This window comes from Lissotriton vulgaris, chromosome 3_1, assembly GCF_964263255.1.
Source record: "Lissotriton vulgaris chromosome 3_1, aLisVul1.2, whole genome shotgun sequence".
In the NCBI taxonomy this organism is placed as follows: Eukaryota; Metazoa; Chordata; class Amphibia; order Caudata; family Salamandridae; genus Lissotriton; species Lissotriton vulgaris.
Genome location: NC_141689.1, coordinates 284182443 through 284326621, shown reverse-complemented (window position 1 = coordinate 284326621; position 144179 = coordinate 284182443). Strand labels below are relative to the sequence as shown.

General features: G+C 43.2%; 1 protein-coding gene across 1 annotated transcript; it reads right to left on the bottom strand.

Moving 5' to 3' along the window:
- Positions 1 to 42345: 42345 nt before the first annotated feature.
- On the bottom strand, positions 42346 to 113301 carry ST8SIA3 (ST8 alpha-N-acetyl-neuraminide alpha-2,8-sialyltransferase 3). Its single transcript, XM_086960440.1, has 4 exons — positions 112807 to 113301; positions 110036 to 110155; positions 100045 to 100602; positions 42346 to 44825 (listed from the first exon to the last, which is right to left on the bottom strand). The coding sequence occupies exons 1-4, from the start codon at positions 112983 to 112985 to the stop codon at positions 44543 to 44545; spliced, it is 1140 nt and encodes a 379-aa protein (XP_086816566.1). The 5' UTR covers positions 112986 to 113301; the 3' UTR covers positions 42346 to 44542.
- Positions 113302 to 144179: the final 30878 nt, after the last annotated feature.

Here is a 144179-nt window from a genome sequence, read left to right as displayed (position 1 = left end):
AATGGCTGCAAACTGCCTCTGGGTTGGTGTGGTGTGCTATATCCTGCTTAGGGGTGGGACAGTGGGCATAGTGGGAGTAGTGGTACAGGCCTCCCTCCCCCAAACTGGCCTCCCAGGCAAGATGGCTACCTACCTGTTAGGTGAAGGTGAACAATGCAATGGTGTTTGGGTTGTGCAAGTAAGTACATAATACCAGTGTGTTGGTTAACATTTGTTTGTACTTACCAGCCTCCACTCCCCCAGATACTCCTGTGAGACTCTCTGGATGCAGTATGGAGAGCACCTTCTCCTCCCATGGTGTGAATGTTTTTGGTGGAATGGGAGGGCCACCGCAGTCCTGTCAGCCAGCTCCCTGTTCTTGCTTCTCCTCTCTTTGACAACCCTTTTGAGATCATGCCACCGCTTCTTGATTTCCTTCTTGGATTGCGGGGTGTTCCCTACTGCATTGACCCTTTGGACTATCCTTTGCCACATTTGTGTCACATTCCTTTTTGTTAGGCATGGGGAGATTAAGTGATTTGCCCGGAATCACAGGATGTTCAGCGTCATTGCCAAGACTCAAACCCAGTTCCCCAGATTCGAGGTCAACCACCCTAGCCGTTAGGCCAATTCCTCTCCCCTCTATCATTATATCATTTTACTAGTTGCAGTGAATTCATCATAGTAGCACAGAAATTCCTGGAGCTGCCAAGATTAGATTTTAGCAAAAAACACAGTTGATGGACAGAATGCAGAACAATGTCTTACATTCAACCCAGTACAAAGATCTGGGCCTAAATCCATCATTTTTTTGCACTCCACACCACCCTAGGTCAGACACAGGCTATATGCAAATCAGCCTTGACCCTGTGCCTCATGGGAACAGTCCAGCCCGAACTACCAAGCCATGTCTTTCCTAGACCGGAATCAAGCATCGAAGGACCGGTTTCTGGCAATCAGCCTTCTTCAGCCTGGATAGCTTGACTCCAGTGATGTGGAGAGCCTGGGACTCACGTCTGAGCATACCCAGCCCACTCGGGGTGACAATTGCAAAAACACAGTTGATGGACAGAATGCAGAACAATGTCTTACATTCAACCCAGTACAAAGATCAGGGCCTAAATCCATTGTTTTGTTGCACTCCACACCACCCTAGGTCAGACACTGGCTATATGCAAATCAGCCTTGACCCTGTGCCTCATGTGAACAGTCCAGCCCGAACTACCAAGCCATGTCTTTCCTAGACCGGAATCAAGCATCCAATGACCGGTTTCTGGCTATCAGCCTTCTTCAGCCTGGATAGCTTGACTCCAGTGATGTGGAGAGCCTGGGACTCACGTCTGAGCATACCCAGCCCACTCGGGGTGACAATTGCAAAAAACACAGTTGATGGACAGAATGCAGAACAATGTCTTACATTCAACCCAGTACAAAGATTCAGGCCTAATTCCATCGTTTTTTTGCACTCCACACCACCCTAGGCCAGACACTGGCTATATGCAAATCAGCCTTGACCCTGTGCCTCATGAATAAAATCCATATTCGGCTCCTTCAATTAGACAGTGTAGTACCACAACAGCATTCTCCAGCGCCAGTGAGCGGGGTTATAGTACACCAGGCAGCTGCCCCTAAAGCCGAGTCAAACTTAAGAGCTATACCAACCAATATCCGTTCACCCAACTACCGCTGCAAAGTGACTTTTTCATCCAAAATACAAGTCAGGGGGCCTTTTTGATAAAATAGATTGAGGGAGAATGTTATGTATGGTCAAAGAAATTCTTTTCTTACTTATATTGTATCATCGGATATTTATAAAGTCACTTTTAAATGCACCAACATCGGGTGGCGAAGAACCAACGTTGATTACCTGGGTATCAAACTCAATAGCCGAACAAGTGTGGGCTGAAAAGAAGGTGCTTGCAAGCTGGGGAACAGACATGTCATGGGAAAAAGAGGCGGCTTACCCTCGGTTTCTCGAGCCGGGAAGATTAGGGTTTAGTACCCAGGTAGATAGGGATAGAGTAGGTCAGGGCTCGCAGGGTGAGGGTAATAACCCACAAAATCTGAAAAAAATCTAACAATCTGGGGCGGCTTCAAGATTAAAAGGAGCAAGGAGCCAATCAATTGAATTGAGCGGTGCTGCTGCAGCTTTTCCGGAACGCATTAGCACTAATGCACGTCTAGTAAGCCAAACTTCAAAGCAAAACTCTGATTGGTTCTGGCTTCTGACTGAGCACCCTGCTTACTGGTGTACACAAAAAAATGTAGAAGTGACAGAACAAATGTTCACTCATTTGCCAAATACAGGATATCGCTGTGCTCTGTGCCTGGAATAGCGAGGGTCTATCCCGGAGGAAAGATGATAAGGATTTTCAATTCTTTATCAGAAGACTCCATATAGTGCTCCTGCAAGAAACATGGGCCCAAGAAGAAATAGATCTTACTTCATACATATGTTTTAGGAAACCAGCAATTGAATCAAAATTAATGGAGCATGCAGCAGGGGGTCTGACCCTGTATGTATTAGCAGACTTGAACATCAGACTAGAAGAAGTAAAAATTGAACATCCCAACGTACAGGCGGTAAGAGTGTGTGGCGACAACCCATTTAATGCAGCTCCCCAGCTGATCATAATCGCGTACACTGATAAATAAACAAGAAGAATCCTACTACCTGTGTGAAAAGGGAAAAGAGGGGGGAACACTCAGTGTTGTGTAAAATACCCCTCACACACCAACAGGCCCCTTGGTGTCATGCTTCATCATTGGGGTCTTCGCACCCCGCTAAGGGGATGCGGCACGCTTCGACCTGCGACTACGCGGGAGCGTTGACAAATCAGACTATGTGTGGTGTGTGTTGAGTGCAAGTGAAGGGGTTGGATGTGAGTGGGAGGTGTAGTGATAAGTTAAAAAGTACCTGGCTAGTGGGTGAAAAGAAAAAACTTTGTTCAGTACCCCTGGCTGGTGCTGTTAAAAAAAGTGCAAAAGAACGAGGTTTTCTGTCTTAATTAGGGACAGAACCTCTGGTGTGCGTCGACATGTTTCGGTACGGGTGTACCTTCTTCAGGACGGGGCACAACTCCCAACCCTACTCACGTTTTTCTAAGAAAAATGGGTTCTATTTTATTTAAAAAGTGATTACACTCATTAAAGACGGCTACAATGTGCCTACAGCGGTTCTCTGGTACATGTAATTACATGTCCTGAAAAAAGAAAAAACCATTAGGTTTGGTTACCATATAGGGTTGGCTCAGACAGGTGCAGTCACCTGGAGCCCCAAACAGTTCATTAAACCTGTAAAGGAAAAAAGACATACAAAACATATAACACACACAAACATGTAAGGTACACTAAGGGTTTTTGTTTTTTTGTTTTTTTGTGCTTGTTTTCAGACATACTTGTGGTCTTAGTTGACTACTGCCTCATGAGCAAATCCTGGACATCAAGGTAGGTAGGTGGATCCACAATCTATGAGGATAGAGGAGTGGATTCAGTGCTGTTGTATTTACTCACTTTTTAACTCCATCATGCACCTACAGAGGTCCGATTTTGTTTAGACAAATACTCACGAAATCCGCCTGTATTGGCCTCCTTCTACCACCCTGTGCTGCTCCGCCGTGAATGGAGTATGGATGAGCTAGGCGGTATATAAAGGCCTAGCTCATCCATACTCCATTCACGGCGGAGCAGCACAGGGTGGTAGAAGGAGGCCAATACAGGCGGATTTCGTGAGTATTTGTCTAAACAAAATCGGACCTCTGTAGGTGCATGATGGAGTTAAAAAGTGAGTAAATACAACAGCACTGAATCCACTCCTCTATCCTCATAGATTGTGGATCCACCTACCTACCTTGATGTCCAGGATTTGCTCATGAGGCAGTAGTCAACTAAGACCACAAGTATGTCTGAAAACAAGCACAAAAAAACAAAAAAACAAAAACCCTTAGTGTACCTTACATGTTTGTGTGTGTTATATGTTTTGTATGTCTTTTTTCCTTTACAGGTTTAATGAACTGTTTGGGGCTCCAGGTGACTGCACCTGTCTGAGCCAACGCTATATGGTAACCAAACCTAATGGTTTTTTCTTTTTTCAGGACATGTAATTACATGTACCAGAGAACCGCTGTAGGCACATTGTAGCCGTCTTTAATGAGTGTAATCACTTTTTAAATAAAATAGAACCCATTTTTCTTAGAAAAACGTGAGTAGGGTTGGGAGTTGTGCCCCGTCCTGAAGAAGGTACACCCGTACCGAAACATGTCGACGCACACCAGAGGTTCTGTCCCTAATTAAGACAGAAAACCTCGTTCTTTTGCACTTTTTTTAACAGCACCAGCCAGGGGTACTGAACAAAGTTTTTTCTTTTCACCCACTAGCCAGGTACTTTTTAACTTATCACTACACCTCCCACTCACATCCAACCCCTTCACTTGCACTCAACACACACCACACATAGTCTGATTTGTCAACGCTCCCGCGTAGTCGCAGGTCGAAGCGTGCCGCATCCCCTTAGCGGGGTGCGAAGACCCCAATGATGAAGCATGACACCAAGGGGCCTGTTGGTGTGTGAGGGGTATTTTACACAACACTGAGTGTTCCCCCCTCTTTTCCCTTTTCACACAGGTAGTAGGATTCTTCTTGTTTATTTATCAGTGCCCGTGGAGTAGGAATCCTACTTTATACTCTACCTCCCTTCTTTGTTAAGTATAACATAATCGCGTACACCCATCCTCTGCCAATGAAGAAAAAAGAAACAATCAAAATTATTTTAAACTTTATACCATCTCAACGTACATCTTACCCAGTTCCTCTAATCCTCTTGTCAGGAAATTTCAACATGAACTTACTACAAGTTATGCCTAGGGAAAAATAACGGAAATGAATGACCACATCTGGCAAATTCTCGCGTTTCAAGCTTTCAATGGACTTAAGTGGAAAGCAATTGGTGAGGCATCTGGAGCACTTGGGTCTATGAGTATTGAATGGTACTATGCCCCCGGACATACTAGCTCAGGCATCCCATCACTCGGCAAAGTCCCAGTCATTGATTGATTATTCTTTAGTATCCCTGCCTCTGCAAAATGTGGTCACCTTCTACGAGCTGGGCAATAGGTTGGAAAGTGACCACCAGCTGCAAATGATGAGTTTCAACTTAAAAAGCTCATTTAAAAAAATAAGGGCTCCAGTAATGGGCCACGCTATGCAGCCACGGCCCGTGGAGGGAGTTTCGGTGGGGCGGAGAGGAGGGGTGGGGGTGCTAAAAACCGGAGTATGGATAATTGAAGGTAAGTAAACAATTTAATTAATAAAACTGAATTTCGTAGCGCGACCTGCATCGCAAAATGTGATGCAGGGCGCACTACGAAATTAGTTTTATTAATTAAATTGTTTACTTACCTTCAATTATCCATACTCCGGTTTTTACCACTCCCCACTCTGCCCCTCCCCCACCCCACCTCTCCACCCCACCGAAACTCCCTCCGCGGGCAGTGGCTGACGCTATGATGTCCAAATATAAATAATTTCAGTGGACAGTAACTAGCATTTAGGAGGTCGAGCTTCAAGTGATAGCTATGGGAAAATCTATATGCCATAAACCAATTTCCCCTGGGACATTGGGATCAATTTTAAACTCTTTTAATAGAGGAACATGCCAGTCCCTAATCAGTTACATCAATTATACAACCTACTTTTATAAGTAAAAATCGACTCAATCTTATAACTACAAAAAAGAAGCTGAATCACACACCAAGGGTTTTAGGAAACAACCCGAACGCAAGAGACCAGAGCCAGATCTTACTAAAGCTAAGGGTGCTTTATAATACAGAGGTATGGCACCAAACAAAAACAGACTGGTACTGGTGTAAAATCCTACACGCTGCTAAATGACAAGACTGGAGAGAATTTGGGAATTTAGTTAATCATTTTACCAGCAGGAAATTCCAAGGCTTGGCATCAAATATCCCAGAAGAAATTTAGAGTAACTTTCTAGGAGCCATGTATGGGGGCATAGTGTCTACAACTGGATCCTTAAAATCTGTAACTAATAATATCACTGGAGAAGCACCACCCATGGCAATCGACCCCAGAATGGTTGAAAAAATCATCAGTAACACTCACATGGCTGGGGCTCCTGGTGCAAACGGCATTTCCCAAGCTCTTTACAAGCAGAAACCACAATATTGGGCGGAGAACTTGGCCAATTTATTCAATTACATTCTTTTCAGCCAAGTAATTACTGATGGCAGGATGGGATCAATATTGGCCCCTATTCACAAAGCAGACCAACTTGCAGATCCGGCCAATTATCGATTTATAGCCCTTATGGACTGCAAGGCCAAGTTTTTCGCCAGATGCCTGCTGGCCGAGTTTACAGATTAGGTTAAAGCTAAAAAACTGTTGCCTAGTAATCCGACCGGGTTTATCAAAGGCCTAGATGCATATATAAACACTCAGATGTTGGGCCTTATAATAGAACAAGCAAGGTGGCGCTCAATGAATTATCTGTGTTTTAATAATTTTTGTTCAGCTTTTGATATAGTGCAGAGAAACATTCTAAGGAGTACATTGTTAAGGTGGGGTATTTGATCTACCCTACTTAGATCAATCCAACTACTGTATACAGATAGATTGACTAGAGTTGAGTCAAGGCGCAACAATCTCTAAGAAAATTCCAACTATGAATGGCCTAAAACAAGGCTGCGTCTTGGCTACACTCTTGTTCAATTCAATTCAATTCAATCTTTATTTCGTTGCATTGCAACATAAAAGATAACAATAAAATACAATTCATTATAAAAAAAATACAACAATATAACATCCATTATAAGGGCACTCTTCTACATTTCATCAAATTTCAACATGTTAGCTAGTATTTCATTATAAAAGCACATGATTTATACTTCAGTTTGGCGCAGTATCAATAAATGTTTAAAATATTTTAAAAAGTATAGAAAAGTTAAAAAAACATTAAACATTAGTTTGAGTTACAACCCGGATTAATATACAATGCATTGGCTTGGTTCATGGTTCAGGGGAGTACAAGTACAACTTTCGTAGTTTAGAAGGAAAGAGATAGTTTCCTTCTGACAAAGTAAGTGGACAATAAAAATTTGCTAATACCGAACACAATTACTTGGCTGGTGTCCGTACTTAGGATTCTGCCAGCTTCCCTATGGGAAGTAGAGCCAATGTTGCGGCACAAGGGGACTATCCACTTTTTCCTGGCTTTATCATAGCTAGGGCAAAAAAACAATATGTGGAAAATGTCCTCCCTTTGGTTATTAGTGCACAGGGTACAGTGTTCTTTGTCAGTCTTCCCCCAACTTTTCTCAGTTACTTTTATTCTCAACGTTCCATACCTAAATTTTAGATATAGAGATTTTGCCAGTGGGGGTTGGATTTCGTCTAAAAATTGTTCGAATAGAGCCTCATTTTTTGCCATAAGAAATTTTTCAGTAAGGGGGCCATGGGTTCTTGAATACACAGATTCATGATTCACTAGTGACCAGAAGCTTAATTTGACGATTTTTTTGGAATTTAGGTTAAGACATTCAGGCTCGTTCCAGAAGTGTGATAATCCGAGCTTGGTAAGCCATCTTTTAACATGCTTAAACCAAAAGATCTTATTGTCTCTATCCAGCTCTAATACTTCCTTCATCCCATTTCTATAGTCAGACAGTTCCACAGTTGTCCATAATCTGACCCACATCAGCAATGGTCTCAGCACAGCGTGCTGATCTGTGTGTTTAATGTTAAGGTCTAGGAATAATGGTATCAGGGGAGTGTTGGTTGGAACTTTTAATAAACCCCTGACAAATTTATTTTCCAATACCTCAAAGGATTTTTTACATACTGGTCCCCAAATTTCTGCCCCATACAAGGAGGCAGACTGTACCTTATATCTAAAGAGCTCTATCGCTGGGGTAACTGCTTTATTCACACTTTTATTGTATCTCTGTGTTATGGGGAAGCAGTTTTGTTTGAACACCAATTTAGATTTTTCCAGTTGTGGACCCCATCCCATTACAGAGTCCATCAAGACCCCTAGATAGGTGAAGCTGTGCTCGTAATCTAATCTTTGCCCATTTAACATTAAGTTCTTTTTAAAAGTTTTATGCGGGTTCAGTGCCATATATTTTGTTTTTTTTATATTAATTTCTAGTCCTTTATTGATACAGTACTGTTGGAACCTGTCTAATAAGATCTGTAGTCCACGTGGCGTTTGCGATATTAGGATTGTATCATCCGCGAAAAGGAGGGACGCAACTCGTTCCCCTCCCAGTCGAGGAGAATCATTATCGCAGTTTTCCATGTAGGTTGCAATATCATTTACATAAAGGGAGAATAAAGTAGGGGCCAAAACACAGCCCTGTCGTACTCCCCTTTTTATCGGGATCGGGTCTGTGAGTTCTCCATTTGGGCCCCATCTAACCTTAGCGTAATTCTCCCGATGCAATCCTATTACAAGTTTTAAGAGGTCGCCTGGCAGCCCTTGCCTATTCAGGGTTTCCCAAAGTAGGTCTCGTGGAATAAGATCGAATGCTGCTCGCAGGTCGACAAAGGTCACATACAAGTGACCTTTGCGGATGATGACATACTTCCAATACAAGCAGCATAGCCTAAATACTTGATCAATAGTACTTGTTTTACTTCGGAATCCCGCCTGGTATTTAGATAAAATTGACTCCTCCTCTAACCATGAATTTATTCTATTTAGAATGTGCCTAGCATATATTTTTTGCGTAATATCTAAAAGACTGATGGGGCGGTAATTTGCTGGATCACCGCGATCCCCTTTTTTAAAAATAGTGATGATTTCTGCGCCATTCCAAGTATCCGGAATGCGCTCACTAGCCGCTACTATGTTAAATAAATGATTTAAATAGGGTGCCCAGATCTCGATATTATACAAATACAGGTCGCCGGGGATTCTATCAAGCCCTGGCGCCTTCCCTTTCTTAATTGAGGTGATTGCTGCCACTGTTTCTTTTAAGGTAAACACTACCTGGGGACTATTAGCTGATAGTATAAGCAGGGGTACATCATTAGTTACCTCGATCGAAGTTTTAGCTGCATACAGGGATGAAAAGTGCTTAACCCAAGTATCCTCATCTAAGTAGACCTCCCTGGAGCCTTTCTCTTGATTATTTTCCTTAGCTGCCAATTCCCAGAATTGCTTCTGGTCCTTGTTTCTCGCGGCTGTTAACATATTGAGCCACAACTCCTCATCCCATGAGGATTTGGCTCTTAATATTGCTTTGTTATAAGCCTTTCTTTTCTCTCTAACTATTAACGAACTTTCCCCTTTAACAGCGTTAATCAACGCAGTTTTGGCAAGACGGCATTCCTTGTTATACCAAGGTTTGCCTACAGATTTTGCATTAGTCCTACCTGCACCTCTTTTTGGTTTCTTAGTGAGGATTTCTAATAATTGGCTGAAAAGGGTTTTGTGTAAATCAACAAATTCTATAGGAGTGCAGCTATGGGGACAATATTGGTCCAGGGTATCTGCAAAGATGCAATAGATATTAGCTAGTAAATCCTCTTTTTCTAGGACAAAAGCCCATTTAACTGCCCTACGGTTATTGCTAAGAACAATGATATCAGCAATGGCTGTGGCTGCTGTACAATGGCTTCTCTCCATGTTGTCATGTTCACTAACCATGCTTAGGAGAAAACTCATCTCTAAGGGGTAGTGGTCACTTTCGTATCTTTCTTTGACCTTTAGGTCCACTGTAAAGGGCCAGAGGTTGAGGGAGACAATAACATAGTCTATTTTACTCCCATAGTCGCCTCTCTTGAATGTATGGGCTTTAGGGTTGTCTGAGGGCATACGGCCATTGCATGCTCTCAGACCATGTGAGGTCAGGAACCGTGTAATTTGTAGCGCCAATGCTGTACCGGCAACCGTACAATCCTCATTCAGGGCAGGTATTGCATTGGCGTTATCCTCCTCCTCAAACAATGTGGCTATCCCTGAGATTGGTTCAAAATTACAATTCAAGTCTCCACATAGAATAACCCCTGACTCTGATTTTAGTGAATCCATGAGCGACTCCAACTTCCCTATACACAAAGATTCCTTATGGGAAGGTTGGGGACTGTTGTAAACATTAAATAAATAGAATGCCCTATTATCCACTGTTGTTATTTCTAGACAAAGAATGTCTAAGGAGTCGGTGTTAATCATTTTGATAGCTAATTTGATGGAAACATTGACCCATACTAAGAGGCCTCCAGATGCACGACCTCTCAGGGAAGGGACAGCCTCTATTTGATAAGTTTTATAGCCAACCCTGTGTAGTTGTGCTGTAGCCCAAGTTTCCTGCAGCACACAGATGTCAAATGTATTTATGTAAGCATTCCAGTCGGGATCATTCAATTTTGCACGCACCCCCGCAGTGTTCCATGAAACTAGTGTAAATAGGGAGGATCCTTCATTCGTGTCATAGGGCACTACGGGTGCAGCTAGTATTTGGCTTCTAGTCGCTTCATCTGGACCCATAGCAACTGAGCATGTGTCCTCCTTAGAACTACTATCACCTTCTTTTCGGTGGTTAAGTCCCAGAGTGCATGACACATTTTCAATCCCCCCAGAGTCACTGTTTGTTTTACTCGGGACAAATGGTAGCAGGAATAGGTCCTCATTTATCCCAGAAGACGCCACAGGCGATGGAACAGTCAATCTATTTTCAGTTGTTTCTTTACAAACGACGGCAGTGTGTGAACCTGACTTCAAACAACTTAAACCATTTTTCTCAGTGCACTCCCATGTACATGAAACATTTGCAGTACCCCTATTGTCCTCCGTGCTCTTTAAACATCAATCACACTCTTCTAAGCTACCAAATGCCTCGAACCTAACTGTTAGTTCCAAGGGAGTAAATGGGATGAAATTAGACATATTGCCATTCCCTCTTAGGTTGTGGTTAGGTGGTACAGTGTTCCACCCGTGGATTAAAGGGGGTGGAACAGGATGATGTAAATACGCAGGGTTCCTAGCTACTTCCATATTTAAGGGTTGTGTATTAAAGGGAATGAAGCTAGTTACATGTTGGGGGGGGGAAGACAGTTGATCTGGGATAGAAGTAGGTCAATGGGCGTGGCACTATACAGTTGTTTTCGTTACCATAGGGCCAGTTCAAAATATATTGGACCGCCTTCTTATCCCTGAAATTTACAACTACAATGTCACCCCCTATATCCTTTGTTCTGCCACCCAGCCATGACAGACGACGCACATGAACTATTTCGCCATTTACATAGTTGGCTTTGGGTCTGTACAATGACAACCAGTGCATGATCTTATTCTTTAACTGAAAGTAACCTTCCCGCCTTCCACTTGTCAGCTCAGGAACCCCGGTAAGCACTACTACATATGGTAGTGCCTCCGGTGGGAGTTCTGTAGGTGGTAACCTTCCCTGACCCCCTCTTACATGACCAACCTCTTTCTCTTCAATTCTGGGCACACAGTTTGGGAGAATGGTTGGTTCCCTAGGTTGAATACTAACTAGGGTGTTCATCGAATTTGGTGTTATAGTGGATCTACTCTTGGTAGATTGAATTTGTTTTGGGTCAGTATTCTTGGATACTTTACTAACAGAATGGGCACCTGTTTTTGGGTGACTAGGGGCAGCTGCATTAGCCACTACTACGTTGCTATCAGTAGTAGAATTAGTAGTTTTGACAGCTGCTCGTTCAGCAGGGGTAGCGCACGTTGTGTGTGGAGCTTTTTGGGGCTGTATTACGTTCTGGGAGCTAGCTGGTCTTCCCAATTGGCCAAGAGCTACCAAGTCCAACTCAATCCTCCCCAACCTTGATTCCACTCCCTTTAATCTGTCAGATAAGGCCAACATATAGGTTCGTACAATCAATTCAATATTGTCCAATAGGTTCTTCGGGAAGATTGTCTGTGAACCTTCTTCCATTGGAGAGTGGGTGATGTCAGGCAGTGTGGTTGATGGGGAAGTAGGTACAATGGATGTTGACGGAGATGTGACAGTTACCGATGTTTGTTCATCAATAGGCTTTCCCATGGTCACGGTAGTAGTGAGACTGGACTTCTTACCAAAATCCGAAAAGCTAAACTTGGACTTACTTGTGTCCATTTTTGTCCGTCTCTTTTTAGAGGGTGGGGGCCCGTGTACCTTGTTCGCCAATGCCTTCTGGGGTTTCCCTCTTACTACCTTTCCCGGCCTAATTGTGGGTGAGATCAAAGTAGCCACGGGATTAGGTGTACTAGGTAGAGCTGAACCCTCATTTTGTGACTCAGCCAAAGATTGTGTTGGTGAGATGGAGGGTGCTAAACATTCTTTAAGCAATAGAGGCACACTAGCAGTTGGAGAAACATTATCAATAGGAATGATGTTTATGTCATTGTCCAAGGTGATAGAATAGATGGGCTCAGACAGTGTCCTATTTTTGATGCGTTCTATAGAGCGGCGCCTATCCGCCCGCTTCTCGGCAAGTGACAGTTCTTTAGTACCGTCAAGAGCAACCTTGGGGAAGTAATCATCCATAGTTCTGTTTAAAGTACTCCCAGGTGTCTCAGAGCCCGTAGTGGCAACAATAACAGCAGCGGTAGCCATCAAACAGTTTCGGGCTACTAATAGTTGTAAGAAGGAATGTACTTACACAGAACTTTGGCCAGGATCTCGGGCCCAGCCCAGCCTCCTCCGGCCTCTGAGGGCCACAGAGGGCCCGCCCTTGTCCCGGGCTTCTCCCGCGCGCGACTCGCGGTGCGAGAGGCGTTCCTCTCCCTTTACGCGCCTCCGGGCGCTCTGCTGTCGTCACTTTCGCGCCACAGCCGCCGGGGCACCTGGGGATTGAAGTCCCAGCCCTCGCGGCGACTGTGGTACTGGCGCTAGGCTGCAGGACCCACTGTTTTGGCTGCCGTTTCCCTCACGGCGTGGATACTGGCGCTGGGGTGCAGGACCCGACGTTACTCTCAGCCGTTCCCCTCACGGCAGGTAGGTTAAGGTTAGGCTCCCAGGGAGCGCTCGCCGCTCCTCTCCCTTTACGCGCCTCCGGGCGCTCTGCTGTCGTCACTTTCGCGCCACAGCCGCCGGGGCACCTGGGGATTGAAGTCCCAGCCCTCGCGGCGACTGTGGTACTGGCGCTAGGCTGCAGGACCCGCTGTTTTGGCTGCCGTTTCCCTCACGGCGTGGATACTGGCGCTGGGGTGCAGGACCCGACGTTACTCTCAGCCGTTCCCCTCACGGCAGGTAGGTTAAGGTTAGGCTCCCACTCTTGTTCAACTTATATCTTGCTGACATTACCCCTGGCCTAAACATAATCAACTCACATTCCACAATGGTGCCAGTTTTAACGTTTTCCATTTACTGTATGCCGATATTAATCTTTTACTTAGTCACACCCAGGTAGGGCTCCAGAGACCAATTAGCGAATGCGCCTAGTATGCTTCAATTCATGGGTTAAAAGTTAATTTAAGTAAGACTATGACCATGCTAGGGACTCAGTGTTAGACCCGGGATGCCTAGTTGGCTGAGGTAGGTACCTTAGGCCAAGTAGGGACCAGCGTTTGAACGTCCGGGAAAGTAAGGTCACCTTCTTAGATAGCCCAGCTCACCCCCTTGGTAGCTTGGCACGAGCAGCCAGGCTTATCTTCAAATCCAATGTGTAAAGTATTCGCAACCACACTCACAATAATCCAATGATGACACCACAAATAGACCCCACACAAGTTTTATAAAATGAGTATAAACTTTAAGTAAAAAGATATATGATAAGACCACTGTAGCGGGGAGAACTTGCCGACTAAAGGGGTGACCCCTGTTATGGACTGGTGGGTCAATGACATGACTGCCCCTCCCTCTTTTCCTTCACATCAGGATGAGTGGAGTTCGGACTCCCAGTCAATATGGAAAGAAAACATCGACGAAGACCAGGAGGGTTCCTTTAATTGGGCGTATGTCGAGGATGAAGATACGCCCCTGAGTGACGTTTACTCTGCAGGATTGGTCAAAATAGAGGAAGCAAGAAGACCGGAGTGTGACGACACCGGGAGAGCGCGTTTGGAGGAGAGTCGAGTTGCAGGAGAGTCGGGAGAAGAAGCGTGGTGGACAGAAGAGACGGGAGAAGAATTGCACCGAGAAGAGGAGTCGGGAGGAGGACGAGACAAGGTTAGACCGGAGGAGGTTCCAGAGCCAGGAGGCCACCGCCGCCGTGATTCGCCGAGCCACACTCACAGGGGAGTGTGGCTTAACCAGTTATGGCAGTGCGTAACAGGCTGGCTTGGGAGGAGGGGAGTCACCCCTCAGTAATAAAGAGAGCGCGTTGCACTGTACTGCCTGTACATCGAGGTTTGTATATAGTCTGTGTGCTCCCCTCCCTTACCTATCCCTAATCCCTGACACACCCTCTCCTCGCCGTACCCTCACCACGTGTAAATACCTGTAGAATACACGTTTCACGGTGCCCCAATCACACCTGGTTTACCCAGGGGAACGGCATAAGAAGGGCAATACCTAACTGGTCCTCCTTTCTTCCCACGCATGTCCCACAGTGGCGTAACAGTGGAGGAGTGGACAGGCGAGGACCCCAAGAGAGAGAACAGAAGGTCCCAAACGAGCACAGGAGGAGTCAACCCAGCGGTTTTGGCCAGAGAAAGACTCTCACAATGTAAAAAGAAGACTTTCATCAAAATAAAGCCCTACATACCAAGGTCTGGTCTTCTTGCCCTTACTTCACCCCCTACACCCACGCTACAACCACACAATATAAAACCAACATATGAGGTTGTGTAATATTTCTCCTGGCCGGTTGTTAGGCCAGCCATCCCTTGTAAGTTCTGGCGATGTTAATGAGCAATTCTAAACATTCTCCTGCACTCCTAATCAAATGTCATACAGTTCTTAATGCTAGAATCAGGTACTTTTGCAATGTAAAGATACTGTGATGCGTAACATAGCAATCAGACACTCTGTAATGAAAAGAATGCAATGCATAACGCAACAGTCACTTTGCAAGAGAAAACAATGCAATACGTAATCCAACCACCAGATATGTTGTTCTGCAATAATAAGGCAATGCGTATACACTAATCAGGTAATTCGTTATGCAGGAATAATACAATGCGCAATACGCTTATCAGGTAGTTCATTATACAGGAACAAGGCAATGCGTCATACGACAATCAAGTAGTTTGTTAAACAGAAATGTTGCAATGTGTAATACGTCAGTCAGGTACTCCGCTCTCAGAAATGGAATACTACGTAGTACACTCAGGCCCCGATCACCGGGCCTGTTAAAACCAGTTCTGGGTGCCTACCTGCCAGTGACACCTTTCTTCCTTTTATTAGTGGGGTCTGGATTCTCAATCGCTCAGCAGGAGATGAGCCAATTGTTTTATTGCAGCAACACAGGCCTCTTCACCTCTAAGGGATTCTCCTCCCTCTACATTCCAGATGCAGGTGAATCTATTGCTGTCTCACCTTCTCCCCTGGGTCAAGACATTCCCCATATCCTATCACTTTCAAATCCAATCCAGACAGTCAATCCACAGCCAGGCAGAGACACAGAAATGTTAGAGCACAAAACTAAGACACTTCTCAAAGAGTGGCTTCTGAGCACACAATGCAAAAACCACATTCATAAAAAGATGTGATTATTACTTTGTTAGTTCAGGCATACTAAACTTTACCTTTCCATCTTAAGCCCTTGGGAAGATAGGCTGAAAAACATATTACACACCTTCCCATTCTATCCTATGGCAAGATGGCCTTTCAACACTGAAAAACGAAAGTGGAGTTTATTTCACTGTCAGGACATGTCACACACCTTAGTACATGTCGTACCTTTCACATGCCCTGCACCCTGGCCTGACCTACCATAGGGGTGTCTGATGTACACAGAAAGGGAAAGGTAAGGTCTGGCAAGTGAATGCACTTGACAGACCAACATGGTAGTTTAACAAACTGCACGCAGGCCCTGCAATGGTGGGCCTGTGTTCCCTTTTAAAGGCTACTTGGGTGGGTGGCACAAATAGTGCTGCAGGCTCACTAGTAGCATTTGCATTACCAGCCCTGGCACACATAGTGCACTTTACTAGGCACTTCACTTAGTAAGGCAAACATACCAATCATGGACAACCAATTACCCTTACTTTATACAGGGAACACTTACACTTTGACACTGTTTAGCAGTGGCAAAGTGTCCAAAGCATCTAAGCCAGTCACAAATAGTGGAGGTAGAGGCAAAATGTCTGGGGTAATCACGCAAAGAAGTGCCAGGTCGAACGCTCAGGGTTTAGTAATATGACCAACATTTTATATAGAAGGCCTAAGGTTAGAGTCAGTACAAGAGTACACATATTTGGGGTTATTTTTGATGCAAGAGGCTCTTTCAAACCACACTGTGTGGCCATGCAAAGAAGGGATAATTCATTAACTGTAGGAGTTTGCCTCACTTCAGAACACCCTTAGAGGCCTGTCCCTTAAACCACTATTACAAATCATGGTAGTCAAATACGCCCCATCGCTGTCATATGGCGTGGGGACCCTGAGAGGGAAAGCCAACAAAATAATAGATAGGCTCACAGTAGGGACCTATTATCGCCTATTTAATCTCCCTTGACAGGCATCACCTGCACAATTTTGTTTAGAGTTTGGCCTTAAGAGACAAAATATAAACAGTCTAGGGGCATTTTTGAAATTCTATTATAAACTAAAAAAATATATTAACTCTACCCTGATGACCACCGTATGGAAGGCTATAAGTGACCGTAGAAATACGGTTGCCCAAGAATATTTTAATCTGGCTATGACTACTTTCTGTGCAGAACAATTATGGGTTTTATCCCTTTGACAAGGCGCATTTAGCAGAGTGATCAACGGGACCAGTAAAAAAGTGCCATCATTCATGGATAGGGAGGTCCTAGCGAAAAGATCACATGCTTGGATGGTAATTGCATCATATGGCCATCTAAAACCCCAGAACTATTCGGGTGTTTGAACGGTCTAAAGGTAAAGCTAAAGCTTATGAGTCTCCGGCTAGGTATTTTCCAGTTTCATAGCAACTTGCCCGTTTGGAAAAGGAGGGCAATTCAATGCCATGTCGCCTCTGTTATTCTTATAGAGAAGACTTTTCACATATAGGGGCCATATGTAGGTAATTTTTGTTTTGCGATTCTCAAATTGCGATTTTTCGAGAATCGCAATTAGAGAATCACAAAACGAAATGTAGGTAGGATTAGCACATTTTTTTGCGACTCCCAATTATTCCTTATTTGCGAATCGCAAATTGAGATTCTCTCAACTAGAGAATCGCAAATTGAGAATGTAATTTCAGGGTTGCAAGGGTGTCGATAGGACACCCTGTTGCACTCCTGAAATTAACATATGTGCACATGTGTCCTACATATACGTGCCCTAAGGGCATGTATGTGACCCACATGACACTTTGAAAAATGCCAAAAAGTGCATTTTTCAAAGAAATCGCAATTTACCACCAAACTGAAGTTGGTGGGATTTTAAGATTCCTTAAGCCACAATTCGCACAACATGGGTACTTCCTACATTGCATTTAAGGAATCACAATTTGCAATTCCTTAAATGCAATCGCAAAATAAGGAATCGCACATTTTGCGATTTCTTATTTTGCGTGTGGCTTTTTGTGTGCTACATAGCCCACTGCCCAAATTGCGATCGCAAACTCTGAAATTATGCGAATTTCAGATTTGCTATCGCAATAGGGCTACCTACATATGACCCATAGTTCGTATTTGTCCGGCCCTATCATGAGAACAGAGAAACGTGCTAAGAGAGGGTTTTAATGAATATGCCATTCGTACATGTCGTCAAGCAGTATTAGCCGGTTTGTTGGGAGATTTATCATTTACAGGTCCATTTGTACATTATTTAAAGTCAATCTTAAAATGTCTCCATTTTTCAAAATACAAAGATGCGCTCTTTCATCTTCAGCTTGTAGGAAGTTTAGATATATGTCTTAGTGTTTTTTTCATTTCTTGAAGGGGCAGCGATAAGTAGGAAATCAATGGAGGATGGACTCGGAAATATATCCATGGATTATACCGCCTGTTTGCTTAGTGAAGATGCATGTGATTGTTTTAGCAACGTCTTATATTGGCAATGTTATGGTTTTATAAAAAACCGAATAAAGGTGAATTGAATTTGAATGAAAAAATATATGGCATTGGATTCTACAACTGCTGCGTTCTGGCTTGCATTTCATATCTAAAACCTGCTGTAAGGGTTTTTGATCACAGTCATTTCTCTTCACCACTGTTGATTTCATCATTAGCTACCTGTTTCTGGGGCACTTGAAATTATGCACCAAAGGTATACTAAATTATGCAACAATGGTGATTAAATTATTTGGCATGAAAAGGCATATTATACTTCCTAATGTGGCACATTCTATGGCAGTAGTAATTCACTATTTTATCTTTTTAACACACATTGCAATCAGAAAAAGTGTAACCTCATTAGTATCAGTTCAACACCTGCAGGCAGTAATCAGCAACTGTCAAAAGCAGTCAACAGCAGTCTTTAACCAGTAACATCTTATAACCCTCGCAATCTGCAATATGCAAATATTAGCGCCGAGACGCCGTAAGGCATTTGTGCGCTTTAGAAATTTTAAAAATAAATAAATAAACATGTAAACACAGCAATCAGCGACTGAAAGGTGATTACGCATCCTTTCCAGAGGGTTAACCAATGCTCTGCGCCAAGGGTGGTGATTTCCAAATAGACGATTGACTTGAGCTGGGAACATCTTTTTGTTGACAGCTACAAATATTCAACATGTAGTTTTTATGTGGAATATGCCATAAATCCACAATTATGTGGAAAACAGAAATGCCAAGGCTGCACAATCTCCTAATTTAGTGACCTTGTGTACATGCTGCCACTTTGGTTTGGATTGCATTTTCCACTCATAAATTACAAATTAAATGTCCTGCAGCAGAGGCTGCTAGGAAAGTATAAATTCCAAATCACGTTATTCTTTAAAGCCAGGTTGTATCATTATTTCCTGCCACATACCTGTTATATCTGTCCACTCGGTACGTGTGCACAGTACCTGCACAAAGAATCTCTGCAATAGCAAATTGGAAATAAAAATGCATATCGGTTAAAAATCATGTCAGAGCACGTGTCTGAGCACTACCCAAATTTTTTTTTTCCTACAGCCTTTTATGTTTAAATAAATAGCATCAAGAAACAGTTTTCACTTAGTTATAGTGTTCATTTCCAACAAATGCGTTTATTTATTTTCTATGTTAAGCGCATTTTTGTTGATTTGTAACAGTTTTTAAAACGCACAAGAATGGATGTGTGTACTACTGCATAATGGATAAACTGGTTTGTTGCGACTCGCTTTCAAATCATTAGAATTCTTGTCAATGTATTTTCATAACATTCCTGGAAAATTGATGTCCATATTTATATCAATGTCATGATGTATTATTCATATAGTCAGTTCTGAATATGATGATTGGTCCTATATTGAAACAAACACTGGATAAGGATTCGAAGATCTGTCATTATGTCTGGACTGTTTTCCTAGTTGACATTTCTCAATGTATTGGTTTGTTGATCTCCAGAAGGAGGGCTTGTTTGCCCAAATGGATGGATGGTTGTACAAATGGATTTCTCCCCCTCTTGACATTTCTGACGACGTTTGCAATCAAGTCTATTTTGATTTTTCACCGGCAGTTGTAAAGGCGGAAGCCCCTGAAATGATTATGAGAGGCAAGTCTTGATTAAACCTCCTTGAACCCGAGAAACCTAATCAAAGATTCTGCGTGGCTACAAGTGGTTGTCGATTGCACTCGTATCACTGGTGATTGGCTGTCAGGAGGTATCATGTCATGTCGATACAGACCACCAGAGGGTTCACAGTGGCAGTGCACAGAGTACCTTTTGTTCCCCATCGTATTTCTTGATTTATTTTTATGAACAATGACAGTACAGTATGGGAGACAGTGTCATCCCATCAGTATATGTAACACCATCACATGGATCGTATATTTGTTACAATCATGCGCTGTGGGTAACCCAGTCATCTGTGTCCGATTGTCCCTGGAGTCAACTATAATGTATGGACAAATATATCCAATATTAACATTGAACCCATAATCCACTTATAGCAACACCACTGCTAGGTTGATATATATGCAGAGATGTTTAGTTTTCTTGTAGCACTTACCTATGCCTTAGGAAGAGGTGTGGTGCCGTGGCTAGGGCGACTGACTCCGGAAGCTGGGTATCACGGTTCGATCCGTGACACCGGTGGCAGATTAGTCCAGCACCATGTGACTCTGGGCAATAGCTTGCTTAATCTTCCTGACGTCCCACAGCGCCTAGAGACCCTAACGGGTGATTGTGCGCTTTACAAATGTGGATTATTATTATTATGCCCGACACACATCGTTCCATCCCTCCCATGAAGACCTTCCCCGTGAGCTCCGAGATGGTTCGTAATATCCCCTCCCAGAATTGTTTTACCATTGGCATGCCCACACCATGTGGATAAAATCAGCTTCTCCTAATAGGCAATGTGGCCACTATGTGGATGCTCCCTATGCATGCCAGTGTCATATATGTCTGATGTAGATAGTTGAATTGTGTGTGCCACAGTTTAGAGTTTGTGGAACTAAGTTTAACACTGCGTAGCCCCTATTACCCTTTGCCGAGTGGTATCACCCGACCTAGTCACTCCTCCCACTATTCTTTCAATGGGCACAATGGTGAGCCTGCCAGTTGTAACAGGCAATGCACCTAATTGTGCGCCTGGCGTTGCCATGTGTAAGGAGAGACTGGAGTGAGGGTGACGTATAGTAGATGTCTCTTACCCCAGCCTCCCTTTGGATGCTGTTATCTTGATCAGTGCGTTGTACACCAGGAACTGCCCAGGACCCAAACCATGTTCATCTTGAAGTACCTTACCCCTGTCTATGATTAGATCCTCCATTCCCATAGGTCTGCCTCATTCCAGTGGTGTATGTCATGCAGCGCTGTTAGTCTAGCTGATTCCGACAGGGACCAGAGAGGGAATTCCAGTGCATGTGCAAAGGAAGGCATTTTTTTGTGAGATATGTTGTCCAGCACCGTTTGGCTACTGTCATCAAGGAGTGGCATGTGCCCGCCCCATCCCTGTGTGTCATCAACCGCTGTATTAATGGATTGGTGTCCCAAATGTCATTGTACATCCAGTGATCCCCATCTCTTGGCATTGCTTTCCATCTCATTGGCCATTGGAGTTGTGCTGCAGCACAGTAAAGCTTGGAATTGGGAACTCCTCGACCCTCTTTGTCTGATGGAGAATATAGTGTTTGAAGTGCCACTCAGTGGTGGGCTCTCCTCAAATCAAGACCGTGAGTAACAATCAGGTTTCCTAAAACAATTTTTGTTCGGCATCGTTGGTAGTACCAAGAAAAAGTCCAGCAGTTCGGGTAGTAGTAGCATCTTGACTATTGCTGTACCCCCCAGTGGCGACAGCAGCAATGCTTTCCAGAATTGTAGGGATTGGCTTATGAAAGTTATCAGTTCACAAAGTATTGTGACATTGCTACTCTTGTTGTCCTGTAGACACTGGTATTGATATGGGGGACACAATCATACACAACCACTGTGCACATACAGACACAAGCACACACAGACACATTTGCATCCTCCTGTGTGCATGCACACATACAAACGCACAAACACTCTTGGTAAAAAACACACCCATATGCAGGTAAAACAGTGATGCTGTCTATTGGGATGGGTTACTTTGTGATAATTCTAAGAACCTTATGTAGATGAACTCTTATGTTTGATTTACAGGTTGTGGCTGTGCAACCTATCACTGATTCAATCACCATAAGATTTGGCATTTTCAGTACTTTTTTTGGGGGGGATTTTTTTTTATTAAGATATAGCATAGAGTTATTGTAACAGCATCACAATAAATTTCATGGGTCATTTAATACATTCCATTATCTTTGGTACAATGTAGATCACAGTCAGTAGAGGGTATTGGGTCAGGATCTTCCCATCGCCATATCTTCAGTGGGAGAAGTACATATTTCACCTCTAAAAACATTCCACCCCCCCATTTTTTGTCCCATTTCTTGGGGCATCTCCTTTGTTTATAAACTTCCTTCTCAGCAATCATGCATCTATCCATCTATGCAACCCATCCAATCGTTGACGGACTGATAGTGGATACCCATTGCAATGCTATAGCCTGCTTTACCAGCAAATAGCCCAATGCCACTCATTGCTGCTCGATTTCAGTTAGGTCTGTGGCTTCCAATATGTTAAGGATACCCAGTTAATGGGTAAACCTATTGAACAAGACAGTTGAATAGGTTTACCCAGCGTATCCAACATTTTCTTGGTTGCTCTGTCCCACAGGGGCCGTATTTGGGGACATTCCCACAGAACATGATAAAAAGTACCCTCCTGGCCACAGCTTCTGAGTCCCAGTGCATCTGTACGACGACCTATTTTGGCTAATAGTACTCCTGAGGTAGGACCTATGAAGTATTTTTAATTGTAGCAGGCGAAAGCGATGGTTTATTGCTATTTCCCTGGGGGACATTAATGCTGTCTGCCAATCTTTGTCGTCTAATATTCCCACATCCGTCTGCCAATGGCCTTGCAGCTTTTGGAAAGAGTCAGGGAGATTCTTGCAGAGTTTGCGGTAGGTACACAAGATGGCTTTTGTCGTAAGTGGTTAAGTGAGCAAACGGTCCTCTAGTGGGGAGGAGTCTGGCAAGAAGGAGAGGTCTGGAACCGGTGTGAGAAGTGCTTGTCGGATCTGTAGGTATCGGAAAAACCTCAACTTGCTTTATAGTCTATGGATGCTGCTTCAGTATAAAGGATGTGGCTAGGCTGTTTCAGAAATAGCAGAATGTGCTGTCGCATCGTGGATGGTGTGGGTTATTAGATCTTATACTTATTGCATTATGGTGTGAGGGTTTACTGAAATGAAATTAAGTGAGGCATTTATACAGCGCTGCATATACCGGAGGTGTCTAGGCAGTACCTTCAGATCGATGGGATTGTGTAGGGTTAACTAGGTCTCACCCTCTAAAAAGCCAAGGAGCAGATTTACAAGCCCCTAGCGCCTCTTTTGCGCCGCCTTTGCGTCACTTTTGTGACGCAGCGGCGGTGCAAAAGATGCGCCATGGTGCGGGGTATTAACAACGTGACGCATCTGGGAGATGCGTCACGTTGTAAAGCCCTGTGCCATAAGGAGGCGTTCCTGCGCAGTGGGGGGTGTTCCTGCGCAGAAACGCCTCCTAAAAGTGGCTGAGTGAAATCTACAAGACTTCACTCAGTCACTGTTAGGCCAATGCTGTGTCAAAACCCTGCTTCTGCTTGAAGCAGGCGTAAGGCTTGAGGCAGCATTGAAAGAATAGGCCCCCCCAGAGAATTGCTGGAGCTGCGTTGCGCTTGCAACGCAACTCCAGCAATGTGCTGATTTTACGGCACAGATGTGTGACGCATCCGTGCCGTTTTGGCCCCATGGTGCGTCGCATTGTAAATGCGGCGCATAATGGGTGGCGGAGCTGTGGCGCACAATTACTGGCGCATCCCTGCTAATTTGCAGGGATGCGCCAATAATTGTAAATCTGCCCCCAAGTCTTTAGAGCCTTTCTGAATTTTACCAGATTAGTTTCTTTTTTTTGTATTATTGGCAGGGAGTTCTAGAGTTGGGTCGTGGAATGGGTGAAACACCCGCCACACATTTGACTTTTTGCGACCTGGCAGTGACAAGGTTGCCACTATCCGCTGATCTGAGAGGTCTAGCAGGGGTGTATGGCTTTAGATATCGTGACATCTGCTCTGGCCCTAGTCCATGCAGGGATTTAAATGCTATGCATAAGGCTTTGGACTAGATAAGCCTAGCAAGTGACAGCCAGTGCAGTTGTCTCAGGGCCTTAGAGGCAGAAACAAATCTCATTAGCCCCAGAAGTACCCGAGCTGCTGCATTTTGTGCCATTTGGAGCTTTGCACTAGTGAACAGGGTGTTACAGTAGTCCAGCCCAGATGAAATGAGTGCAGTGACCACAGTATTTTTTTTCTTAAATCAGAAGGAATAAGAGCTAGTATTTTCCATAGAATTTTGAGAATGAAGAGGCAAGCAGAAGTGGTGTGTTGATATTTGAGCTTCAAATGAAAATGTGGCATCAAATAGTATGCCTAAGTTCTTTGCTTTATTTGTATGGGTTGGCAGAGGGCCAAGTTGAGAGGGCTACCAGGAGTCTGGCCAAAACCGAAGAGAAGTACATCGATTTTGAATAAGTTAAGTTTTAGACGTTTGTCTAACATCCAATTGCATTTACGACACATCTAGTCATGGAATCTGACTGCTGTTGAGTTTGATGAACTAATAACTGAGACAATTATCTGTGTGTCATATACGTAGGACACCAATACAAAGCCATAGCTTTTGATTAATTTGGCCGGAGGGGTGACAAACAAATTAAACAAAGTCGGGCTTAGGGTTGATCCCTGAGGTACGCTGCATCAAAGTGATAAGTAGGGGGAAACCTAGTCCTTCAAGGGCCATCACTTGGGAGCAATCTAATTGGAAAGAGTTCAACAGGGAGAGCGCTTTATCCTTTATCCCAAGTGAGTGAGGTTCCGTGATTCTGAACCTGTTCTATAAAGGTCGTCGTATCGTGACGATTTTGGTATCAGCGGACCGCAAATGACGAGTGCGGCATGTACGAGTGTTTTCGTCATGTTCGATTGATGGATTCACTGTGTGTTTAGGGATTTCGTTCCGAACCTTTGGGTTCCATTTTGTGTACGGCAGCCATTTTGTGGTTGCCCTCACATAGGCCGATGACTACGGCCGAGCGAGTCCTTGGGACACGTACACCTTTAGCTGACTTCTGTGTGACCTGAGTGAACTGACTCCATTGCCCGAAGCTAACCTTGTTGAGCCAGTTCCTTGTCCGACAGCTGGACAGATAGAGATCAAAGAGCAGGACATTGCTGAGTTTATGGTACACGCACACACCCTTCTATCTTGCTTCTCATCTGTTTCTGTTCCTTCTTCTATGGCCTATTTATGGTTTGGGTTGAGGTCCTTTTATTATTGGTTCGTCCGGCCTGTCCGAGCAAAAATGTTGGGTTTTCCCTTGTAATTGATGGTGGGCTGGACAACTGAAAAGTGGGCTTGTCGTTATGCGATACCTTTTGAAATGTCACTTTGTGATTGGATAGTTTGTAAGTAATTGATGCTAGTCAGGAATGTGATTTTTGGCATAAAAGACGATGTCTCGCAATACTAAAATTGTGCAGTCTCTAGCGAACCACCCGTGTCGTGCTTCGTAGACTTCTGTTCCTGGTTGCAACCAATAAATTTGAACTTTGACGTCCCCGAGAAGTGTCCCATCTCTGTATGCCAAGACAGGTGTAGTCGAAGACATCTGGCGTTTCCCCTGGTGCCGCTGGGTTCTAAAACCTGGTTCTTCATGAGGATAAAAGGTCAACCAGCAGTTCAAGCTTTACTGAGGGAAGATGTGATTACAAAGAGATTCTGAGTGGAATCCGCAAATAAACGGCCCATATCTCACTTTGAAGTATATTGATCTATTTCAAAAAGAGAACTCTGATGAATAAAAACATACACATTAAATATTGAAAGAGGAACAATATTCACTGTATTTGCCATGCAAAGAGGCGAACAGCCATCATTTATGTTTTTTTCTTGTAGTGGAAAAGCATTTCATGATTCCTCTTTGAATTGACCATAGCTATTATGAATTCATTCTTTTAATATGTACTGAACAACCTATATGTCTTGGTCATTGGATATGACTTACTTCTTTCAGTGTTACAGGGGTAAAATGCGTTTCCAACCTTATTGATAAGTGAATGGAACTGAGGAGAAGCAGCAAGAGAAGTAAGGAAGACAAAAGACAGCAGGGAATACTGTCCTGATGAATTATGTCACAAAATTGTTTATGCAAGAAACATGCAGACGAGGGCTAAATTTTATTATTCAGAGCAGCGAGGCACATTGCTATATTTGTAGCTAATTACTTTTGCTGTGATTTTGATGCTGTTTTCTTGCTCACTGAACCTCTCCTCTTGTGTGTGCTGACTCCTTAGTTCGCTTTCCGTTGTCACTTGAGCTCTTTTTACACACTAGCAAATATTGTCATAATAGGATAGAGCAGAAGATAGGAAGTGTCTGTGCCACCCGGAACAGTGTAATAAGTAGATATGGCCAATCAAAAAGCTGTAGGTTATCTATCATTAAAAAATAGATTATCTGTGAAATACGGGTACCTTAAAGAATATGTAGTGAGCAATGATCTAACAGTACTGCAGGATGAGAAGATGGTCAAGTCAAGTCAAGTCAAAGAATCTTATATAGCGCACATATCACCAAAAGGTCTCATGGCGCTTGTGGAGATTCAAAAAACAGAGTCAAGTATAGTTCCACTTAAAACAGCCATGTTTTTAATTCCTTGCGGAAACGCAGATTGTCTGAGATAGACGAAAGATGGAGCGGAAGCGTATTCCAGAGATGAGGGGCATAAGAGATGGTAAGAATACTGAACCGCTTTCCTTCCCTGGTAGTTGTGATTCCGATTTACTGGAGGCCTCTCTGGAGTCAGGATTGGAATGTTATGTCCCATGTGATGTAAATGGCAGCGAGCCTTTGAAATAGAAGTGATGGCGAATTGGGAACATCTTTTCTAGTTTTTGCAGTCGACATATATATATATATACATATATATATATATATATATATATCTGGTGTAACTGTTTTAGAGTAATGCTCTCGATGCAGCAGTATTTTGCATGTTGTATTTTTCTTTGCACAGACGCCAATCTGGCTATTCAATGTATTCCTTTATTCAATGTATTCATTTGAAGGTATTTCCTTCATTAATGTAGTCCTAAATAACAGACAAATTGCACTTTTACATTTTGGGTCATCGACTTCACCATGACCACTTTTATTTTAAGTTGATAGTTCGAGTTTTATTTGTACTTTTACTTTAATGTAAAACATGAACGGTTGTCAGTAATTTTTTTGGGTGAAGCAGAAACAAATTCTTTACCTGCAAAACTCTCCATTACATTTTTACGCAGCAGAAACAGAGTCTGAAATAGAATTACTGCGGATGTATGACGTTACAACGCATGCTTTTACCACGCATGCCTTTACAACGCGGTTTTTACATCGCAATCCATTACAACGCATAGCGCTTAGAGGTGCTGGATAGTGAAAAGTAAAATTTTCTATTCCAACTCCAGTCCCCGTGGACACTAGGGAAGGTGTTGGATAGAAAATTAAACTTATTCCCTATCCTAGAGCGCCCCCCTGTGCAATGCGTTGTAATGGTTTGCGTTGTAATGCCTGCGTTGTAATGGTAGTGCGTTGTAAAAGTTTCGTTGTAAAGGTTGTTCACCAATTACTGCACTATCTACTCGAGATAAGACCCCTATGCTGAATATATTCCACATTATATTCTGCTGTAGGAGGTTTTTGTAGTCCCTGTTAGCACTACCGTCTTCAATTTCTTGTTTCCACTGCAATAAAAGCTTCTATGCTGCCCTTAAGCAAGTGCCTCAAGGTCCCTGGGTAGGGTCATTTTCACTGTCACTACTAGACAGCTTTCTCTTTATGGCCCTGATACCAACTCCTCCTTCATTGTCCAATGCCTTGAAGTCATGCTTGGAGAGAATTTCTTTGAGTTTAACTGTACCTATTACCAACAGATCCAGTGAGTAGGTATGGGTGCGGCCTGTGCCCCGAGTGTGGAATGTTTATATATGGGACATTGTGAGGCCCATAAATATATATAGCAAGATTGCTCCTTTCTTTGAAAACGTCCCCCTCTGGATGCGATTTATCGACAACATCTTTTTCATCTGGCAGGATTCCCTGGATGAATTTGCGCAGTGGATTAACCTGGCCGACCCAAACCTTAAGTTCACTGTGCACTCCAGTAATATCAAGTTAGAATTTCTTGATGTCTGGATTGAGCATCAAGAATCTCACCTGCAGGTTTCGCTTTATACCAAACCCGTGGCAATAAACACCTTGCTACTATTCAGCAGTTCCCATCCCCACTGTCAAAAGGAGGGCATACCCTTCCGTCAATTTATCAGTCTCCGGAGAAATGGTACGAGTATGAGCAATTACCTTAAGCAGGCTGACATCTTGAAGGAAAAACTGATGAGAAGAGGGTATTTAGCAAGACTCATTACAGACTCCTTCAAAAGAGCGAAGTATTGCCACAGTGATGCCATGTTTAGATCCAAGAACATTGAACAGACAAAATGGTCTAGATGACCAAACACTCGAACCTCAATCATAAGGGGCGCCAGATTGTCAACTCGCTATGGCACCCCTCAACATTGAACGCCATGAACACTAATTACAGAGACCTTTGTTTGCATTCAGAAGGAATAAGAACCTCAGTAACCACTTGGTTAGAGCCAAGAATCCTGGACATAACATCTTCTGCCAAAAATCTATCACTGGCAGTGAGCCCATCAAAGTTACCCATCGGTGTGGCTCCTGCCAAGCCTGTCCGAATGCTATTGTCAGCGATAACATCCTAGTGAACAAGAGATTGATCTTTCTTTCTGAAATGACCAACTGTCGCTCATCGAATGTTACATACATCATCCGCTGTCCTTGTAACCTAGCTTATGTTTGGGAAACAGGGAGAGAATGTAGAAAGAGAATTGGGGAACGCAAATCTAATATCAGACAATTGAAACACACAGCCCCCCTGGTCAGCCACTAGACAGAGGCAGCCCATGTGGAGAGCGACCTCAGATGGTCCATTCTGGAAAAATTCTCACCTGAAGCTGGCAGAGACTTGTCCACATTACGCAGAAAGAGGGAAGTCTTTTGGATATTCACGTTGAACTCTAAAGAGAAAGGATTAACCAAAAATATGCCGTGTGAGAATGCCATTCTTTGACATTTTCTCCCTATCCTCGCCCCTCTGGGACTGAACCCTACTTATCTTGCCTTGTTGTGGGGAAAGGGACTGCAGAGTCTGCATGCCATTGGGCATGTATTTGTCTCCTCCAGTTGCCTTTATATATTTTAGATTAGGCCCAAATATAGATTCCTCTTTCTCTCTGTGTTTTGCTGTCCCTCTTTCTCCCACTGTGGACATTTAATACAAATTTCTTTTGGCATCATTCTGAATGCAGTGAATTCCATCCCCTGCCCAACACTATTAATTGTATACATCTTTTTGTTCTTTTTTCAGTGCCTATCATGTCTTGTCCTCTAATTTTGCCTACTTGGACCCAGGTCTAGTCATTTGGCCCCTGTTCATCATGGTGCCCATTGACACCCTTTCTCTTCCGCATTTTGGGTCCGTCCTTTTTCTATTTCAGTTACCTTTGGTGGGGAGGAGCCCATTTCCCGCATTTCGTACAGCCTCATTGCATCTATCTCCACTATTTAAACCAGCTGGTCGCTCCACGCTGTGCTCAGATGATCTCTTCTGTAGCCAGTGGGAAATCCTTTCCTGTCTTACCACTGGATGGGCGTGACTGCCTCATATGTATTGTTGTCTTTGGGTAAATCTGACCTCCGTAATCTGTTTGTATATAATCTATGTGCATGAGGCTTGTCCCATATTCTATATATGTTGGTAGATTTATGTTTGCCTTTTTAACCTGGGGTGGGCCAACAATGGTTGTATCCCCCTCGGGTTAATTTATGATCCCTTGATTTGTCTCATTTTAAACTTTGGGATTATCATATTTTAGAACATGGCCTCCTCCTTAAAAATTTCCTTTTTCTGTTAGTCCCCACTTATTTGCATTATCGATAGGACACTTTTAATGGCTCTTGTTTAATGCCATTAACTGCCCTCTTTAAGTATTGTTTTCGTTCAGTCTACTAACGGAGAGTCTGACTTTTTGGGACTCTTAGCACAGAATTTCACCCTTGTTTAGAACGCAGATGATTATATTCTTTTACTTATGTTATTCCATTTATTAACCTTTTCAGACGCCTTCCCTTATTGCTATAATCACTGCTCTCAAAAACTGAAGTGCTGTCCTGGCTCCTTGAGTATCCACACTTTTGAACCTTCTTTGGGGATATCCTTTCGTCTTATTCCAAGAGCCTTGGTTGTGTTTGAGGCCATTATCTCTGTGCTAATTTAGTTGTCCTCCATTCTATCCTGGGCAAGTCGGGGATTTTGTCCCCATCTCCATCTTTGACTGACAGGGAACCCAGTACCTTCGGTCTTGTGACTATTAGGGCAAATACATGTATCTCTGCTACGAGGTCTCCGCAAGGAACCCTTCTGTCCATTGTCCTTTGTTTTATGACCTCCTGTGTATTACTCAGTGACCATTACTACAGGTATTTTTCCTAATTTGATGTGCTTTTCTATCTTGATAGCCTTGGTATCTTCTTGGTAATATTTAGGTACTATGATCACTATACACCTGGGTCTCTTTGGGACTATGCTTTCGCATTTTGCACATATCTTTATCACATCGGGTTCTTTTGGTGAAATCTATATTTTTCTTATTTGGTGAGTTCTGGGGATCCTTACTTCTTGGCCTTTCACCAGTACTGACTAAACTGTATATATTCTTCATATCTCTTAGTGTGCACGCCTCCCGCTTTGTTAAGATATATTATTTTTGAGTTCTTGATATCCACTTATCTGTTTACCCAATGCTAGTCTTCCCTTGTACTATGTCCCTATTTTAGGGATTCCTAACACGCCCTGGCATCGTTTATTGTATGATTTTTTTGTATTTTATACAACTGTTGTTGTTTCTCTAGGCGTATCCTATCTTCTGTCTCACACACTATTTGTTCGCCCTGAAGAAGGTGTGGCCCACACCCGGGTCAGACACCGAAACGCGTGTTGGAGCTGGAGAGCCTTGTGTCTCCTATGTTTCCACCTGCCCTTGTGAGAAGAAACTGGATTATGAACTATATTAAAAACTGAGAAATTGACCACTTGATATTCATTGTTTATCTACTCTTTACATGTTGGTCTGTATATATTTTTTGTGATACAAAGATTGTTGTCCTTGTTTTAAAATGCATATTGCTATGTAATGAAATCTTGAGTATATGGGATGTATGAGTATGGCTGGGTTTGTGGTTGACTGTTTGATATGAGAGAGTGTGTGTGTTGTGACTATAGATGAGCCTAGATGTTTTTGATTTGCAATCCTCTTTGTTGAATTTTGTCCTGATCAATTTGATACCATGATATAAATAAATGAGATTTGTTGACTCATTTTCCGACATGAATTGGGGAAGATCTTTATGGATTGGGTATGTTCTAACATATCAGTGACTTTGAGCGCTTCATAAGTAATTTTCAAGCAGACTGGGTTTTTCTAACTGTACCCTGATTCATGTATGAAATTATTATATTCATCTTTTTTACAGAATGTATCCTTTCACAATGGAATCCGCAGATTGAAATTAAAGCTTCATCTAAACTCATAAATGGCAATGTAGGGAAAAATATAGATTTTTTTGAATCCGTGCTTTTAGAAAATGTACAATATTTTAATTTAATCCAAAGGAAGTGATTGAAATGCTTTCAGTTTAGGAATTACATGATTAAATGCAGTTGAAAGGAGGTGCAAGGAGAGAGCTCGGTTGTTGATGGCTGTGATTGAGGAGGGTGTGGTGGCTGGTAAAAATGCTAGTTGGCCTGAGACAGGGATGAAGTTGACTGCAAGAATCTATGGTTGTTTCATTGGGCTCCGCAGTATTGCTAACCCTATGGGGTGCTGCTACAGAAGCATCCTTCAGGAGTGTTTTACTTTGGCATTGTGTATCCATCACACACCCAAGGGAATGAATGGATGAGATGCCAGGCTTGATTGGTACAACTAGCATGCAATCTGCTTGCTACTTAGTGACAGCAATGTTCTAGCTTGGAACCTATGAGGTATTTTTCAATGTTTGGGTATAATACAGATTGGATTAGGCCAAGAACACTGTTACTGAGCATTAAAGTTGTAGGATACATTTGAAATTTGCTTCCCGTGCATATGTGTTGGTGCAAGCTACCTGTGAGGTTGCAGTGTCTTTGTACATGCCACTATTCCTTAACTCTCTTCTTATGATCAACTCTATCTTCTACCATCTTTCCACTCTGCTAGGACTAAGTGTGGTCTTGTTGAATCCTCAGTACATACTTTTCAGCAGCAACAGTTAACTAGCACAGAACTCCATATGCTGATTGTCCATTTCGTTAACTGTCTTTTGCCATTCAGAAATAACCTGCTGTAGGTGTTTATTTTCTGCCCGCACACGTTGCCTTTTCTGTGCACCACTTTTATCAGTGTTAGTATACTTCTGTCCCTCTGAACAAGTACTAGTCAAACAAGTACATAAATGACTTAATATTTTATTGAATTCCCCAACAAATCCCTCCTTCATCCTCCAAACCCATGCACTCTCTCCAAGTTTTGAACCACATCCATTGTACCATTCAGCTTTTCCGCCCAATTTGTCTACTCCTGACAACATCTTCCCATCCCTTGCTCCCACTGTCAGCCGCCTCTCATTTTCACTTCCTTCTCCTCTCGCAGATTGTCACCGTCCATTTATTTATTCCCTACACATTCTTGCCTGTTATGATCCACTCAGGCTCCTCTACCTCACTTTCAAAACATACTATGCTACCTCTTGGCTGTCCCCTATTACCATATCTTTGATTTGATTGAATTCTTCTTCCCTCTTCAAATTCACTCTGCTGCGCCTCTGTTTTTTCCATCATGCTTAGACATGTCTTCAATCATCATCTCTTAAACTCCGCCACAATCCTTCGCACCTTCTTTCCCTCAAATTACTGTGTCCTTCCCTGTTGATTCTTATTCTAAATACAGCATCAACTTCTACTCTTTCACCGGCGTATGCTCTGTCATTCCATCTTCCTCATCTGTGTCTTATTCTATAAATGGTTCTAGTCTCTCTCCTTGTTGTGTTTCATGCTCTATCACTGTGACCCGCTCTCCTGCAGTCATCAGTAACAGCTTCTCCAATGTCTTCACTCACAGTTCTTTTGCTCTGTTCTTCCCCACCTTCTCTTCCTTTACTCTCCTTTCTTCTTGCATCTTGTCCGTCTAAGAAGCTACACTACCGTCTTCATCACCCTATTCATTGAATAACATATCAATGTTCAATGTGTTCTTGCCCCTAGTGGACATTTGCCATGTGCTGTATTCCCTTTCTTTACTCCTTGCACGGTTGGACCCTAAATGCATTTTGCTATCATCACCCATCCTTTTAGTCATACTAACACTTTCTTGTCCTTCATTCGCAAAAGCTATTTCCACTCTTTTTATTTGCCTAGTTCCTTTTCCTGTGTTGAACAGTTCTTCCCTAACCTCTTATCTCTCCTGTTATACTATCATGGCCCTTTTGTCTTCGCTTAATTTACTTGACTTCCACACCTGTTGAAACTGTGCACTCCTTCAATCTTTTGCTATTCTCTGTTTTATACCACTTCTAGTGTAAAGTGCCCTGCTTTCCACTGTTTCTGAGATCTTGTCAGACTTGCTATGCTGAAATTCTCCCATCATGTGTTTCAGTGTTTGCACTTACTGCTGCGTGTACCTCTGCAGTCGCCTCCCTCTCGGGAGCCCTGCACTTCCCCATATTGGTGGGTGCCCACTCACCTTCTTCCTTATCTGCCTCTGCAACAGCATCTAAAATCTTCCTCTCTTTCATAATTTCAGCCATAGTTGGCCATGTTCTCCTTTTTATTTTCCTGTGCTGTCAAAACAAACAAGCATTTGCAATGCAATAGGTCTCACATTACTCAAAGTTTGAGCTATTGGCATTGCTAATAATTATGCTCAACCTTTCAGTAATGCGAGAGCTATTGCATTGCAAATCAATCGCACCACCTGTGCTTTAGAAATCTTGAGACAAAGCGCGGGTACAGTGATTGCTTGAAAAGTAAAGAAATAACAAAAAAAAGAGTTTCTATTTCTTTACTTTTGAAGCAATCACAGCACCCTCACTTTAACTTAAGATGTTTAAAGCTGAAGCACGGGTGCCGCCATTGCAAAAAAAGTGAACAAATAAAAATAAATGGTGGCCGCACGCTTTTTTCGATTTGTTTACTTTTGTTACAATCATGACAGCCGGCTTTAGCTTTAAACATCTTAAGCTAAAGTGCGGGTGCTGCAATTGCTTAAAAAGTAAGGAAATCGAAAAAAAGGTGCATTTTTAAAAATGTCTTTATTTTTGAAGCAAATGTGGCACCCGCGCATTAGTTTAAGATGTTTAAAGCTAAAGCAGGGCGTGCCGCCATTTTAAGAAAATTAAAGTAACCGAAAAAAGAGAATGCAGCTAAGTGGCAAGCTGCAAATAACAAAAGAAACGTTTGGCCATTATTGGGACTAGGGCATGCCGCGCTGGTTAAATCAAAGCTTTGGGGGAAGAGTGTATCCTGCCTGCAACAGCAGTTAGGAGAAAGGGATTTAACTAAATAGTACGCAAAGCTGTAATTAAAACGTCCCAAGTAACAACAAATGTAACAGGGAAGGTACACCAAGAGAAAATGTGGTACTAAGGAGGGGACTACTAAGTCTATTGACCAATGAAAAGCCAAAATTTACAGGACAGTGACAGGAGCCAATTAAAAAGGTGGGCGGACAGTGGGCAGACATTCATGCCCATATCCTGAATACAACATGTCTCGAAGAGACAGCGCAAGCGCTGCCTAGGCGAGACCTAAAAATGGGGATAATGTGGCACCAAGCAGTCCAATGTGGAAAGCATAGGGTATTTGACAAGTTGCGCTTACGCTCTTCAGATCAGCTGCACAGGCTCTAAAGCTTTTCTTTAACTCCTTAAAGCTTAATGAGCTCAGCTGCCTTCTTCGAAAGAATAAAATAATCTTTTAACAAAACTCAGTTTTTCTCAATGCACAAAGGTTCAAACTGCTCCCATTCTCATCCCCGGCCTCTTCTGTTGTTGTAGATGGACACCTTTTCCAGATACGACTCCTTCTTGCTCTTGTGCTCCAGCTTGTATCTTCTTCTCCAAAGCACCTAGACCCAGAGACGTTTGTCTCTTACCTCTTGAGTCTCGTAATGCAATTGTGTTGCTCTTCAGGGATCAAGATCTGAAGTTAAACAGGGTTCTGACTCATCGCCGGCAGCCTATTGAGATGAAATTCTACTGGAATGTCACAAAGTGTTTGCACTAACTCTTGCTATTTAAAACTAAAGCATTAAATGTGGCTACTATAAGCTAATCTATTAAAATGTTATAATAATACAAAAACTAGAGGACAAAAAAATTAAACCGATAGAAGAGAAACTGGGCCTGCTCCTAGATCTTAGTGTGGGATGTTGTGATTCAAAACTATTAATGTAGTGTTTAGATTTATAGGTGGAGGAATTGTAAATGTATCCCAAGTAGAGTGAATGGTGCTTCAATGACATAGACTGTAGTGAGGTTAAAAAAAAGGATATGGTTCTTTCATGTTTGTGATTGCTGAGATGTTTTCATGTTATGGTAGATGGTATTTGAAAAGATGAACTGGCTCTTACTAAATAAAAATCATAATTAAATGTTTCACTCTGGAAGCTCATAATTTAAGAATGCTGAATTGAAATGTTGTGGATATAGATTTTGGTGATTGTAAATGTAGAAACCTTTACAGTTATCAATTAAAAAAGTCTTTATTGTGATTAAGGTTATCTATTTCTACTTCAAAAATTATTATTATTGTCTATTATTCTGTTTAGATACATAGAAATGAGTTCCGATGATGTAACTTTGTCTTTAGGTTTAGTGTTATGTGCATGGTTGAGCAGTGTACGTGAGCCAAGGCACCTGTGTGTGTGCACTATCAAAGCATCATTTAATGTGTGCAGATCAGATGACTAAGCTAAGTGACAGAGCTACAGGTTTGGTACCTCTCTGAAATTTTGTTTATATTTATACTTATTTAGAGCTTGTGCACGTTTCATGGAACAAACTGCATTTAAAATACCACCTTGCTTCCCTTCAGCTTCAATGCAGCACATACACCCAAGAACCTGTGCAGAAGTTGAACATGAAAAGGGTTATCCAATTAAAGCTGTCTTTTTCACCACATCACACTTAGTACTCGGTGCAGTGTCTGTGAATATACATGGTAGGGTAACTCACACAGAATAACAAGCTGGGGTCACCCACATCTACTGCTACAGGTTAATATTCACAGTAAGAGGCTCCTCTATCCATTAATACTATGTATGCCACATTCATTGATTGGAAAATTCATAAGTTGTAAAAATGCAAAGCTCTCCGAAGCCTCACCTTGATTCTGGTGTATATGAGATATATGAGTGTATATGTGGTCAAAATACGTTTTGACTGCTGAAAGATGCCAATTCCATTCTTTCAATCACAACAATATGCTTCCGGTTAGACTTATGTAACTATGTCAGTAGAACACAACCCGAGGTTAACAACTTATTTTATTGGCAGTGAGCATTATTGTTACATGACATACAAATATGCCCCTTAGAACACTTTCTCATTGTTATTTTTATACAAAATAAAAATTGAGAATATCAACAATCTATGCACTGAACACATCCTGCAGTTTGTTGAAACAAAATGCAAAGAAACCAATATTACTTGTTACATACAATAACAAAAGATATCCCATACTTCAGATTTTTACCAATTTTCAGTGCACAATACAACATTTCATTTCAAACAATGCATTCAATAGTGTGGTTTGGCACATGAGTTAATGTTGCAGGCACAGGTACATTGAACAATAGCATTGCATGAGGATCTTAAATGGATCCTTTTATTTTGTTCACACATTAATGTTGAAGTGAGTATACAGGGCGAATTTACCCCAAACTAAAAAACACTCTTCATCAAAAGCCAAACTATTTACATGAAATTGTTTTAAATAATAAATTGCTCTTAATATTACAAGGACAAGTGCAATGGGATTTGTGCTGTCTTGAAACTGTGTTTTGTAGATGGGAACAAATATTGTTAAAATTGACCTGAGCCAGTGGTGGTGGGGATACAAATGTGTTTGTCAATTTTAAAGTTGTGTCTTATGGTTAAAGGTCGCTAACCTTTAGAATGCTTGTACTTTAACCCAACACCAATGTTTTGGAACAGAAGCACCAATTTACAATTCTGAATTCAATTTTGACCAAACCGAAGTTTTCAAGGAAATCTTACATTTCCACCAAGTAGTTTACTTCTGTATTTGTAGTAAATTTATGATTTTTTGAAAATGTCAAAAAAGTTTAGGAGTACTCCTAGGAACCTCACACATACAAGTATACCATACTGGTGTAATTCTAAGAAGGAGTATCCCGTTTGTAAGTATAAATTACTGCTTTGTTAATGGCAAACATAAATATACACAAGTAATTCATGACACATAAATCCATCTGAGGTGAAAATATGAGTTTGCTACTCGTGTCCAGTGTTTGGACCAGTAATAGTAAAATATTTGCTATGAAAAGTTCGTAGTTAATTGCAAAGCAAAATGAAAACACCAGAAAGGTAGGAGTGGAAATGTTGAAGTGCTGTTGTAAATAATGTGAGATGTTTACATTTATGGTCTATCACTTTTACATTTCAACAGTGCGTGAATTTTTTCACCAGCTGCAACACTCTGTCCACCTCTTAAGATATGTAGAATAATAGAGGCATGATAAAGGAGGATACAAAAAAATCCAAATGGAATTGTAATTTTCATAGATCTTTTTTAACTAATATTATAACCCATTCTAATTATAATGATTATGATTAAAAAACGTATTATGTAGGATTTTCCCAAAATACAGACATATTGGACTGGCATACTGGGGGAGTTATGTAAGATACTATGAGAAACTATCCCAGAGTACCTCAAGTATATCCTTTTAGGTATACCAACAGTGATTTGTGTCTACTAGCCAAGCTCCTTTTTAGAAATCTGCGCCTAATGGTGTCAAAAAGGGACGTGACCAAATTTCGTGGAGCTTCAGAGCAGCAAATTCTCTGGGAATTGAAAAAAGGGACGGAGCTCTCCATGTCAGCTAGAATGGTCACATACAAGGCCAGAGGATGCCCTAAGATGTTCCGAACATATAGGGACTCTGGATAAAATATTATGGTGTAGACTAATTTATGGTAGCAACCTGTGTACCACAACATGTTATTTGTGCACTGTACTCATGCAAACTCTGTACGATTGTATTTCCACTCCAATTAAGTTGTAGTTGTTGGTGCGTGGCTGAGCACCTGGTATTGTTTGACTAAAAATCTAATACAATATATATTTTTAAATAAAAATAAAACTATATTAGGTATGACTTTACAGCATTTTCTAGATGTAAAAACTTCTGATTTGATTTAAAAATACAATCTAAAGCGTTTTCCTCACTTTTTGCAGTTTTTGGATCCACAAAGATCTTTTTGTAGAACTGCACACATTTAAGCATATTTTAAAAAATAGTTTCGTTCTTGAGTTACTATAGTGACTTGTACATTTATTGAGAGCCAGCTGTTTGGTGCCTTATTCTCGTGTTTCCGCAATACCTTAATAAGTTTAACCAAAAGCTGTATTTTATCAACTTAAAGAAAATAACATGAAAAAATCAACACTCAATAAAAAGTTCTGCATAAAAACACTTAAAAAATAAGAACATCTTTCAATTATGCCATTTTCAATAATCTTACGTCTAGAAATGGAAAGGCATGCTGCAGTCCAAATAGGCTAGTAATACAGAATGTAACTTACTATGAACATAACATAACTCATCTGATCATTCCATAATATTTACCGCAGTAAAAAAGCTATTCTAGCTACTATGCCAAACATCTTCAGAGAATAGCATTAGATGGCCACAGTGGCTCGTGCAGCTCCTGTCAAGTAATGCCCGCTATGTCTTTTTTAATGAAATATGCACCAGTGAAATGTGCTTAGACACAGTGATATTTAATACGGCTGGTGAATATTATACAGTAATGTGACAACATTAATTTATGACGCAAACAACACTCAGTTAAAAATATCAATATTGTGAATTAATAAAATAGCAACAAAAACCAGGAACCTGAAAACACCTTTCCTCGTTGTATGTAACTGCATGGGACTGAAGAAAATAGTTTTCTCTTGTGTAACATTTATACTGTTGAAAAACAATAGAATACGTATTATTCTACACCTCGGCACTTATGTTGTGTATACTGGAAAAACAGCATGACTGGTCCTAAAATACTATTCCGATAAAACAACTGCTCAATCAATTTTAACATGTGTAACATTAAGCATGTTTTGTAGGAAAGGGTAGTGCTTCACGCCTAATGGGCCCACTATTCACAAATACATTCATCTGGCCAAGAAGAAAATAGGACTTATTTATACTAACATCACGCAAAGTTGCTGGCATTTGTGGTAAATACCTGTTATTAATGATCATCCCCAAATCTCAACCTCCACACATAAATCTACAAATACTCCATCCTTCTTCATGCTTCTGAAACATAACTAAATGACATTGAAATTGGGGAGAAAAGAAAAGACGTTTTAATCTTTGTCAAAAAGGTTCACCCTAGACATTACCTTCTTGAGCCTGACATCTCCACACTTCATAGAGGAAGTTGGGAGATGGACATCATCACCCAATGAGGAAGCTCCTGACATGATATACGTTGCTCCAATCACATTAAATCAGAAGGTGAGCCCTAATTGAACTAACTAAACAATGCAGGGATCTGAACAAATCATCATGAATCACTGGTTAAAACATGTAATGCGTACAAGCCAGAAACTATTGGGGCACATTCCTCAATGACCCGATGAAGGTGGTCTGTTGAATAATGAACAGTGAAACTGGACTGAATGAGGAATTACGGCCCGTGAAGCCCGCAGCCTCATTTAAGGATGGTACATTACCAGAAACATACAAGACAATCTCCACTAGGCCATTAGTGGATAAAATTAACTAAAAACGTTAATGCAAAAGAGAGGTAGAGGCTGAATTGATTAGTAAGTAGATTGACTTACTGTAAGAGGGCAATGGGCTGTCATTTGCCCTAGCCTTCCATTTTTTTTCTTCCCCACCGTATATTTGAAGTTACCTCACTTTAGTCAGCAGCCACTTGGTACGCCCAATTGTGTTTCATTGGTATGTAAATGGCATAATAGTGTAAATAACTAGGCAATGTGAATAAAGTGCAAGGGTGGCACAAAAATAAATTATCTATATAAATGTTCCATGCATTACAGTAAACCAAACTAAATCCAACTGAGCTTAGTGTAACCTACTAATGTCTTGGCAAGAATCAATACAAAGTAGAAAACAGATGCTGCTGGACAAATCAAATTGAAAGGAAGATCTAGGCCATGTCGCGACAAAATACTCATTTGTAATACACCATAAAAGCCCCATGATTCATAACTATCCGACAAACAAGACCTTTGCAAATAGACTCATATCAGTCATTTTCAAAAAACTATTTGCCATTTCATCAGTCATTTACAAAAAAACTATTTGCCATTTCCCTCTCCAAATCAAGGCACTGGGTCAATTCTACTACTATCTAATACAAAGGTGTCTTCTTAAATCAATCTTTACTAATCAGTAAAGTTCAAGAGTGGGTGAAAGAAGGAGAAAACGCTAACTTTTTCCTACCTTGAACTAGCTAGTCTGTTCCCAGTTTGGAAAGATGTCATGAAAGATGGCCCACAGAACATTTCAGTTTTTTAGTGCATTCTAGACATGTATGCATCAATTTTCAGCCTCAAATGAAATAGGATATGAAGTAGTTTGTGTTTCACATCCTGTCAGTAGGATATGAACATCATGGTCTCTATGTTATAAAGGTTGGGTGCTCACTGACAGGTCCCCAAGGCTTAACCAAGACAGATGTTCTTTTTTTTACAATTTAATTCAACAGAGTACAAGTGTGCCATTAACATGCATCTAAACCTCATGCCCTCCTCTCTCTAAGTCAGATATTCTCTATACCTCTCCCCTTCCTAAGTCAGATTTTGGGTCTAATCAAAGAGTCGGCAAATGATCCCCCAGACAGATCCAAAATGTTGCTCATAAATATTAATCGAAATTGTCGTAGACATCAACTGTATAGGAGTGTCAGCGAGTGCCCTAGTTTGAAAAAGTTATTTTAAGCTTTGCAGCTTAAAGAGCAAGTAAAATAGCTTTACTGTTTCCTGTAAATATGAAACAATGCAAACAGTTACACAGTGCACGAGTAGACCTTTTCAAAAATAGAAACCTAATTGATTATTTCTGTGCGTTACAGCTGTGGTACGTGCAATTTAGCTCAGCAATCATTTCATGATAAGGTCAGAATAATGTAGTTATCCAGTATATAAAACGTCATTTTGAAAACTACACTTATCTCATCACAAAATGTAAGTTTCTAGATTGTTTAGTAAATGACAGTCTTAACTATTAAAAATAGTGGCTTTCAATTGAGTTATTATCTACAAAGTTCATTGAGGAGGAATGTATAAAAACAAACTTCCTGTTAATTAAGATACATTTTTACATTGTGTTACTTTTTTTCTGCACAAAATTTAACAATTGGATTTTTTCCAAAAACTGACTTGACGACGCACCATACATTCCCATATATCAAAAACGTTACATGCATGTCTGCATGTCCATTCCGGTGTAGATACTTGGACTGTAAGCAGTACGTTTGAGCACATTCGCATTTTATGAAGATGCAGTGTGATGTATGCAGTTACACATGCAATGCAGCTATCTATTCGACCACTTTATCACTGTCATTGAATAACGTAAAGAGCATAAACATATTTATGTTGCCTGGCTAAAAATGCTAGTGGTCAAGTGCAACCTCTTCAGAGTCTTTACTCAGAGAAGGCATGTTTGATTTGTCCTCTTGAATGCCATTACTTGGAGCTTCATTTCAGAATTAATTTTGGCCTGAGTTCTTTGTGAGAAAAATATGAATAACTTGCTTTTCTGCATCATTGTATGAAGGGGTCCCACTCTCTAGGCCCTTGATAAGGTGATACTATTTTCCAATTTAATGCTGCTCAATTTACCAACCTCAGAACAATGGAAAGCTGAGTTGATCTTGCTGTAATTGGAACTTCAAGGGCATAACATCTGTCACGGTACCATGCTGCCAGCACTGGTTGCTCTAATTTCCAATTGACACTTGCCCCATAATGATACCAACTCCTTCATGCTAGTGACTAGGGATACTTCGAAAGTGAGTGGATTAGCAAGTGGTACAAAGCTGTATCACTATTTCCGTGTACAGCTTTTAACTATTTATACTACTTTTTAAATGACCAAGACATCTTGAAAAAGTAAACATCTGTTTGTATTGCATGGCTGCAGCATACAATACAATCACATACCTAATGTATGTTGTTTACAACTCTTTATTAGTTATCCACTAAATCACACATAGCCATGTTAACTTCCATAAATTGAACAGGAACACTCATGAAGACTAGGGGGCAGGTGAGGGAAAACTTGACTTGGCCCAGTGACAATGGAGCAGCTCACTGATACCTAGCCACACATCTGTGCTTCAAGAACTTACTTTTACGAGGTATGTTTCATGATTCCTTATGTGCAAAAAGAAGGAGTGATTCCCGAGGAAAGGCCAACTTGCCTTACTGAGTCCAGAATAAATAAGTTGATGGTGGAACGGAAACGGGACACTTGAAAGTATGAGTCAGCTAAATAAATTGGAGGATAGTGTATTTAATCACTTTGATATGTGATCATTAAATGTAGACTTTCTGAAGCTCCTTTGAGAAGGATTGTGCTTCAAATCAAGATGTATAATTTTTGTATATGTTTAAGTAACGCTTATGTATCCATCTTGGAATTTGTAAACAGCACGTCCACCCTACATCACCTTTGAGGTTCTGTAGCAGGGCAGATACGCAAACCAAAGACAGCAGGCATATATATTTTTTTTAATTCTGTATGCTAACTACCACTGTATCTAAAGGTTTAAGAAATTCTATCCAACTCAGAATGCATTTACCTAAGTTGAATACAATTTCCAGCTCTCAACTAATAAGCAGGATCAAGTAACAGTTAGTAACAGTCCGAGCTCCAACACAGTCCGAAACTAAGGACTCCTAACCCATAATCCTGACATAACTGAGATGGGATTACTCTGCTGGAAAGAGAAGTGAAAAGTTAAGAGAGGGTATTATGGGCTTTTTGCGTATGTCTTGGAAACAGATAACCACGGAATCCCTGGGATGTCCACAATAATGGAAAGCCATGATGTCAGCCTAACTAAGTAGAGGATTAATAATTTCCTAAATTTAATAGTTCATGCGCTTTCTTTGAAAAAAATGTGTAAAAAAAATGTTTTCATTTGTGCTGGTGCATGGTTAGATTTTGTTTGTATAAATCAACACAACTAGTATTAACATTCAACGTTGACTAGTATTAACATTCAATGTTGATTTGTTTTCCTGTGATAATTATGCAGTAGACTGCCATGAGACATTCTCAAGAATAGGAGTGGTTAGAAGAGAGCACAAACTCTCTACAGATACAAAAGGAGGGGGTATTAGAAGCCTAACAATGCAGCAACCCTTGCTCTCACAGTGACTGGTAAGAATATCTGCTTACTTTCCACATAACTAATAAAAGTGCTGATTGCCCGGAAATGTGTGCAAGAACTTGTCCCTCATTAAAAAGATGGCAAATATCAGGAGGAAGTTCTTTACCCTCACTCTCATCTTCTAAAGTACTTATAATGGATCCCAAATATAAACAAGCTCCTAACTTTCTATTTAACAATAATGAGGAAATTGACTTGGGGAAATTGATCAACAGAGGAGTGAGTCCACCATAAAGAATTAAAGCTTACAGGCTGACAGTGTTCTGAAACTTAATCTACAACATGATGCGTGTGTATAATGCCCAGTTATAGAATAAAACCTCATTAAAACAATATGTTTTTAAGATATGTACTATATATGTGCAAATAATGGATGTTTTACCATTTGCATTTTGGTGTGCTTGCATACATTGGCAGATGGACATGATTTGCATTCTAATACCACTAGCTAGAGAAAAGTGCACACTGACCTTAACTAATATTAGAATTAATAAATTAAGAGAAAAGTATTTAATGCACATCCGTGTAACTCAAGGACTGCAGGGCCTGAAGGTTTTACCGAAAAGAATTGTATCTTACTTCTTAATAAGTTGTGACTTACTCATGACTTGAATTTACAGAAGACAGACATGCGTACCTGCAGAGCAAAAGCTTTGTAAGTCAGGCCCTTAAAATCTATATCCTACAAGAACATATTTAAAACATATATTTAGCAGCAGGTTCATAAATTTAAATCTCCTATAAGAATTCCTATAAATATACTGGTAGTTGTCTCTTTACTGAGTATTTATGACAATTCTGTTGAACATATACACATTACAAAAAATGCCAATAATGTTGAAATAAGTGAGCGGGTCAAAAAAGGAATCTACACATTCTATATCATCGAATTGCGTTCTATTTTTACGTATGCTGAATTCAGCTTTGGGCACTTCAAACAATCATTTGGCACTTCAAATATTTTAAGTCCTTAGGCACAATGTGACAAAGTTAGCTTAGTAAGTCCTTCTCCGTGCATCTTATACAGCAGCTTAAACTCAGCTGGCAGCTGGTGGGATTCCTGCCACTTGGTAGTAAATTTTGTTCCTTTTTTGTCGTAGTAATGGTATGGGAGGTCTTTTCCTGTGTTGGGATCCCATCCAAATGGCCAGAATCCATACAAGTGGATCTCCTCGCAAATTGCAGATGCAAGAGTGTACATTAGAATGCCCGTGCTCAGTCGTTTCGGTGCCAGGTGCTTGTTTTTCCAATACCTGCAGAAAAAGAAGAATCATTGTTTCAATTAATTTGCAAATATGTATAATTAGGGGTCTAGAAAGAAGAATATTATGCCGAACTAGAGAAAGCGTCTTGTGGCTGTTCTCCACAGGCTTGTGCAGCAGCACAAGGTACACAATAAACATCAATTACTTACAGGTATGTGCCTCACGTGAACCAAGTTTGTAGTACGATTTCAGTAATGCATGTTGTATCTGGCACTCAGCATGACCAAAAGCCATGCCCAGTGGCTCTCTCTGGGATGATTGGCATATGGCCTGGTTGCAAGGCAAAGCCAAAGGTCATGCACTATGCCTAGAGTCTGCTGGATGGTAATGAAGCTCATGCCCTGCAGTCTCTGGAATCATGGGGACCTGATGCAGGTTAAGCACTGGTTATGGTCATTCAGAGTAAGCTCTGGAGTGATACTGGATAGGGTGCAGCTTGTGGTAGACTGCCACAACCCATTGGGCATATTATGACATAATGATTTAGGTGCCAGGATTTCGGAGTTCAGGTCATGGTCCAAGATCATCAACTGAACTCAGAACCTACTGTGCATAGTCAAAGAGCATGCTCAGTTGCTTCTCATGTCAGGAGAACTTGAAGCATGAATGGAACATCCCCTTTCAGCCTGTGAGATCAAGGTTCAGGGGTATTTGGCAGCAGGTGTGATTAAAGGTCACAGACACATTAATCCTTAAGAAATATTTTATGAATTCTGTCTCCATTTCCATTCCATTCCCTCCATCACGCGAAGCTAGTTCATGTAATCACTGCGGAGAAATGTGGCCATGTTCTGTGGAGGGACTCGCAATCAGGTTGGCAGTATTACCAATATCTCAATATGTCTTTCCTCCATCCATAATGCAACATTTTCAGCTCCCATATTTGCCCCTTGGCATGCGTATAGCCACTTCATTTGAATCCATGGTCTCTATCGTCCTGATTTTTGCTCTTCTTCTGCCCCCTCACACTCAGTGGCTCTGAATGTAGTAGGAATGCTTCACTTGAGGTTTGGACCAAGTTTGCCTTTCACCTATCTACACTGTGCCCCCTCTTGTTCCTCAACTATACAAAAAAACAGAGAATGTGTCTCGATCACAACTAATACTAAGGAACAGCTCTCCTACTCACTTTTTTCCCATCCACCAAGATTGGTGTTTGTCCTCAACCCACCATATTTAGAGTTGAATCCAGGTCCGGTGGGTGATTCTGCGGCGGTCTCACCGTGATGGGCTGCTAAGCTCATAGGACAGCCTAACATGCAGCCCGCAGCTGTGACAGCACCTGCAGTATGTTGCACATGCATACCACTCCGTGCAGAAATGGGGGTGCAATTGCAGGTGGGCACAACGTGTGCCCCACCACATGCAAACCCAGGCCCAGCTCAGGCATGGGTCCTATTAGGACCCCCTTAGTTGTCTCTCCACCACCCTTTTCTTGTCAGGCTCACTACCATGAAAATGGTGGTGAAAAGTCAACTCAGAATATGCTTGGCGGTGCCTGCAGTGGCACCGCCAGCAAATTCATGCTGGTTGCAAAGCGCGAAACAAGCAAGATTCCCGGCAGTCTCGTTGTGATCCAACCACCATGCTCTGAATACTGTGGGTGCAACCGCAGTGAGGCCATAGTCGGACGGCCAACATGAGGATGACAGTCCACTTGTAATTAGGCCCTAAGTCTTCAGTCCTATCCAACATAATTTTATCTCAGTGTATGGATTCAACCCCTTATGTCCTAATTCTGGCTAAATTCTGGTTAAATGCCTTTGTTTACAACCAGCCATGGCTGGTGCAGTTGAGGGTGGTGGGGCGGGTGGGGGATTGGCAAGGGATAGAAGGGGTGACGTCAACAGATGAAGACGAGGGAAAATAAAGTTAAAAAATAAATAAAAATAATTTACCTTGCGCTCGCTTCAACGAGTGCAAGGTAAGTGGTTTCTTATTTTTGTTTTATCTTCCCTCGTCATCTGTCGACTTTACCCTTCATCCCCTGCCCTGCCCCGTCCCAAAGCCCCACCACTCTTACTTGTACTGGATGCAGCTATTTATAACCACTGCGCATGACATAAGCCATATATGGTGATTCACAGAGAGTACCATGCTATTTATCCGCATTTTGATGGAACTGAAGTTATCCTGACCCTCAAAAGCCTTTGTCTCTTGCAATTCATGGCCCTTTTTCACACTTTACATCAGTAAGATAGTATATTACACTCTCTACAGCTGTAAATCCATATGGAAATATTAAAACATATCTAACTATGCATATTTTTCTTCTAGTAAAAAAATATATGTGTATGCCTATAATATACATATCGTACCCAGTGTCAGACATCACTGAGAAGTTATAGTTCGGATGATATGTCCATTGGAAAAGCATTTTTTGGCTTTCTAACAACTTTGGCACCATGGCACTGTTTGATGAACCTTCACAAAAAAAAAGGTAATCCACCTCAGCTCCTTCCTTGAAAGTTTTGTGGTGATCTGTCAGACAATCAAGTGGGGGCAAAGAAAAAGTGGGGTGCCAAAACACATTTTCTCAGGTAATTTTTCATAGGAATAGGAAAACTAGACATAACTACAGCCAAAACAGCTAAACAGAATTACACCAAATTTGGGAGAAAGCTTGGTCTTGGTCCAGAAAGTATGCTTTCGTGTAAATCAGTTCAGTAGTTTCTTAGAAATGAAGGTTCAACATGTATGCACCAAGGAGGACCCACAGATCCATCAAATCAAATGATAATATCTGATGAACTGCCACCACATCACCAAAGATGTGGCAGCTGCCGTTTTACTGTTAATTTATAAAATGTACATTTGAGTATGGTTAATGATGACTATTTCAAAAAGACAATGTGGCCCTAAATGAAGGGGACACATTTTTTGTTTTGTGCTGTTTCTGTTTTTTCATAACCCCACCCTTGTATATTGTACCTCAGCCACCTTTGTTTGATAATACACTGAATTTTGTGTATAGTTTGTGTTAAGATATGATCGCCATTATTGTCTTACGATTGTCTAATGTTTTTAATAATAATAAAAATTGTATTTACTTCAGTGAAATATTGTATATATGGGTATCCTGTGACCAAATAATATTGGGCTGTCTTTTCTTCTCTCTCTTCCCTTTTTTTCTTACATGTCTCCTCATTAAATTCATGACCCAAGGAGAGGTTGACATGTTTTCTAAAGCACACCAGTTGGAGCTGTATGCTCTTCAGTGGGAATGTGGAGTGCTCTTATGGTTGGTACTAGGTCTGTATTTAGTGACCTAAAGAGTGTTAAATAAGGCTAAAGGTTCATTGATGTTCAGAATAAAAAAATATATTTGAAATGTTTTGTCAGTAATTATTATTTAACACTGTTATGTATATTTATAATTCGTATTTGTAAAGCACGAACATATCACCCCTAAAGGATTCAGGGCACTGGAGGCCCTCGGGGAGATTAAGTGAGCTATTGCCGAGAGTCCCATGATGCTGAGCTGCTGCCGGCGATCGAACCGTAATCCCCGCACTCCAGAGTCAGCTGCTCCGGCCACTGTGCCACACCTCTTCCTCTATATTTATAAGGAATACTTTGGATGTTAGTTATTAGTAAATATTTGATAAAGCCAATTGGTCAGTTTTATATATGTTGATGAGATTCCCTCCTGATGAAGCCAATATACTTGCCTTTTATATTTCCATTTTCTGACCTCTGATCTATGTCTACCTCTGGTCTGATTTATTTCAAAATAATGACCACTTATATTGTTACTTTCTATTAAAAAAAACTAGCTAGTCACTGAATTAAGGTGGCATTATAGCTAGGTATGGTAATAATATATTACTTTATCTTCAAACAAATCTTTGAAATTCACTGATGAAACTAATGGTTATAGTCATGTTATAGTTAGGTGAGCATGTGGTAATGCAATGTCACCATCATAAAACATTGCATTTCTGCTTGCTGTGCATAACTCTCTTTCTGTTTCAGGCACAAGAGTCACAGGGGCCCATTAGGATGGCGGGCGGATTGCCTCCGCCAGGGCAGCGGTGGCCACCGCCACCCTGGTGGAGGCAATCCGCCCGCCATCCTTCCCTGCATTCCCCCCCGCCATATTACGATGGCGGAGGGGACCACAGCGGTCGGAAAGACCGCCCGCCTGTTTTCCGCCCCGGTCGCATAGCGGCCGGGGCAGAAAAGGGATAACATGGTGGCGGTGTCTATCAGACACCGCCAGCCATATTAGAATAGGCATTTCTCAATGCCTTTCCGTGGCGGCAATGCCGCCACGGAAAGGCATGCGGTGTTCACTCTGGGGGGCCCCTGTGGGCCCCCAGAGTGACGGGCAAAGGGGGGTGGCACACGGGGGGGTACCTGTGGTACCCCCCTGCATTTGCATAATCGCAGCGGCAGGCACCGCGCGGTGCCTGCCGCTTCGAGTATGCAAATGCGTGCATTTGTTTTTAACATTGTGGCGGGCGGTGCAGTGAGCACCGCCCACCACAATGTTACTTTGAGGAATCCTAATGCCAATGTCGGGACCCCCGCCCTTTAGGCGGGCGGTCCCGATCTCCGTTAGGGTGGCGGGCGGACTGTTTCCGCCCGCCATCCTAATGGACCCCACAGTGTTCTCACAAAAATCAATTCGCTTTCTGGGTTAAAGTCACGTTTGTTGCCATTTATTGATTGGCCAATGGTTCTCAGCACCTACACTGGATGCGAGGCATAGGAGGTGGATTCTCTTATTGTGATATCATGAAGGCCGCGATGATGGAAGAATCTGTCAGGAGACATTTTATATGTCATGAGTGATGTCATGAGTGATGTCACTGACCATGTCATGAGTGATGTAATATGTGAGAACATAAGCAGTGCATTGCATGGGCGTAAGTTATAGTTAACTCAGGTAACTATAACTGCTGAATTGCTATGGATTTGTACAAGTTTAATCTGAGCCTAACTATAACGTCCCTGTAACCTTTGTTTTTTGCAGTGAATTTCTAAGTTTTATGGTATTTCCTAACTATAACGTACCTGTGACCTTTGTTTTTTTAAGTGAATATATATATATATATATTTACATAGAAAAACAAAGGATAAAGTAATGTTATATTTAAGTGAAGTTGGAAGTGACAGCATTAATGTAAACAACACAGAAATTCACCAGTGATTGTTAGCAGAGCGAACTATAACTTGCGCCCTGCCATGCACTGCTTATGACCACATATATTACATCACTCATGACATGTTCTATGACATCATTTACAACCTCACTCATGACATCTCAAATTACACCACTAATAACATCACTGATGACCTCCCTTCCTTTTTAGCTGCCCCGGGGGCGAGGTTACTGGGGTCTTTAGAGGCCCCTGAGGTGGGCTTCCTGGGGCCTGTGAAGGCTCAGAGAGTGGGGCGGGTGGCCCCCCTCCCCTACTAAGCAAACTTCAGACTCAGGGTGAGCTCCCCAGGGCCTTTAATTGCTTGGGGAGAGGAGCTGTGCGGCCACCCCTCTACTTTTTTCATGATTTTGGTCCACCAAGACCTTGAATGGCTCATCGAAGGGGGAGCCGCGCTGCCCCTTCACCTTATTAAATACGGTCCCGAGAGTGTATTCCCCAAAGCTCATAATTAATAAATGCCGCCCAGGCCACAATATATTTCTGATCCCACAGGAATCCTGTGGGATCGTGTCAGTTTTGGGTGATTTATTTTTGGTTTTGGCCTAGGGGGTCCCTTTGTGTGTCCCTAATTGGGCCTATGGGGGATAAGGGTATCCCTACCCTGCCCCCTTCTATGTTTTTAATTTACAAGAGCAGGACAGGGGACTAAGGGCCCGATGTAGGTAAATCCCATTTACCGATTTAGAAATACCGAATCTTACCGATTCGGTATTTCAAAATCGGTAAATGGGATGTAGGTCCCAACATCTGGATTCGTTACCGAATCCTTAACAATTCTTTAATTACCGATTCGGTAAATACCGAATCGGTAATGCCCATTCATTCCTATGGGCTTTGAAGCCCATAGGAATGATTAGGCATTACCGATTCGGTATTTACCGAATCGGTAATTAAAGAATTCTCAAGGGTGCAGGGGGTGTCACTTTGACACCCTCTAGCACCCCCAAAACGGGCATGTGTGCAATGTGGCACACAGACATGCCCTAAGGGCACGTCTGTCTGTCACATGGCACATGTGTACATGCACAGATGTGCATGTACACAGGAATCGGTATTTTACCATGGATTTGTATTCCATGGTAAAATACCGATTCTGTAAGCCATGTGCCAAAGGTAAATTTTCTACCTACATTGCTTTTTCGGTAATTTTAACGAATCGGTAAATATTACCGAATTGGTAATTATTTTACCGGTTCGGTACATATTACCGAATCGGTAAATATACCGATTCGGTAATGATACCGATTCGGTAAATTTACCGAAAATGTGCCCCTACATCTCGGTAGCCCTTTACCGATCGGAAACGGCCGAAAATCGGTATTTTCGGCCGATTCGGATCGGTAAAGGGCTACCTACATCGGGCCCTAAGTCCTTGAGCCCTGTAAAAGTTGTTAGCAACATTTTTCGGATGTTGCTGGCAGCCAATCAGAGAGCTCGCTCATGTAGGAGTCAGACTCCCATGGCACCCAATTGGCCCAAGGGGAAAAAAGCTTCCCGAAAAGAACGCTCCATTTTTTTAAAGTCGCGATTCTGTGATAGTCGCTCAGGCCTCTAGTACATCCAATCATCAAAATATCTATATTTTTTAAGCTTAATTTCTCAAAAACTGCAGAACAGATTTACACCAAATCTCAAAAGGCACAATCTGTGTATCAGGATCTAGCTTGCTGCCAAGTTTGGTGCAAATCAGTTCAGTAGTTTTTGCTTTAGCCCTGTCTAAAGAGTTATATGGAAAATGCATACTTATTTTGTGTTTTGGGACAACCCCTTTTTTCCCACCCCTGCTTGATGGTTCACCACAAACTTTTCATGCACAAACTAGTCAAAAAGTAGCACCTGTTTAGAAAGTTTAATGGAGATTCGTAAAACAGGCCCAAAGTTATTAACAACACAAAAAACATTTTCCTGTGAAACAGCTGATAACAATCACTACTGAGTGATGACCGTGACTGGCCAATTTCAGAACAGCTGCCTCACGCACAAAGCCCTCCACACTGGAATACCAGACTATCTAGCCGCCAAACTTAAAAGGGCTGGGCAGACGAGAAACCTCAGAAGCTCGAACTCCCTCCTTCTCATCCCCTTGAGAACACGCAAACACAAAACAGCTACAAGATCATTTGCTGGAATAGCTCCCAAAATTTGGAACTCCATCCCTGCATACATCAGAACTATCCCTTCATTCACCAAATTAAAAAACCACCTTAAAACCCTCCTGCTGAACCGCGCCCTCCCGAATGGATAGCCATGCTCAACCCGCCTCAGGACTAACTGCGCACTTTATTAATGTCGCCTTCGGCCTACCTCAATTTCAAAATTCAACTTGACTACCTCAGGACTCTACCACTATCTCTAGGGGACTCAACAAGCTTAGACGGCTGAATTTCTTCGGTCCACCGAATTAGCACTCATGAAGGCTACATCTGGACTCTACCCTACCTTTAAAAACCTCAACTCTCTTTGGACTACCTAACTTCTTTGCTGAGGACTGTTCCAATGATGTTTGTATATCTTGAAACTATGTTGTAAAGCGCGCCATACCCATGGGTCTGGCCAGCGCTATATAAAACTCCCAAAATAAAAATAATTAAATATATATTTATTTATATTATATATATACTGCAACCTTGGGTCGGCTCCTCTTTCCTTGCCTTGAAGCGGAGCATGTGGAGTTTGAGGGTTCCTGGATTGGGTGCTTTGTATATATATATATATATATATATATTCACTGAAAAAACCATAGGATATAGGCCATATATAGTTAGGTATTAGCATTTACAAAACCTTATTTTACTCGCACAAAACCATTGAAATTCACATATATAGTTAGTTGCACTAACTATATATCGCGCACCCGCAATCCACAGCTGATGATGTCACATATTACATCATTCATGACATGGTCAGTGACATCACTGATGACATCACTGATGACAACTCAAATGACATCACTGACAACATCACTGATGACAAATAAAATGACATCACTGAAGACATCATCCAGTGACTGTATGTTTCTGTAAAGTTAAAATATGTCTTACATATTGAAGAATGAGTGGATGTATAAGTGTCTGGATGAAGGATTTAGTAGATGCATGACAGACTGTATGAGAGAGTGATTAAATGTGTCTCACTGAGTGCATGGGTTAGTGACTAAACTGTCTTAATTTGTGCATCATTATGTCTGTTGTTCTGTAAACTGCTGCATGTATTGATCAGTAGCTATATGAGTAACTATATGGGTTATTGATTGGTTGCCCAAGTATTTGTATGGGAGAGTGAGTGTGTGTGTGTGGGTGGCTGGGAGGTGTGTGACTCTGTGCATAGATGTGTGAACAGTTGATTCACTAAATGTATGGGTTCAAAACTGTATGTGGAAACAGCTGTATGGGTGGTTGACTGTGTGCATGAGTGTATTGGTGAGTGAATGGATATCTCAGTGCTATATGTCAAAGTAAGTACATATGTAAAACACAGTACATGTGAGAGTTGACATATATAAATTACTGTGTATAATAGCTAGTGAATGTGTGAGTGGCTGCATGGATCATTGAAAACTTGTATCAGTGATTGTATAAGAGAGTAAATATGTGTTAGAATAAGTTTCAATAAGTAAGGTGTGTATAACTGTATAGTTGAGGAAATGGAGGTGTGATTGATTCTTTGCATGACTGACTAGGTGTATGAGTAACTCTATGGATGAGTGACAATCTGTGAGTGTCTGTTTACACTGAGTGTATCTAAGGTTATGTTAGAGTCTGAACCGATTTATTGTATTATCACATGAATGACGTCATCAGTGATGTTGTCAGTGATGTCATTTGAGTTGTCATCAGTGATGTCATCAGTGATGTCACTGACCATGTCATGAATGATGTAATATGTGACATCATAAGCAGTGGATTGCGGGTGCGCGATATATAGTTAGTGCAACTAACTATATATGCGAATTTCAATGGTTTTGTGCGAGTAAAATAAGGTTTTGTAAATGCTAAACCCTAACTATATATGGTCTATAACCTATGGTTTTTTCAGTGAATTTTTATGGTTTTGTAAATGCTAATTCCTAACTATATATGGTCTATAACCTATGGTTTTTTCAGTGGATTTCAATGGTTTTTTAATAGTAAATATTATTGCGTTACAACATTCAAGACATCTACAGAAGAGATGGTGTGCACTTCCCCGATGAAGGGAATAGAATATTCGGCCTTTATTTAAAAGTGTGCATTGGAACATACTTGTAGGTACCTAAATTAGCGACAGAACCCAATAGCTCTTTTCGGAGCTACCCTACCTCTGATTATTCAAAATGTTTATCTTTTTCTTACTTTTTTTTTTTTCACCATAGTACGCTCCCTGGTTTGCTTACTGGTGCATGTATCAGCATCCTAATCCCCCCTCCGAAAACCTAGAGGGTCACAAAGTGTCTACCGTGCCCCCTTCTACCCATTCCGAACATTGTTTGTCCTCCATTTTGTGTCTCAATTCTACCAATACTCAAAATGGAGGACTCCCGTAACGCTGCCGGTTCGCGTACCGGGGAGCGCACCGGTAAGCGCTCGATAAAAAAAGGTGGGAAAGTAATTTACAGAAAAACCACTACAGACACTTTCATCAAATATAGAATAGCCCCTACTACATAGCAGTCCCTACCATTTCCCCAAATGTGATGGAATTCCATTGAGAAAATTATGCTGTAAGCCTGACTAAATATCCTGGGGTAAATTACCTAACCAAAACACTTATGAAGTGTTAGAATTGACAACCACTCAAAATGCTACTTTCAATATCTTCTATTATTTCATGACATTTGATTGGTTATGTACCTGAATATATATAAAGAAAGAGAGAGAAACACAGCCATTTTGACTACTACTTCTTGAAGTACATATCAAGTGAATTTCAACTGAGAACTTAAACTTCTATTTGAAAGGTAAGATGTTATTTTAAAAACTGAAGTATGTTCTGTACTTTAAGTTAATTAGGAAAACATTTTCTGATAGTTATATACTATCCGTCTGTAATACTTATAGAATAAGATAGACTTCTCTGTTTTATTTATGGATGGAGTTAGGCTTGTCTTGTATAATTAAGAATTTTTGATATTTCTACTTCCAGTCTGATACCATACACTGCCCAAAGAAAAAATCACTGTTTAAAAAACCAAACTACCTGTCTGTACTTAAAACCAACAGTGCCCTATCTGTACTGATATATTTTTTTAAAATTCATTTTACAGCACAAAAATGGAAGGAGATTAAAAAAATAACGTGGAAATTGTTGCAGAATGCAACCAAGATAGAGAAAATGAATCAGAATTCTTTGATGAATCAATGGACATAGAACTTCTGCAATGTGTTGAATCTGTGGATTTCTTAATTGAAAATTAGACAAAATCTGACCAAGAATTATTAGAAGTTCTTTTTAATTTTGAAAACAAATCAGAAAAATAAATTTATATATGATAATTCAAAAATTGTTTGAGACATTATTCATTTTTCTATGTATTTTTTAAACTAGTAGCAAATTGATTATAATGTAAAATTAGACTTTAAATATACTGTGCAACTTTAAGTTTGCTCATAGTTACTTCCTTTCTTCCACTATATCATCCCCAATGTGTATTTAACATCTCTTTATCATGTCCTGCCTCCATGGTGTTTCTGCTTTTCTGACAGACTACGCTATGAATTTCATATACCACATTAACTTCTGAAACAACCTGCAAGATATCTACAAAGGAAACAATGTATTTTTATTTTTAGACTCTGCATTTGTACCTACATGTTGGTACTTAAATAAAATAAATAAAAAAAAATAAAAAAAAGAACAATCAATAAACATACAATATTTGAACATTCTTTCATCCTATTTTCCCTATATTACGCTTCCCGGACCGCTTCCCGGTGCGCGTACCGAGCGCTCCCCCCGCAAAAAAAAAACGATATAAAAATTATTATTTTTTAACCCCGCGAGGCCCTTTTAAAGCCCCCACATCAAACCTAGGGGGTCAGGAAGGATGTACTCTGCCCCCTTATGCTCATTTCCCCCTTTGTTTTTGCCACATCTTGTGTCTCGATCCTACCGAGACACAAGATGGCGACCGCTCCGGACTGTTTCGAATGTTGACAGACACCGGAGAGCCAATCAGCTTCGCTTTGCGAAGTTCCGTTACGCGTCAGGTACGCGAACCGGAGCGCTAACCGGAGCGCTGTCACAGATATATCTGTTTTTTAAAACGTTAATTTCACAAAATCCACTGGAGCACATATATTGAGACATAGCAAAGGCACGTCAGGCAAACCATATCTACAATTATGCCAAGTTTCGTGTAAATCCATTCAGCCGTTCGAGCTAAAAGTGAGTCCAACCGCCCTATGGAAAACTCAATGTTAAAAACGCGTTTTGGGTCCCCCCTTTTTTCTCGGCCCCCCCTTGACGAAACCCACCCAAATTTTCAGGGGCTGCTCAGAAACAAAATGTGCCATTTTCCTGAAAATTTCAGCCACTTCCGTCTACAAATGCCAAAGTTATTCGACATAGAACTTTCAAAAATCCCATAGGAAAAAAATCCTAACTATATATACCTACTGGCGACCGCCGGTAGGTAATATATATATATATATATATATATATATATATATATATATATATATATATATATATATATATATATATATACATACATACATATATATATGGTAGTTTTTCTACTTGAGAGGTGAAATATATATATATATATCTCCTACTGGCGGTCGCCAGTAGGTATATATAGTTAGGACCTAGTTACCATAGGAAATTCCAAACATTCTATTGGGAATAACTTTGGCGCCGATTGAGGGATATGCCTGTAATTTTCCTTAAATGTGCCTTGCTGCGCTCCGCTCCTTCCCTGAAAGTTTCAGGGGGATTCGTCAAGCGGGGGCCGATTAAAAAGGGGGGTCCCAAAACGTGTTTTCCCCATGATAATTCCCATAGGGACATTCTGACAAGGCTTCAGCTCGAACGGCTGAACGGAATTATACCAGATTTGGCAAAATGGTCGGGACTGGTATGCAGCAGTGCCTTTTGTATGTTTGGTGTAAATCCCTACAGTAGTTCATGAGAAAATTTAATTTGAAATTTTTCAAATGGCATTTTCTATGGGACCTTTAGACACGGCTACAGCCCGAACGGCTGAACGGAATTACACCAAACTTGGCAAAATGGTAGGGACAGGTATGCAGTATTGTCTTTTCTATATTTGGTGAAAATCCCTCCAGTAGTTGTTGAGAAAATGAATTTGAGCAAATTATATATCTATATGCGCTCACCGTACACGCATAAGTGCGCGTACCCTTACGTGCGCGAGCGAGTTTCTGATTGGCTGGCAGTCGACTGTCAACATTCCAAACTGTCCAAACCAGGAAGTGTTGGCCACCATCTTGTTTTTCATGAGAACTGAGGCACAAGGGAGCCCAAAACAAGAGTGGAAAACACAAAAAGGGGGCAGGGTAGAGACCCCCCAACCCTCTAACCTTTCTCAGGGGGTCCCAAAAGGACCCCCAAGGGCAAAAACAAAAAAAACCAACAAAATAAATTGCGGGGTACGCGCACCGTACGCGTAGGGTACGCGTACCGTGCACTTACCCTGCAATTTAAAAAAAATACATTCTTTTTTTGCACTTGGTGGACTTTCTGGGACCCCCTGAGAAGGGCTAGGGGGTTAGGGGGTCTCAACCCTGCCCCCTTTTTGCATTTTCCACTCTTGTTTTGTGCTCTCTTGTGCCTCACTTCTCCTGAGAAACAAGATGGCGGCTCAGGTGGTCCCAGAAGGATAATAACATATATAAACATTATCCGCTAATAGAATTAGCATTTACAAAACCTTTGAAATTTATTGAAAAATAATATAGGTTTCACGCCTCATATAGTTAGGAATTAGCATTTTCAAAACTTGCAAATTCACTGAAAAAACCATAGGTTTCAAGCCTTATATAGTTAGGAATTAGCATTTAAAGAACCTTGCAAAATCTCCTAAAAAACCATAGGTTTCAGGACTTATATAGTTAGGAATTAGCATTTAAAAAACCTTGCAAATTCACTTAAAAAACCATAGGTTTCAGGCCTTATATAGTTAGGAATTAGCATTTAAAAAACCATTGAAATTGCTCCTATATAGTTAGTTGTACTAACTATATTTCGCGCACCTGCAATCCACTGCTGATGATGTCACATATTACATCATTTATGACATGGTCAGTGACATCACTGATGACATCTCAAATGACTTCACTGATGACATCTCATTTGACATCACTTATGACATCACTAATGACATCATCCAGTGACTGTGTATATCTGTAAAGTTTAAATAAGTTTTACAAATTGAAGAATGAGTGGATGTATAATTGTCTGGATGAAGGATTTAGTTGGTGCGTGACTGACTGTATGAGTGAGTGATTAAATGTGTAAATGTGTCTTACTAAATGCATGGGTTAGTGACTAAACTGTCTGAATGTGTGCATCAGTATGTCTGTTGTTGTGTAAGCCGCTGCATGTGTTGATCAGTAGCTATATGAGTGGCTATATGGGTTATTGATTGGTTGGCCAAGTATTTGAATGGGAGACTGAGTGTGTGGCTGGGAGGTGTGTGACTCTGTGCATAGATGTGTGAGCAGTTGGTTCACTAGGTGTATGAGTTCAAGAGTGCATGTGGAAACAGCTATATGGGCGGCTGACTGTGTGCATGGGTGTGTTGGTGAGTGAATGGATATCTCAGTGCTACATGTGCAAGTAAGTACATATGTAAAACACAGTGCATGTGAGAGTTGGCATATATAATTGACTATACATGAGAGCCAGTGAATGTGCGAGTGGCTATATGGATCATTGTGTATATAAGGCCTGAAACCTATGGATTTTTTAAGTGAATATATATATATATATATATATATATATATATATATATATATATATATATATATATATATATATATATATAGTCATGTGATCAAGGCCTTTTGGGGGGCAGAAACTCGTTATGGCAGCAGTGCAGGGTAGCAAATAAATGTATTTTACACCATAAAGTGGGTCCGGATCACTTTCCTGGAGGGAGCTGAGGTGGATTAACGTTGTTTGGGGGAAAGTTTCCTGAAGAGGCATTAAACTGCACCAAAGTTATTAGCAACCAAGAATGGCCTTTCCTACAGAAACACAGACAAAATTATAACTACCCTGTGGCGACTGCCACTGGAGGTATATATACATATATGTGGCATGTATAATTCACACCACACACCATAAACCCCCCTCCGGGCCCATCGCAAGGGGCCTTAGCACTCACATGTGTATACATAAATTGGCTTCCTTCCATTTGAATAAATTGTCTTCATCTTGTTTTTTTTTTTTAAATCAAGTAAACTAATGACTCTTGCTCACACATTCTTTTTTTTTCACTAATCACTGATTTTATTTTAAGGCAAGAATAAGATTTACAGACATCCATTAAAGCATTTAAACTGCACACAGGGAACACATGAATCTTAAGCTCCCAGATAATTATTGATAATAGCTGTGGATCTGAAAAGAAATGTTGTATCTGTCTTCAAATCACATAAAGGCATCATGAAGAGAGACATGGGAATAGTATCTGGATTATAGCAAATAATCTTTTTTTTTAATCAAATGTTGCATCATACTCTACTCCTGGCAAATTCAGGATTACATGGCTCTTTTATTAATTGGATGTAAAATAAACTGCTTAAGGTCCATAGTGGAGTTACCTGGATATCTTTTTTTTAACTGTAGGAATTCAGTCTGATTAGAAAATCTTGAATCCAAGTTTAAAATACTGGCCTAATTTGACTGCAGATATTTTCGGTTATGAGCCAAAAATCATAGCTATTTCTCCAGGTTCTGTGTGACAGGCCCTAGTGTACGCTTATTCTTACTTGATGTCCCTTAGAACTCCTCAGTGGAAAACACCCATTATTCACAACTATCTAGGTTAATTCTATAAACCATTGCATCAAACACATATGTTCCACTTAGTTCATACTGACGACCTGAGTCCTCTGGAAATTTCCATCCACAAACAGCTGGCAAAACATCGAAAAAGAGAATACATTTTCTAAAGCCCTGCATAGGCGGCTACAATTCAAATTTGCATGTAATTCCTTATTTTTCAGAGGAAAACTCAGAATATGAGGTTTGTTCTGCATTCGGTAAATAATGCACAGGAGCATGAGGTATTTACCACAAAATATTCTCATATAGTATACTTAGGGCCAGATGTAGGTAGCCCTTTACCGATCGGAATCGGCCGAAAATACAGATTTTCGGCCGTTTCCGATCGGTAAAGGGCTATGGAGATGTAGGGGCACATATTCGGTAATTTTACCGAATCGTTATTATTACCAAATCGGTAAATTTACCGATTCGGTAATATTTACTGATTCGGTAAAATTACCGAAAATGCAATGTGGGTAGCCAATTTTCCATTGGCACATGCCTTTCAGAATCGGTATTTTACCATGGAATACAAATCCATGGTAAAATACCGATTCCTGTGTACATGCACATCTGTGCATGTACACATGTGCCATGTGACAGACAGACGTGCCCTTAGGGCATGTCTGTGTGCCACATTGCACACATGCCCGTTTTGGGGGTGCTAGAGGGTGTCAAAGTGACAACCCCTGCACCCTTGACAAATTCGGTATTTACCGATTCGGTAAATACCGATTCAGTATTTGAATTGAATCCTATGGGCTTCAAGGCCCATAGGATTCAATAGCAAATACCGATTCGGTATTTACCGAATCGGTAAATATCGAATTTCAAGGTATCGGTAAAAAATCCAGATGTTGGTACCTACATCCCATTTACCGATTTTGAAATACAGAATCGGTAAAATTCGGTATTTCTAAATCGGTAAATGGGATTTACCTACATCTGGCCCTAGGTGTCTACGTTTCATTCATCTCAACTAGAGACAAATGAACATTTACTGAATATCTGCTCGATATCGGCGTTTGTTTTAAAAATCAAACTAAAAATGTGAGTGACAAATGTAACATGACGTAATGGAGCATGATGTAGAAGAGTAAGAAATTAAGTTTTTGTTTAAAATGTATTTGTGAGTCTCAAGACTCGAATGTACGTTTGGTACAAGAAACATACATTTGACTGAGTTCCTGACATACCTAAATTTACTTTTCAGAAGGTTTTGTAGTTCATAACTCTAAGTTTGTCAGTCCTATAGAGAGGTAATATCTTCATGTGAAGAATTATATGAGTCAGCGTGAGACTCTTAGCAGCATAGTTCCTATAGAATTAAGTTAAATTACAGAGAGACTACAGTAGAAATATGTTATTGGAAGTGAGACACCCCTCACTGTTAAACTAAGTGACCATAACCAAATCCCATTCCACTTTCATGTTACTACAGACTACCAACCTAAGGGCCCTCATGCCACCACACTGTACCCACATATTCACCCTCACACACAGTCACAGTCATACACACACGTCCTGGTTTATTTATTCATTCAATAGTTGCTTGTGTTATTGTGCAGCTAAGTTTCTAAGACACGTATAACTGAACGCTAATGTTCCAAAGATCAGAACATATTATAATGGCTTCTGTTGAGCCTACTGTGTGGAATATACAGGGGCATTTGGCAATACCATGTAGAATTGCCTCGTGGACATTTGTGTGCACCTATGAGCTGGTGTTGCCATAACAACATCTGTTATGGGAAGCTACATTTTCATAGAAAGACTTAAGTTGTAAATGTAGTGAAATGCACATAAATACCATCCTGTGCTTCAAACACACACACAAACACACACGTATCTATTCCCACACAATCACATACCAGATGAGTGACTCCCGTTTACAGAGACCCATTTCAAAAGAAAGTGACACCACCATATTTCTTAGCATGCATCTGCACATTAAGTGACATCACTGATTTCCCACTAAAACCATCTTAAAAAAAACAAATAAGGAAACCAAACAAGGGGACCTAATCGACCAGCATCAGTTCCCTTTGAAGTTGTATATTTTTTTGTTTGAATATGTCCTTGTGCTTGTTGGACTCTGTCTTTCGTTGATGTTTATTAGGGGGAGGGGGAGGGTTAACTCCGCTCCACCAGATGAGTTTGCAGAGTTTTTTTAACCCCGCTGGAAGTATGGGGCCTCATTTACGAAAAGTGACGCATCAGTGTGTGAAAACAGCGATGCGTCACTTTTCATTGCGCCCTCCCTGCGACACCAATGATGCGTCATATTTACATTATGACGCATCATTGCGCAAGGAGTTACAGATACGTCAGTATTTTTGACGTATCTGTAAGCGCAAAAGTGACGCATTGCTGGAGTGTGTCACAAAAGTGACGCAACTCCAGCAATGCGTCCTTTCACATGGGGCAAGCCCCATGTGAAAGGGCCTGCGTCAGTCTTACGCCTGCTGTGAGGCAGGCGCAAGATTTTGACGCAACCGCGTCCTAGAAGTGACGCAGTGAAATCTCATAGATTTCACTGCGTCACTTCTACGACCCTTTCTTGCGTCAATACGCCCCCCTTGCATACATTATACCTGGTGCAGGTATAATGTGGCGCAGGGGTTTACAAAGTGACGCATCTACCTAGATGCGTCACTTTGTAAATATGGCGCAACAAGGTGCATTTTTTACGCCACTGGTGCGTCACAAAAAGTGACGCACCGGCGGCGTAAAAGTGACGCAAGGGCTCATAAATGAGGCCCCTGGAGTTCAGCAATGGCGGAGTTTGCCCCAGCCGCTCACCCCTAGAATTTGGGCAACAAATCCCCTTTCATTTCAGCAGTGTTCCAGCACTCACTCCGTGAAAATGAAACTGCAACATGATTTCTGATTGCCTATCCACCTTCAGCACCAACCAGGAAGAGGCTGAACCATCGAGTTTGCAGAGAAGAGCTTAAATAGTCATAGTTCGCTCATTCCAAAAATTGGAATTGCATTATTTCCCAGAACAGTGCGCTGCCATTTGATCTACTTTTACTTCCAATCAGATCTTCATAAAATCACATTTGCAACAAGTAACTATTTCTCTGCAGGTGGACAATCATAATGCTGTATGACCCGTGGCTGTCAGTGGAAAACAGGAAAGGGGATTTGTAGAAAAAGATATAAGCAAAGCAAACGACTCAATTTGAGAGGGGGAGTTTTGAAGCCAGGCTGACCTCTTCAAACAACGGAAAAGGCCACCATACAGACACAAAATCTGCGGCTAAGATACAACAATACTGCAACAGTGCAAAAAACAGGATAATTTTAGTTCCAAATCAGGAGTAACCGTAGCATGTTCCGGGGCCTCTGAGCGAAGGTGGAGGTTTTAGGGAGGTTAAAGCTGCAGGTTTCCGGCCTACCATCAGAGTAGCCTGGCATCTGAAAGCCACTGCGCTCGGGTTTTTTCCTTAATTTTTTTGTTTGAATATTTGTTATTAGTTTTCAGCACTTATTTTCAGTACACAGTGATGCAATTAGCAAGAAATATCACATATAATCTCTAACACTTTACGAAGACAATCCAACATGACGATATTACACAATGGGATATTGAACATACATCACATCACTCTCGACCAAACGGATAATAGAAGGGGAAGGGAAAAAAAATAGAAGAAACAGAAGAGGGCAAAACCCTCCATATGTAGGAGCTCGTCAGATGAACAATATTCAACACGTTTCTATGCAACAATGAGCTTGTGATGTATGGAAGCAACATATGATGCAATACGGCTACGTGGTGGTCTCCAGGGTGGAAATGAAGCAAACAGCGATAGCATACATTGTGAGAAAAAGAAAAAGTAATAGAGGCTTTAAAGAGCGTGAGGTCGCATGTTGCTAATAGCAGTGCGATCTGAGGTTCAGGGATCAGATGTGAGGCGGCACGCTCTTGCAGTTGCGCGCCTTCCTCAGGACCCACCCAACAACTAGTATGAGGTGTACCATCCATTATAAGGTCGCAGCAGAGGTGCTGTGTGTTTGATGGTTATTGGCAACTAATACAATATTCATAACTTTTTAACAGTCGTGTCAAGTGGGAAACTCCCATGACACCAGAACTTAACCAACAAGGAAAAAAGTGAGATGGGATAAAATAAAGAGAAACACATCTCCAACACAAGGAGATAGGGGGGGTAGCCGAAAAAGAAACAAAATGCGGGGTAAAGGAGGAGATGAAGAGCCAATGGATTGAGAAGAGTGTCAATGTGTGTCTACGGGAGTAGGTCCCCGATTCCAGGACTAGAGGGTGCTGGGTGGCAGGGGTCCAGTGGGGTGCGGGTCCCTCTGAGGGGGGGGAAGAGTAACTCGGCAGTGACTAACAAGCACTAGGGTGTCTGTATCAAGAGGGGGGGTTCCAGATGGTCACTGCCTTACGATGTCGCAGAAGCACCTCACAGCGTAAGTTTAATTACGTAATTCACATGTCCAAGATAAGGGTGTATCGAAGGGGGCATGAAGCTCCCCAACCCACCCGTCTCCCAGGCCCGGCCCAATAAGGGGGATCTCTTAAGTGATTCCTTGAGCCAAACTCGCCTGCTGGAAGGATTTCAGGGTATCATCCCAGAGCTGCGCAATGGGGAACTTCCTCAGTCTCGCCGTCTCCTCCCTGTGCAGTGTGGCGCTTTCCGCTCTCACCCAATTTTCAAAAGAGGCGTACCAGTGCTTGGCATGTGGGGGTTCGCCGTTTTTCCAGCGCTTGGTGAGCAGTCGTTTGGCCGTGACGAGTCCTAGATCCCAGAACCTGGATGGTACCTTGTTGAGTTTAGTTCTCTTGCCCCGGGAGACAGGCCTCCCACGTGTGCGGTAGGTCTTCGCCAGCGCTCTGCTTCAGCAAGGTTGTCACCGTGTTCCAGTATGTCTGTATATTGGGACAGGCTCAGAGCATATGTAGGAGGTCTGCTCCAATTAAAGAGCATCTCTGACACGCAGTCGTGGTGATCGAGAAGTACTTATTGATCTTGTCTGGCGACAGGTATGCACGGTGCAATATGTAGGATTGTATAATTTTAAAACGGGAGTTACGTGGAATATTAACGGGGTTGGCCAGTACCACTGCCCATTCTTTATCCGTCCATGCCCTTCCCCTATCTGCCGTCCATGTGTCTCGCAACCGTTGGGTGGAGCATTGTGTCTGCATCAGGAGAGCCTGTGCTAGCCAATGGACCACGTGGGAGCCGTTACCCATGACATGTAGGTATTGTATAAAATGGTGCGTATGCAGCTCATAAGATATATCACCCCAGGTGCACGCAAGTGTGTGTGTAATGGATGCATGAAGGAGAAACTGCCCGGCTGGAAGGCCTGTGTCCCTGACTAAAGCCTCAAAGGGAAGCAGGGCGCTGTCAGCATACAAATTGCCCACCGTGTCCACTCTAGCCTGCACCCATGTCTCCAACACAGCCTCCGTCACCACCCCGGGCGTCGGGGCATAGGGTTTCACCGCTCGGGTGAGTCTCAAGCTACGTAGAAAACACCTGCGTGCCACCGCGAGGTGTAGTTGCGACGGGCAGGGAGCCCTGGTCAAGGGGTGAAACAACGTGTGGATCTGCGTATGGGTCCAAATAGTAGCGTCTGTGGCAGTGTCACATAAGTTCCTTCCGCTCAGCCATCCCGTCACCTATTGCAGCTGCGCCGCCAGATAATAAAGTTCCAGGTTGGGAACTGCGAGGCCTCCTGCATCTGTGGACGCGTAAAGCTTTGCCAACGCTACGCTGGGTCTCCCGGTGTTCCAGATAAGGTTCCGGAGCGAGGATTCCAGGCCCCGAAACACCCGGGTTGGAACATGCACTTGGAACATGCACTGGAATATTGGCATCATAATACAATAGCCTCAATAAAACTATAATCATCTTCGTCAGGGTTACACGACTGGGCACATTAAGAGGAAGAGTCTTCCAAAAAGTCATCATTGCTCGCAGTGAGGAAATAGCTCGCATTAGGTTTCCCTCCAATATGTCGGGCGGGGTTCTGTAAATGTGCACTCCGAGATACCGGAACGTGGTGGGGTACCAGGTAAGCCTCCCGTCATTGATGCGGATTTCGCACTCCTGCGCATCCGGGCTGAAGGAGTACACTCCAGATTTGGCCCAATTGACTTTGAGTCCCGACATAGCCTCAAAGATTCGAAAAGTGTCAGATAGGGACCTCGGTAGGCAAGTCAGGTCCTTGACGTACAGGAGCAGATCATCGGCATACAATGAGACCACATGTAAGCCATCCGCTAGCGGGATACCCCATTCCTCACCCTGCGTTCTCAATAGCGCTGAGAGAGGCTCCATGGCCAGTGAGAAAAGCAACGGGGACAGGAGGCAACCCTGCCTGGTTCCCCTCCTTACCTGGATGGTTTCTGATAGCAGCCTGCCAGTGCGTACTCGCACTGTAGGTTTCTGGTATAATAATCTGACCATATCAATATAATCGTCTCCAAGGTCGTATTTCTCCAACATTGCCCTGAGATAGGGCCACTCCAGAGAGTCAAAAGCCTTCTTGAGGTCCAGTACGAGGCACCCCGACCGAGGCCATTGTTGTGTGGCGTAATTTTGCACTCTGAACAGTCTGCGGATATTGTAGGAGGTGCTACGTGTGGGCACAAAACCATTTTGGTCGCGGTGCACGAGGGTTGGGACCAGGGGGACTAGACACTGGGCCAGAGTAGAGACAAGTATCCTGTAATCAGTAGGCATGGGCGGATTTTGCGGATTGGCAATCCACGAATTTGCGGATTTGCGAATTTGCGGATTGCGAAAATCCGCAAAATCCGCGAATCCTCGCGGATTTTTTTTTTTTTTATGTTCGCACGGGTTTCTGCAAGTTCGCGAGGGTTTTGTACAATTTCGCAAATTGCGAAATTGTACAAAATGCTCGCGACCTTGCAGAAACCCGTGCGAACACAATGTGCCCAGTAGGGTATGTGCCTCTTGTGTGTATAAAAGGTCAGAGAAAGATCAGTTCAGCAGATGAAGAGAAAGAAGCTCCTGGTCACAGGAACAGCACGGGTATTGCGCTCGTGAAAGTCAAGGATGTAAAGCCTATCCAGCATCACAGCTGATTTTCCAAGGTAGATTTGGGAAGAAGGCACACCTGTCCAGCCTCGACGACGCTCACGATTGTTTTTGGGCTAATGAATGAGTCACTGAATTTGAGCATCAACTAGTTCGAGCGACCATGTGTGTGTTACTATGCAATCGCCCCGAAGGGCGCAGGGGTCCCTTGAGTGAGCTGTGAAACTATTTTACAATGGCGCCAGCAAGCTGCCAGCGCCGTTGTAAAATAGTTACAAAGTTAGCTTGCACAGGAAGCACTTGGATAAAATAAAGCAGCACCTGCATCGTTTTATCTAGTGGTTCCTGTGCAAGCTAACTTTGTAACTATTTTACAACGGCGCTGGCAGCTTGCTGGCGCCATTGTAAAATAGTTCCATGAGTGGGGGTTCAACTTTTGAACCCGTTACGTCCGCGGATTTTTTTTTGCGGATTTTGCGGGAAATCCGCAAAATTCGCGGATTGCGGATTTAGCAAAAATCCGCAAAATCCGCGGGCGTAACGGATTTCCCGCTCACCCTTAGTAATCAGTGTTCAACAGGGCCAGTGGTCGGTATGAGCCCAAGCTTCAGGAGGGAGATGAGGGTGGCCTTGTTTAGTGTGGGGGGGAGAGGAGTCCTCAGCAGCTGCCGCGAAAATCCTCAGCAGCTCGGGGATCAAAATATCTGAGTATGCTTTGAAAAATTCGGCAAGTAGCCCGTCCGGGCCGGAGGACTTGCCATTAGATAGGGCAAAAATGCCTGTGCGTAGCTCATCAGGTGTAAGCGGTGCTCCCAAGTCACCCTGTTGCGCGGCAGTTAGTCTCGGCAGTTGTATGTCTGAGAGATAGTCGGTGATGTCTATCGCGGGGACCTGCAGTTGGGAGCGATATAAAGCCCTATAGTGATCTATGAATGCCATGTGTATCCCGCTTTGTGTGTACACCACCTCGCCTGGCCAGTGCATATCGCAGTCACAGGCACTGTGCGGTCTTCTTGTTGGATTACTCAGGCCAACAATTTCCCAGGCTTGTCACCGAGGTGATGCGTACGTGCCGAGTGGGCCGCATAATTAATGTGACATAGCCGTTCCAGAAAACGTGTATGCTCTTTGCGTGCCGTGAGCAGAGACTCGTCCTCACCCTCTATCGTCTCCTATTCCTTTTGGAGCAGGTCGGTTTCAATTTGTGTCAGTTCCCCCTCTAGCTGTTTCTGCAGGTGCGCCTGTGTGCCCAGGCAGTGTCCCCTGACTACAACTTTAAAGGTGTCCCACTCAATTTGGGGGAGGAGGCGGTGCCAGTGTTGTCTTTGAAGTATTGTGCTGTTTGTGCGAAAAGGGAGTCACGAAAAGGAGCGTCCAGAAGCAGAGCTGGTTGTAGCCTCCAGGTGGGAATGTGCGGGTGTGGGCGCTCCCATGCTATTTCTAGTATGTGTGGATTATGATCGGAGTGGGTGCGGCCCATATAATATGAATCTGTGACAAGGGGGAGAAGGTCACTGGACCTCATGTATCTATTCAACCGGGCGTGTAATGTGTGTGTGCCCGAGTAATAGGAATAGGCCCTGGTGGTGGGGTTGCGAGTGCGCCAGACATCGTGTAGGTCCCATTGTGCTGCCCAGGTGATGAGAGCTTTCATGGCCCCATGTAGGGGTGTCCCGGCTTGGGGCGATCGGGTTTTCCTCTTATGGGGCTTTCAGATTCCTTTTGACTTGGACTTGCAGGGGCAGTTGGAGCAGAGGACAGGTAAGGAGAAGCAGAGAGCATGGAAGAGAATCAATCGTGCCAAGTGGGTGGAGCGGAACTCCGTAGAATTCCACAGAGTTTTCGTTGCAACTCCACAGAATTCAGCATAGTGAAACTCAGTGAACCCCGCCCACCCCTATTGTTTATATGATGTTTGTCTACAATCTGGTGGGAGCTCGAAGAGTTCCCTGCTCTTCAGCATCCTGGGGCTGGGGAATGGTATCATGGTAGATGTTTGATCACCATCTTTCCTGCTTTGGATCAGGATAAAATATGCTAGCGAGCGATGTTCCACTGTGCAATATCTTACTTTGTATTACATGTCCTCTGAATTCCTGACCCTTACCACCGTCATCCAGAATCCATATCACCTCCTGCCACAGCAAGTCAGCACATCAGTCTAGTAATAGATGCCCAACTGGACCAGGCATTCTCATCAATACCACACTAAAACAAGCACTACGTTGTTTTCTCTTCACCTGCCCTGTTTTGCCATTGTTTCTCTTGTGAGGTATTTGAGTGCTCAATACTTCAAAGAGACTCGGAGATGGCAGGAATTCTCAGCCGATCCACATGTTTGGCCGAAGCTTGACATTAGTGCATTGAGTGCGCACGCAAGACAGATGGAGGACTCACTGTACACCACAGGTTCGTCTGGCCATACAACATTAAAGTTATTTTAGCTCCTAGCATGATATTGTACCCTGCCAACATCCATGACACACACTTCAATCTAGTCTACAGACCTTGTGGGCCATCTGAGGACTTCTGCAAAGAACTCACCACCCCATAACATCTGCCTTCATTCAGCACACCCATCTCACATTCTTCAGAGACTTCAACCTTCCTGGAGATTTAACCACCAAGATAATGAAAGAATCAGTTTAAATATGCCTCAAAACCATGGACATCAAGCAGCACAACAAGACAACACACCCCAAAAGCAACATACCCTCAAGTACATCATAACAGCCTCACCAGCAGTAACAAGTTCCTAATAACTCTGGATCAAATCGATCATAGTGCCATCTAAATCCGCTATACCTTCCCAACACACCTTGATCAACCCAAACCTTCAGCATATGATAGTCTCAAGATCTTTCAGTGAATAAATGACCCAGACATAAGAAGGGTAATGGAGATGGTTCAAAGCCCCTGATGATCCAACTCAAAACACTCAGACCTCACCCAGATCATTCATCACCACAGCCATAGCCACATTCTACAAGACCACATTACCCAGACATGGAAAAAAGGTAAAATGTTTTTCAAGGCAGTTCAGCATTGCCTCAACTCTCAGGTCTTCCCACCCAACAATCAGTTGACAAATGTTACACCGTGAATCGTTTCATCACTGGAAAATTAGACTAAATCAGAACCCACATTGACATCAAATAGACAACACTCCCCCTGATCTCCTATTGTTTTATGCCGAAGTGCCCAAATCTACCATCTTAAACTACCTCTCACACTCTCAACTTACCAACACCCTCAACTCTGTCAAGACCAACACCTAGAAAGATGACATTCTACCATCATGCATAGAAAAAGCCCTCCATGGATAAACCCTCAAGCACATCCTTAATATCAGCAACTCCTCCCTCAGTCAAGGAACTTCCCAGGCACTCTCCAAAGAGGATACATTATTTCCCTGCCAAAAAAGCCTATCCAGTACCCGAATTATCTAGAAAACTACTACCCTTTTACCCACCCACCTTTCATAATAAAAATGATCAAGAAAGCAATATTGATTACAAGAACAGATCAGCAATGACAACCTATTACAGGACTATCAATTTGGCTTAAGGTCTAGCTACAACACTGAGACTGCCACCATTCAGATAGTTGGGGATGAATTATTGATCGCTGACAAGAATGGCCATTACCTCTTCATCCTACTTGACCCCTATAGATTGCCTTCTTATTATGGACGCTTGGGTGTGGGAAGATTCTGTTTCTGAGCTCGTTGAGGAGGCCCTACCCAGTTATGTTACTGTTAGACTGGATTATCCCACCAGAATGGGTGGGTGGGCTTGGCTATAATTTTTAGGGATTTCCTACATTATATACTTGACCCTCTTGCATTTCAGTCACTTTGTGAATGTGAAGCGGCTCTATGTAAATTAAAAATCCATGAGAGCTTCACCTTCTCCGGTCTTTTAGTTTACCGTCTTCTAGGCTCACTTGCCAGTTTTTGTTATCATACTGGGGCCATCTTCTAGAACCTTTTTAGCAAATTGTCTTACTGTCCTTGGAGATTTTAATTTTCATAAAGAGGCCTCAACTAGTCGGGATTCCATCTCTTTTTCTAGGTTTATGTCTAGTCTGGATTTTTCACAGTTAGTCCATGCTTCCACTCATGTGGCAGGACATATTCTCAAAGGAATCTTTATCAATTTTACCAGAATTAGGATTAAGGATATAATTACACTTAGTTGGTCAGATCATTGGGTGGTGGCCTTTTTGGTTAATCCCCTCCCTCTTCTGATGGTCCTTCTAGGTCTTCGTGTCTGCCCTATTCGAGGATGAACTGGTAAAAGATATCTGGTAGCAACTAGCATGATGCTCTGACAGCCACCTACTCTCTCCTCAACCTATGAACAGGCCTCCCTGCTGTGGATTTTGCCTGCTGGGTTAAAGCGGCTCTAGAGACGATTGCCCTGCTGAAAGTAACTAGGCATATTAAAAGAAAGCCTAGAGCTTCCTGGTTCTTGCGACAGCTTAAAGAACTTAGGCGGGAATATTGCAGACATGAGGGTAAATGCCATTCAAACCTGGATCCGGAAGAAAAAAGTAAACCCAGAGAGCTGTTACATGGCTATAAGTGCACCATTTTTTAGGCCAAATATGCATTCTTTATATAGAAAATGAGGTCCGATAATAACTCCTCTAAGGAAATTTTCAAAGTTACCTTTTTAAGTAATCCTTCATCCCCACGGCATTTTAACATTTCTCAAGTTTTTTGTGAGGAGATCGCCATTTATACAGAGAATTCTGGAATATTTAATCTGAGTTTGATCTCCCTTGTGATCAGGAGATTCTGACCACTATCCCTTCTCCTTCTTCTTTGGAGAACTCTCCTGTGTTGTTGTGCTTCTCACTAGTTACAGTGCCTCAAGTTAAACAACTTTTGATGGGCATTAAATATATCTCTCCGCTGGATCCCTGTCTGCCAAAAATCTTAAAACTTGCTTTGGGTATAGCTGCATAACATCTCGCACTAACCATTAATAAGATCATAGAGGCTGGAATATTCCTCAGTCTATGGAAAGAAGCAATTTTTATTCCCCTGGTGAAGAAACCTCATTTTAATCCTGAAGAATTCAAAAACTAGTGGCAAGTCTCCATACTGTCCAATCCTACTAAAATACTGGTAAAGCATCTGAACCAGGAACTGATGAAATTTGTTGATACATATGATCTCCTTAATCCATCCCAGACTGGCTTCAGGAGTGGTAACAGTACAGAGTCCGCCCCCTCAGTGGTGGTTGATAGTATCAGAGTGCTGCAGTTTTGGCCATGCTTGACCTGTCCACAGCCTTTGATACGGTCTTCCCTAACCTTATGGCAACTCAGTTATTGCAATTGGACATGGAGGGCTATGCGTTCAGTTTATTGCATTCTTCTCTAGAAGATAGATCGCAGGTGGTAAGTTGTGGACAGTTTAAGGCTAAAGCTTTTAGCTTGCATGTGGTGTGCAGCAGGGCTCTTCACTTAGTTCTACCCTTGTTAATCTTTATGTTTATTCCTTAGCGACTGTGGTTAGATCCATTAGATTTCAGGTGCGGTCCTACGCAGACAATACACAAATTATTGTGCCAATAGCAGACAGTGTGCCTCTAGTGACAAGCAGGTTTAAGGAATATATGGCCAGAGTTAGTGATTGGATGAAAAAAAGCTTTCTTAAGCACAACGCTGAAAAAACAGAGGTTTTGGTATTTGGAGCACAGCAGTCCATCTGGTTTGAGCTCTGGTGTATGGAGTCTTGTGGCCATTTCCCTACTCTGATTGAGTCAGCCAAGAACCTAGGGGTCATTTTTGACAACTCTTTGTCATTTAACCTACAGTTTAACCACCCTAATAGCATGTGCTTCCATTTTATTAGAACAATGAAAAGATCTTTCTGTTAATTCCGATAGAGTTAAGCATTTCCGTGGACATGGCACTGGTTTCTTCCTGGCTGAATTATTGAAATGTCATCCACCTGAACATCAACTAGGCTTCACTTAATAAACTTCAGGTCATCCAAAACGCGGCGGCGCGGCTTGTATACACATCCCAAAAGATCTCTTGGTTGCCAATTGCCTTTAGTCCCTGCATTTGCTTCCGGTAGGGAAAAGGCAAATATTTAAAGTCCTATGCAAGGACTTTATGGCACTGCATTATATGGGTGCCTAAGATTCGCAGAGCCAGATGGGGTGGCCACTCATTTGCTTATGGAGTGGCCAAATGCTGGAACACCTTTCCATTCCATATTTATGGATCTGAAATTCTCTCTATTTTTGTAAAACATCCGAAAGCATGGCTATTTTCATCTTAGCGAGAAAATTACAAAAAACAATTTGATGGACAGAATGTAGATCAATGTCTTACATTCACCCCAGTACAAGGATCTGGGCCTAAATCCATCGTTTTTTGCACTCCACACCACCCTGGGTCAGATAATGGCTTTATGCAAATCAGCTCTCACCCTGTGCCCCATGGGAACAGTCCAGTCCGAACTACAACAGCCATATCTTTCCCAGACCGGAATCAAGCATCCGAGGACCGGACCGGTTTCGAGGTAACACCTCTCATCAGCCCGGCTAGCTTGACTCCAGTGGTGTGGAGGCTCTGGGACCCATGTCTGAGCTACCCCAGTACACTCAGGGAGAAAATTACAAAAAACAATTTGATGGACAGAATGTAGATCAATGTCTTACATTCACCCCAGTACAAGGATCTGGGCCTAAATCCATCGTTTTTTGCACTCCACACCACCCTGGGTCAGATAATGGCTTTATGCAAATCAGCTCTGACCCTGTGCCCATTGGGAACAGTCCAGTCCGAACTACAACAGCCATATCTTTCCCAGACTGGAATCAAGCATCCGAGGACCGAACCGGTTTCGAGGTAACACCTCTCATCAGCCCGGCTAGCTTGACTCCAGTGGTGTGGAGGCTCTGGGACCCACGTCTGAGCTACCCCAGTACACTCAGGGAGAAAATTACATTATTTTCATCTTAGCGCCTGGACTGGCATTTACTTATGTCTCCCTCATTGTGTTGATGTCTTCTGGATTGCTTAGCGCTTTGACGCCTGTGGGTATTGTTGCCGTTTGAAATTCTAATCATGTAATTTCATTTTACTCAAAAGTAGCCCTGAAAATAACGCAATTAGCGCTTTGTGCAGCTTTGAGTTACTTTGCATGAAAGAGTTGTCTCAAGGGTGGTACAAGGGCCTCCCCATATTATCACCCAAGGGTTTGATACAAACCCCTATCTACTAAAGTTGGTAGACAGGCAGACATTAACTAGGAGAACTCTTCCAATTTCTTCTGTCCCACAAATTTGAGGCGTGCTGCACTGTAGAGCACACATCTAATGTGTGAAAGGTTTATAGGTTTGTTTAGGCATAGTATTTTGTACTTGAAGTGTGCCCTTCCAGTACAAAACCAACGACAGCCATCATACATACGCTTTGCACAATGGTGCATAAATTGTGGACATGGCATTAAGCAGTTTGGTTATGTGTCAGAGCTGGGTAAGAGAGCAGCAGTGCTTTATCTTAGAATATGTGGCTGTGTTGTGCTCTTCCCCTTTCTAACAAAATTTTGAAAAAATATTAAAGAAGGAAAAATTTCTATCAGCACATATGAGCAATGTTTCTGAACAGCCTAGAAAAAGATAGATTTTTGACTGATTTGAGACAGGCCCGAATAGTGGTTTTTTTTCCAAAAAGGTCTGACTTTGACTCTTAGGGGCCGATTGCGATGTCGACTGGCACCCGCACTCTGTGCAAGTAACAGTGGTGGGGCAGTGGGGCCATGTGTGGGGTGATTTCGAGGGACGATGCAAAGGGAGTATGTATCATTTATTTAATTTTCCCTCTGCATCGCCCCTCGAAATCTCCCGCACGCGGCCCCACCGCCCCACCACTGTTACCTGCACGGATTCAGCAAATGTAACTCCTTTGTGAACAACCAATTACCATGAAAGGCAACCGTTTGGGCTGACCAAATCAGTTCTGAACGGAATTCGGGCAGCCCGAGTGGTTCAGAGCCGAATCCTACAGTTCTATGGACCCGGTTTCTGAACAAGCGATTATGATGACCGATTCGGACAGTCGTTCTCAATCAGTTTGTCCAACACAAAATGGCTGTCAGACTCTGACTTTGGAGGCCCATAGCAGGCCTTCCTTCACCTCTAGGTGTCCCATCTTTTGTTGGGTAGTGGCCAAACCTAATATTAAGCAATATATCCCTTACCGCTGATTTCAAGCTAGAAGTTAGATAGGATTGGGGTTCAATTTTATTATGCAAATTAATAATAGACCAGGCGTGCTTTTTTTTTTTACAATCTGATCCTGATCCAATATTAATGATACCAATTTAGTTGATTGATTTAAAATCTGTTTAAAATGGTTTTATTTCTAATCATATTGTTAAAAGGTAGGAGCTTAAAAGTATTCAAACTTTCCATTAAATATGACCTCCATGGTCTGGTATACTCCTTCCTATTCATTTCTTGCCAACACATAATTGCAAGAAACTTAGGTTCCGATAAATAGGTGAAAATAGACATTTTAAAAATGCAGCTTGTCTTACCAATATTTGGTTTAGCAAACCGAATTCCAATCTTACTATAGCGTGTCCAACATTTTTTGAAATCCTAAAACTTTGACTTAAAAACTTTTATTTGTAATTTATCGAACAGTTGGCTATCTTTTCCTCAGAAAATTATTGACCCATACGCAAGCGCAGGGATACGTTTCGCCTTCATTACTTTTAATAAGTGGTTATAAATTGGGCATGAAAGTTTATCATGCAATGATCAGGAGGGAGCAAACACAAGTTTCCTTGCCGGTGCACGCATGGAAACTACTGTGTCCTGAGATGGACTCCATGGGGTATGTGAGCTGACCTGGGGGATGGGGTCCCGGAGGCCATAGAAGGCTCAGGTAGGGGTGACCAAGCAGCCCCCTCCCTTTTAAAAAGTTTAGTGGCCCCAGGGCCTCTAGAGGCTTAGGGAGAAGGGGACCCCTTTCCCTTTTATTTTATAAATCAGCCCTGGGGTGGCTACCCAGAATTACTAGTTGGAATTGGAGATTCCAATTGTGCTATCTTCGCAACATCTTCACAGTGAAACTTGTAATTAGACCAATAATGGTAAAAATGTCATTTTTGCCTCTGGTTTATTATGGCCCATTGGCTATGCCTTACATAATTATGATTCACACTTTACATCATTCTGGCTATCTCTGCATATAAGCAATCCATTACACACATGTAGGCATTACTAGCAGAATTCTTAAGAACATTTTGTTTATCAATGCCACAATGTGGTCCTAGCACAATGTGATCCTTCCTTGACTTACGATGGCCATTCTTGGCATAATTATCTTTGTTCATGCCATTATTGTTGTAAAAATGCATTACCATGAGATGAACATGCCATATATTTAATGAAGATAAACAGGCATGAAAAGCAGAATCTGTCAAGGTATTACAGTAATACAGGTGAGTGCCTGGGGAAAATGACATGCGGATATTTGTGTACGAAACATGTATTTACTATAAATGCAAATCTTGAATTTCTGGCAAAAAATATCATATTTCATCAAAATGATATGGTTCTTTTTAGGTTCATTATGCTTAGCTTGCTATGTTAAATTACTCTTAACAATGGCTTTTATTGAAACTAGGTGAAATGTGGTTTAGAACATGAGAGATGAGCTTGTAAATATAACTTTGATTGCAAGAAGGAAGAAATAGATCTGTTCATTGCCATTGATAGAGTAAAATGTAGAGCGTTTATCAAGAATTAAGTAAATCTTTATTTAGGATGAAAAAAGTATGCTATTGCACAGGGCCACAGAGATATAACTGCTACAGTGGTGTTACAAAGCCAAAGATCCTAGCCAACTGAAGGATTAGCAGTATCTTACTTCCATGCTTTCCAAACCAACCATAATGCACTAAATTAAACAGCATTCACCTAATAGAAGTTACTTCCATTAAGTCTGAAACCAGTTATAATTAAGAAATTGTGTTGGTATAAAATAACACAATGCAGGACAATATAGAATGCAATAATGCATACTCTAGTGCAACAATATATTCCACTATTGCATACCTCAACACTCACGATGAACTCGCAGATCAACACCGCCACCTCCAGCTGCTTCAACACCCTCAGCATCCTTCGCAAGACCTTCAAATGGATACCTTCAGACTTGACTATGGAAACGCACTATATGTAGGCATCAGCAAATCCCTACTCCACAAACTCCAGGCAGTACAGAACGCTGCCGCCAGACTCGTCCTTGGAATCCCAGCACACCTTCAAAATCCTCACTCACGCCTACAAATGCATACACAACAACGGACCCAAATACCTCAATGACAGAATCAACTTCCATGCACCCAGGGACATCAGAGGCGCACCCTCCCTGAACACCTTCAGGAAGACTCTCAAGACCTAACGCTTAGGCTAAGCAGAACTGCGGACCGCCCCCCCAATCCAGCACTTTGAGACCCTCATGGGTGAGTAGCACGCTTACAAGTCCCCTGATTGAAAAGACATTTATTCGGCTAAGTAGCCATAAAGGGATATTAAAATAAAAAAACACACTTAAAATACATAAAATATCAACACTCAACCCACAGAGCTCTATGGACACATTGTAAATAGCCTCACTCTATACCATGCATTTTGAGGATACACAAAAGTAATGTGAGTTGGTGTGAGAAGTTGGTCGGGCATATCCTGTCCACTAGTTATAGTGGGCACCTTGCACCAGTCCAAACAACCCCCTAGGGGTGATAGGTTAAAGACAACCTTATTTGAAAGCTATCCTAGAGGTAGCTATGGAGAGCAGCCTTCAGGCTAAGTCTTGAAGAAATGTAAAGCAGCTTGTTTAACCAGTCTATAATCTCGTGAATGACCAAATGAAAGGAGAACCACACCAGGTAGATATATAAAATATATGTATTTATTCTGAACACACCCTACTAGTCTCTTTATGAGGCTAGAGGTCAAAGCACATATGTTACACTTATTATATGACAGTAAATTTGCACAATATACGTTAGGCCCTAGAGGCGAACCAAACCATATATCAGTAAAGTGGTTTAAGAACTAGGACTTGACTAGACACAAGGCCTAGACCCTGTAGAATCATTGGAACCATAAGGAAGTGACACAGGGGAGCCACGGGGGACATGTGCAGTGTGAGAACACAGCCGCGAATCATCGTTACCTTCTATGGGGACAGTCGTGGTTGGAAATTTAGAGATAAAGGACACTAAGGAGAGGACTTTGAGCAAACCCCTTTAGACTTAAGGGGTTCTAGGGCCAACATCCACGGGAGCACCGGAGTACTCGAGTTACCTCACCCAGGGAAGCCGGGTGCATAGGTGTCTTTTGGTATTGGGAATCGTCTTTGATTTCAATGGCGATCTGGTGCAAACTGCTGCTGCCGCTGAAGTGGAAAGTGTCCGGGGTGATCCAAGCCTGGATCGAAGATGAGAAGTACCTGAAAGCAGAAGGGACAGAGTCTGGGTCACTAGCCAGTGACCAGGAGCACAATAGACGAATGCCCACCGATGTCGGGTGATTTCAGGTTGAAGAGGTGAAGCTTGTCAACGATGACCAGCAGCTGGATTTGAGCTGTCTCACAAAGGATTTCCAGTGCTGCGGTGTCTGTGACCGGATTGGACCCAACAAGCCTTGGCAACAGCAACCCGCGCAGAAAGTGAAGAAATGCTTCGGTGCAGACCAGCAAGGTCCGAGGGACTCACCAAATGGGGGAGAGTCAGGGCACGTCTGGTGCAACCAGGGAAACCCAATGAAAGTTAAAGTTGCCTTCTCAGGGACCCACCAGTCAATGGACCAGGGATCTCGAAGGTACCTAGAGCGAAAACATAAAGGACCGACTCACGGACACTTGTGGAGTGTAGGCCAGGATTTTTCACTGGAAAAGATGCTCGGGTCTGAGCTACAAGTAATCCCCCCCCTCTCAAGCATCTTTAGTCTGTGATGGGGGCATGGGATTTGCCACGTTTACCTTGGGTCCCAATGCTTTGGGCAGGTACAGACAGGAGCCCATAATCAATGGTCAGAAAGTTGTGGCCTTCAAGGACACAGGGGCTAGTATCACCATGGTGACAGTGAAACTAGTCCCCCCTCAACAGCGTTTGCCTGAGTTTAATTACCAGGTGGCCAACATTGATGGTGTCAGAACAGATCACCCAATGTCCATAGTCAATCTCAGCGCGGGAGGGGTCACCGGCCCAGAAAGAGTGGCAGTGCCCCCAAACTTGCTTGTAGATTGCTTGATGGGCAATGATCTGGAAATTTCAGCCTGGGCTGAAGTTAAATACCAAGCCCATCTGAGAATGCTGGGCGTCCCTCAGCGAGTTAGTGGGGCTGTGAGGGCCACAGCCAAACCCCAGGAAAATTTTGGAGTGATAGACTCTGAAGGAATGGCCCACTCTCATCCACAAGAGAGCACAAGGGATGAAGAACAGTCTTCTTCCCCCCAGACTACAGGTAAGGGTCAGCCTCCTCAGGGAACTGACCCTACCCCTAGTGAAGGAACTGCCTCAGAGGTAGCCAGGCCTGTCCTGGCAACCACCTCTGATGGCAGGGGACCCTTTCAAGATTGGACCGAGTCTGGAGCAGGTAATCTGCCCCTATCTACCCTGCCTCAGACAACCCAGGGCTGCAGAGGTCAGGGAGGTCAATGGACCCTACAGGGCTACCTGTCCAGGGGAACACCCCGTCAGCAGATTAGGGGCACCCGGTCTAGTAGCCCTAGCCAGGTGAAAATTCCTCAACCCCCTGAGGGATCCCTTTTGACATTGAATAGGGACCACCCCCAGATGGACTCTGTTGGGCAAATGCAAACCTGGGACCCAGTGGTTCCAAACCTACCATGTCCCTCCAGTGTTCCACCCAAAGGGACCCAACCCCCAGCTGAAGGCAGCCAAAGGTTGATCCTTAGAGCGCAGTGCAACTCAGTCATGGAAAGAAAGGCATCCATGGTGAACAGTGAACTGAGGACGCTGAGGCCAACCTTATTAGTGTCTCACTTCACTACTCAGACACCTCACCAGCCTTTTACTTTACCAAAACACCCCACAGGTAGTGAGTTCCCATGGTGGAGACCCTCTCATACCCTTAGGGTGAGGGATTGGTTAGTGCACCATAAGACAGGGGGTAACCATGTTAGTGCGGGTACTTCCTTATATGGCCACTGAGTCAATAAAGGCTCAACTTGGCAAGGTTAGCCTTATCTCCTTTCATTTGGGGGAGGGGGTCATGTAGGAAGGTAGGAGTCCGGCAGGAGCTTCGAGATGCAGACTGGCAAAGGCTTTGTTGGTGCCTGCCAAGCACCTTTACTCCAAGGGAGATTCTTCAGTCATCTAGTCATGTAGATCGTCGAAGTTCCAGGATTTCTGTAGCAGAGTTTCGTCCAGGTGTAATCTAAAGTCTTACAGCCAGGGGCTCCTTTCTTATACCCAAGGAATGGGTTGGACATACTCTGGGGACCCACCTATAGGAGGGTTTGGAAAGAGGGGTGACTACACCCATTTCCTTTGTCCCTTTTCGGCCGAAGCAGGGGCTGGTAGCCCCTACAACCGGTTTGAAATGGGCTATGCACAGGGACACCAATTGTGCCCCAGTGCAGACTTCAAAGCACTCTCAGAATGCACCCACCCAGCCCCAATACACTAAAGCCTGTCTGGGAGATGGTTACACCTCCCTATGACAGGAAATCTATTGTCCAGGCCTCCCCTGCCGGAGTTTCATCCAGCAGCGGGAGGCCAGACTCGTGTCTGTGGCTGCAGCATCCATTTTGTGATGCCAGGGCTCTTTTAAACTGGTAGCGGGTATACTGGTGTGTACATGTCTCTCCCTCTAGAAGGGTGGAATTCTACCCCCGCCGCCAGGACAGGAGGGGGGCGGGTAGGATTCCAAAGTGTTTGACAACAAACACAACATGTTTTCGTGCAGCCATTCCAAAGTTAGCATTTACAGCCCCAGAAAATAGGTTCTGAAGGCTGCAGAGGGGCCCTGCTCATGCATGGGCAACCTGATAAGGCCTGCGTAGGGGTGACTGATAGGTTTCTGTGTGTCGTGATTTAAGGTGGATATAGGTAACCTATATCTGAGTAAGGGGTGCATGCACCACCTTACCCAGGCTGCAGTAGCATTCCTGTGGTATCATTTTGGAAGGCTTCCCAGGGGTGGGTAAATAAAGTTAGAAAAGTTGAGTCTTGAGCTTATGTCTGAATGCCAAATTGTTGGCACTGATGAGAAGGTCCACAGGTAGTTGATTCCATAGCAAAGGAGCCATGTAAGTAAAAGATGTTCCTCCTAGTCTAGATAGTTTAATACGAGACACCACCAGTAGGCCTTTTCCCTCAGAAATAAGTGTCCGAGATGGAATGTACTTGGTGAGTTTTTCAGCCAAATAGCTAGGGGCCATCTGATTGAGGCCTATAAACAGAAGGCAGCACACTTTAAAATTAATTCTCTTCCGAATAGGAAGCCAATGTAAGTTGTGTAATAAAGGAAGAGATGGGGAACGCCTGGGGGCGCTGGTCACCAGATGTGCTGCAGTATTCTGCACCACCTGCAAGCTTTGTAAGTCCGAGTCTTTGACAGAGATCAGCAAAGCATTACCATAATCCAAGCGACTAAGTACCAAAGCATGGATTAGTGTCTCTCAAGTACTAATTGGGAGAAAATGAAAGATCTTACGAAGCAAACTCAACGCATAAAAACACGATTTTTTAATGGTTGCTATGTGTTCTTCCAGGTTAAGGTTACTATTTATTAGGACCCCAAGATTTTTGACAACTGTCTTTGGAGTGGGAGCTGTATCCAGTTCTTCCGGCCACCAACTAGGAGACCACCTAGTAACAGCATCCCTGAAAAGCATGATTTCCATTTTTCCAGCATTTAGCTGCAGGAAATTGATCTTCATCCAGGAGGTAATGGTTTTCATGCCTTCCAAGAGCGTGTTCTGGATGTTGGGGGTATATTTATTGTATGTAAAAATCAATTGCGTGTCGTCCGCATAGGAAATTGGGGAAAACCCAATTTTCCTAAGAAGAGCTGCTAGGGGGGCGACATACACATTGAATAAGGACGGGCTAAGACAGGAGCCCTGAGGGACCCCTTTCGTGACCTGTCTGATCTTAGATTTAAAGGGGCCCAAGTTCACTGTTTGTGTCCTGTCAGTCAGGAAATCTTGTATCCAGCTCAAGGCAGTGTCCTGGACACCTATGGAGCATAGTCTTTCCAGCAATATTTGGTGAGAGATAGTATCGAATGCAGCAGACAGGTCAAGCAGCACAAGAATTACTGCCTGAGCTGCATCCGCTAGCATTCGAATATCATCCGTCACTTTAACCAAAGCAAGTTCGGTGCTATGTCTGGGACGGAAACCGGACTGAGAATAGTCCAGACAATTATTAGCTTCCAGATAAGCTGAGAGATGGGTGTTAACTTGCTTCTCTAATAGTTTGCCATATAACTGCAACAAGGAAATCGGACGATAGTTGGTTATAATGTCCGAAGGCAATTTAGTATTTTTGCGAATGGGCATAATTTGAGCAGACTTCCATGCTTTGGGAAGTTTGCCTTCTTTGATAGAATGGTTAAAAATAGAGCTGAGAGGTACTGCCAATTTCGCCGCAAGTTCTTTAATGAATTTAGCAGGGGATTAAATCAGTAGGAGATCCAGATTTTGCAGATTTTAATAAAAGTTCCGTATCCTGGGGTGTCATCAATCGAAATTCTTTCAGGCTTCCCTCTCCACAATGGTCCAGAAATTGGACAGTACCCAAGTCACACTTGTTATTGTCAGATGAAGTTATGTTGTTGTATATGTCATCTATTTTTGAATAGAAATGATCTGCAATCTTATCACAGAGGAGTTGGGTGGGGACCTCCTCAGTGTTGAGGGCTTTGGGGTTGACAAAGGTATTAAGAAGCTGAAAAAGCATTTTAGGGGAGTTGCCTGATTGTTCCAATTGCATAGTAATATGATGCTTGTGCGCGGCTTTAATGTTTTTATGATATTTAATCAATGCCAATTTATATAGTTCTTTATTTACAAAATCATGGGTTCGCCGCCAAATGCGTTCCAATTTTTTACAGTTACTCTTCTCCAGCCTAAGATCAGATTTGTACCAAGTAGTCTGAATGCGGCTTGATATAGTGTAAGAGGTTTTCTCCGGGATTAGCGCATCGAAAGTGGTTTCCACCCTGTTGTGAAAAGACACATAGTGGCTATCTATTGTGCCCAGACCGGAATCCAGTTTATTCCCAGTGAGCAATTCACCAAATTTATTAGAAGATAGTTTGTGCCAGTGCCTAAAGGTCCTATTCACCGGAGCCTTCTTTGCAATCTGTTTCCTAGAATTTAAAAGATCGAAAGAAATCACAAAATGGTCTGACCATGTAAGCGGAACCGTAAGCCCTAAAAACAAAATGCCCTTATCACCCAATACCCTTACCCACCCTTAACCCCCTAAAAAATAAAGGTGTAAATATATAGAGTTACCTGATATGTGCTTAGCATTCGTTGTAAAGGCATGCATGGTTAGGACAGATGTGTGATAAAGACCTGCATGGCAAAGGCAATGTGTGGTAAAGGCATTGCGTGGTAAAGGATGCATGATAACAGCATTGTGTGGTAAATGATCTGTTGTAAAGGTTGTTTCCCTTGCCACATAGCCCAGAGGCATTGCCACCAATCAAGTGGTGACATGATGTGTCTTGCAATAAAATCTGCAACTTCCCTCTATTAGGATCCAACGTCATAGCCAAATTAATTAATAAAAATTGCAGGGAGGGGGCCCAATTTGCCACATTCTGGGATCACTATAGCACCCAACCTATGAAGAAATGCTGGAGTGTAATGTAGCCCATTTTCTTATTCAAGAAGCTCCTTTCTTCTGAAAACACTTAGGGCCTTATTATGAGTTTAGATATTATTTATTGCGCATTGTGAATAACGATACCACAGGGTACGTTATGTTTCATGTGTGATAAATAACACCTATCACGAGTTTGCGGGCAACAACATGCGGATTTTTAGGTTTAATGCCCCAAAATCCACAGGGTATGGTTAATACCGTACAATTTTTCCTGTTAAATTACAGCAGGTTTAACCTGCCGAAATTTAACACAGTTGAGATATTCAACGCATATTCCAGCTGTCGGGTGTCAGGATGGGCAAGCCCACACCATACAGTTTATAACTTTTTCAACTTGATAGATCTTCTGAGATTTTTTCGACCAGCCCTCACCCCCCCCGTTGGGCAGATATAGATTAAACACCCAATCTTCCTATTCATGGGGATGAAAGCCCACTAGACTACCATGAAAGGAATTAAGAAAAGGATTGAGATGGGGTGTTGGTCTGTCTTGCATTCGTCCCCATCCTTGGCATCAGACAGTATTTCTGCGTCCAGAGAGAGGCAGAATGGAGAGGGGGTTTTCCTTCTTTCTGCCAGCCCACACACCAATCAATAAATCAATCAAATCAAACTTAATTTGAGTGACAATAGAGACCCATAGAAACATAATAATAGTTGATCTAAAAGACATAAAATGGTCGTTTTACATACTTATCTTTAAAAAGATTTGAAGACATTTTAGTGATACTCTTCAATGGCGAATTTTCCATACAGTGGGATTCTGCTTTTTTTGTTACTGGAGGCAGTGTAACATTTACTGAAAAAGTGTAACAAAGTCAGCGGGAAACTTAGCATCACATGGACCAGCATAACCTAAAACAGCTTTAAGATTCCCCAGCGGGAAACCGAGCAAAATATAACAGCTTATGAAACATCAGAGGCGGCCCCAGTGCCCTTGCGATCCAGGAATCTATCACTCTACAGCAATGCAACTTTTTAAATGTGCAAGTGTTTTCACTGAGCATTTCCTGTACTCCATAGTTTCCAGAGAGAGGCGCGTGCTTTCTAGGAATTGAGTTTAATCTGATTTTTGTCTTCTGTGGAAACAAGCATGAGGTCATCAAAAAGGGAAGAGTGGCCAAGCCATGAGAGGGTTTTGCGAATGGGAGAGAGCCAAGGAATACTAAGGACCTTATCGCAGCTCAGTCTTTGATGACTAGCTGGTCCATGCTCACTTCCGGGTTAGGCTAGATTTAAAGCCACTGGGCCCAAATGAATGTGATGCTCAATATATTGCAGCCCTAGTTTCTCATGACAAATAAAGTGGGCAGTCGAATGGGGATATAGCAAGTAGACGCTTGCAAAAGCGGTTCTCCTCAGCCTAAATGATTGCACCGTTTGTGAAACCCCAAACTCATGCTCCATATACATAACTGGTAGTGCACTGCTTCTTATTTACTACTACCGCAAGAGGGCTTGATTTACCTCCAGATGGTTGAGGTAGGATCGTAGAGAGCCCCCACCAGGGCCGGACTGGGAACCCAGAGCAGCCCTGGCTATTTTGACAGACTTCCCTCCTGCTGGTTTTGTAACTAGGGGTCGATATAGCAGCACCACTGCAAAAATCGACCCCCGGTGGCCCCTTCCACTGCAAAATCGGCTCTTACCCTTCCAGCCTCCCAGGGAACCGCCAGATGCCCACTACGGCCAGTCTGGCCCTAGCCCCCATCGATCAAGAAAGTGACATACAGCACTTCAAAATGTTGAAGGACCAAGTCTTCGAAGAGTCAAAAATGACCCCTAAGTAAGAAAAATGATTGCGCCTTTCTAGCTGTTTGCTACGAATGACCGAAGTGGGGGTGCTCAATCGTTAAGGTCATAGGCCATAATATATGATTTAGAATAGTTGGTAACCACATCTAAATCAGCCATGAACTGGGAAAAATAAATTACTAAATAGCTCAGGGCCTTGGGTGTGCGGGCCTTAAGAACAGCATCATCTGCATTTAACAGTGCAGGTAGAGGGGCGCCACCTACCCTTGTGTCTTCCTGTCTTACACTATCAAGAAAAACGCTTAACTTATTAATATATAGAATAAATAGAAGTGGGGCAAGAACTCATCCCTGTCCGGAATCCCAGAGGAATAATAAACTGGTCTCTGAGCTCCCTGCTGGAGCCAAATCTAACCCTTGTATTCATATTTTCCTGTAGGGCAGATAAAAAAAAAACTCACAACTGCCGCGTCCAACCCCATATCCAATAAGATCACTCACAATTTTGAACAATTTTCAAAATCAAAAATTGTTGATAAATCCATACTTGCAGGTACAGTAGGCAGCCCTTTGTAATAGTGTATTACCTTTTATCGAAGTCCCCGATGGCTCCCTGAAACCATATTGGCAGGGGTTGAGAATGTTATTGTCAGCGGCTCAATAATGCATTCTTTTGTAGATGACTCTGCCAAGATCTGTAACTTAGGTATCTATAAGAGAAAGTGGCCGATAACATCTGGGGTCAGACCGATTACCTTTTATATAGACAAGGACAACAAATGAGGTTGACCATGTTCTGGCCAGTTGTTTATAGTCTAAGCTATTAAAATCATTGGTCAATAATGAGGCCCACAAATCAAGATTACATTTTGGTAAGTCAATGAGCACCCCATCTTATCAGGGTGCTTTACCTGCTGGATGCTGCTGTATTGGTTCAATGATCTCGCTTAAGGTAAAAGTTACATTTATTTGCAATCTATGGGTAGTCGATGATTCTACTACAGTGAGGCTGTGAGATTGGAGAGAGTAAATGCCTGAAAATGGGCAACCCATGATCCACTTGAAATATGACAACTAATCAATGAAATATGACTATCACTTGCCCTTATGGTATTAACCATAGCCCTAAAAACCTTACTGTTCTTGCTAGTTGTTACTAATACTACATAATCCAATTTCTTACTTTCAATCTCATTTTGCCTCCATTTTAATGCAAGTTTGTAAAACCTAAGGGATATTGACACTTCCAAAGGGTCGCTAGGCCTGGTTCTAAGGTATATTTGTATTCACTTATTTGCTAAAGATCATGTATTATCAAACTTATCAAACCACCACAGGGAATCAGAAAAGCTCTTTATAGGCTTTAGTAAGGCAAATTGTATATATAGACTTTCGAAAGATTGTACAATTTGCCCCCTGCTTCCCTCACAAACGAGATGTCTTAAGAAGGAATCAAGATTTTTCCAGAGGAGCATTGCAAGGAACTGGTGAGGATTCCAAAGGCTCCATGCGAGCATAAGTCCATTCGACAGTGGTGGGGTGCAAGCAGCAAACAGCAAGCAGTTGACCCAGGGTAAATGGAGGAGCAAGGAAGCCATAAGGGGGTTATGATTTCCAAAACAAGATTATAAAATCTCTTCATGCGCTAAACAGTTGACCAGGATTCTTGTCAGAAAAATATAATTGATTACAGAGGCTCCTCCCCCGAAAAGTAGGCATAAAGTTGTCACTACCCATTGTGTACTCAATCATATTGACTAGAACCCACAGCAACATAACCCCCAAGTACAATAACGCTATGGTCGTTGACATGGGCTACATGCCTAAAGGCCAGTGTGTGCTTCTAGCCAGTTTGGTATTGAAGTCCCCCACAGCAATTAAATTAAACTCTTGGACCAGAGTCCTATGTCTACTCTATTATTTTCGATAAAACTAAACAGTTTAAGAAACGTTTCACTCGGTGGGTTCACAAAATCATTATCATGGAAGATAATGAGGCATTCATGAACGCTATGCATTCCTTTGAGAAATATAGATTCAAAAGCCATGCTGTCAGTGCCTACAGCCTCCACTCCCAAATTTCAAAGACAGTTCGATCCAAATAGACATGGCACCTTTAGCACAACCATGTTTGGATGGTGTAGTAGGAACAGAATAGCACTTGTATCCATCGAAGGCAATGGTGAAAGTGACCTAAGGTTCTTGAAAAAATATGGCATCAAACTTGCTAATCAAAGGTTTCCAGTTGGACAAACACAGTTTAGAGATGATTCCTGCAATATTCAATCTCATTATCCTAATAGCAAGTGGTAGGGTCCACAAGGCACAAAGTAGGGGCATGTAGCTTTTTATACCCCTCTACACTCTGCTGGGGCTGGTCTGAGCCAACCAGTCGAGGTAGCATCTGCTAGAGCTTCAAATCTGTTCCCCAGGGGCTTTCCCCCTAAAGGCCACTGGTGAGGAGCTGAAAAAGCCTGTCTTGCATCTCAGATGACTGCCTATACCTTGTACACAATAGAGGCAGGTTATACATCTACCAAAGCGGTAAGATGGAAATGGCCCCCCATTTGATTACAGTCCCCTTAATGAAGCATACCAGGTTTCTTGGATACATAGGGTTCCTACAATTCACCGCAAACCAGTCCTCAAAAATATTTATACTTGAGGGACCCAACAATCTAACCTTTCTGACAACTGGAATCTTATTACAGTTGACGGTACTCAACCCACTATTCTTGCATAGCCAATTGGTGACTTTGTTAAAAAGGTGGTCATACGATTCCTTCTGTTTGCATCTCAGTGCCGGAACCCCCACTAGGACCACCACGTATGGGCTAGCAGATGGTGGAAAATTCATAACAGTCCTTTTAGAGACAGTAGGGTTGGAAATATGATATTTTTCCAGTAAAGTAGCTGCATGTGGGACAGGAGAAATAAAAGGTGCAGAAACTGTCCCTTGTAGTAATAGCAGCTAGCTGAGATTCTATTAGGCCCAGACAGTCAAAGAGGGCTTGAAACTGTGTTTTCAAAATCTACTACAGCATTGAGTGGTAGTAGTGAGGACTCAAGTTCTGATGTATAACAGTCACCCGAGAGACACCTCTATCCTTCTCCAATGACATGGCCGATCGCATAATTCTTTTCTCTCACTTTGTCTTCAGGACAAGAGGAGATAGAACATCAGCAGCAATAAAGGGACCAGTAGGATTTGACATGATAACATTATGTCCACTTGTGCTGGGTTCAGGGGCCATGTCATCTATCGTAGCAGTTACGGCACAACCCACTGGAGGTTTATTGTATTGTATTGTGTTCTTATACAGCCCAGACTGCCACCCTACGGGTATCCTGGTGCTTAGACTTAAGTATGACCATCATATGGGTAGACCAGCGTAGCACCGGGGAAAAAACTAGAGTTCAGTCCCAGGAAAGAGCCAAGTTTTCAGGCTCTTTCTGAACTCGGTCAGGGAGTTAACTTGTCTGATGCTCTGGGGCAGCTCGTTCTATAGAGGTGCGGCTGCCACACTAAAAGCCCTCCCTCCCATCCTGGAGCACTTAAATCTGGTGGTCGTCATCAGATTTGCACTGGAAGAGCAAAGCTGCCTCTTGAGGTTGTACCAGGTAAACTTCTCTTGCAGTGGGACTGGGCCCAAATCATGTACTGCTCTGTAAACAATACAGAGCGATTTTAAGCGAACCCTTTCCTTAACGGGCAGCCAGTGGAGGTCTCTCAAGGCCAGAGTTGTGGAGGACCTACATTGTCTATTTAGCACCAGCTTTGCTGCCATGGACTGGACTCTTTGCAACCCGTGAAAGATGTATTGTGGTGCTCCCAGATACAGGGAGTTGCAGTAGTCCAGCCTGCTCAGCACTGTGTTCCTCACCACAAGGGAGCGCAACGTCTCTGGGAGTAGCAGGAGAATCTGCCGCAGCATGCGTATCAGAGAGAAGCACACGCTAACGGTTTTGTTGGCTTGCGACTCCATTTGAGGATTACCATCTACCAGAACCCCCAAAATTATGCACCGTATTGACTAGAACTAAAGGCTCATCCTCAGGAGTGAGCCTAAACTCCAGAGGCAGATGCAGGGACAATCTGGCAGTGGGGCAATATACCACCTCTGTTTTCCCCCATTAAATTGTAGTGAATTTCTCCTGAGCCATCCCGCAGTCTGAGGCATACACTCCTGGAACATATCCATTGATACTGCTTGTTTCCCTTCCAGGGAAAACACCAGTTGAGTGTCGTCAGCATAGTTGACCAGGTCAATTCCAAAAGACTTAATAATGGGGAACAGGGGCCGAAGGTAGATATTGAAAAGGATAGGGCTGATTGCAGAGCCCTGCGGTACTCCATTATGCACTGGAGACTTGTCAGAAATGAACGGTGTCATAGTCACCATCTGTTGTCTTCCTGATAAATAGGACTGTAGCCACTATAGGGCTCGTCCTTTCACCCCTATCTTCTCCAGTCTTTCCACCAGTACTGTATGGCTCACTGTATCGAATGCGGCAGACATATCTAATAACACAAAGACAGTATAATTCCCATTGTTGGCTCGCATTCCTAAGTTGTCCAATACGGTTGCCAGAGCAATCCGTTGCCATGTCCTGGGCGAAACCCAAATTGGTCCCTATCCAGCAGAGGGTTATCCTCCAGATAACATGCAGGACTTTTGCTAAGTGCTTTTCCCAAGATTTTAATCGGGTATGGCAGAAGGGAGATGGGTCTAAAGTTAGCTGGTATAATAGGGTCTAATGAGGTTTTTTTTAACAGGGGTGTCACCACTGCCTGCTTCCATCCCTCCGGGACCACTCCTTCTTCCAGGGATTGACCGCAAATCTGTTGCAGCCAGGGGAAGGTTTCTTGACCGATAGTTTTCCAGATTGTATGTGGAAGGGGGTCAAGAGGGGAACCCAAGGACACACTATGAGCCAAGTTGTTAAAGGAGTCATCCGTGAAGTGTTGGAAATTATCCAGGGAGATATTCGCCTGGGGTTCTTCATCCAACTTCAAGAAAGGTTATCCTGGTCACTATTATTGTTAGGATGAAGATCTCCAACAATTTTAGCAATTTTGTCTTTAAAGTAAGCGGCGATCTCATCGCAGAGTTTCTGTGATGCAGCCACCTTATTGTTCGTGCAGGTTGGACTAGAGAGGTCCCTGAAAATGTTACAAAGAGCTTTTGTGCTATTAGATGCTTGTAAAATAGATTTAGCATAAAAGTCTGCTTTAGACTTTACGATAGACTCCTTGTATTTAGCCTAAACTAGTTTCAGTTCTTTCTTGTCTATCTCCAGATAATTCTTCCTCCATTTCCTCTCGGCTTTCTTGCATGACAGACCCAGTAGTTTCAATTCCTCGTTCTACCAGGGGGCTGAGGCTTTATTCCTGTTCTTGAGACTTTTTATTGGGATAATTGAGTCAAGAGTGCTAGTTATATGATTACAGAATAGTTGGTAGTTCTCCTCTACGGCGATGGAGGGGGTAAAGAGGTTGCTCAATGGAGAGCCTACGCTACGTAAGGGCAATTTCTCTAGTCTTAACACCATTGTCTTGTCCAACATACTATCAATTGTCATAACTCTGTGTGATGGACTAGATGTCCCGGGCATCTTGAGCTTTTCCATTGCTCAGTTGAGCAGATTATACAGCACCTCTTAACAAACCAACACCAAAATGATGGAAGAAGGGGGGGAAGGGTCCAGCCCATCCTTCCTCTGGCTCTGATGTGAACAGACGGACTCCAGAGAGTGCTATCAGTGCGTTCTTCACCAAACCCCTGCCTCTCGTCTGCAGCAACAAGCGTGCACTCGGCAAGCAAGTCTGTCCCTGGCAAGCAAGTCTGTCCCTTGCCAATAGCAGCAGTACAAGCAACCCGAAGCCGCAAGACTCCGAAAAGCGCAATAAGTGCATTCTTGGCCAAGCGAGTTCACCCCCTGCCAACAGCAGCTGTACAAACAACCCAATATGAAAAAACTACGTCCGAAGAAATCCTAATTTCCTCTTACATGCCATGGCTGTCCTATTTAGGTTCTGGGTCAGCCAGCATTTAGGAAACCCTACCATCCTGTCCATTTCTGAAACTTAGAAGTTCTGGGAAATCCAGGATGGTGTGACTAGCATGGATTACATCATGTCTTCTTATCTAGATTGCCCTGCAAATGTAAAAAACATTCAATTACCTTTCTCATTCCATAGGTTATGGCTGCAGCATTTATGCCCTAAGTTTGGCACCCAGGAAACCTTATCAAGACTGGGGATTTCTGAAACCTAGAAACCCCAAAGATCCAAGGTAATGTGGCTTGCATGGATTACAGCATGTCCTTGTATCTAGAATGTCAGCAAATATCAAAAAGATGCCTAAACACCCAATTTACTCCGCACAGGGAATGGCAGTAACATTTCAGCACAGGGTTGGCTCGCACCCAGATAGCCCTACCAACCCTGGGCATTTATGAAACCTAGAGACTCAGAAAAAATCCATACATCTGTCGAAGAAACCTGGGCTAACCTGGCCCCGACCAGGTTCAGGCGGTTACGGCAGGCTTCTTTATCTCTAGATCTGACAGTCGGTAAGCGGGGTGGCAGGCTGGCAGTTATCTTTTGTGACCATCTTACTGCCTCCTGTTCTTCAGTCTCTAACAGCCCAGACTGTAAAACTCTTCCATTCAAAACTGAACTCATAAAAAATATACTTTTAATGGGCTATTGTTTTACAGCCCTCCAGGTGTGAGAAGTTCCTTCGTTCAAAGCATAAGTCCACTGCTTGAATTCAACCTTAATTCCTCAGACTTTACGATTCTGGGAGATTGCAATTTCAACCTTGAGAAGACGAATGACAAAGATACAGATTTTCTGATCGATACTATGGCTACCCTAGGATTACACCCGATAATGAACCTTCCCACCCATATATTAGATGGCATCTTCACTAGTAATCCGTTTCTCCATGTTACTGGCTCTCTAACACTTTTGTGGTCAAATCACAGAGCAGTTATGTTGTATACCTTATTCACAATCTAGCTGCAGTTCTACTGCTATGGTTAGTAGGGTCAAGCCTGGTATAACATTGATGCTTCAGAACTCAAACAGCATCATCGGACACAAAACCTACCGATATGACAGATCTTAAATTAGCCATACAGAATTATTTAACCTGGATAGGTGCAGCAATAGATGTTATTGTGCTTGGAAAAAGCTATACCAGTTGGAGAAAAACCCATCAGATCCCTGGTTTACTGAAAGGCTCAGAGCCCAGAAATAGCTCTGTGGGAGGAAGGAGTGGAAATGGAAATCAAATGATGACTTACTGGACAAAGAGATCTGCACTCAATCTATTGCAAATTACAAAAAGTTAACCCTTGAGGAAAAACCTAAGTATATTCTGCTACTGTGTATGTGAAGAAAGAGTTTCAAAAAGCAAATTGTGAAATTAACAACCTTTGAACAAGGTTGGAATGAATGCAACCAAAAATGTCAGGCATATGTTTCTCATAGACATATTCTTTTACAGGTGCCATCAGCATCCAGTAATTTGTGGAGGTTTAGTACACCTAGAATTCAGGTTTTTCGGTTGTATTCATTTCAACCTTTTTCAAAAGTTGTTAATTTCACAGTTTGCTTTTTAACACTCTTTTTTCACATAGGCAGTAGCAAACGTATATATGCAGTGGTCCTGAAGAAGGCCTTGGACTAGTTAATTTCCGGTTGGCTGAAACATGTAGACCAGATTTCCGGCAGTTATTTGTTAAAACTGCTCTTGCACTGTTTTTTGTTTGGATATTAAGAGATACCCTTTAAAATATATTCTCTCTCTTGATCTTCAATTTTAAATTGCACTTCATCACTTTTTGATCTTGCACTGCGCCTGTCACTCTTAAATCTTAGTTCATCATTCTGGACAGATACTTTAGAGCTCCATCTATTAGAGCATAAATGAAAACATCTGCAAGCTCCCTTCTGATAGACAGAAGGTTGTAGCCTGTGGTTACCTTTGGGTGTAACCAGGAGGAGATCCCAGATGATGAAGCATGTCACCTAGGTGAGTGATGGGAATCTGTCCTCCTTTTAGGATTTTCTTTGTTTTTTCTAAACAGCAGTAATTTTTCCTCCTTTTTCATTTTTTAGTCTAAGAGATCATTGCAACTCTGTAAGGTTACCTGGACCTGTCAGACCCGTGGACTTCTGTTAGTGTTTATTCTGTTCCCATGAGGCCCATGGTCAAGTCTGATTTGCATATGGCTAAGTCTAAACTGGGGTTGGCATGGTGAGCAAAAGAACAATGGATTTATCCCGGATCTATTGACTGGGGGAGAATGTTTCGCTCTGCATTACGCCCATCATCTGTGTGTCTTTTGCATTAACTCTTTTGTCACCAGTAAGCATATTATTTCAGAATATCCAACTGAAAGCAAAGCATCTTCCAGTCCAGAAATTCTGGATACTTTTCTCCACTTAATACAGAGCAGGTGCTTAGCCTACTTAAGTCCACCAAGTCGGGCTCTCCGCTGGACCCCGTCCACCGAAAATTATACATCTTGCCCCAGAAATTGTAAGTGTCCATTTGACTAAAATCTTTAATGAGACAATTAAATCAGGATATTTTCTGTTAGAATGGAAGAGAGCTTCGATTCTCCCACTTCTAAAAAGCCCAGTCTTAAGCCACAGGAGTCTAGCACAGAGGTCTTCAAACTGGGAGGCGTGCCCCCCTAGGGGGGCCTCAAGTGATCCCAGGGGGGGGGCGCCATGCTCTGGCCAGAAGAAACAGTATGTTTTGTTTTCAGCCTAACAAAATGAGCAGCAGTAAGCACGTCTTTAATGGGGCCATCATTAACATAATTTGTAATGTAATTCCTGCGGGGAAAAAGGTGTCAAAAGGGAAGGGACTTCAAATTTTCTCCAAGACCACCATTACCATTTCGAATAATCTTACTGTGGATACTTTTACACATTAGTAAGGCCTACCTCACCAGAATAGTATGTTTGGAAATCATGTATTTGTTTGCATTTCTAGAACAGTGACAGAACTTAGCTGCAATGTTTAAATAAGTTTAGACATATTTAAACATTGCCAGTTTAATAGAATAATTGTAAAAAATTTGAGGCGGGGGCCCGGCAAAAAAAATTTCTACACAGGGGGCTCGGAACTAAAAAGTTTGAAGACCTCTGGCCTAGCATCTATAAGGCCACATCCCGGCTACCATTTGCATCTAAAGTTTTAGAAAAATCTCTGAATTCCGAACTTGTGTCCTTCACAGATGCAAATAAGCTTCTAGATTTGACACCATTTTGTTTCAGAGATGAGCATATCACCAGGTTGGCTCTGATTGTCATATCGGAAGAGTTAAGGTCTATATTTGATGAAGGTGACAAGGGTGTTCCGATTTTATTGGTTCTCTCTGTGGCTATCGACACAGCCAATCATAACATCTTGATTGACCGGCTTTTTGAGCTCGGCATAAGATATTCTGCTCTCTGTCTGTTGAATACCTTTATTTCAAAGAGGGAATAATACCTGCAATAGGGGAATTCAATTCCAAATTGTTTTGCCTGCCATGTGTGGTGCAGCTGGGCTCCTCACTGAGCCCTTCCCTTTTCAATCTTATATCACCCCACAAACAGGGCTCGTTAAATACCTCAGCTTCTCAGTTGTCTCATATGCCAATGACACTCACATAGTGGTCTCTGCATCTAGCAATCCAGAGGAAACAGCAACTAGATTCAACAACTGTATGGGACAGAAAGGTAACTTGATAAAAGTACATTTTTTAAAACGTAACTCCGCGAAAACGGAGGTCCTTCTTTTCGAAAAAATGATACCTCTTTTTGGTCTCCGGGTTGGTGACCTCAGGAACTGGGCTCATTTCCGACTCCTGTGAGAAAAGTTACAAACTTGGGGATCGTTTTTGACAACAAACAAAACTTCAAAGATCAGGTTAATGCCCTAGTGTCCTCCGTTTTTTTCATCCTGAGAATTATCAGGAAGATATGTCCTTTCATCCCATTGGATCTTCAGAAAAATGTAGTAAAGGCACCGGCCTTATCCAAATTGCATTACGGAAATACCCTTTTCCTGAATATTCGAAGAAGATTCCTCCACTAACTTCAGATTCTGCAAAATGCGTGAGCACGGCTTCTCCTGGAAATCCCCAAATACCAATCTGCCTCACAGACATTGGTTAAACTTTACTGGCTTCCTATAAGGAAAATAATAGAATTCAAGGCACTGTGTATGGCGTTCAAGGCACTACACAATGTTGGTCTTCTGAACTATTTGCGGGACAAATTCATTTGCTACTCCCTACCAAGAAGCTTTTGTAGATTCTTAACATTTATTTGGGGAAATGCCAAACTGTGGAATATTCTACCTTTTAATCTGAATGACAGTTCCAATCTGCTGTCCTTCAGGAAATCTTTTAAAACTTGGCTTTTCAGAAACTAGCCTGGCAGCTCTTTTCTTATGACAAAAGCATCACCAAGACACCTCAAGGCATGCAAGCGCTCTACAAAACCATAGTAATTACAAAATTTTAAATTGGTCCTTCAGCATTGCCCTGAGCCAAAAGCTGATTGGGAGTGGTCCAAATGCCTTGCCTTGTTGGCTCTTGATTATAGGAGCAGACGCTGGAGATGAGCAAAGGCAACCTCATATGATCAGGTTCACTGAACAAGGCCAACAGCCATGCCCAGCAGACTCTGGATGCAGTGAGACCAAGTACGGAGCATGGGCTAAGGGCATCCAGACTTCCAGGGGCACAGTTATAAATGTAATCAGTGAGCTAGTAGAAGGGGGACTGGCATAGGGTATACCTGAAACTTACAAACTACACTCGCAGCCTGATGGGCATGGCTGTTGACTGTGCCCAGTGAACTTCCAGGACAGTAATTAAAGGAACTCGACATGACTAAAGGTCTAGTACCAAGAGTACTCTGGTTATGGTCACAATCTGTGTCTAGTGAGTTCAATGGCCACAAGGGCTGAGCACTTGCTGTACTTGAAAGGTCCACTCTCTTTGCTCAGAGATCACTGGGCATGGCGAAAGGAAGTATGGTTGTCTACTGTGATCAGTTATTAATTAATATATTGAAAGTGGGAATCTCTTGACAAATGTCATTAAGATTGTGATCACATCCTAAAAATCAGTTAATTACTCTGTTACATTTAGTAAATCAGAAAATCAAGGGGGGAATTGATCACTTGTCCTGTGAAATCAGTGTCTTGATAGTATTGGAACCATATAAAAACAATCATAAACGTACACAGGCAACTGGCGGTATATCTTGATTCTCCGCCTTGGTGTACTGTTACAGCATAGGGTTTTTAGATAGTATATACGCTGTCCTCCACCTGCAGTTAGACCAACTGATTTGCCAGTAGTGTCCAGAAATAAAAAGAGGACGTGAATGTGCTCAAGTGTAGTAAAAAGAAAATTCCCCACATCACCGAGTGACACAGAACTTTATTGGTGATGTGAGAAATTAAAACATAAAGGTGGTGCGTATGTAAACCCAGTTACCAGTCTACCACACTAATAGGTCATAGGTCAGCATGTTTCAGCCTTCTCATGTCTTCTTGAGGCTTTCGTCAGGACCAATTGTGCTTAGGTGCTCACTGTGGCTCCTAATAAAGCGGTAACTTACCACTTATGTTTATCTGGAGTCAGATCTATTGTATCTGAAATTTCCGAATTCTATCTTCTCCTTTCCTCAAGATGCCGTGTGGCGATATTAAAACCTCATTCGGTTCAAACAAGTCAGTGACTTGTTCCGTGTCCTTGCGTGGCATCCCGGGACGCCGTGCAAGGACACAGCCAAAGCGAGCACCTAAGCACAATTGGTCCTGATGAAAGCCTCAAGAAGACATGAGAAGGCTAAAACATGTTGACCTAAGACCTATTAGTGTGGTAAACTGGTAACTGGGTCTACATATGCACCACCTTTATGTTTTCATTTCTCACATCACCATCTTTTTGAGTAACGTTCTGTGTCACCCGTGATGTAAGGAATTTTATTTTCACTGCACTTGAGCACATTCACGTCCTCTTTTTATTTCTGGACACTACTGACAAATCAGTTGGTCTACCTCCAGGTGGAGGACAGCGTATATACTATACCGCCAGTTGCTTGTGTACGTTTATGAGGGTTATTATATGGTTCCAATACTACCAAGACCTTGATTTCACAGGACAAGGGATCCATTCCCCCTTGATTTTCTGAACTAACCATTGGAAGCCAAATGGATCACAGCTTCTTATTCCCTCCCCCCTTGATTACCACACATGTAGTAAATCAACAATAACTTCCTTGGTAACATCATCATTCCCATCACTGCGGACTTAACTTATACTTTCAATAATTGATTCATATATGACATCACAATATGCGGACAGGTGAAATGCAAATATTTCTTTTTATATAATCTCTTTGACGACTTTTATCATTAAAAAAAAGTTTGTTTGAGCTCTGAGGAGGGGAGCACTGTGGCTTAAAAACCTGCAAAGGAAGGTAGGCCTATATAGTCTTTCTTTTTTCTTTTACTGTGTACCCTGTGCGGTATGTCAAGCCCCTGACGTTTTTTCGTTTTTTCTCATTTTTTCCCTGAAGTAACAAGGCAACAGGGCTACTCTCAGCTCAGGGATGCCTGGCTGTTGCTCTGGTGTCACCTTCACACAGGCACAGTAGAAAGAGAAAAGTGACTACTTGCTGCTCACAACAGCCATAACTACTGTCCCTGCTACAGGGCTTAATTGCTCATATAAAGAGTGCCGGTGCCCAAAGCTTTGCTCAGAAGCAGTTGGCTGAAGCTGTTAGAACCTTGGCACACTGAATGCCAAGCAAGACTGACAGTTTTCAATCCACCTCATGCCTCTTTAATTCACTACCAGACACCCATTCCCCCTTTATCTCACTCTTAAGAGTTCTTGTTTTCGCCCTTTGTGACGGTTTCTCCGTCTTTCCCTTCCTCCGCCTTTCCGATGTGTCTGTTTTCCCCTCTCCTGCTCTCCTGAAATATCTGATGCAGTAAATTATGTGCCAGTCCTCAATAAATAGATCTGGTGGTCTCCACTGGCAACCACCAGCTCAAATTAAGCACTGGCCTGCTGCAAACAGCAATATGCGCAGCAGTAAATTGTTTCGCCCAGCAATAATATATGAGGACTAAGTGCATATTTCCTTTTATTATTTGGTAGTAAACTTGTGAAAATGGACCATTAGCAAAAGCATGATTGACTATAAGTACATGATATAGCATGCTTCTCCAAATGGGTGTGCTATACAAAATCACCAGAAGGAGAGCTTCTTACAAGTACCATATTACAATACACTCAGGATCCATTCTTACGTTAACATCTAAGGTATTAACACCTAAGGCAAAACCTTAGGAACTGAATTTAGAAATTACCTATTTCTTGACAACAAAAGTATTATTAATGTTCAGTAGTAGCTCCTACTTTCACTTCCCATAGCATTACTACAGCCCAATCAACCACACAGCGCGTACCATGACTACTCTGATATCTTGAGTATCACGAAGCACTACTTATTTAGCCGTAGTTTAACTCTCTATCATAACCAACAATTAACTAAACTCACACATATGTTTTTCTCCCTCCAATGCACAATATATGATGTCCCATTATACCTTTAGCTTTGACTTGCTTCTAAAATTTGGTGTCACTTTCCTCCCACACTCCATGAAGTTGACCCCAAATGCTTCCCTCTGTTTGTTCATATGACTCATATTCCATGAGGACAGACGTTTCTCTGTCCAGGCCACTAGAACATAGAACCATCAACCCCCCTAGATTTCCACTGTTCACCAACCTTTGCTGGTGTAAATGAATCTAAATTCATTGGAAGTCCAGCTAGTGGTCACGGGCTGCCGTGTACCCAGAGACCTTTTGGTAATGTCCACTATACATTGAGTGAGTAACCCTCCATAGATTTTTAGGTGCAAACAATCTTACAGCATCTAACTTTCTACTCACTACCATTTTACGATTTGTCATTCAGAGCAGAAGACTGTCTGGCACATCATACTGGCCTATTGAACATCACTGTACAGCAGCATCACTTTATATGACAAGCCAACCAGGTATACAGACACAAAAGACAGGGCCAGATTTACAAGCTCCTTGCTCCACTTTTGCGTCACTTTTCCCATGTTAAAAATTACGCAAAAGTGGCGCAAGGGGCTTTGAAATCTGCCCCACAGTTTTTAAGCATCAAACACGACAATAGGTGTGCACAGTATGTGCGTGATCACATTCCATAAATAATGAGTAGTGTATTTTCATTTCAGATGGGCTTAATGTGTTTGATTTACCTGTTGACGTGCTGCATTATATTTCCAGGCCAGGCCAATTGTACCTTCAGTTGTCCCCGGTGCTCAACAAAAAAATCCACCAATGTCCTTGTGATTGTTGTTGATGTGTGGAAGAAAAAGGCTGGGATCCAAAGCATTGCCCCGTCAAGTTTTTTCAAACTCAGAAAGAAGTTATTTCGGTCTTGAATAGTTAAGAGGTTGTTGTAGTACTTCTCCAGGATGCTCGGATTGAACGTTGTGAGGTTGGTTTTCTTCCCAACATCTCTTTGGAAAACTTCAGTGGGTGCAAAATTGCATCGAAAAACAAAATCCGACTTGTCAATTTCCGGGCCACACTGGCTTCCTGTTAGGATCCCACTGTTTCCGACAACAGCGCAAATGTTGTAGTGCTTATTCAAGACAGGCGACGTCTCTGGAAGCAGGGACTTGAAGTTATTACTAACAGAAAAAACGTATTTGTGGCTGGAATAATCATAGTGCATCAGTTGTCCAATTCGAACACTATTTTTTGTTAAAGAAAAGTTTTTCATCACATCAACATATTGGAGAATGTCTTGCCTACAAAATAAATACAGATGAATAGAATTATTTATTGAATTAAGAAGGACAATTATTTTGTTAACAGAAAATAATTATGTTCATATTCTATGTTTCACATGTACAAGGCTTGTTTTCCTTCTATATGCATGCGCTGATCAATGGCTGCCCAACAGTGTGTGTCCAAGTATTTTAAGAGAACTTTCTGCTCTCTGCTGCCACAGATTCGGAGAATGGAGAGAGGGAGTTGCATCATGTGATAAATTGGAGCTACTGTGACTCTTTAACGCAATGGCAAAGGTATCAAGAATGAACTAGCATTGTCTGACATACTTTGCAGGATGTTACAATTACAAAATAGTCCCTGACAGGCGACATTCACACAGAAAACAATGAACATAGGCCTGAAATCAGTGCTATATTAAAGTTGTCCAGGCGGACAGAAAATGTAATAATGTATCAAATCACATAAAACCAAAGAATAAAGTGTGACACAATCCTGCGTCCAACGAAGCATATATATGACAAATAAACAAATGAACAGAAATTCACAAATTCAGAAAAAGGCTTGTAACTTGTTTCAAGAAATGCAACAAGCAAACAATATGTAGAGACACCGTTACACATCAGTAATGAATTCAATTGCGTTTATGGTGCATTTAAGGTCGACGACGTTTTGATCCCGTAGAAACAATATGGGGATCATCATCAGGACGTAAAAATTACATACCTGAGGGAATTTTAGCCAAGTGTAATAGCAAGGAGCAAGCAATGAGGCAATGTCGATAATGCCAGGAAGGGATTACTGCGGTCACACTGAGGGACGTTAGATCACTTCAGCGTCTAGGCGCATAGCAAAGGAGTTAAGGTGGGATTGGGGCAATTCCCATTTGAGGATATTGGTATGGAGAGATGTGGTAACCAAATTACATGAATAGTGGCAACCAATCCAATTTGGAACCATATGAAAGGTGCTGTGAGTCACGCAACTGTGATGCGTGTACTCCTGAGCCGGTACAATGACCTGTATATCCTTTGGGATTCCGGTGTGCTTTGAAGGATGGGCTTTCCGGTTGTGGCAGGCCTCACCTAAAAGGCAGTGATCTACGTCACAGAGTCACCGAGGCATGGTAGAATCTAGCCACGCCAAGTCTGACCCATAATCAGCCCCATTTGCTCTTCCCTTAAAATCTTCTAACTGGAGCCTCAGGGTAGCAGGTGATGTCACAAGAAGTGCTCTCGTTCACAACTGGACTACATCAATTCAGTTCTGAGTACCCATGGAGATCCCCTTTAAATATTGAATTACATGTATGAGAAACACCAAAGTCTGCACTACCGAACTGGCTGATTAGCTGGTTGGCGAACAGAAACACGGACCCAAAGTAGAGAGGCAAGTTGTTTTATTTCAGCCAAAACCTCGAACTTGACGCGTTTCGAGTACCATGTACCCTTGGTCACAAGTCAAATCGGAAACATTACTCGCCATTTTTAAATGCAAACCCTGTGTTGTTGTGCTCAGACCACGTGGTTAATAGACATAAACAAATACTAATTGTGTAAAGCACCTGTGAGTCTGTTTTCTTGAAACATTTTTGCCATCTCAAATATTTTTTTATTATTTCTGCATAAATGCAATGGTAATTTTTAACTATGGTATAGTATTTATATAACATATTTCATAGTTATAAAACCTCAGATAAAAGGAAGTTGAAATATATGTATAAATACAGTCATTTGGGATAAGACTTAAACCATCTCACCTTCTGTTATAAGTACTGCTATAGAATTCAATAAATATATATGAAAAACACATGAAAACCACAGTACATAAAAGAAGTAAAAGGATGTGCAAAAATGCATAATTGTACTGTAAACATTGAATATGTTTACTTACTTTTTGCAAAATATATATATATATATTTTTTATATCAGCATAAATGCCTGTGAAGAACTTCTATGTATCATATGATATAGATGTGCAAAAATCGCAATGAAAAAGGTGCAATAATAATCCTAAGGTGCTATAGAGATCCAAATGGGTCTATATAAAGTGTCAGTGCAGATTATTTTTACACACATATAAATATATACATAATTAAAAACACAGTAATATGATATTTTTCCAAATCAACTAAGTTAAAAAGGACTAAAATCATAAGAAAAATATATATATATATACATAGCAGCAGTCTTTTCTTTCATTTTTACATGGATTCATGTGAAATGCAATGTTGGCGATACATGCTGTCTCCAAAGAACATATGCGGGACTATCTACAGAAAATGATACAAATCCTCCGTATTGTTTAGACCGTTAGGAATCTTACTGTCTAACTCCATAATCATCCTCGATTCCAATTTTCTCAACAATTTTTCCCTATCTCCTCCTTGTCTGACTTTAGGGATAGCTGCCACTACAAAATACTGCAAACAATTTAAGTCATTGTTGTGTGTGGTTTTGAAGTGCTGGGCAACTGGATATGTTGAATCGTTGTTTACAATAGCACTTAAATGTTGCAGTATTCTGATATGCACCTGAAGCTTAGTACTTCCCACATACTTGAGCCCACAGGTGCACGTCAGTATGCAAACCGCAAATTTAGTTTTGCAATTATAATGACCTTTAATTGCAATTTTTTCTGGGCTAAAGGGAGTGATGTAAGAAGTAGTGTTGACCCCGAATCGGCATGCCCTACAGGAGGAGCATTTAAAAAAACCTTGTTTAGGCTGTAACCATTTAATGGCCGTAGCTGATTCGGGAATGGTCTTCACAATTTGAGTACTCATGGAAGGGCCCTTCCTATGAGTAATGATAGGCTGAGATGGTAAGACTGGAGCCAAAACTCCATCAGTTAAAATAATTGGCCAATTACGTTTGATGATAACGCAAATTGTTCTTTCTTGTTTACAAAAGGCAGTGATTAATCTAGGGTTATTAGATGGCATGTTTGATTGTACTGTGTCATTTTTGGTGGATAGGGGACTCTCCCTCGATCTTAAATCCACTTTGATGATCGCATTTGACAAAATGGACTCGCTATAACTCCTAGCTCTAAATCTCTATAGGGCTTCAAGTTTACAAATATCGAAATCCTCTTCTGTGCTGTAGATTCGTTTAAGACGTATCAATTCTCCTAATGGGATGCTTTTGATTGTGTGTCTCGGATGCTGACTGCTGGCATGCAGGGTAGTGTTGCCAGCTGTGATCTTTCTATGCAAAGTAGTCGCTATGTTCCCATTCTTGATATAGATATTCACATCTAAGAATTTTACATGTAATGTGCTAATCTGTTAAGTAAATTTTAGATTAACTGTGTTGACATTGATATGATCAATACATTCCAGAGCACTTTTCTCATCTCCTTTCCACACCATTAAAATATCATCAATGTAGCGCCACCAGTGCGCTACATGATTGTCATAGTCAGGTTGGAATGTTCGTTTGAGGACCTGTTCCTCCCACCACCCTACATGTAAACATGCATAGGTGGGGGAAAAACAGGACCCCATCGCCACACCCCTCTTTTGTAAATATACATAATTTCCAAATAGAAAATCATTGTTGTATAGACACCATATTACGAGATCTATAAGGAGTTTGTTATGTGTATAGCAGTCCATAGGTCTCATATTTAAAAAGTATTTCAAAGCATTTAAACCTTCCTCAAATTGAATACTTGTATATAATGATTTGATGACTAAAGCTATAAACATCAAATCCTCTGACCACTGTACACATTTTAACTTATTTAATAGATCCCCTGTGTCTTTTATATAGGTAGGTAATTGTTTAACCAAGTCCTGTAAAAAGAAGTCCACATATTCCGTTATATCTTCTGCTATGCTCCCAATCGCAGAAATTATGGGTCTTCCAGGGACAGGGATGACCTCCTTGTGGACTTTTGGTATATATATATATATATATATATATATATATATATATATATCATCACGCTCCAATTCCTCCTCTTATACGAGAAAGATGACAGCACTCGGGGGTTACTCTTCGAAAAGTGCAGATTTATTTATTCCTTGCAGGCACCCTCCACAAACGCGTTTCGGCGTGCTGCCTTCGTCAGTATATATATATCCAAGTGCCTTCTCCCTTAAGAAAGAAAGAAGCAGGAACCCAGGAGGAATCTTTGGGGAGACTTTAATGTTCAGCATATATATATATATATATATATATATATATATATATATATATACACAAACACACACACCTATATTACCTACTGGTGGTCCCCAGTAGGTTGTTATGGTGAGGACCTACTTTCAATGGAAAAAGTGTTTTTGACCTGCCTATATATTGATGCCATTTGACAAATATTCACAAAATTTTCCCAAAAAAGCGAGCCGCTGATCCTAGTTGCACATGGAAAATTTTGGGTTATCTCTCAAGCAGGGACAGAGAAAAAGGGGAGTTAAAAAAAGTGTGTGTCCCATGTTAATTTCCGTAGGGATTTCATGCATAACTACAGCCTGAACCACTGAATGGAAATACATCACATTTGGTAGAAATGTAGATCTTAGTCCAGAAAGTGACCTTTTTGTGACTGGGTGTAAATCCAGTAGTTTTTGAGATATTAACTGAAATCCATATTTCTAGGAACGCGGATCCTATGCGGATCCTCCATGGATCCTCGCAGATCCTCCTCAAATCCTCCTTAAATTTGCGAATCCACCCACCACCAGCAATAAAGTTAAGACGTGATAGAAGGGGTCAGGGTAGAGGTAGAGGTACTTTGACCCCATGGGACTAAAGGAGGGGTCTGTTAGAGATCCCTCATGGGGCAGAAATTGTCTGAAACCCTTTTTTTTCCACACGAGGTTCTCCAAATCCTCCTGGATTCAGGTGGCTCCGGTTGGATCCACAGACCCAGACCCCAATTTAAAAAAACATACACTCACTCACAGATCCACACACCTATTCACACATCACTGATGACATCTCACATGACATCTTAAATGACATCACTGATGACATCATCTAGTGATTATGAGTTTTTTTCTAAAAGTAAATGAGTTTTCAACATATATACTAAGGTAAGTGCAGTGGGAGTGCCTGTATGGGTGAGTTAGTGGGTGTATAAGTGGTGTATAGAAGAGTGGGTATATCAGAGACTGTATACATGAGTGAGTTGGTGGGTGAATTTTGTATAGATGAGTGTGTGTGTGTTAAAGGGGCTGTAATGGTGAATGAGAGGGTGAATGAGTGCCTGTATGGGTGAATGTGTTGGTGTGTTAGTGGCTGGGAATGGTCAAGGAGAGGGTTCAAGAGTGACTGAATGATTGACTGAGCAGGTACATAATTGTCTGGACGCATCAGACAAAGTACTTGAGATACTGTATGGGTGCATGAATGGGTGCACAAGTGGCTGTATGGGTGGGTGTATGAATGACTGTATGGGTGAGTGAATGGACGTGTGAGAGACTGTATGTGTGAATTAATGAGTGTGAAAGAGGTTATATGAGACAGCATGTGTTTGTGTCTGTGTATGTATAGGTGAGTTAGTACAAGTGTTAGTTTATCTATGAATAAGTGAGTGAATGTCTGGTAACTATATGGGTGAGTGAGTAGTTGTGTGAGTGACCGTATGGGTGAGTGAATAGGTATGCGAGTATTTCTATGGGTGACTGATTCAGTATGAGAATGGGTGTATGAGTGCGTGTGTATGTCTTTATAACTGGATATGTGGGTGGCTGTATTGGATAGTGAGTAGGTGCATAAATTGCACTATATGTGAATTAGTGGTTGTGTTAGTTTGCTTTATGGGTGAGTTGATGTGTGAGTAGCTCTATGAATCAATGAGTAGGTGTGTTAGTGTTTGTATGGGTGTGTGCATGGGTATGTCAGTGATTGTGTGTATGCGCATGTATGATTTGTTGTAATGGGGTTATAAGTGGGTGTGTGAGTGCTTGTGTGGATGAAGTCATTACTGATGTCATTTGAGCTGTCATCGGTGATGTCATTTGAGATGTCATCAGTGATGTCACTGACCTTGCCCTGAGTGATGTAATATGTGAGGTCATCAGCAGTACATTGGGGGCGTAAGTTATAGTTAGGTCAGCTAACTATAAATGCTGAGTTTCTCTGGTTTTGTACAAGTGAAATGCCAGCCTCACTATAATGTCCCTGTAACCTTTTTTTTCAGTGAATTTCTGAATTGTCTGTTTGGGTTTGTGAATGGGGGTGATAGAGTCTGTTTGGGTTTGTAAATAGGTGTCACAGTGTCTGTCTAGGTTTGTGAATGGGTATGAAAGTGTGTCTATGAATATGTGAATGGAGGGAACAGTGTCTGTTTTGGTTCATAAATGAGTGTGACAATGCCTGTATGGATTTGTGAATGGATGTAACAGTGTCTGTATAAGTATGTGAATGGGTGGGACAGTATCTGCATGGTTATCTGAATGGGTGCGACAGTAAGAGTAAGTGTAAAAATGTATATATATATATATTTTCCAGCATCGTTAAATCTGGTAATCCCTTGCGAGGCTCGCTGAGCCTCGCAAGGGATCCACTGATTTTAAGAGGCCAAAAGAAAGTTTTTTTCACATTTCTGACCCCAGGACACATGCTCAGCCCTCTTTCATAACATGCATAAAGGGTCAGGAAACCTCTCACCTGATCCATCCATTCAGTTTGCAAACAACTTTTAAGCCCTGGGGACTGTTTTCTCAACAAACAAAATATCCAGGCACAACTTTTCTGTGAAGGTGCGGCCAGCCAATCAGGAGTTCGCGAGTGTGCATAAATCCATGTGTAATTCCCAACAAAATACAAATCACAAAAAGCACGATCTGCAAACAACATCTACCTTCCTGACAAATTTGGTGGAATTTCATCCAGTGGTTCAAACTGTAGGCTTGTTCAAAGGTCCAAAGGGAATTAACATGGGGATAGCGCATTTTGGGACCCCCCTTTTTTCTCTGCCCCCTATTTCATGAACCACCCCAAAACTTTCCAATGAGCGTCTGCAGTCCCAGAAAAATGTTTGGGGAAACTTTAATGGAGATTCATCAAGTGGAACCAAAGATATAGGCATTTTAAATTGTCCTTTTTGATAGACACTCCGTCCTAACTAGAACTACTGACTGGCGACCGCCCGTAGGTAATTTATATATACACAAATATATATATATATATATATATATATATATATATATATATATATATATATATATATATATATATATATATATATATATATATATATATATATATCATTCAATATAGCTCCTCCGCTAAGGTATCTTGTAGACACATAGCTTTCTGCTATGACATACTGTGTAGAACACTATGTTTAGCATTCCATGGTAGGTGTTCCAGATCTCTGCAGTTGCTGAGTAGGACTGAAACAGTCACTAGGGTCACCCGTGTGCTGTCCATACACCATGAAGAAATAAAGAAAATGTGTACCCAGGTGTTCTCTGCTGTGTGACCTCCCGCCAGACAATACAATTGCATATAGAATATTGCATGATAATAATACTGCATCAAGATGGCCTACCACTGCCTTGAAAGGTCTTGCAGAAAAGAACTCAGCTCCAGATCTGGCACTGACTTGGTCTTTGCCTGCTGGTCCTTGCAGGACTGGAGCCAACATGAGCTTGGGAAGCCATCCCAGGCAGCCAGAACTGGATGGGCACCATTATTGTGATATGAAAGCGCCCTCCTGCCAACCTGACATGAGCATTTGCTGGACCATTGCATGGTCAATGGTCAGCGGAGGTAGTCAAAAGGGTTGGCAGCTAGGGCGAAGGGGGCTCATGTGTGGTGTTTGGGCTACTAGGGATCCCTGTGTCTGGATACAGGCCCCCAATGATTGACTAGACGGCATATCAGCATATTCTTTCAACACGTATTGAAACAAATATTTGCAACAATTCTTTCACCATGTTTTCCTAATATGAATGACATGACTGCAGCCATATTGGAAGGAAAAATGGAAGCCTCCCCATACAAAAGGCTTGCTTTTGATGATTATCAGACCAGCAGGGCTAGGCTATGAAGATGGTGCCATTTCCTAATTCCATCAGAGTATTTTCACTAGCACATTCTACAGCAGGCCGTGCTCTTCCGCACAGCTTGTAAATAGGAAAATGTGAACACTGATATGCTTTTGTTTTGAAACTTTGAAACCGTGCTAATAGAAACTGCTTACATGCAGTTGTAACTGTCCTAATGTAAAGCGCTACGGTACAGATCGGTTCCTGTTTGTGCTATATATAAAATGCAAAATACGCTCAAGTTACATATGTTATTTTCAAAAACACGTAATCAAACCAAACCTGGCATATTATGGATAGGTAAAAGACTTTGTCATTTACAACATCAATAGCTCTAACTCTTGAACATGCGAGACCTATTGCATTGCAAATGCTTGTTATGTTTTCTCAAACTTTGCGCCCCCTTTCGCTTGGTTGCCTCCTTAACCAACTACTATGCCACTTACTGCACCCATTAGCAGTATTTAAACGTCCTGTGTTGGTTATACACAGATTCACAACTCTTACGAGGAGGCATTTTGGGGGAGAGCATTTTGCAAATTATAGAACTCCATTAGCAGAATTGTTTAGGTCAAGCTTAACAGCACCATTAACAGTTGTTTAAAATATACACAGTGTTGGCTTTTGCTCCACCCAGAGCAGTATGCCTGTCATGCTATTGGCTGTTTACTGTATCATTGCTCCTTCTATTGAGTGCTTTTGCATTGCAGTGCTTGGGGGACTATTTGACATCTCAAAACCACACTGAATCACACGGATTCCCCACAAGTTATATTATTTGCCTAATATACATGCACTGTTTACAGAAACAATCTGTTTTGTTTTTTCGTGTCAGCAACTAGGCTTGTATTTCACTGCCTGTTCTGTCAGTTATGCATCTCTGAAGGGCAGACTGTGGGTGATTTCATGGGACCCAAGAGTGGGTGAGCCTCTGAGAAGGCTGTTTGACCACATTTGCAAATTCTGATGCATTTTTTACTTTAGGGACATATGTGTCAGCACTCATGTCATCGGCTGAGAGGCAGCCAGGACTGATACAATATCCAGGCCATCACCAGGTGCATATTGGTACCACCACAAATATTTCCAGTATGTTGCCAAATTGCAACAAATTGCCTAGATATGCCTTATTACTAGTGGAAATGGGGTGACCATATGTCAAAATATATTTAGCCTGGGTTACTGAAAAGAATTGTCTCTTTCGGGACAACTAGCAGGAGCAAAGCCAATAGCTCTAATGAAATGAGCTAATGCATTCAAAAAGCCTTCTGTTTACACATTCGAGCCATCCACATAGGGGGTTCCATATCTTGTAGTGGGAATAGACAACAAATAAATTAAACAATTCAAGCACGAACAGCAGACCAAGTAATCAATTTCAGCCACATACGGCATAAACACGAAAAATAAAAAAATAGTTTTGCTCCATTTTGTTGACTTACCTTTGCCTTAGAAACGCAGTCCTGTTGAATATCCATTTCGGTTTTTCCTGTAGCTCCTGCGTCAGTGAATTAGTAATTGGTACAAAGGAAGGGTCCAAAAACTTCAGGGCAAATTGTGACCTGAAAAAATAAACCGTGTCCAAGTTAACATGTTATCCGCTCCAAAAAGTGAGCAATGCGATGAAGTGCAGTAGGCTAATTTAAGGTTCCTTTAGCCTAACAGTATTTTACAAGTTTGCATGTAGAGCAAAGACGCGAACTTGGTGTGGCTGTGTGTAAATACGAATGCTTTGTACAGGCGCTGTCTAAAGAATTGGGCCCGGGTGCCAGACTCTGTTCAGCACCCTGGACAGAGCTCTCCCTGCTCCCGGGCCCGGCCGCGCCCCTCGGCCCCCCCTCGGCCCGGGGAGGGCAGGCCCGCATGCTCAAATGTCATCTCATTGGCATGCAACTCCCGAACTGACTCCGCACATACAATCTATATTTGCATCGTCTTGAAAACGGGGCCAATGTGAAATAGCTTATGTGATGCTTGTGGGGGGCACGGCCTGCAAAGGTGAGTGGGGAGAGGGAGTGGAGAAAAGAGGCCCGGACCTTAATAGAGGCCGAGTGTCATAACAGAAATGTGGGGGTAAGGTGGGAGGCGATGGTAGATGTGGAGAGCTGGGAGATGTCGAGCTGTACAGAGAGGAAATGCATTACATAGAACAGAAGAGGGGGATAGATTAAGGCTGAATCAGAATGTGTTGGGGGTGCGAGTTGGGGGGCTTTATACTTGCTAAATAATCGGTTGAGGATGGCCAAGAACCCAAGAACTATGCAGGTGTGTTTGAAAGAGCACAGCACATTGCATCCCGGCCTTCCATGCCTTGTGCTTCTATAGTGTCATATTCCAATATGGCGGCTGCCATCGTGATGGTTGGACCGATACACAGGCCTAACCACTAAAGAGGCTCTCACGACCACCGTTAGCAGGCTTTCAAATGCAGTACTGCGACAAAGACTGCTTAGAACGTACACCGACATGTTCTGCCTCTTTTTGGGGCTCTGTGGCCCTGAGTTCTGCTGCCGGTAGCCAGGAGCCCTGAATTATACCTGCGGCCCTGAGCTCTACTCTATATAACTCCAGGACTGGCCTTGAGTTCTACTGCCTCTGGCCTAGGGTTCGACTACCTCTGGTCCTTAGTTCGGCTGCCTTTGGCCCCTGGGTTCAACTGCCTGCGGCCCATAGCTCTCCTGCACATGGCCCATACTTCTACTGCCCATGGCCTGTGGCTTCTACTGCCCGTGGCCACGGGTGCTCCTGCTTGGGGCCCTGGACTCTACTGTATGCACAGCTGCACTATCCTTGAGATATAATGCCTGTGACGCTGAGTTCTACTGCCTCTGGCCCTGGAATTTTCTGTATGCAACTCATTGTTTTTGTCGTATATAGCTAGAACTCGACCCGAAGGTACCAGAGCGCTTTACATGAGCACTAGTTGGGTTGCAGACGAACACATTCATTTGGTTAGGTACGAAGAGATTAAGGGATTTGCCCAGAATCACAGGATGTTAAGCACCCCCTGCAGAGATTCGAACCTGGTTCCCCAGCTTCGAGGTCCACCGCTCTAGCCGGTAGGCCACACCCGTGGCCCATTAGTTTTGATGCCTGTGGCCGTGGGAGTGTATTGTCTACTGTATTCACCACAGCCTTGTCCCTGATATCTACTGCCGGTGGCCCTGGGTTCTTGCGCCCTGAGTTCTTCTGCCCTGTGGCCCATAGTTGTACTGTATCTACCCCCAGTCCTGCAGTCGGCGCCCCTGGGTTCTACTCTCTGCTCCTGAGCTCCGTTGGCTGTAGCTCTGCTCCCTACGCCCATGAGCTCTGCTATCATGTCCCATGCAATCTGTCATCGGGGCCTCTGAAATTTGGGCCCCAGCCCTTCCTTCTTCTGTAGTATTGTCGCCGCTGCCTCCCAGTCCTGCTGTGCGCCCATCACCCCCTGCTCTGTTGTTCTACCCCCTGGCCCCGAGATCTGCCGCAGGGATTAATCCGAGCGTTTAGAGAATTGTGTACTGTCCGCAAGAGACCCCTTCCCCCCTCATCCCAAACCCACCACCCACGGGCCTCGGACCCCCTCTCGGGTGGCCCTGCTCTCAGGCTCCCCTGCAATCTGTGCGGCCCGGCCCTCCCTTCCCGGGTTTCCCGTCCTGCAGACATCACCGCCGCTGCTTCCTGCAGAGAGCGACCCCTCCTCCCACGGAGAGAGAAGACGCACGGCCACCCAGTAAACAACAGCAGCCCCCTCTCCACCGCTCTGACCCCCTCCCACGGAAAATCACCAGCAAGAAGCGGCCTGAACAGCCCCCTCAGCCCCCGCTTCCACCGAGCCCGGTTCACACCATGAAGCTCACACGCATGTCCCATCCGTGGCGCCTCTGATCTAAGCAAGATGAGCGGCAGACATGACTGATCCCTGCAGGCATGTAACCACGGGGTGGGAGATCAAACAGCCCCCCTCCATGCCTGCTAGTCACCTCATCCTGCACAGAAACACACCAAGAACACAGGCAGGCAGAGGGAGCACCACAGTGAGCGGACAGCAATGGCTGCACCCTGCCTGGCATCCATCCAAAACGGTGGAATACACACCGGCCCACCCCTCCTAGCAGGTCCTATCACCAGCCAAATACACACACCACACATTAAAGCCGTTAAAAAAAAACAGACCACTGCCTCTCACCCACCAGTGAGCACGGGGCCTCAGCCCTGCCAGGCACGCACTTACCGAAACCCGGCGTGGAACATGTACATCCGAGGCCCCCCCGAGCTGGCGTACCGGGGGGTGGTGAAGATGTTGTCCTTCTTCAGGGAGACATAGCTGATGAGGGACAGGATCAGCAGCGCCACGCTAAGCATCACCAGCCCCAACACGCTCGCTACCCGCACCATTTTGAAAACTCTCATCCCTGGGGGGGAACCAATTCAGAGAAACATTAAATCATACGAGGAAGGGCGCGCGCCCCGGCGTCGAGACATGCAGCAGATGCAGGCAGGGAATGGAGCCGGGGCCGACGGGGTGGGGGGGAAGACTGGAGCTAAAATGGAGAGCTGGGCGGCAGGGAAATGGCAGCCGGCTGCGCTGGTGCTGCGTGTGAGCCGCGGCTGCTGCCCGGGGCCCCCCTCATCCTCCGTCCGGAACCACGAGCTGCCATCCCTCTCCCGCTGCACGAGGAATGAGACGGGGGTTGTGCCGCCGCTCGATACAGGCACAGCATTTAATTAATGAACTCTAATCTCGCCGAGCGAGCTCTCGGCGCGGGGGAGGGGCTGGAATTAAGGCATCCGTCCCTGACACGCATTACCTGCCCGGGATGCAAATGCATGGGTTAGGAGGATGTATATTTGAATGTATGCAAAGCGCCGGCACCAGGCACGGAGATGCTCTAAGCAAAGGCAACGCGTTTCATGGAAACTGACTGTATACAGAGCACATATAGCAGCCCCCACGCCGGGAGGCTGTGATAAAACAACAGGGCATGTACATTGTATCAGTGATGTGTGTACATCCCTGCGTGGCAGGCACAGAGACCATCCCCGGGCACCGGGATTGCCCCTCCAGGGTCGAATGTTACATGGTCTGGGTGAGATACATAATCACCCATGGACCAGACAGAGTATCTATCACTGCCAGACCACATGTACATGCGCCTGCTATATAATGGCTAGATGCCATACATTACCGCACTATAAGCTTGAATTCCGAATCTACTCACAAGCACCCAGATCAAAATGTGCGTCCAAATCATGTCTAGTATGTGTACCAAATACATCAACACTGCTAACAGAGTGAAGGGTCAGTGACATCACTATGGTATATTGTAAGTATACAGGCCTGTACAATCCATATGTAAAAGGCTGCCACAGAACTGAGCACCGCGATCGAGGGAGGAAAGTGTCCATACACGTGTACCAAAAAACTGTAGCTCACAACCCTAGACTCTCAAATCAGCGGGATCATATGTATCTAGATTGTATAAGATTTAAAGATAATATGCACAATAAGATCTTCAAATGACTTCCCTCCAACACTCGCAGAACTGACACCCAAGCCTTCATCACCAGGAAGCTAAACTATGGAAATGCACTTTATGTTGGGATCAAAGCTTGTCAGAACACTTTTCAGAGGGCCAAGGGGCACGCAGGGGTTACAGGGACCAACCATGGTGTTGAGGCCATTTATTCATGATGTCTTGGTACCGGCTCGCCTATGGATTCTGAGCAGCGAAGCCAAATACCTCTTCTGTACTTGACTCTCAGTGGTAAATGTGGTTGAGCAGTCTAAGGATCCCTCTGGTGAGGTGTGAATACAGATTAGTGATCATGGGCTCACAACTCAAAATGTATGCAGCAGCAGCAATAAATCGATGTCCAGCGAAATATTCAGTTTTGAAAAAATAGAAGTATGTTACTTCTACCGCTAACCACACAAAGGAAACATACGATTTTCACAACCAATAACAGAATTCCCCTTGTAGTCGGGGCTCTAGTGTTTCAATGACAATTCCTTGTCCTACTTCTTCCTCGCATTAGCAGAAGTGGTTATTCCACTTTTACTGTTGGCAACATCCAGGGAATGCCTTACAAGCAGTGCGTGTTACAAGAGTCCACTTTGGCTCTTAAATTGAATTCACAAGTATCCTAGCGCCACAGCTATCTCAGAAGCGAGTTCCCCTGGGGCCGAACGACCCAAAACGAGTCTTAACCACTCCAGTAAGTGTGCAGAGTCCTGGAGTGTGCCAGGTCCATTGGCGCTTGCAGCGGCTCAGGTGAGTCATCTGCACGTGGACTCAGCAGGTGCAAATGGCAGGCGCATGCTCTCTCTCCCTTACGGTCTCACTCCATCAGCTATTGAAGGTTTCCTGTACTCCTCCTGCAGGGTAAGCATCTCCACACTCCTGATGGGAAGGGATGATTCCAACACTCTGGTTCTCAATCCCGAACCTGTGTGGGGATGCTCCTATGGTGTCCTCACTTGTTGGGACCAGTCGCAGACCTTGTTGAACATATTCAATTCAGTCTCACTGATGCTCCTTAGTTTATTCTTATACTTGGAATGCCATGACTTACTCTTCATGATCCTTCTGTAAACTGGGCCATGAGCTCCATAGACTTAAACTCTAGTTATTGCATCCCACACTGCCATCCTGTGGGTTTCAATCAGACATCTCAAGTGAAAGGGCCTGTGAAACATCTTACGTACGGATGTGTGAACACACAGATAGGCTGCGTAACTACTTTACCTGAATGTTATGCCACCTATAAAAAGTATTTTGACAAAGAATAAGCCAGTAAACTTCCACCACACTGAGACTATGACTGCCACATAGATTTAGTACCTGGGGCCTCGATCCCATGCAGTCTAATTTATGCCTTGAGTGAACCCGAAACTCTGCATTTAAAACAATACATAGAAGAAAATGTAGCTTCCTGGTTTATTCTTCCTTCTAAGTCTCCATCATCTTCCCCACTTTTTTTTGTTACTCACAAAGGGGGGACAGGAGGGAATTATGGGGCTGTATTGATTATCGGGCAATTATAAAGCTGGCCATCAAAAATCGATGCTCTCTACCATTGATACTAGTTCAATTAGACCAGATTAAAAGAGCAGTAATATTCACTAACCTGGATCCCTGGGGCACGTACTACCTAGTCAGAGTCTGACAGGGCAATAAGTGGAAGAATGGATTCAGGACCAGGTTTTGACTCTATGAATATCAGGTCATGTCCTTTGGACTCTAAAATGCCACAGCAGCCTTGCAGTACCTTTATGGGTGATTTGTTGAGGGGTTACCTAGATGTGTTCTTCATTGTCTATATAGACGATATACTTATTTCTTCAGACATACCATAAGATCACATTGAATATGTTAAGGTGGTCCTAGCACTGTTACATCAATATCACCTTTTTACAAAACTCAAGATGTGTCGGTTTCATGTCCCCAAAATTGATTTTTTTAAGGTATGTCATTAGTCCCAAAGGAATTCAAATGGATGTCAGTAAAGTCAAAGCAATCCTGCACTGTCCTTAACCCACTAGTGTGAAGAGTTTACAGAGCTTTTGGGATTCCTCAATTTTTATAGGCAATTTATCAAAGGTTTTTCTTGAGTAGTTCATACGCTAACCAGGTTATTCCGCAAAGGAAATACTTTTTATATGGCTCCCAGAAAATAAACAGGCCTCTGCCGAAGTTAAAAGGCGATTTGTGCACGAACCAATTGTACTTCACCCAGACGTAACTTTGCATTTCATTGTTGAAGCAGATGTCTCCAATCAGGTGCAGTAATAATGCAAAGAAGCTCAGACACTCCCCAGATATACCCTGTGCCATACTATACACAGAAGTTAACATCTTGTTAAATTAATTACAGCATCTCTGATAAGGAATTATTGGCTATAAAAAGATTGTTTGAAGTATGGCCCCATTATTTAATTGGATCTAGGCACACAGTTGGTCCTCAGACTTCTCTGACTTAGACTTCACAATATCCTATTAGCCAGGAACCCATAATGGTAAGACGGGTGCTTTATCAAGAGTCTATATTGCGTTAGACAAGAGCCCAGAGAATGATCCCATTTCATTTTACAAGATCAAACTTCAAGGTCAGAATCAATGAGTCAGGGAGTCAATACTATTCCAAAGATTTCCTGAGCATACTCACGGCTCGAGTGAAAGATAGTCAAAACAAAGAACCGGCTAAACAAAGGCTTAAACCGATTTAAAAAGAAGGGCTGTTATGGTACGATCATACAAGTTACGCACCATCCCGAGACCTCTAAAATCAAACCATACAGTGGGTTCAGGACTCAGACTTAGCAGGACAAATAGGGTCATGAAAATCCATTTCCCTCATTACCCGTTTCTTAATTGTAAAAACTGCTGTAGAACCTCCTCCATCTGTGAAAGGATGAAATCCAGCCATCTAAAACTAGCAGGCATTTTATGTCCTATTCCTATGCTAGCATCACCATGGCACACAATTTCCATGGACCTTGTGGTGGAGCTACCCTGCAACCAAGGGCACACACTATCACTCTTTATAGTAGACCGTTTAACCAAAGTGGGACACTTTATAGCATTACCAAAACTTCCTAATGCTCTAGATTTTGCACGAAAGTTCACCCAAAGCAGAATTGAGTTACATGGAACCCCCAGAGTAATATTTTCAGACCAAGACTCACTTCTCAGTTCTGCAAACAGCTATATGAACTTTTAAACATCGATGCTCATCTATCCACTAGTTACCACCCGGAGACAGATGGCATGACTGAGCGCCTAAATCAAATCTAGGTCAGTGTCTGTGAAGCATACAACTACAATATGGAAATGATTGGTTGCAATATCTGTGGATGGCTGAAGTTGTGTACAATAACACTAAAAATTTCACATTGGGCTGTTCACCTTTTTATTTTCTAATGAGCTTTCATCCTAATATTTTACCTTTTCACCTACAAAGGAATTCTCAGTTGCCTTCGGCAGAAGAACATCATAAACAACTTCACACAATGATGCTAGTAGCTAAAAAACAATTAGAAGAAGCCAAAAAAAATCCACAAAGAAATATGCTGATAAATAAATGCTCATTAGAACCTGGAGGAGGGTCTCTTTGCTTCAGGGAGAATGTGCATGCAGTCAGCAGAGAGGTCTAGGTGTCTGTACTGGATGACTTCAGGAGCCATGCAGTCAATCTCAAAGACGGGAGATTGGGATGAAATACTCTCCCCTCGTTTTTGGTCAGCAAGTCCGGCCAGCAGGGCAGCCGCCGTTGTGGAGCTTCTGACAGTTGCAGGAGATCCGAGTACTACCACTGGCGCGGCCACTCTGGTGCTATCAGGACCATTCTGGTGTTGGTCCTGTAGAACTTCTGTATGTCAAGTGGGTCTGTCATGTATGATTGACAACAAAACATCTAACACTTCCTGGAAACCGCAATATTAAACAACAGTATGTGGGGCCATTTACGTTTATAAAAATCCTCAATTTAGTCACTGTGAATTGGCCCTACCTTCTAGCATGCAATTCCACCCAGAATTCCACATGTCTCTTCTGAAGGCTTGTTATCTCCACATTATGATCCTTATTCCACCCACTCCAGTGACAATGAGAGGGGAAGTAGAATACAAAGTAAAACAAATCTTAGATTTGAAAATCGGTCGGGGCACTTTATTTACTTAGTGGATTGGAAGGCTTTGGACCAGAAGAATGGTCATGGGAGCCTTTTTCATATCTTCTCCCCTCCCAACTTGCCAAACATTTTGCATGACACTCATCACACTAAGTCCAAACCTTTGCCGAGACTGCGAGTCTTGTGGGGGGTAGTGTCATGCCCCATGTTTCTCCCACCACTGTTGAGGGCCTTCTCTGTACTCAGGCAATGATGCCATGGAGGTGGAGAAATTGAAACACACACATAAGGAGACATATATACCTGCACACACCACCTCTAAACGTGCCTATTTCACATGACGATTTAAGTGGTGAAAACGTTCCAGCAAGCACGTAAGGAAACACATACCAACTCATTACAGGCCTTTTTCACGTAAGAGTTGAGCTTGTGAACACATTCAAGAACTTCCTAGGTATTCCCCACAGGGCATGTGAGATCGATAATCTTGGTGGCCATTTTGTTGTGGTGCTTATAAAAGGCCACGCCCAAAGCCATTCCCTGCTTGGCAATTGCAAATATGGCAAGACATCAGTAGCATCTGAGAGAGCGCAAACTGAACAAATTGTATGAGTACACTAAAATTACAAGTAGTACGCGCAAATCATAAGAGAAATGCTATGAGTGCTGAAAATATATTCACCTATACTTCGAAATGTTTAGTTAATCTAGGGATTTCATATAGAAGTGGAACTAATGCAGAAATGTGTGAAAATGTATAACCTTATTAGATGTGATTAATCATGATCCATGTCATGTAGCTGCTAATAGAAGAATGTCATGCTGCAAGGCATGGAAGGGAACGGGCCTTATGGCTAGGCCAGAAGGGTTTAGAAACGTATATTCCTTTGCATTGACATGGATTGCACTAATGTTAAAAATGATTTGTTTATTCGTTAGATTTATATTCCATAGATGTGTTTTATTATTTAACAATAAGATGCTAACATGGTATTTTAGTTTGACCTTTATGAGAATTGTTGTAGGCCTGAAGTGATAAAAGGGTTTCTGATTTGCACGTACTGGTACAGACCGAGCTGTGTCAGGAAATAAGTTGCAAAACTTCTGTTAGAAGTCTATGGGAATAGGGATTCAGCTACGGATGTCTGTCTGCATATGTGAGGGGGATCCAATTAATAATTGGATGAATAGAGTTTTGTTCAAGAGACTGGTGCAGACATGGAGGAGGGTTCAGGAATGTTTTAGGGGGTATCGGCGGGCCGGAGAAGAGTCTGAGAAGCAAGGTCAACGCTAACGCACGAGGCCCAGAAGAAGATCATCATGGAAAAAGCCAGAATCGACACCACGTGAGGGGCGTCTCACGAGGGGCGTCTCAAATGTTATTGTGTTTGTATTAGGGTCAGCACCCCGGGGTGGAGTTAGAGGAGTTACCTGAGGACCCTGCAGAGAGCCGATGGGTAGGCAGAGAGGGGTCATGACTGGCGATCATAGGTTTTCACCTAGAGACTAAGTGTGGGTGATCTTCTTAGGAAGTCATTCACAGCTGACACCTTTTGGTAGGTTGGGACTCTGTTAAGTAGGGATACCATCTAGAGCATGGTAGGGACAGCCTAACCTGAAACCTTGCCTCCTCTTGTAAATGACGGAGAGATCACAATATGTGTCTATGCTTGCAGCCCTTTTAATTCTGGAATTAGTCCTAGTTGTGTTCTTTGCTCGCCTGAGGGCTTTCCGAGAGCACATGTATGTAGTGGTGCCTATATACCTTTTGAATCTCATTTTGAGATGCCTGTATTTGCAGTTAACTTTGACTCTATAATAAATCTTTAAAAGCTAGAAGTAGTTTGTGGTTTTTCTGAGTTGAGTCCATCATTAGCAAAGTTAACCTGGTATTGGATGCACTTTCTTTCCTTAATGACAGGCAATGAAGGTTCAGTCGACCAGATCGGGGTTTAGATCTAGAGTGATAAGATAGAGATCTAAAACCTCGCCCATGCAGTTGGTAGTTATAGAGGATGGTTGCCTTCTTGAGGAAGGTGATCTAGGCCAGGTTAGATTACCCCAAGGCCCCTTGAGGAAATATAAATTATTGGTCAAGTTGTGTTCCCTAGCGAGTACCCCACCGTCTCCATGTACCAGCTTAAAGTGCATGTAACTTCCCTCCTGTGCCAGCTATGAAGACGCAAATACATTTGCGTCCAACGTTAACATGTCCTCTTTCAGATCCACCCTGAATGGGTTAAATAGTCCGTTCCTAAGTATGCTATGCCAACGTCTTTTTGTAGTGTACCTTACACGTTTTTCAGCTCTGGCAAAGTAGGCCCTGAATTTCTGCCATCGAGCCTTTTCTCTGGCTTCTGACTCTGAAAGCCTCAGCCCAGGCTGCCTCTGTACCCGTGAACTCTGACTTACTTCCAGCGCGGTCTCCGCGCTCAGCTCAGCCTGCTGCCTGCCAAGACTGACTACAACCTTCGAATTATCTGTTCCGCTCCTCGAAAATACATTCCTACCTACTGGTTCCAGTAAACATCCCCCCAGCTGCAGAGCAAAGGGCCGACCTGTCTCCGTGCAAGTAATTCATAGCCTCTGTTACCATGCTCACGTGAAAGGCCCATGCCCCCACGCTTCTCATGCAGACACTTAGGCGCTTATACACGCATTCATAGTCAGTATAGAATAGCTTCTGCCCCAGAGACCTTTCCCGTCCAGATAATATGGTTCCCAAACATCAGATATCAGATATGATAGAAGTACGAGTTGATCTGACATGCCAGACTTCTGTCTCTTTCCATCAGTGTAAATGTCAAGTCCCCTGCACCCTCCAGTTTCACGTCAATCACACGTCATGCTGCTGCGCGCGCATCCAAGCTTCCGATTTCTGCTGACATTGCAACATTTCTGTTTAGTGCCACCCCCTTGTGACACCTACCTGTGACGTTTCTAGCACACACCTCTAGTTCACGCCTAGTCCACGCCTTCTGATTACGTACTAGTAACACGTGGATACTGTTATCTTGTCTTCTCTCAACTGTTACGCCTACTGTATTGCTTTCTATGGTGTAAATTAAGTATATAAGCTATGTATTGTCAATAAAACTTTGCTCTATCCCTTCTTCCACCCCTGTGGTGGGAAGAACATGATATCCAGGTCTTGACCATTCCTTTTTAAGGAATAAAACCCCTAAGAACTCTAACACCACGGACTCTGTTTTTTTCTTTCCGATTTGAGTTATTATTGATTAAGTACTTACCTGCATAGAAATTAAGACGGTAAATTATATATTTACATCATTTTGGCGCCCGAACAGGGACCCCTCCCCCACCTCACGCGCCGGTTGGTGCGTTGCAAGCTCTGTCCCCTGCCATCAGTTAGAAGGAAAACTACGCGTACCGGCAGGATTTCCTGCATCTCCCTCTGGCCCACGGAGGTGACGAAGACTGCGATCAGTACCCAGACGAGGCGGTGAGGAGTGCGGAGGATCCCGACCAGAGCCTAGCCGAAAGAAGCAAGGTCCGAGGTGTCAAGAGGCCCACCAGTTTTCCGAAGTTTTCCGAAGTATCCACGTGCCGAGTCGAGCCGAGTCGAGTCCAGTCCAGTCGAGTTTTCCGAGGCCTTCTGTTTTCCGTGCTTCCCGGTGAGTACCATTGCTGGGACGTATCAAGACGGGTTTGGGTACACAAACGCGGTCTGCACTGTTTTAGACAGTGTATCTGTACTGTTTAGCAGTATATCTAGTATAAGGGGTAGTCATATATGTTTCAAAATGTCTCTTCATGTGATTAATGTCGTGGTATGAATGTGACCGTTTTTAATGTGCATTATTGTGTTCTTGTATAACTAGCTGTATTCAGTATTAAGTAGTTAGGGTTGAGCATTCAGTATTAAGTAAACAAGATGCCGTTTTTCGACAAATTAAAGCAAATAGGAACTAGGAAAGGGATACTAGAGGAAGCAATTCCTATCCCCCCTAGGGACACTCCTGGAAATTTTATGTACCATAAGCATGGCTTAGATGCCATATTGTATCTAGATTTATGGGCCGACTATACTAAGCATCTAGACGAAAGACACAGATGGCCTGTTACCGGAACATGGGATGCCGAGTGCATCATGAAGGTAGAAGAAGCACTATGGAAAAAGAAAGCCAGACAATCTCAGAAAGACGCCATAGAATTTTGGCGTAAGGAATCACATAAGCGTGCTGAAAAAGCACTACGTAGAGAAGACAGACTTAAAGAATCAGACAAGGCCCAAGAAAACGAGTTAGTTACCGAGGGGATCCGAGTAAAAACAGAGCAAGTAGACCGCGCACGAAATAACCTCCTAAACGGTATGTATCTCGCGGCCGAGGGTTCGCCTGAGGCCATTTCAGAAATACCGAAAAATCTGCCGCCACCATTAGTTCCAACTAAAGTAACTCATAGGACTACTAAAGACATATTCCTGAATTCCTATCTAGAGGATGTAGCACCCGCTTACACCAATCTGCCTGTCCGCGCCCTGCCTAACGACAGGGACGGGGGTGGTAACCCGCCCCAAGATCATATTCCGCCAGTACCACAACAGAATCCTCCTGTTCCACCACCTCCACCACTTCCCGTACCTAAAGTTGATCTACCGAAACAACTTCTACCTGATCCTACTAAAAGACAAATTCAAGTTCAGGTACAGACTCCACAGAGAGATAATGCCCAAGCTTCCGCCTCAGGGGGTGCGGCCGGGGGTCTTCAAACCCCGCCATTAACACGCAGGTTACAGCTCGGGGATTTGCGGAATCCTTTTACGTTCAAGTCACCCCGCCTTGACATATTCAAAGAAAACCTTTCAGTTTGCAGATATGACCCAGTACCCGGTAAAGACAATATAATGATGATGGCATCACTACGGTTAAGATCTGCTACTGATTTCCTGCTGTGCTATGCAGGAATGAAGGAGCGCCTAGATAGAATATATGAGTTTGTTCAGACTGGGAAAGACCCTGACAGTATTCAGGATGCCATGGAACATCAGAAAGTTGACGTTCAAGCACAGATACTACGTTTTTTCATAAATTGCCTAATAAGAGAACGAGACAGGCCTGAGACAGATCAGAGTGAATTAGATGCACTAAACAAGTGGGGTCAAAATATATCTGAAGGAAAACACGACAAGGGAACTTGCATAGCCAGTATGTACAAGAAAATTAGAAAAGCAGTGATAGATATACACAAAGAAGAGAAAGAAAAGGCTTCCTCCGAGGAGGAAGAACTTGAAGAACCAGAAAAGACTACAGATACTATAGCGTATGTAGGTAAGGGAACTTACCTTAGGAAAGGTATCCGTCCGGAAAGCAAGAGAGTTTTCCTCTCTGCCTTAACAAACCCGAATTCTTCTGAACATCAGTTCCAGGAAACTGATAAAAGACTCCGAGAGAGAATGGGGTACCACGTACTCAATTCTATGGACGAACAAGAACTAGCCCGGTCAGCCATATTATGGTCTGAAAATACAGACATATACAATGACGACACGGTAGCACAGACATTTCTGAACCTTTCCCCAGACGAGCAGAAATTAGCAGGTGTATACATGATTCAACACCTCCTCACGAAATACAGAAACCAACATTCTGATCCAGGTCCCTTACCCGAAATATTAGAAGCACTACTCATGGATAGATGGAGAGGTCTAAGTACCAAGTTAATACAAATATTTCTAGAACAACGACATAGATATAACACTTTTGTAAGCTCCGAATATGTTCCCGCCCCGCCCCCAGAAAGAAAAATGTATCATATAGAGCGTCTGCATGGTCTTGAAAGTCAGAACCCCTTACGAGAGGTACATCCAGTTATGGGTGAAGATCGTACCCTGAAACGCGTGTATGTACACACGCCACTGACTAAGTTAGAACTGTTAGAGATGAAGAAACTAGTACCGTGTCATGATAAAGACCCTGCAGGTTTTCACAGAGAACTTAAAGACATGTTACTGATGGGGGATTACACATATGAAGATATCATGAAAATGCTAAAGGTACTGCTGCCCACGGGCATCTACGAGAAATTAAAGGAAAAAGAATGGGAGGTGGGAGACAAAAAGATTGCATGGGCAGAAATAGAAGATGAAGAGAACAAGCGTGTCCCAGGGGTAGGCCTTGGGGAGAAAACTAAAGCATTACCAGGTTTGATAGTACAGGTCCTGCCAAGATTATTGACAACTAGAAAAGAAGACTGGGATGCAATCTCAGCATGTAAACAGAAACCCGACGAAGATACTAGTGACTTTTATTCAAGATTCGAGAAATGTTTTATTATTAATAGTGGTCTTAAACCAAGTAGCGAGTCGTACCCGCATCTTTTTGTATCAAAGTTAGTTGAGAATTCCCTGTTAGCAGTCAAGAATCGTGTATACAAGGTTGAGAGTACATGGCAAGCAAATACGCCATCTCAGATGTTACAAATGTTACAATACCAACAGAATAGAATTAGAGAAGAACAAGATCAGGAACAGAAACGTATGAAAGACACGAAAATGAAAATGTTAGTAGCCCAGTCGGTCCATACCGACGGAAACAGAAAGGGTACGACCCAGACAAATCATTCTGCAGCTCCCGTTAAAGGGACATGCAACTATTGTAAGCAGCCAGGTCACTACGTACATGAATGTCCAGTTCTGAAACATAACATATCCACAGGTAAAACTAAAGAAAGACCGCATCCACCAAGACAAGATCAGGCCCAGCAACAGACCCCACAGAATGTACAACCTATGCAGAACACACAGCCTATGCATGCTTCATCTCATACAGCACAGACAGTAGCGGTACCACAGCCCACTGCCTTGACTCAACAAGTTTCCCAACAGATGTACCAGTATGCCCAATCTGCTTATCCTGAGTATCAACGATACACATGAAACAGCCTAGAGAGGGAGTTTGGCTTACCTCTTATTGAAATTCCTGTAGATCAAGAGGGTCCTTATGTACACAGTCAAGTATTGGGAAAAGATAGAAAGTTTTTAATTGACACAGGGGCAAGCCGCACAACAATCAGTCATAATGAAGTCCCAGGGGCACCCCTCTCAGGCTCACAGAATGTTTCCCTTGGTTTTTCAGGACAGCCCATTGTAAATGAAGTATCTGAACCAGTCCCCCTGGCTGTGGGTCCATTATCACGAGTTACAGACTTGTTACTTACGAAATCGTGCCCAGAAAATCTGTTAGGAATTAATACATTGAAGGCTCTAGGAGCCATAATCTGCTGTTCCCCGGAGGGGGTTAGACTCTTTCTGCGGGATTTCAAGGGCCATTATGTCTTACGAGAATTCGATGTCAGATTGAAAAATGTACCAGATCACTTGTGGGCAACAGGCCCAACTGATGTAGGTTGTATGCATATCACACCATACCGTGTTACACTCAAGACAGGAGTTGTTCTACCGTGAATCAGACAATACAAGTTACCACCCGATGCTGTAGTGGCTTTACTGGAAATCATTGAAGAGCTCATTGCCCAAGGAGTGGTCGTAGAGACCGACTCCAATATCTGTAATTCACCAATCATTCCGATTCTTAAACGTACTGATCCAAATGCACCGCCAGTATATCGGCTGGTGATTGATCTAAGAGAGCTAAATAAATGCATTGTACCACAGTACCCTGTGGTCCCCGATATCTCTTCCCTATTGACTGCTATTGATTCAGAAGCAACGTTCTTTACTGTAATTGATCTCAAGAACGCCTTCTTTAGTGTACCTATTGATCCAGAGAGCCAATACCTTTTCGGATTCAGTTTAAATGGACGAAGTTTCAAATTTTCCCGCGCACCTCAAGGATTCACAGAAAGCCCCAGCATCTATAGTCAAGCACTGAAAAGACAACTAGATTGTATTCAAATGCCAGTTCACACTGCTTTACTGCAATACGTCGATGATCTGCTGATCACCGCACGAAGTGAGCCCGAATGCGAACAAGCATCACTGACAGTCTTACATTTTCTGGCCGACAAGGGACACAAGGTGTCTCCTTCGAAGCTACAATTCTGTGTTCAGCAAGTTGTGTACTTGGGTCACTTGCTGTCCAAAGTGGGGAGACAGCTCACTCCCGATCGCATTCAGTTAATTGTAAATATGCCACGACCCCAGACACAAAAGGAAGTGCGGGCCTTCATAGGTCTCACCTCGTACTGCAGACAATGGATTCCTCAATATGCATTTCTAGCTAAACCACTCATCCAGTTAACGACACAGGAGGCAGCGACTTCGACTGTCCTTCCTTGGACTCAGGAACATACACAAGCCTTTGAGGAATTAAAGAAAGCATTATGCCAAGCACCAGTTTTAGCGACACCATGTTACAGCAAACCGTTTACACTTTTTGTTACAGAACGTGATGGTACAGCATTGTCTGTCCTCACTCAAGATCAAGCAGGTTCACATAAGCCTTGCGCTTATTTTTCAAGTACATTGGATTCAGTAGCCCAGGCACTCCCTGCGTGCTTAAAGTCAGTAGCAGCAACAGCATTAGCAATCAGACTGAGCGATTCGATTGTTTTAGGACATCAGTTAACAGTACAAGTTCCACACTCTCTAGAGGTTCTGTTAAACAGAACCCAGACTCAACACTTGACTATAGCACGACTGACAGGTTATGAATTGACGCTTTTACAGCCACACATAGAAATCAGGCGCTGCAGCATTCTGAACCCCGCAACACTGTTACCTACAATTATGACAGATCCAGCCCCGCATGATTGTATAGAGATCATTAATGCAGTAACAAAGCCACGACGAGATTTAACAGATGTTCCACTGACAAATCCAGACCTGACACTTTATGTGGATGGTTCATGTATGAGAACAAGTACAGGAGAATTAGTGGCCGCATATGCAGTGACCACTGAAACCGAAGTTAAAGAAACACATCGTATTGACACACTGTCTGCTCAAGCGGCAGAGCTTATTGCTCTGACCCAAGCCTGTATTCTAGCCAAGAACAGAAATGTCAACATATACACTGATTCCCGTTATGCGTTCGGAGTTGTACACGACTTCGGCATGTTATGGCAAGAACGAGGTTTTCTGACCTCTCATGGTGCCAAGATCCAACACGGTCCCCTCATTCAAGCACTGTTAGAAGCAATACATCTGCCTTCAGGCATATCCGTCATGAAGTGTAAAGCACATACTAAAGTTACAGATTCCGTTTCCCAGGGTAACGACCTGGCAGACCAGACAGCAAAACATACAGCACTGACTCACACTCAGACAACCGATGTGACAAAGACAATAGGACCGACAAATTGTATGACAGTCAGGGATCCCACACTAGATGTTATAGATATTCAGACACATGCTACCCCAGATGAAATAAAGAAATGGACTGAACTAGGAGGGATCCAGACAGATCAAGGTTGGATGACGAAGGGAAAATCTACATGGTTTCTCCCTGATTCTATGGTTCAAGTCATGATCAATACAGCACATAGTCCAGCACACCTAGGAGAAAAAGCGATGTTAGACAGTTTACAAAATCTTTGGAGCAATAAACACTTACGAGCAGCAGCAAAACAGAAAGTGCGTACTTGCATGATCTGTTGTCAGTTCAATCCAGGTAAAAGCGTCCCTGTAGAGCAAGGTGGATTTCATCTTCCCGATCACCCTTTTGAAGTCCTCCAGATGGATTATATCCAGATGGACCGTTGTCGAGGTTTTAAATATGTCCTCGTAATTGTTTGTGCACTTTCCCGTTGGACCGAAGCATATCCAGTCCCAGACTATACTGCCCCGACCACTGCCAAGCAGCTGGTTCGAGAATTCTTCCCACGGTACGGCTTGCCTCGTGTCGTGTACTCAGATAACGGTCAGCCATTCTCATCTGAATTAATGAAAGAAGTTTCCTTATTGCTAGGATACCAGTGGAAATTCCATTGTGTCCGACATCCCGAAGCCGCAGGCCTTGTAGAAAGGCATAATCAGACACTAAAGACACGCCTTGCTAAAATATGTCAAGAGAAAGGGGTCGACTGGATAGTCGCCCTGCCAGTGGCACTGTTCTATATGAGGATGGTTGCCCACTCGAGATCAGGACTATCCCCGTACGAAGTGGTCTTTGGTAGACCACCGAATATGTGGGGGACGCCCATTCCTAAGAAAATTACTGATGTCGATTGTAATATGTTGACAGATTACCTTGCCTCCTTGATGTCTGCACTCCAATCATGTCGTTCACAGGTTGCCGCAGCCTTCCCTGACAACACTGATGTAAAGCCACATGATGTCCGTCCTGGCGATCTGATTTTAATACGGAACTTCGACAGGAAAAGTCCGCTGGAGCCCCGCTGGAAGGAGCCAAAGACCGTCCTTCTTACAACGAGGACCGCAGTAAAGGTTGAAGGAAGAAAGGGGTGGGTCCACACGAGTCATGTTAAAAAATGCAACGAACTGAAACAAGATCTAGACTCGTCCACCCCCACCAAAGACTGTATCAAGCCTAGTGACTTTAAAGTTTCCGAACGAGAGAAAACTCCCCAAGAGGAGTACCGACTCAAACTTCGATCTAGCAAGTCAGACAGTTTAATTGTTTAAGTCCTCCCCTAGGTGAATCGGTTAAATAGTTTCTGACATGTATCCCCTAGATCGAGATAGAGAGAGAGAGAGACAACTCAAGAAACGTACCTATTGCAAATCACTGCGTAGTCACTGTATAGTGACATTGTTAATAATGTTTTTTCCTAAGTCTTCTGATAATAGTTGCAAGTATACTTCTCCCTATCTATTACCCTATTTTCAAGCGTGAACAATCTGCTTACAATGTTTCTGCTGAACATTCTTTTAGCGAGTTACCTCCACATGAACTTTCTTACAGACTTGCGCTGCGCAACAACACATTCATTAGTATGCTACATCATTCCCATCAGACTAACAATGCTACAAACTGCTGGATATGTGGCCGACTCCCTCCCTACCAGAATTACAAGGGAGCTCTGCCCCTCTTTCCGTACCCGTTCACTCACAATGGCTCTTGTGATGCATGGTTTAAAATAATTAATTCCTTAGATCCTGACATTGCTGTTTTCGACGGGAGCTGGGTTTGGGGAAACTTGAACTTGGTTCTGCTCGACGTCTGTTACCCTGATAAGGAGGGACTCCCCACCAGAATAGGAACTGATCTAGAAAATGAAGTATATGGATTAGGTAATTACACAATTAACCTTATGATTCTTACTGTTGAATCTGAAGCTGCACCAGTTCTGCCCGTTATGTCAGTATTACCAGTCACTGGTGAATTATGTGTCAGTAAGAAAGGTTCAGTACACTTAGGTCATAGTAAATGTACTACTGTGGTCGAATTCAGTGATCATGGTAAATCGTCCTTTAAAGCTACCAGTCATTCCTATTTTGTTTGTGGACATACCGCATACATACGATTACCTCCAGATTGGGATGGTACCTGTTACATTGCATTCCTTCTGCCACCTGTTTTTCTAGCCCCTCCTGATTATCACAGAAATACGAACCTAGTAAAGAATAGACTCAGAAGAGATCTCTCGATTGTCGACTACACAGAAACGGCATGGGAGCAATACACAGACTTTAATAAAGGATTCTTTTTCTTTTTAGGCCCCGTCCAAAATAGTAAATTAATACGCAGATTAACTAGAACACTTGAAGCAGTAGTAAATGAAACTGCCTCCGCCTTAGGTAACTTAACAGAAGAGCAGTCCGCCATGCGGGTTGTTGTTCTTCAGAATCGTCTTGTTATTGACGTCATCTTGGCAGACAGAGGCGGAGCCTGTAAGGTCATCGGGTCAAGTTGCTGTGTTTTCATTCCACAAAACGCGCCATCTGTATATCAAGCTATTACACGTCTCCATAAAATTGCAAATCAGATACATCAGAATCCAGGCACCTGGACTTGGTCCGGTTGGTTCTGGACAACGTTAACTGCTTGGGGATGGAAGATCCTATCCTTCCTAGGCATTGGCCTAGTCCTAGTATTCAGTTGCTGCCTGTGCTTACAGTGTGGGCCATTGATTTGTGGACTGTGTGCCACTTCATGCATTGAACATTCCAGTTTCCTTTCAAGACGTAAAAGAAAGAAAGAAGAGCAAATGATGTTACAAGAACAAACTGATCGATTCATGAGGATCGATATATCATGAAGGGTCCGTAGGGAACAAGGAGGGAATGAGGAAATATAAATTATTGGTCAAGTTGTGTTCCCTAGCGAGTACCCCACCGTCTCCATGTACCAGCTTAAAGTGCATGTAACTTCCCTCCTGTGCCAGCTATGAAGACGCAAATACATTTGCGTCCAACGTTAACATGTCCTCTTTCAGATCCACCCTGAATGGGTTAAATAGTCCGTTCCTAAGTATGCTATGCCAACGTCTTTTTGTAGTGTACCTTACACGTTTTTCAGCTCTGGCAAAGTAGGCCCTGAATTTCTGCCATCGAGCCTTTTCTCTGGCTTCTGACTCTGAAAGCCTCAGCCCAGGCTGCCTCTGTACCCGTGAACTCTGACTTACTTCCAGCGCGGTCTCCGCGCTCAGCTCAGCCTGCTGCCTGCCAAGACTGACTACAACCTTCGAATTATCTGTTCCGCTCCTCGAAAATACATTCCTGCCTACTGGTTCCAGTAAACATCCCCCCAGCTGCAGAGCAAAGGGCCGACCTGTCTCCGTGCAAGTAATTCATAGCCTCTGTTACCATGCTCACGTGAAAGGCCCATGCCCCCACGCTTCTCATGCAGACACTTAGGCGCTTATACACGCATTCATAGTCAGTATAGAATAGCTTCTGCCCCAGAGACCTTTCCCGTCCAGATAATATGGTTCCCAAACATCAGATATCAGATATGATAGAAGTACGAGTTGATCTGACATGCCAGACTTCTGTCTCTTTCCGTCAGTGTAAATGTCAAGTCCCCTGCACCCTCCAGTTTCACGTCAATCACACGTCATGCTGCTGCGCGCGCATCCAAGCTTCCGATTTCTGCTGACATTGCAACATTTCTGTTTAGTGCCACCCCCTTGTGACACCTACCTGTGACGTTTCTAGCACACACCTCTAGTTCACGCCTAGTCCACGCCTTCTGATTACGTACTAGTAACACGTGGATACTGTTATCTTGTCTTCTCTCAACTGTTACGCCTACTGTATTGCTTTCTATGGTGTAAATTAAGTATATAAGCTATGTATTGTCAATAAAACTTTGCTCTATCCCTTCTTCCACCCCTGTGGTGGGAAGAACATGATATCCAGGTCTTGACCATTCCTTTTTAAGGAATAAAACCCCTAAGAACTCTAACACCACGGACTCTGTTTTTTTCTTTCCGATTTGAGTTATTATTGATTAAGTACTTACCTGCATAGAAATTAAGACGGTAAATTATATATTTACATCACCCTAGAGATCGATGACCGGAAGAACCGCCCGCCGAAGAAGGTCCGGATGACGTGAGACAGAAAAGCAGCAGTATCGGTCGAGAGTGAGTATAAAGGGTCATGCGTGCTAGATTGCGGTGTTTTTGTGCTGTATCTATGTTGTAATGTCTGGCGGAGTTGAATGCCTGTAGAGTGACTGCGGAACAGGTTGTGAGCGCGCGCAACCGGTGCAAATCTTAAGTTCAAGGAGAGCTTAAGTGGTTCGGGTGAATCGGACATCCAGAGTAATTGTCAACCAGAGTGAAGGGGGTCATGAGGTACCATTGATCGCCCGCAGGACCGAGATAGGGGGAACGTAAGAGTGAGTGCGTGAGTAACGGACGCTGGTCGGAAGTTACTGTGTGTAAGCAACCTATCAGGAAGACGGAAGACATTTCGTCAGTTGTGGTGACAATTACAGAGAGACTGTGGACGTACAGTCAAGAGAAGTGACGGCTTGGTCGGAAGTAGTCATTTTTCGGTGTATGAATGGGACGCATGTGTGACCGGGAGACGAGCTGAGAAAGGAGGGGTGCTGCTGCGAAGCGGAGACGAGTGACGTCAGAAAGTGCCGCGCTGGGATTGGCCGGCCGGAACAAGACCGCGCTGTGATAGGCCAGTTAGCAAAGCCGCGCTAGGATTGGTGGATTGTCATCAGGAAGTAAACAGAATAGCGAGGCGGAAATTGTACGTTTAATCATGAAATGTTTTAAATGGTTAAGAGCAGCGTTTAAAAGAGAGAGACGGAGATCTTATGATGGGGAAGAAGCCCCGCCGGAGGGTACGCCGGCTTATTATATGGCGACAAATGTTGGGTTACACACTATATTGTGGATTTCAGAGTGGAGTAAGATTACAGAAGGAAATGAGGAACTGACGTTTCCAAAGTACGGGACGTTCAGATTAGAGGTGCTACATCGATTAAAAGCAGTCATGACCTCAGAGAGACCTATGCCTAGACCGACTCAGTTTGAAGCTCTCAACGCATGGATTAGGGCAGCGCACGAGAGGAACCTGAATAGACGACAGGAAAGGGTGAAACGATCGGTAAGAGCAGTGCAGGATGCCAAATGGGATGCAGATGCTAAAAGATGGAGAGTGCATAACCTTGAAGTAAACAAACTGTACCCAGTATTAGAGGTGGCAGGAAACAAGAGCCCATGCGAGGAGGATGATGAGAGCGAGACAGAAGACAGCCTGATAAATAGGTTATTAACAGATAGGCCACCCCCGTACAATAAAGAGACAGGAAATGTCGAGCCATGTAGAGAAGGGGGGGCTGGCATAGGGGAGTATGGACCGCTTCCCACTACGGATTGGGATCCCACGGCAAGTAAAGAGTTGTCTCAACCTAGTCCGGTGCAGAAGGTAGTCGGAAGGTTTGTGGTACAAAGGGTGCCAGAAACGGAGTGTGCCACTTCCTACGCACTGCCAGATGCCCTGCAAGTACCTGTTACTATAGGCCCTATAGTATCGATTTATGACCCAGAGAGAGCAAGAGGGGAGGAACAGGTACGACTGGACAGGGAGAGAACAGAAATGACAAGGAGGAACGATACAATCTATTCCCCAAGTCAGTTGACAAGGCCGAGAGATTGGAGCACCCCAGTACATACAGCAGTGGATCTACCAGGAGATCCGGGGGGCCCTAGATGGCCGAAAGACCTGAGGGGATCAGGACGGAAATCCTTCCAGGAGCTAAGCGAGTACATGAAGAAATGGGATGAGGCAGTAGAGGCTCACAAGAGCATCATAGCAGCGGAAGCTGGAAGGGAAAGCCAGGACAGCAGGACCCGGACTCACTGCGGGGCTGACGAAAGCAGTCCGGAGTGGGACGGGAAGGGTCAGGTCGGTAGCGGAGACACTCGTAATACCAGGAGTGGAGGTGGACCAGACCTGGAAAACAGGAGCCCGGAGTGTGGGGGGGTGTCTCGCCCAATACACAGCGAAGGGGATAGGAGGACGCAGGAGTACAGGAACAGTTTTAAGTGCACCCACTATGCGTCTGGCATTAGTGGACAGAACGAGAGTTGCGAGAGGCCTCGCCATAATCCCTGTGACTACGGACATGAACGCAGTCCTGGGGAGATGGGGAGCCGAGAAGGAACTTACCGAATCCTGAGTGACACTAGACAACGAGAGGATAGCGACAGGAGGGAGAACAGCAGGGAATCCTACCAGGGAGCGAGGGAAGACAGAGAGAATGGACAAAAGGAGATGGGAAGAAACAGGCCCGTGTTTCATCACCTTCCAAGGCAGGATGGCCGAGCATGGGACTTAGAAAGATGGGAACAAGGGAGGACTCTCCTTAACTCCCCTGAGCCCAAGCGTAGGACTCGGAGTTGGGACGGTAGAGAGACTAGTGAATCTCCTAAGAAGGACACACTGCGAGCCGAGATAAAAGCCAAAAGACTTGATGTTGCCAGCTTAAAATCAGACCTAGATGACATAGTAGATGGTACCTTGCCCTTAGAGAGAATGGACATGTATGAGCAGGACGAGATACTGTTCATGGCAAAGGACATCACCCGGAAAGCGAGAGCGGCACATGAGAAATTAGTCGAACTGGCAGGAAAATATATGGTAGACCTGTCAAGGACCAAAGCATTACAGGGTAACCATAGGCTAAATTATTCAGATCAGGACCTGGATGAGAGAAGAACAATAGGATTAAAAACACACATAAGGGAACTGATCACGGGAATAAGGACATGGAGAGCGCTGGATAAATGGGAAGAAAGGTGGTCCAAGAAAGGGACCGTTAGGAGAAGCATGCTTGGGATGACCCCAGAGGGAGGACTGCAGAGAGTAGAGGCATACCCTTTGCGTGAAGTTGCAAACGGGAACTATGTGCATGTGCCATGGAGTAGGGGGGATTTAGCAGCCTTTACCAACTCCTTCCCTAAATTGAGGGAGAACCCAGTTGAGTAGTACAAACAGGTAGAGAAGTTTGTAAAAATCTCCAAAGTACTGTGGATAGATCTGAACACACTGTTTGACATTGTGGTACCAGGAGACTTGTGGACAGCATGTAAGGTTAGTGCTGAGTGGCCCACAGCAGAACCAGAGAGAGATGCACGGACCAATGGACCGTCCGAGACAGTAATGGTAAAATACGAGAGAGTGATGACTTGGCTGAAAGACAAGGTGCCAATGCAAGACATAGATTGGGTCAAAATAGATCGAACTAGGCAGGAACCCAACGAGACAGTTCATGAATATTATGAGAGATTGCTGAAGGCGTTTAAACAATATAGCGGGTTGGATGTAATGGACCCGAAAGACATAGGGCAGTTTGTGTCTAAGTTTGTTTTGGGTTTGAGACCGGATATTAGTTTAATGATTCAGCAACACTTGATTTGTTGGCAAAATAAACCTTTGGATGAAATTCTGAGATATGCTAGATACTGCTGTGATGAGATAGATTCGAAGGCAAAGAAGCTAAAAGAAAAACTGATGGTGGTGCAGATGCAGTCAGCTGGGAAGGGTGGACAACAGCAACAGCAACAGGGAACAGGAACTGGGGGTAAGAAGCAGTATAGTCAGAACAAGGGCAATGAGGAGAACTCCACTTTTAGACCTAGGAGAGACATTGCGGCATTGAAAAAGACGACCCGGTGCCACCAGTGTAACGAGGTGGGGCATTGGAAACGCGAGTGTCCCTACAACGTTGAAATTGGGAAGTAGAGGAGGAAGAGGTTCAAAGCGCTCCAGGAAGAGGGGTAACGCCATACCAAGGAAAGGTGGTCAAAGGGGGGACCCCAGCTCCGCGAGCCCAGTTCCCTCAACCACCCAGAATAGGGACAACGGGAAAGACCTACAGACAGATGCCTCTGTTCGTAGGAGGAGAGGAGTGCTATTACGTTGATCCCTTAACAGGACAGAGAGTAGAGAGAGAAGACTGTACCCTCGGGGCAGCCTTAGATGTGGACCAAAGGGGACCCTACGTTGAGGCCGAAGTGGCAGGGTGCCCCACGACATTCCTAGTAGACACAGGAGCCACCCGATCCACGATAAGATCAGCCGCAGTTCCAGGCCTGCCTATGTCTGGAGAGACAATCCAAGTGGTGGGGGTCGCAAACAGGAGAATAACAAGCCCATTGACAGAACCAGTACAGGTGAAAATAGGGAAGTACAGCGATGAGCATCAGTTTGTGGTTTGCGATTCTAGTCCTGTATGTTTATTGGGAAGAGACCTTTTGTGTAAATTAAATTGTACAATATATTGCACCCCGCAGGGAGTGGAGGTATTAACCAATGATGATGACGCTGACTTCAAAGTCGCAAACTCAAGAATATGTGTGGAACTGTATCCCACTTTGACAGTGGATGAGCTCCCCTGGGATCTAAGGGAGACAGTGGCACCAGAAGTGTGGGACTTCACTGGGGAAGAGATTGGACTGGTCAAAGGAGTAGACCCAGTGAAAATCATAGTGAAACCGCATGCTGAGTTTCCAAGAACACCCCAATACAAATTGACTCCAGAAACGATTGCAGGAATAAAGCCTGTGATTGAGTCCATGATTAAGCAGGGAATATTGAAAGAAATCGTGGGTAGTCCGTGTAACTCCCCGATTATGGGTTTGCAGAAGCCCAATGGGAAATTCAGGATAGTGCAGGATCTTCGAAAGATTAATAACATAGTTGTCTCATGTTGTCCAGTGGTACCGAATCCATCAGTGATATTGTTTCAGATACAGTTCCAAGCTGAATGGTTCACTGTGATAGATCTTTGCCAGGCTTTCTTTTCGATCCCTCTGGACGAGGAAAGCCATTTCCTTTTCGCTTTTAAGCTGGAAGGTCGCGTATTAACATGGTGTCGTATCCCCCAGGGGTATACAGAGAGCCCATCGATCTTTAACCAGCTGTTGAAGAAAAATCTTGAAAGTCTAGTGCTGCCCCAGAAGTCAGTTCTGGTCCAGTACATAGACGACCTTCTGGTGGCGTCAGAAACTGAAGAGGCTTGCAGGGAGGACTCCATTGCTTTGCTAAACCACTTAGCTGCAAATGGGCACAAGGTGTCCCCGGGAAAATTGCAGTACTGCCTGACTGAAGTGCAGTACTTGGGGCACAGAATAGAGAAGGGGAAACGGAAGGTGTCCCCAGACAGAATAGAGGCGATCATGAAGATGAATGCGCCCAAAACACAGAGAGAGGTCAGGATGTTTCTAGGGATGGTGGGGTATTGCCGACAGTGGATAGCGAACTTTTCACTGAAAGCAAAACCCTTGCAAAAACTGACGCACAAGGAGGTGAGTGATCCGGTACCATGGGACAAGGACTGTTTGATGGCGTTCCTGCAGCTGAGAGAGGACTTGTGTCGTGCTCCGGCTCTGGGAATGCCTGATTACGATAAAATATTTTTGCTTTACTGTTGTGAAAGAGAGGGTTGTGCTTTGTCTGTCTTGGTCCAAATCCATGGGAATGCCCGTAGACCAGTTGCCTACTTCTCGGCTACTTTAGACCCAGTAGCCACAGCGTTGCCCGGATGTCTCAAATCCGTTGCTGCAACGGGTGTCAGTATCGAACGTTGCGGAAACATTGTCATGGGGCACCCGTTAGAGGTGTATGTGCCACATTCTGTTGAACTGTTAATGACCAGGACCAAAACACAGCATCTGACCAATAGCAGGCTCACGCGATATGAGCAAGTCATTCTTGCTGCAGAGAACGTGACCCTCAAGAGATGCTTCATCTGTTTTGAACCCTGCCACTTTGATGCCACTCCCAGGTGACATTGATGATGATGTATGTACAGACCATGATTGCCTTGATGTGACTGAACTATGCACCAAACCGAGACCCGGCATCGTGGATGAGCCACTGACTGACCCCGATGAAGTTTTCTTTGTCGATGGCTCATGTGTAAGAGACGAAGTTGGGCAGTTGAGAGCAGCTTATGCTGTTTGTACAATTACTGGAGTTGTGGAAGCCGGATGCCTGGAAGGAGTACACTCCGCTCAGGTAGCTGAAATTATTGCTTTGACGCGTGCCTGCCTGGCAAGCAACCAAATTCGAGTCACCATATACACCGACAGCCAATATGGTTACGGGGTAGTTCATGATTACGGGCAATTATGGTCTCAAAGGGGTTACATGACTTCTTCAGGTTCCCCCATTCGAAATGGAGAGTTCATACGTTTGCTGTTAGAAGCTTTGCAATGTCCAGCAGGTATTGCAGTTGTAAAATGTACCGCCCACACTAGGAATATGGACTTCGTGTCACAAGGCAATAGATATGCCGACGAAGTCGCGAGATATTGTGCAGAACAAGGCTACTCTTTCACGGAGGTGGAAGTGGGCGGAATAAATGTAAGAACTGAATTAGCCATGATATTGGAAACTGTAGACACTTGGGACGAATTAAAATGTATGCAGGAAAATGCACCCGATTTTGAAAAGCAAACCTGGGAGACCGCAGGATGTGTGATAGGTGAGGCGCATTTCTGGGTTTCAGCAGATGGGAGAGCAGTGTTGCCCAATGAGATGGTGAGCCCAATGGCCAGACAGATACACGGTCCAGTACATCTAGGGAGAGATGCTATGCTGAGAGTATTCAGACAAACCTGGTACAACCCTAAGTTCAGAGTAGCAGCAGAAGCAGTGGGCCAGCATTGTGTGACCTGTCAGCAGTTGAATATAGGAAAAAGAACACCAGTTACCTTAAGTCACATAGGGAGGTCTGGAGGTCCATTCAATAGGATGCAAATTGACTTTATTGAAATGCCAAGGTGCAACCGCCTTCGTTATGTCCTGGTGGTTGTTTGCATATTTTCCAGATGGGTCGAGGCATACCCTACACGCAGGTGTGACACCCTCACAGTAGCCAAGTTACTGCTTAGGGAACTCATTCCGCGATTCGGGGTACCGGCCTCTTTGGAATCAGATAGGGGAACACATTTCAACAGCGAGCTTGTGAAAATGATTTGTGCAGCCCTGAACATAGACCAGAAATTGCATTGTAGTTATCGACCAGAAGCATCAGGAATTGTGGAGCAGATAAACAGCACCATCAAAACTCGAATTGCCAAAATGTGTTCATCAACGTCCCTGAGTTGGCCTGATGCTCTGCCATTGGTCCTTATGAGCATCCGTAGTACCCCAGACAGAAGAACGGGACTATCACCACACGAGGTGTTAATGGGGAGGGCGATGAGATTGCCATCAGTACCAACTGCTGCACTGTTGAACATCACTGATGATATGATCCTGGACTATTGTAAGGGGCTGTCTGACGCCATTCATTCTGTGTCCCTTCAGGTGCAGGCTGCCAAGGTTCCGTCGTGCCAGGACCTGTGCCATGACCTGTGCCCTGGAGACTGGGTGCTTGTGAAAAAGCACGTAAGAAGAAGCTGTCTAGATGTTCGTTGGCGTGGGCCCTACCAGATCATCCTGATCCCGAACACTGCCGTGAAGGTGGGAGGCCTGCCCAACTGGATCCACGCGTCGCATACGCGGAGGGTTCCAGCACCTCTGGAAGAAACAGCTCCTCTCTCGGATGGAAGTCTAGCTGCGGACCGAGAAGCTATAGAGGGGGCCAGCCAAGCTGTAGAGGTGCAAGAAGAAGCTGGGAACGTGTCTGACCAAGCTGAGGACGGTCAGTACAACAGCGAAACGGACGACGCTACCGAAGGAGGAAGCAGCTGGGAGTACGAATCAGACACCGACCAGTCTGAAAGAGAGCGCGAGCAAACCAGAAGGAGAAGGAGTAGAAGGGTAAGGAGTGGAGAAGCCAGTTGGCCGCAAAGAAGGAGTTCTAGCCTGAGGTCCACTCCAGAGAGAACCCTTGCTCCAATATCTGAAGATTCAGACCCGGATGAAGGTGCTCAGGGCGCTGAAGCACCAGATCTGAGAAGGTCAAGGAGAGTACGTGTGCCTAACAGAAGATACGCCACCCCTGAGTGGTCATATCTGGTGACAAATGTCTTGGGAACGAACGACAGGGAGGATACGAGCGGTGGTGGTGACCAGCTCTGAACCCATCCTCACAGTGGAAGTACAGCTGTTAGTACCCGGAGTCGAAGCAGAAGGGTCACTAACGTTCACACTCCCCAATCCTCCCCGCCTAAGCAAGTTAAAGCACATGTTTTTCACCGAATTGCAATTCCCTGACTTTGGAACAAAGATAACAAGCCATGAAGAGCACATTCTTCGTCTGGAAATATTGAACTATGCTATCCAAGCCGCAGGCCCAAGCCTCGTGGTAGATGCTTAAAGACTTTGTAAATAAGCAAGAAAAAGAAGATTACCTAGCGCCTAGGAAGCAGAGAATCTTAGGGACCTTCCTATAAGTTGACGGAGAAGGGCTAGGGTTGTCTGTGTTAAAGCTTTAAAAGACTTTTGCAAAAGGAGATTGCCAGCTTCCGATTGTGTGGTTCTAAAGACTGAAAGGTTAAAAGAGACTGTAAAGGAACAAAGAAGAAAATAATTTTGAGTTGAAATAGAAGGAAAGAACCATACTGTCTGAGGAAATGGAGACCGGTAGTCCGAATCGTAGAGCCAAATGTATAATAGGCACACTAATAGTAGGGGTGATACTTCTAATAGCTTTAGTAGTTACTGTATCATATGTAAGGGGACATGAGAGGGAGGCAAGGGTAACAGATGAGAAGTCTGTAGTGACACCAAAACTCACTGTTGCTGGTAAGAAAGGGGAAAACATACAGGAGAAAGCGTTATTAGCAGCAGAAGCCCGTAGGTTACACATGGATGAGTCCCAAGGCGACTATAGGTCAAATGCTTATGCCAAACTTTTGTATGAATACGTGGATGCCATGGATGTTAAAGATTGCTACGTCTGCATGCAGCTGCCGGCGTCTGTAGATGAAGGCATTAGATATCATCACCTCCCGTTGACATATGGCATTACATGTAGCTTTTTGCTTAGCATATTTTACGGAAGAGATAGTTTTGAGTATTATTTCTCTAACTATGATTCCGTGTTACCAGAAGTCCCAAATTACAAGCAAATGAACAAATGGGACTACTGGAAGAGTGAAGACAGATTGGCCAAGTTTTTCATCCCTTGGGATACCTTAGATACTTCACATGCACGCAGAAATAACCTGACATGCAAAGTGTCAGAAGTCGAAAAGAAGTTTATAGGGCAAGTGGATGATCGATATAGAAGGCAAAAGATTTTGAAAAAATCAGGACAATGGAAAACAGATTGGACCGAGGAAGAGAAGGCACATAAGAGAAAGGGTAGTAGTGGTTCAATAGCGTTGGATAAAACGCAGAGAGGGAAGTTATGGCTTCACAGAAGCAAAACGTACTACGAAAATGTATTCGTAGGGGAAGTCAGTTGTGAACATGCTTTCAGATTAGAGTATTACACAAAGGATTTCTTGAAAGGAATGCAAGTGATTCCAAATGTATATTTTGTATGTGGAAGAAATGCTTACGTGAGACTACCTGACAATTGGTATGGATCATGTTACTTGGCGATTGTCTTTCCCAAAATATACCATGCTCAAGACTTAGAGATCATCGAGGGCAAGGCCTCGACAAGAGGGAGAAGAGACCTAGGAGATGCAGAATTAGTTGGAGATGTATTTGGAGCTGCATTTCCTCTCTTAGGACTGATCCTCAATGATGTCAAAATTAGACGACTGGCAACAGTCGTAGACAGGTTGTCTGCCAGCACGGCTAGATCCTTAATGCTGGTGGAAGGAGAGATGCAATCGATAAGGGCCATGGTGCTTCAGAACCGTCTTGCATTAGACGTCCTGTTAGCAAAAGAAGGCGGAGTCTGTAAGGCTTTGAAGGTCCAGGAATGTTGCACTTACATTCCAGACAATTCAAAACCCCTTGAGAAAGTTATTATGAATATAACTGATATTCACAAAGAGATCGAAGACCTAACTAAAGTAAATGTTTGGGAAAAAGTGGGTCATGGAATGGGAGAAGTTGGAGGTTGGTTTGCCAACCTAGGGAAGAGTTTTGTATGGTATGTGCTGAAACCTATCATCATAATAGTGATCTGTGTGATCCTGTTGTGGGGACTGGTGAGGTCATACCAATGGTATAGATCAAATAGATTGGAGAGATCCAGAAAAGAGCAGTTACAGAGATTAGCTGCAATGCAAGACAATCAGTACCGGAGTCTGAGGGCTCTAGAAACGCAGAAACGAGGGGCATTAGCAATTAGTTCAGTTTAAATGTTGGTGATGACCCCTAGAGGTCATCAAAGGGGGGAACTGAGAGAGCGCAAACTGAACAAATTGTATGAGTACACTAAAATTACAAGTAGTACGCGCAAATCATAAGAGAAATGCTATGAGTGCTGAAAATATATTCACCTATACTTCGAAATGTGTAGTTAATCTAGGGATTTCATATAGAAGTGGAACTAATGCAGAAATGTGTGAAAATGTATAACCTTATTAGATGTGATTAATCATGATCCATGTCATGTAGCTGCTAATAGAAGAATGTCATGCTGCAAGGCATGGAAGGGAACGGGCCTTATGGCTAGGCCAGAAGGGTTTAGAAACGTATATTCCTTTGCATTGACATGGATTGCACTAATGTTAAAAATGATTTGTTTATTCGTTAGATTTATATTCCATAGATGTGTTTTATTAATTAACAATAAGATGCTAACATGGTATTTTAGTTTGACCTTTATGAGAATTGTTGTAGGCCTGAAGTGATAAAAGGGTTTCTGATTTGCACGTACTGGTACAGACCGAGCTGTGTCAGGAAATAAGTTGCAAAACGTCTGTTAGAAGTCTATGGGAATAGGGATTCAGCTACGGATGTCGGTCTGCATATGTGAGGGGGATCCAATTAATAATTGGATGAATAGAGTTTTGTTCAAGAGACTGGTGCAGACATGGAGGAGGGTTCAGGAATGTTTTAGGGGGTATCGGCGGGCCGGAGAAGAGTCTGAGAAGCAAGGTCAACGCTAACGCACGAGGCCCAGAAGAAGATCATCATGGAAAAAGCCAGAATCGACACCACGTGAGGGGCGTCTCACGAGGGGAGTCTCAAATGTTATTGTGTTTGTATTAGGGTCAGCACCCCGGGGTGGAGTTAGAGCAGTTACCTGAGGACCCTGCAGAGAGCGGATGGGTAGGCAGAGAGGGGTCATGACTGGCGATCATAGGTTTTCACCTAGAGACTAAGTGTGGGTGATCTTCTTAGGAAGTCATTCACAGCTGACACCTTTTGGTAGGTTGGGACTCTGTTAAGTAGGGATACCATCTAGAGCAGGGTAGGGACAGCCTAACCTGAAACCTTCCCTCCTCTTGTAAATGACGGAGAGATCACAATATGTGTCTATGCTTGCAGCCCTTTTAATTCTGGAATTAGTCCTAGTTGTGTTCTTTGCTCGCCTGAGGGCTTTCCGAGAGCACATGTATGTAGTGGTGCCTATATACCTTTTGAATCTCATTTTGAGATGCCTGTATTTGCAGTTAACTTTGACTCTATAATAAATCTTTAAAAGCTAGAAGTAGTTTGTGGTTTTTCTGAGTTGAGTCCATCATTAGCAAAGTTAACCTGGTATTGGATGCACTTTCTTTCCTTAATGACAGGCAATAAAGGTTCAGTCGACCAGATCGGGGTTTAGATCTAGAGTGATAAGATAGAGATCTAAAACCTCGCCCCTGCACATCCAATAAATCACTGGTATTTTTTGGCTGGAAGATTCCAAAACATCTTCCTCTACGTAGACTTCTCTCTGATGCCTCTTCTGCCTCAGCCCAGCAACTACCTGAAAAGAGAAAAACAAAAGACAATAAGGCTAAGTACATGATAATTGTTAGCACGCACACTTGCTAACAATGCAGTATGCAGATAAATAAAGACTTGAATGAAAGAGTTTCACCAACAATATAACTAACTATATGCATATTCATATAAGTACGCCAACCACCCAAAAACTACAAGATAAAGTTTTGCATTGTCCCAAACAGCACACAAGTATGAGTCACATGCTAGTGGGCACACAGGGTGCTTGTATGAAGAGCAGCATTGCAAAAGCATTGCACTAATTGTAAGCCACATAATACGGGACACTAAAGGAGTAGTAGGAGCAGTGGCATTTTGAAACAACGTAAATGAGTGTTACGAATGGCATGAGTGAGAGTGAGGGAACTCTTAGTAATTTTAAGCAAAGAAGAACTCCACTCTGAAAACGAAACGTGTCCCACTTACTGTATTCTCCATCTTCAGAGAGACCAGAGTCGGGTGAAGAAACTAAGATTCTAGGACAAGTCCGGACTTTCAGAGCGTTTGTGATTTTTTTGCCAGGTACCATTTCATAACACCACTCATGAAACGACCCAATGAAACAGTGACACTTGTAAACTCCTGTTCATATGTAACATTTGGTTTCTCTGTCCACTAGGCACTTTCCAAAGTCACAAGGTCCTTGGAGTATGATCCCTGCTCCACTATTACCCCCAGAGATCATAGCAGATAAACAAAGGAAACAATAAACGAGGGACAATCTAATGATCCTCTCTCCCCATAATAAACGGTGTCATTCTAAACGGATGCACTGAAGGAGACATACCTGCGACCTACACAAGAAAAGGCAACTTAAGCTCTTTAATTTT

What these genes read in the sequence shown, in the direction of transcription:
- ST8SIA3 (XM_086960440.1), bottom strand. Translation starts at nt 112,985, where the DNA reads ATGAGAGTTTTCAAAATGGTGCGGGTAGCGAGCGTGTTGGGGCTGGTG. An exon ending in ACTGCGTTTCTAAGGCAAAG is followed by an intron (nt 100,603 to 110,035) that starts GTAAGTCAACAA and finishes TTTATTTTGTAG; the next exon opens with GCAAGACATTCTCCAATATG. An exon ending in ATAATGCAGCACGTCAACAG is followed by an intron (nt 44,826 to 100,044) that starts GTAAATCAAACA and finishes CTTTTTCTGCAG; the next exon opens with GTATTGGAAAAACAAGCACC.